This window comes from Gambusia affinis, linkage group LG19, assembly GCF_019740435.1.
Source record: "Gambusia affinis linkage group LG19, SWU_Gaff_1.0, whole genome shotgun sequence".
NCBI classification, from domain to species: domain Eukaryota; kingdom Metazoa; phylum Chordata; class Actinopteri; order Cyprinodontiformes; family Poeciliidae; genus Gambusia; species Gambusia affinis.
In genome coordinates this window covers 17,285,366-17,429,544 of record NC_057886.1, presented here as the reverse complement: position 1 = coordinate 17,429,544, position 144,179 = coordinate 17,285,366, and the positions used below count along the sequence as shown (strand labels likewise).

General features: G+C 37.1%; 5 protein-coding genes across 14 annotated transcripts; 4 read left to right on the top strand and 1 right to left on the bottom strand.

Annotated features, from left to right (window-relative positions):
* The first annotated feature begins 3,768 nt into the window (after positions 1-3,768).
* Positions 3,769-15,010, top strand: stk17al (serine/threonine kinase 17a like). Its single transcript, XM_044099756.1, has 7 exons — positions 3,769-4,170; positions 7,348-7,560; positions 10,828-10,972; positions 11,502-11,628; positions 11,733-11,781; positions 12,403-12,582; positions 13,347-15,010. Exons 1-7 carry the CDS (start codon positions 4,076-4,078, stop codon positions 13,627-13,629), a joined length of 1,092 nt encoding a protein of 363 aa, XP_043955691.1. The 5' UTR covers positions 3,769-4,075; the 3' UTR covers positions 13,630-15,010.
* Positions 15,011-26,993: 11,983 nt separating this feature from the next.
* Positions 26,994-39,128, bottom strand: atp6v0a1a (ATPase H+ transporting V0 subunit a1a). Of its 8 annotated transcripts, none has more exons than XM_044100081.1 (22): positions 38,926-39,127; positions 37,926-38,088; positions 37,477-37,555; positions 37,212-37,309; positions 36,529-36,657; positions 35,642-35,724; positions 35,224-35,350; positions 35,063-35,145; positions 34,886-34,979; positions 33,721-33,933; positions 33,476-33,626; positions 33,177-33,316; positions 32,859-33,016; positions 32,552-32,642; positions 31,519-31,637; positions 31,225-31,441; positions 31,019-31,126; positions 30,367-30,474; positions 29,841-29,885; positions 29,294-29,411; positions 29,014-29,185; positions 26,994-27,702 (listed from the first exon to the last, which is right to left on the bottom strand). In XM_044100081.1, exons 2-22 carry the CDS (start codon positions 38,040-38,042, stop codon positions 27,609-27,611), a joined length of 2,544 nt encoding a protein of 847 aa, XP_043956016.1. In that variant the 5' UTR covers positions 38,043-38,088; positions 38,926-39,127; the 3' UTR covers positions 26,994-27,608. The 8 variants fall into 8 exon arrangements, with proteins under 8 accessions (XP_043956016.1, XP_043956015.1, XP_043956017.1 ...); XM_044100080.1 differs by having other exon boundaries at positions 38,911-39,096; XM_044100082.1 differs by having other exon boundaries at positions 29,841-29,858; positions 38,926-39,096.
* Positions 39,129-40,964: 1,836 nt separating this feature from the next.
* cavin1a (caveolae associated protein 1a) lies at positions 40,965-56,375 on the top strand. The gene is made up of 2 exons (XM_044100045.1): positions 40,965-41,734; positions 55,071-56,375. The coding sequence occupies exons 1-2, from the start codon at positions 41,240-41,242 to the stop codon at positions 55,824-55,826; spliced, it is 1,251 nt and encodes a 416-aa protein (XP_043955980.1). The 5' UTR covers positions 40,965-41,239; the 3' UTR covers positions 55,827-56,375.
* Positions 56,376-61,236: 4,861 nt separating this feature from the next.
* stat3 (signal transducer and activator of transcription 3 (acute-phase response factor)) lies at positions 61,237-74,607 on the top strand. 2 transcript variants are annotated; one of them, XM_044099379.1, is made up of 24 exons: positions 61,238-61,469; positions 63,952-64,096; positions 64,402-64,645; positions 64,725-64,817; positions 65,630-65,711; positions 65,813-65,913; positions 66,034-66,185; positions 66,374-66,532; positions 66,619-66,711; positions 66,858-66,917; positions 67,026-67,055; positions 67,159-67,252; positions 67,341-67,388; positions 67,514-67,597; positions 69,013-69,111; positions 69,199-69,334; positions 69,419-69,471; positions 69,564-69,658; positions 69,817-69,956; positions 70,045-70,266; positions 70,366-70,408; positions 71,940-71,999; positions 73,483-73,589; positions 73,733-74,607. In XM_044099379.1, exons 2-24 carry the CDS (start codon positions 63,969-63,971, stop codon positions 73,771-73,773), a joined length of 2,364 nt encoding a protein of 787 aa, XP_043955314.1. In that variant the 5' UTR covers positions 61,238-61,469; positions 63,952-63,968; the 3' UTR covers positions 73,774-74,607. The 2 variants fall into 2 exon arrangements, with proteins under 2 accessions (XP_043955315.1, XP_043955314.1); XM_044099380.1 differs by lacking the exon at positions 71,940-71,999 and having other exon boundaries at positions 61,237-61,469.
* A 3,027-nt stretch (positions 74,608-77,634) lies between these two features.
* Positions 77,635-137,778, top strand: stat5a (signal transducer and activator of transcription 5a). 2 transcript variants are annotated; one of them, XM_044099377.1, is made up of 19 exons: positions 77,635-77,792; positions 117,782-117,925; positions 118,026-118,182; positions 120,196-120,285; positions 121,056-121,230; positions 122,361-122,491; positions 122,683-122,834; positions 123,188-123,343; positions 126,379-126,558; positions 127,183-127,270; positions 129,635-129,757; positions 129,976-130,068; positions 131,337-131,543; positions 132,785-132,879; positions 133,118-133,260; positions 134,834-134,989; positions 135,093-135,144; positions 135,591-135,701; positions 135,793-137,778. In XM_044099377.1, exons 2-19 carry the CDS (start codon positions 117,795-117,797, stop codon positions 135,914-135,916), a joined length of 2,364 nt encoding a protein of 787 aa, XP_043955312.1. In that variant the 5' UTR covers positions 77,635-77,792; positions 117,782-117,794; the 3' UTR covers positions 135,917-137,778. The 2 variants fall into 2 exon arrangements, with proteins under 2 accessions (XP_043955312.1, XP_043955313.1); XM_044099378.1 differs by lacking the exon at positions 77,635-77,792 and adding an exon at positions 107,015-107,040.
* Positions 137,779-144,179: the final 6,401 nt, after the last annotated feature.

Sequence of the window (144,179 nt, the reverse complement as noted above, 5' to 3'; positions counted from 1 at the left end):
TTTTTAAATTTATTCTTTTGTGTTGAAAAAAGTGATTTAATTAAAGTTAATCCAGAAAATTACATTTCACCTTAAGTAAGACTTTTGACATCTTATTATTACACCTTATGGTCAGTCCTGTCCTTTTCAATTCAAATAGGTTTATCTTGTTGTTTCTTTGTAGCTCTCTACCAGTTTCTGACTTCAATCTGAGAAAAGATTGACTCATTGCTCACTTGTGTTTGTGGGATGTTCAAGTTTTTTTACATAAACAATCCATTTCAGGTCACCATGAAGCATCCCAATGATATCTAGCTCTGGTATGTCACTCAGCCTAGGGCTTTCTTTTCTTCGTACTTGACCTCTCCTTGGTGGACTAACAGGTATGTCCTTAATTGCTGTCATGTTGCACAATTCATATTTTAGAGTGGCTGGTCAAACCTAAATTGGACTAAACTGCTGTGAAATGTTCTTAAACAAGCCATCCAGTGTGGTCGAATGAAAAAAAAAAAAAAAAAAAAAATCTGCAAAGAAGAATGGGCCAAAATTCCTCCACTGCAATGGAAAAGTCTGACTGCAAACTTTTGATGGCAGATGATACCACCACGGTTGACTCAACCAATTTATTCTTTTATTATTATTTTTTATTTACTTTGATATTAAATATTTGACATTGACAGTGTACAAAAAACACATAATGAGCTGAATTGGGTCAAGAAAAGTCTTGGGAGTTATCTTATTAGGATATCTTGATAAAGCTGTGCAGGTCTTGTAGCGGCCTCATCAATGAACAAGATTAAATATTTACAAAACTGTGTCAAGATAGCAAAAGAGAAAAAGGCTTATGTAACAAGAGCTGTTTTTTTCACTGACTGTGAAAAGAACCAAGCAATAAAAAGGATGTCTTTCAACAAGCAGACAAAAATCTGTCAGCGTCCCAGTGACACGTTTACCAGAGGGAGTGATGAAATCCCTTAAAGTTTATATTTAGCCTGCAGGTCACTTTTTCCAACTTTAGCCAGAACCTTTTGTTTACTTGAAAGTCTGTTACCTCCACAATTGTCTTTAGCAGCTCTGTGCATGTTTATTCTGCACGACAAAATCAACTTCATGTATCTGATTGCAAAAAAAATAAATAAAAAATGGACATAGAGACGTCCCTTACATCGTCCCTATGTAAGGGACGATTTACAAATTACAAAAACGAGTCACATATTGTAACCAACTCAGTTTTGAATATGCTACCCTTGTTGATGAGGGACTGATTGATGAAGACTGGACACAACTGGATGTTCTGAAAGAGACCCATCCCAACTGGCTTTGAAAGTGAAAAAAACAATCCAACATCAAAGTTCTGGAATGTCTCCCTTGGCTCTTCTTTTTACAAATTTATAAAGTGTGCTTAAAGCTGAATCTCTGCCATTTCTGATGGACCAGATTATTCCCAGTTTAAATGGGAAAAGTTATCCAGACAATAAATTGTTTTTCTTAATTAAAGTTATATGCTAAATAATCATTCCATTCAAAGAACAGATGCATGAATAAAGTCAAATGTCTAAATTAATCTGACATTCATGACAATGATGAGCGTGTAGATTTCTCACCACACCTGCAAATATTTTACGTTTATCTGGTTGACTGTACAACAACCTGAAACTCTAAATAAACAACTGATATCAACTGATAACATTATTAATAAACTGTTCTTCTTGTGATCAGATTGCACAAAGTAGCTGAGTGTAACTCCCTCACAATAATTCTACTCAAAGCTGGGACATAAATCATTTATCCCTCTATGAGTGACCTATTTAAACACCCTGCGAGCGCTTTAAGGACCAGACTAAAATGTTAATTTATTGCTCAGGTCTTGTAAAAAGTCTGAACTACATTTTTGGACCTCCTTCACAACAACGCCTATTTGTTCCAAAGTTTTTTGCCATACTCAAGTCATGACTGAAGGTTTTCATATTTATGTTAGCTAAACTTCAGGCTGGCAGGCTAATTCGCTGGTATGTGTTTTTATTATTCCTCTGGGGTTACGTAGCGCTCCTTTACCAACATGGTTCCTCTGAACTCCAAGCTGGGTTTTAATGGAAGGCCCTGCATGAGAGAAAGGGTCAAACCTACACAGTAGGCTCAATCAAACATAAGGTAGCAATTTGTGGAGGTGGAACAGACGTTATGAGCTTTCTTTCTCTGGATGGTAAGGTTTGGGTCTGACCTGAGGTTTCGCCACTCTCTCAATAGTTTGCTTTTTAATCAGCTGCTATTTATGGCAACAAAATTAGCTTTAGTTTGATAAGATTTAACAAATCCTGCTCTGTCTGCGAGACAACAGCTATGTAGCGCATGTGACCAACCACTCGCTAAGCGCGCAGCCACAGGCTGTACAACCAGCACAGAGAAGCCTGTTATACATGGATCTTGTCTTTTTAAATCACTGTTCCTTTCTATATTTGGTGAGAACAAGAAATAACTTGTTCAACGATAATAACTGTGATGGTTCTAGGCTTGTACCAGTATATTCAGTCGAATAAAGCAAGAAGCTTACATTTGTTTCAAGCATGTGGTAGGAAAAAAAAACACATATAGAAATAAAAAATAAGGTTGCTAAGGTTTTGCAGCCCAGACATTGGTCAGTGAAGCATCTCTGCTTCATACTTGTCTCTTGAGGACTTGTGGCAATAAACACCAAGTCATCCTCACATCGTCACTCTTTGCAATCCATGAATACCAAGCACGCTTACTTGATTCGGTTGTATGTGAAACTGTTATGTAAGCAACAACAGGAACATCCGAGCATTATGCTCACCTTTCCCAATCATACCAGAGCACATTAAAAAGTTGTTTGGTGGGATGCCAGGAATTCCTCTTTCGTGACATGCAGGTTCAATGAGCAGACAAACAACTCTCCCACAGATAAGAAAAATGCTGTACCAGAAAGTCCTGTACCTTCTTTCAATCCACGATAGAATAGCACGTGGGAAAAAGAGTCTCACCTAAGATGATGTCAAACCAAAAGTAAGCAGGGAGAAAAGAAAACATACCAACGACAACAATAAAGAAATTTATTTTATGTTTGAATGAGATTTTTAGAATGTTTTTATAGATAAAAACTGAGTGCACAGCAAGGAATGATGAGGTGAAGACATTGTATGTGAAAGTAGGCTAAAGCAGCACAAAAACATACTACCATTCAGGAAATTCAGGCAACAGTTCACAAAGGGTCACAAAATAGGAGAACTACTTATTGAAAAAAATGTTGCCTGGTCCATTGAGCCCCTGTTTCAGATGTAATATTAAGATTGTAAGGTGAGAATTTTCTGTATGCAACACCTTGTGATGCAGGAAGTGGCACCGTGTCACAAACCTCAAATCAACTCAAACTGCACTCCAATGACCTACAGAGTCACCAGATTTTGGCTCAATAAAGCAGCGTTAGGATATGGTGGTTGAACAGGAGATTCAGACATTTGTCTGCAGCAATGAGTAGGAATCACTGCTCAGAAGTTTCAGATAACTTATATATGCCACAGTGAATGTAGGCAAACGTGAGTCACTTTTGAAAAGCTGTAAAAAAGGAACACTTTAATCTAGCTAAACTATTGACAAATTTAAACTGATATTATCTTCAGTTTAGTTTTAGTTTATATAGCAATTGTAATAAACCAAACAGTAAAAATAAGAGCCTTATGTCAGTTTACCTGCATCAATAAACACCTTGCCTCCATTCGCCAGCTGACTCCAGGGTCCGCCCAGTTTAACTAGTCATTGGCTTTGCAATGCGACGCGTCAGAAACAGGGGCTGGTTCCTAACGAGACGTTTCTTTCCCCGTGTTATAGTAGCAGCCAGACTTAGTTTACAGACACAGTCAAACACTCATGTCAGCAGCATCTACTCGGTTGGGACACAGTCAACCTGGATAGCCTCCCGGTGTTTTCACACTTATTTCTGTGACTCAAGCCCACTCGTGTTTTTTTAGTATGCGAGTTATTAGTTGAGCTGAACCGAAAATCGTGTTTTTCTTTTCACGTTTGTTGTGGAAAGGAGAGTGTTTATTTCCAAGGAGCGACTTCAGTGCCAAACTCAGCAGCAATGAACAAGAACGGGATTGTGACCGAAATCCACACGAAGATAAGAAAAGAGCCGTTCTCTGTCATTTACGAGCTGGTGGGCAAAGAACTGGGCAGGTGAGTTGTTTTTGTTGCGTATTTTGAACACATCGGCGGTGAAAATCCGTCAGCTGACTCTCTGGCAGCGTATCCTCAGGGGTCAGAGTTTGCAACAACCCATCAATAATCAAAAATCATGTAAACATTTTATATTTACTCTCTGCACGTGCTTGGAAAGCGAGTTAATTGGACATTTATTGTGCCGCATTCTGTCTCGTGAGGTAGCAGCGCTTGGCACCGGGGGCGCGCGCACTGCTAATGCGCTTTAGTGGATCTCGGCTTAACATTTCCGAACAGATTATTGTTATTATCGAATATTTTACATGCCTTATGAAGAAGAATGAACTTAAAGGGTTTAACAAACTGAAATCCTCCTCCAGATTTCTTATGTCAGCGCTGCTGTCAACATTAGAAGGACACTAGCGTAATGTTTCCTACTTATGCATTCACTGCATCACTTTGAGTGTTTCACTCTTCAGCTGTTGTAGTATGCCCACGTTTGTGGCTGAATATTGTGGTTGTAAAAGTTTGAAATCTGAGCTGCGCATCTGATTTATGCTAAATAATTGTTGTCACGGTAAATAGCAGTTTTATGCAATATGATAATCTGCAAAGCACAAATTATTGATTGTAGTGCAGACTTAAAATATGTTCTTGACAGTTTACACTTCCTGTTTCTATCAAGCCTTCATTAAATAACCTTTTTTTGTCTTTCATCCTTATGCCTATCTTTCAAGCTGAATGCAAGATTCATGTTTGTATGCTTCAATTAGATTTTGTTTTATGTAGATCTGAAGAATATATATATATATATATATATATATATATATATATATATATATATATATATTTCAATATCATTGTGCGCAATATAACATTAGGAAAGGACTGCTTACATAGGCGGATATAAAATTTCAGATTCCTCTCATTCAATTTGAAAAAAAAAAACATATCTCTTATCAAGAGCCTAGTCCCATGTGTATTGGCAGAGTTACTGTGCTAATATAGAGATTTAAGAGGGAATCTGGTTAGTCATAATCAATATCACAATTTTCAGCATTAGTATTGCAACTTCATGTTGTGTACCCTCCCTTCAGACTGTTGGTACTCTGATTGCTAGGACTGGGTCAGTTTTGCTTTCAGACTCTGATAACTGTGACACCAGCCACTGCTGGCCTCAGGTTGCCCATGAGGTACAGATTAGAGAAACCTCTAAAACTTCTTCCGCTTCTCATGATTTCAACCCAACAACATCCTGAGATCAGGCCCCATAATCGCATTAGGTGAAGGAATGTATGCAGACGCACAGCAGGAAATCAAGTGTAAAGTCTGTACATTAATTTGTTCACCACATTAGAGACAGGCGGTGTCTGTTTCAATATTTCCACACTTGCCTTCCCTTAACCATGTCCAGTTAAAGAAACCATGAGGCTCAGTGACTTTTCATTCAAGCTTTCTCATCATGCTTTAATTTATGAGATTGAGTCAAATCCAGGAACAGAAACTGCTCTTCTGCATAGGAAACGAGCATCTACAAAATGCAAGAGCTGTCATTTCACATCTGACATGAGTCAGTGACCTGCTGAGGGAGACAAAGCACAAATGCAACAGGAAGCTGATTTCTCAGTGAAAATTACCTTAATCTCTCAAGTGGAAGAAGGGGAATTAGTTTTGTGTCACTGTAAAGCTGATGGTTGATAATAATTGTTTTTAACAGATTCTGTTGGAGGATAAATCTAAAAGTTAATAGTTTTCTCTACATAATGGCAACTTTAAATGTCATGGTTTAAAAATTCCTCATACGTTTGCAGAAAATTTAAATGCATTGAGTGAAGCAAAGCTTCTGCTTGAAAAATCCCCTAAATGTTCTGTGCTTCTGAAACATGAGTGTGAACATAGCCAGCTGGAAGATGGCCTTGTTTGGTGACCTCTGACCTGCTGTCAACCTTTGAAAAGGCCTCCTGTTGCTCTTTTATGTTCCCACTTGTCACTTCTTTTCACTCCATATGTAGTTCCCAGCCCACAGATCTGAACTTGGCTAATTAAGTGTAAAAAGGCTGTGACGGCTTTCGTCTTTTTCACGCCGAACGGTGACACATCACCATTCTGTGTGTCTGGTTAACTGCACAAGAGATGAAGAGTCTGTGCCTCCCAGCAGCCCGGATTAGAGCCAAAACAGAGCTCAGCCAGAAGAGTTGCTTTTTTTGGTCAGGCGCATAGTGGTCTTGGGTTAAAACTGTGTGGGAATTTGTCTGAAACCATGCTGACGGGTGTTTTCATTTATATTCAGTCCTGCTCTTCAACTTTTCACATTCAACTCTGTTTTCCCTGAGACTCAGAGTTCTTCCTTGGACATAGATGTTTACAGTGTAGTGTGCTAGTGTCCACTTTTTTGGATGCTTTTAACACTCCAACAGACCTAGAGCAAATTAACCACTGTCTGACCAGGGTCTGGTGGGTGGCCCTGGTCTGGAGGCTGCTGTTTTTAGCTGACTGGTCAGCTTTTGTATCACTTGTCAAAGGAGAATCAGTGTCTCGCTAAGGGTCTGGGTGGAGACATCAACACTAATCCATTTGTCTCTGCTGCTGTCAGCTGGGAAGAAAGGGAAGTGGACAAGGCCTTATTATCAGCGTGGGAGGGGACGGCTGGTAATTGTGTCAGTTTGACACTTGGTGGCAATTTTGCACACATCGGACATCCTGCCGCAGCCGTGGGTGACCCTTAGTACCTTCTGTGACTTCATGTGCTGAAAAAGTTATCTCAGAATTTATTTTACTATCATTCAGTTGGGCGTTTCCTATTTTTATTATTTGGATTTCCAGCAACTTGATTGTTGCATCTTCGTTGTACTTATACACTTATCAGGTCCTTGCCCACTTTCAGCAGCACTTGCCAAATGTTTTAGGCTTATCTGCCTCTTGTCAGAGCCTTCTGAAGACTAAAGGCAAGGGAGGAGAATAAGAAAGTTCAACTGAACATCTGATTCCACCCTCTTAGCAGAGCACAACAGCATTCAGTGACAGTCTGTGCGTTCAAATGATGCTTCTGAACAGCCTTATCTTTGTGTCAGTCCATAACAGTTCCTTTTGTCAGGCATAAATTCATAACCTGCTTCATCAGAAACAGTCGCTCATTGTCATTTGTCTGTCTCTTTGCTAATCACTCCCTTCATATCTCCCCTTTTTGGTTCCCAGGGGAAAATTTGCTGTGGTAAAGAAATGCACTGAGAAGGCAACGGGAAAGCAGTATGCTGCCAAGTTTCTGCGAAAGAGACGAAAGGGAGCAGACTGCCGCATGGACATCTTCAACGAGATAGCAGTGCTGGAGCTGGCCAAGGCCAACCCATATGTGGTGGGACTGCACGAGGTCTATGAAACCAACTCCGAAATTATCCTCGTTCTGGAATGGTAAGTCAGCACTTTTAAACTGTCTGAAAAATGCAGAAACACTACTTAAGTGTTTCTGTTTGCAAACAAAGTCGGCCCTCCTTGTTCTACTGGTGATGAGAAGGATGCTATAGTAATTTCCTCAATAATTCATCATTTCGGAAAAACTGCAATCTAATGATGCTGCTTTTCATCACTTAAGATCAGAAAATCTCTTAATTGTCGGCCAACAAAAGCATCCTTTGTCTGGTTGCTCACCCAGTTTTTAGTTGATGTGAAAGATTTTCTTTTTTTAGTTGATTTTTACATCAGAGTACATTTTGTCATGCAACATCCTGTGCTTTGCATGGGCATAGCTTCTGGGTTTTCTTGTGAATAGAGACACGTGTCTAATGTGCAGTCTTGAGTTATTGTTGCATACAGTCTGCCTTATATGGAAATTCTCTGTGGTTATTCGCTCTTCCTGCTTTACCATATCAGGTTCTTGCTTGAGCAGATGACAGGAACTGTCACTTAAACGCTAATGTTGCAAAAGTGCATGTAGAGTTCTGTGAGTAAACTACTCATTTAAAATTTGCTGATCAGTGCTTAAGGTAATGTTCTGCCCTCGACTACACATGGGAACTAGCCAGACATTGTCACTAAAACAGAGGAATCCTATTGGTTGTCTGGTTGTTGACTGTTATGACTGAATGATGTAAGATGTAAATGCCCCTTGGCTGCTACGGTGACATTGTGCAATTAGAATTTGGAAAGGCTGCTTAGTGGACAAATTACCTCATTTGACTCATTAGAGAATGCTAACGTACCTTTTTACAGTACTGCTCAGTGACCAAACTGAAGACCTCACTGGTCATTCCCATCCCAGACTTGAAATGCTCCTGCAGAACAAACGCTGCTCTGTGGTAGCATTTTACTACTTGAATCAAGTGTGAAAGGGGAAGTAACACCACAGTTTAACTCTCCATGACTGCAGAGAAAACATAATAGTAGGTCAGTTAGCATGGGTCCTCAGTTGCTCTTACTGCACACGAACATTATCATAATACTCAGCAGCAGGGCTTTTAAATGTCAGACACCATCGCCTCCCTTGCACACGAGGCGTCAAACTTGCTGTAACACTAAAGGTGAAACCCATAAACCAGTTCGAAGCTGCATCTCTGAAGTCTCTAACCTCATTTTCAAGAATTGTAAATCATTTTCCATTTCCTGTGGCTCTAAATGTTAGCGTGAAGCGAGACTTCCAGAAGTTGCACAGCCCCATGCTTGTTTAAGATGTCATGCATGAACGCATGCACACGTCACAGCCACAACCACATCCGTGCCAATGACAAAGAAATGGCAAAGGCTGATTTCTGATAACCTGAAAATGCAAGCTTCGATGTGTCAGTTTCAAAGAAACATGCAGCAAGATGATGACACATTTTACAGACTCACTTTGATGACAAATGAGTTCTCAAAGGTACTTTTAGCCACTAGATCTCCCAGTCATAGTGACATAGCTTTTCATTTCCTTTACTTGTTGTGCACATGCCTAAAACTTTATTATGAGGTTGTTTTTTTTTTTCCAAATCACGCACACTTAAACTAATTATAGTAGCTTAAGGATGTTAAATATACATTGCTTCAGTCTCTTATTTCTTAAAAAGTAAAACCTTTCATATTTCCTTTAAATGGTCTCCTGTTTTTTTTTTCTTTCTTAAATGTCAGTATGACATAACACCGACCTCACTGGACTTCAACTGAACCATTACCAACACAAAGGATTGTCCAGGAAAGTCATCCAACTGTAAGGTTATCCTTGGTGACACTGGTTGGCAGGGTGCTGACGTAAATGAGTGCCCAAGCTCAGTGGTCCGCCAACATTGGCTGTAATGAAATGGCTTCTGCTGCAGATTATGGCAGAGTTTGTTTTGTCTTAACAAAGATAATGACTTATTTTCCTCTGTATCTTTACCTCATTATTGAAATTGACTTCAGGCCAGGTCTATGTCCTTTTACACATTTTCCCACTGAGTTAGTCATTTTACTCCCAAAACAACATCGAATGCGTTTAATACCTTTCTTGGAAAGAAGGAAAACAAAGCGTTCTTGGTTAAAACACGTTGTCTCTATTGAATTTAAACAAAACAGACTATATCGAGATAGCAAATTCCTAGATGGTTCTCTGCTGACAGTTTAATGAAGGCAGCAAAGCACTTTGTCCTTTCTGGTGCTTAGCTGTTTGAACAGACTTTGGAAGTGCTTGCAGGAGAAATGAATGATGACAGATTTAAGCTTAGTTTTGGAAACTGTGAGTCGGGAAGGAAAAAGGTGTGCTTCTTGCCACTGAAGTCAAAAATATTCAGTGAAATTGAAGCATAAAGACTGGAATTGCATCCAGTTGGTGTAGAAATGAAACAAATGTCAGAGTAAACAGTTTAGCTACTTTGAGAACCTTCATTATTTATGGAGGTAGGATGCTTGTTGATACAGTTGGAATCAATAAACAGTTTATGAATGGTCATGATATGTTATTTTGCAATTTTTTAAAAAACGTGGAGGCCTAGAAAGAGACAAGAAAATTATGGTTATGTAACATCGTGCCCAGGGCTTGCTCCCAAAGCTTTCCCTCTGAGGATGAAAAGTATGTGTGCCTTCTAAATCCCCAGCACATGGTTGTAGTTTCTTTTTTTTGGGGAGGGGAGACCTTTCAGCTTGAGGCTCTGATTTGACTGATCTTGGGCATCTAACATAAATCTACTATGACTCCACTACTTAACTGTGTTGCACAAGAACACCAAGAACCGTCAGGAATCTGACCATTTCTGCCTTGAAAACTTTGAGTCCAAAATTATTTATTTAGCAAACAATTCAGCAATTTTGCAGGCTGAGGTTACCCTATCCTCTCTTTATGACGTCATACATGTTTAATATAATTTCCTTTTGTATTCACCAATGTTCTAGGCTTTGATTAGTTTTGCATTGTTGGCCTCTGCTCCTTCCTCCTATTTTACTAAACTCAATAGCTATATATCAGGCTGTAATAGATCTTATCACAGCCTCTTAGCTCATGTAACATTCTTATCTCAATCATTTTTTCTAAGAGTAGGAAGGTACAATCACAGGCAGAAATGTTATTGATTTATGTTCAGTCCTCCTGTATGTGTAGATGTGGACGAACTTTGATCTTTAAAACCAAAGTACAGTAATGAATACATCTTTTGCAGAAATGTATGTTTCTTTATGTTGCTGGTAACTAATGTGATTAATTTATTCTGATGTTTCCATCTTGTGCTGTCGCTGCAGTGCTGCAGGTGGGGAGATCTTTGACCAGTGCGTGGCCGATAACGACGAAGCCTTCACAGAGAAAGATGTGATACGACTAGCCAAGCAGATCCTGAATGGAGTCGCCTTCCTGCATCGAAACAATGTTGTCCATCTGGATCTGAAAGTAAGGACACAATTCCTAGGACACGGGAGGACAAATTATGCCCTTGAGGCGCACAATGAGAAAGAGGGTTTTTCTGTTATGCAACCAGAGCTCATTCGGTGTGTAGTGACTGTGTTCCTTTGAGGAATGAGTTCAGTGGTCTTAACATAGCTATTATGTTTAGTTCAATGCATTCAACCTTTTTTTGGTTCCTTACAAAACCACACATTCATTGAACATTACCACTTACCCACCCCCAGAAGTAGACTCAGTTGTATGCACGCTTTGATTTTTCCAACCTCTTAACAAGCCTAGTGGTGTAGCCAAGAGGAGCCCAGTAGGCTCAGTGAATGATCTAAGATCAGAACAGCAACCTGTAAGCTAATGAACTACACCCTAATCTTGTCACGAGTGTCTAGCCAGAATAACTTGAAATCATTCACACTGACAGCTGATGACGCCGGCTGTGAAAGCTCAGGCCACTTCAAGTGTGTATATATAGTCATTATGTAACAGAACTTTGCCTAATCTTTGTGTGTTTTCTCTCCAGCCCCAGAACATCTTGTTGACCAGTGCCAAACCCCTGGGGGATATTCGTATTGTGGACTTTGGCCTGTCCAGAAGGATGGACAAGATCGCAGAAGTCAGGGAGATTCTGGGTACCCCAGAATATGTGGGTGAGTTCTGGTTTCAGCTTTTACATTCTCAGATTCGCATGAATCTTTTCACATTTGAGGGCTCATAATTCATGACTAATTAGGTTTGTGCTTCTCATTTCTAGCACCAGAAATCCTGAACTATGAACCCATCAGCATTGCTACGGACATGTGGTAAGGCTGCTACTTTGCTATTTATTTTAATATAATAGATTACATAAATCACTGATTCAACATGAATAAAATAATTAGAACATTGTCTGACTTGCAAGTCAAAGAAGTAATACAGTCATTCGATTAGGGTTTGTTTTTAATGCCATAGGCTATTAGCCTTCGAAGGCTGAACGTTTTTAAACCCCTGCCATACAACAACTGGATTTGGATACAAAATGACTGGCTATTAGATGACGGGTTGAAAAATACAATTTAATTATGATTTTTCTTTTCTTAGAAGGCTAAATGTCCAAGCTTAAAGTTGGAAAAATCATTAGAATAATTGTAAAATCCAATATGGCTGCCTTGTACATAAAACTTTGTAAAAAAATGTCACAAAATAGTTTTATTTGCACTTTTAGCAGTTTGCTGTTTTGATGTTTCAAAATAGAGGAAAATAAGTTGGTATTAGCAGTAGTGTTTAGTTTAGACATCATTTTGCAAATTCCTCTGTGTTTGTTATCAACATGGTTAGGATCATGGCTCAAAGGAAGTCAGGCAGATTAGTCATTGTGAATTGTGTGAAACCATCTAAGAAGACACCTTTGCCCCATAACATCCGCCTTCCTCTTTCTTTTCCAGGAGTATTGGGGTCCTGATCTACGTCATGCTGACGGGCGAGTCTCCATTTCTGGGTGATGACAAGCAGGAGACATTCCTCAACATTTCCCAAGTCAATGTAGATTATTCACAGGACACGTTTGAAGGGATCTCCTCCCTGGCAGTTGACTTTATCAAGTCCTTATTGGTGAAAAACCCCAGGTGAGGATTTTATTTGGAAACAATTAATTTTTTCATATGTATGAATGTGTTTTATTCCTTTCCTTTAGACGTACTGTTGGTCTGGCTTCCTTGAATTGAGAGTGGCAGATTTGCTCTAAGGCAAAATAAGAATTGAAAATATTCCTTGGTTGTGCAATTGACTTAAAGATCAAGAAATCAATGATCTCCTTCTATCTGCATCACCTTAAATGGATTTTCACACCAAGGAAGTGAGTCATGTTCACAACCAGCAGTACTACATGCGTGTGGTCATGTGATTCATGTTACTGTGGCACAAATTAATTTCTTCCTTCTGCAAATTGCAACTGCAAACTTGCTTCATTTACAGAAAAATGTTCAAGTCTGTTGGAAAAAAAAGAAAAAGTTTTGATTAACCTCACTTCTACCCTAATTAGACTGCTCCAGCAAAGAGGCCTTCATTTGCAGCTATAATTTGTCTGTCTCACGGCCAAAGCCACAATCTTGAGTCAGTGTCATTTAATTGCAAAAGATTAGCGGTTGCAATAGGGAGGGGAGATGCAAGTTTTTCTTATGATTTTGGATCTTAATAAGACAAAGGGAACAACATTTTTTAGAGCTGAAAGTACTGTTTATGTGGTTTTGGCGAAAACAGTGATAGAAAAGGAACATACCCGACGTCTGAGAGAATTGATTGAATTCGAAAGACCCAGGCCATCAAATGATTATACAAACTGTTTGGGAATTTCCACTCATCCACAGTGTTATTGTGTTTGTGTGCACAGGAAGAGAGCCACGGCAGAAGAATGTCTCAATCACCCCTGGCTGAACCCCCTCTCCCCCTCCCACTCTCACCTCCACGCGATGTCTGCCTCCTCGCTCGACGAGCCCGAGATGAGCCAGTCGGAATCGGAGCCTGAGAGCCCGGCTCCTTCCCCGGAGCTGGCCTTTGAATCCTTCCTCATATGCCCAGTTCAGGGCGAGCTGAAGACTGGCCGCCATGCCTTCTCCTTCAGCGAGCCTCCTTTCCGCACGCGGTCCGAAATAAAGCAGGAGCTGATATGCTGACCCAAGTTTCACTTGCAGTGAGAGACGAGATGGATCCAAACTGAACGGAGCAGAGGCTGAGGAGCCAGTGAGCCTGCAGCTTCAGGGGCCATGCTCTGCGGCTGCTTTACGCCTGGCTGCCTTTACTGCTGTGATGTCTGTAAGCTGAGCTGTATGTGGCTTCGTACCTCTGCCTGTTTTTGTGTGACTGTGCTTTTGAACGGATTTGGAAAAACTGCGCTGCAGGAAAAGCATTTGAGGACAGATGAAGCAGAAAAAATGTGGGAGATGACACACGAGGACATTGTTGCATGACTGCACTGCTGCCTTAAGAGTGACAGAACTGAACTTGGCTGCACACTGTCCCCTGCACTGGTTACTTTTTACCTATCCAGCCAGTTGGACTGGGTTGCAGTTCTTTAGTTCTTTGCGCATCAGAATAATTTATCCCTCTGTTGACTTGTAAATACTTTCTCTGTAATCCTCTGAAGACGGTAAAGAACTGAAAACCTGGTTCTATTTAAAGAAAAAAAAAAGGAAATGCAACAGAGGGCAGCACCTATGCTGAAGCCAGACATTAAATGTTGTTTTTTTATGTTTATTTATGTTTGACTCATCTTGCCTCATCCCCTTAATATTCAAGCCACATAAATGCTTGAGATTAAGGCTGATATAGTAGCATTCTTATTTTTTAAGACAATCTTGAGCACTTTTTTATTTTGTTTGTTGAATTAAAGGCTCATGAAGCATAATCCACTGTTGCACAGTGTACTGTACAAATAAACTGTTTTTCATTCCTATGTTTTTGCCATGTGACCTGAATATAATGTGCCATGTTTTTTTTGTTGTTGTTGTTGTTTTCAGCCACTCTTGTTAAATTCAGTTCAACCTTATATTTTGGACTTTTGCGCAGGTTGCACAAGATGTTTTGTACCCCCATGGAAGGTTCCTTCTAGATTCATGCTTTTTGTCCAAGAAAGAGGAAACCGTAGAAGTCTGAGAGCATCTGACGGATTATTTAATTTGTTATATATATATATTAAAAAAACTTAACAACACAATCTGTATTTGTATAAATATGTGATTCCTGTCTTCAGATTTTTTGGGAGCAGAGAAATCAGAAAGCATTTCTCAAAACTAAGAAAGTACTAAAATGTATATTGTGAGCTGTGAGAATTAATCTGAAAAAGAAAAACAATTTTCTACCAGTTGTCAACATTTAGCATCAAAACAATATTCCTTTTTCTACAGTAACTTAGATTCATTCCTGTTTTCCTTTTTGAATTTCAGAAAGGTTTGCACTTGTCCTTGTGGACATCATGTTAATATAAATATGTTTGTTTATGGCATGCATTGCAAAATGTACTAAGAAAAAAGAAAATACATGTGCTTTTGTATCAAACACTGTTGTCGTATACTTATTAAAATAGAACTACATTTAATCTTCAATTAACTAAAGAATTGAAGCACCTTATTTGTATAGGACAGAGGTCATCAACCTTTACAATTCAGAGCCATTTTTTTCTCTTGCTTCTACTGCATTACATTTATCTTGTAAAAACCCCTTTGATTAAACATAGCTTATAAATTTTTATACATGTAATTCATCCATCCATCCATCTTCCGCTTATCCGGGGTCGGGTCGCGGGGGTAGCAGCTACAGAAGGGAGGCCCAGACTTCCCTCTCCCCAGCCACTTGTTCCAGCTCCACCAGGGGAACCCCAAGGCGTTCCCAGGCCAGCCGAGAGACATAGTCCCTCCAGCGTGTCCTGGGTCTTCCCCGGGGCCTCCTCCCGGTGGGACGTACCAGGGAGGTGTCCAGGAGGCATCCTGACCAGATGTCCGAGCCACCTCAACTTGCTCCTCTCGATGTGAAGGAGCAGCGGCTCTATATTTATTTGTCTTGGAACTGAAATTTTGCATATATATTTTCTTGAATTAGACATTCAACACAACTAGCACGTGATTTTGATGTCAAAAACATTACAACATTAAAAGAACTCTTTGTAGAGAGAATAGAGCGGAATTGCAGAGAGAGGCAATGGTTAGGCTAGGCTAACTCTAAAATGTCTAATGCCTTAGAAAACTTGCTATTAGACTTTTTATTACTTTTACATCAAAATAATGCTCAGTTTGCTCTGTATTAATTAGCCCAACATATTGGGAACCACTCTGGAGAGACTAAAGAGACAAGTGCACATCGACAGCTTCAGGTCACAGACTTGTAGACAGCATAGGACATTTTCTATAGTGCCAAAATAAGTGTGCACAGCACTGATGTCATCATAGAGAAGAAAAAATAGAGGTGTAAATGTCTGTAACCTGATCAAAACAGATCTCTTAAAAAAAAGTCTCACATTTCTTGTTTCTAGGTTCTCTAACTTCCTTCCACAGTCCAAAATCATCACTGTTAAATTAGTTGGTTACCCAAATAAGTCCTTAGTTACTTATGAGTTTGTGCATGCCTGGTTACGGGTTCTGTGTTGCCTTTTCATAATTTAGTGGCCTGACTAGGGTGCACCGTGACTCTCACCCAGTCATCACTGGAGACAGGCAGACAACTGGTAGCTGTAGAGATCTGTAGTCGGGTATAGTCTTAGTGCTAAGTCTGCAAAATTAGATGAAACATGAAAATACAAGCAGAGATCTGCACCTGCAGGAAGACATGCCATTACACATTTCACTAGATCACACTATATAACTGAGGTGGGGGTTTATGTGAGAGCACACAAGCACCAGAGATATGCTATAAAATACCTCAGTTTGCCCTCCTTTGAAAATGAATAAAAATTAAGATAGATAAGTAAGTAAACATTCTTTAAAAACTTCATCAGGTGATTGAAATCAAAGTCTGTATTGAATTTCAGTACATTTTCCAACAAACATAACTGTGTGAGGTTTGGACTAAGATGAGCTAAATCCTTCCTTGCTACTTTGGCATCATTACTTGTGCTATCAGAAACAAAATGATGATAAATTCTTTGAAAAGGAAAAGGAAAAACTCAAATTCTCAGACTTTTTATCTAGCATCTAAATTTTGTGTTTCCATCTGTTGCTTCTATTTAATTGCAAAGGAAAAATGTCTGGAAGAGGCTCCCAACACATAAATTTATGAGGTGTTTAACAATCTTGACATGATTTTACAAGGAAACAGGAGAAAATCTTCCTTCTGGAATGCACTTTTATAGTAAACGTGTTTGTAAGTAAAGCATTTTACACATTTATTGGCACCTCCGGCAAAAGGTGTGTTAAAAACTATCCAAAACATTTTAATTTCAGTAGCACAATCTTACACTGAGCATTTTAGAGAAGCGGCTCATTTAACAAGCTAAATGAGCCGCAGAAGAAGAAATGTTCACATTAAAAATATGATACAACACAACAACTGGTGAATAAATGTTACTGAACCAGCTTCATATTCTTCTTTCTTTTAAAGAATGATCTAAACATTCTAGTTTCCTGCAGTTTTCAGACTCATCAAAACAGTAAAAGCAAGAGAACATGCCCTCTAGCAAGGTAGATGCATGTTGCAGTTTGTAACTCAAGATAAGGCTGCAAGAAAACATTTACGTACTCACCGAAACTCAGTCTATGGTTAAAAAATTGAAAGAACAAGTCAAAACAACTGGAACTGTGATCTTCAAGTCTAATCAGGGAGTTAATCTTGCCACCTCACAGAGTGAAAGGAATGGTAAAAGAAGGAGAGAGATTAATCTAGGACTGTAGAAAACTGCATCTGATTTTTCTGGTGGAGAAAATTTTCTCAAGAAAGTGGAATTACATTAAAGATTTTATACACATCTTCACCGATGGGGAGGATGCTGTAGATCTTCCCCAAACATCAGGCCAAACATTCGATCCAATGTTTGGCCTTTTGACAGCTTTAACTGAGTCAAAAAAAGTCTTCTGGACAAAAAAATGTAATGGTCTTTGGTGTTCTTAAAGAAGCTGATCCTCTTTCTGTACTCAGGGCACCTAAGCAGAAACTAAAACTTCACCTTATGTTCATAAAATATCCCAAGAGATTTGCATCAGCAAGCAGGAATTCAACCTTATTTTGATCTTAAACATGGGAAGCCCCAATAAGTACAAGAACAGAAGTAATATGCTGCATGCTACATGAACTAGTCATTGTTCTAGCATAGACTTTATCTTAAAAGGATAACTGACGTTCTAATCTTTATTGTTTGTCTCAACTTGCCTTCCTGTGTGTTTGGCTCTTACTGCTGAAAGACAAGGGAGATCTCAACCCCAAACACACAGCTCTGGTCGGCTTTGCTCGTAAAGCATCTGTTTTTCGAGTCAACATACCTATTTACAGAATCTGAGTATCACAGAGGGGAAAAAAAATGTTGCTCTCTTGGGCCAGACTTCCATAAATATCCAACAGCTTCTCTGAACAGGAAATGCCAGCATCCTTTAAAGAGGAAGCAGCAGTAATACTTAGGTAGCAAAGCTTCTTTCTCTTTCATGTTTACTTGTGTCAGGTTTAACAATATCAGAGCCTGAATTCTTGCTTTAATGCACTCTTCCTCCTGTTTTCGGCTCTGAGTTGCTTCAGCAGTGCTGCAGCCAATAAGGAGAAAGCCGAACTTCCTGCAGGGTCCTAATCTGGTGGCTCTTTGCTGGATGGGCTGCTTCCCCTGTAGAAAATCCTGCTGTTGCATGGAGCTGAGGAATGCCAGAAATGTTCATAACTGGCCTCCTTTCTTCATCTTTTTTTTTAAAACTGTGTCCTTTATGCCTTCCTTCCCTCTGCATCTCTTCCATGTGAGGTTTGTTTTCTCAGCAGCAGATGGTATTGTTTCCATTCTGCTTCCACACACAAACAGATGCGGTTACAGAAGAGGCTCACTTAGCCACTCTTTCTTAGAAAACTCGGATATAAGATGACCAATAGAAAATTATTTATAACAGATGTAGCCACAGTTTGTCTGATACTTGCATGTGCAGCAAAGTCTGGGTTTGTGATATAAAAAAAAACAAAAACAAAAAAACTTGGCTCATGAAGATTCAACAAATCCCACTATGCATTTTAACCAGATATGCTGCTTTAGTCAGATTCTTTGGACTAAAATTAAAAGTATTTGTGTTGTTTTAAAGTGACACTGATGTGAGAAACTAAAAAGTCCAGGGGTCTGTATTGGGTCAAGATAACATTAATATACAAAGATTATTCCCTTATAAAGTATTAGAAGTAAAGTTTTTTTTTTTTTTGTTTTATTTCATACTAATTGCACCTGTTAGGGTTGGTCTGGGTGAAGCTCTTACATAACAGTTTCAGGTCAGGTATCATCATAACTTTAATCAAACATTTGTTTATGTAAATCTCTTTCCTTCGTCATAGTCAAATAATAAAACACATTTGGGTGGATGATAAGAAGGCTTTAAGAAAAAGAAAGAGCATTGCTGAAATGTTATTTTACATGCACTATCACAAAGAATAAAGTAAATATGACTTAAACATGTTTTTACTAAGTGTTAGGAATGGCTATGCACATCTGTTGTTACCTTTGGTATAGCTCTGCCTCGTCTAATATTCTTTGTAACTTCCTCTATGTACACATGAGGACAAAATACGTTCCGGAATATCAACTTGGTTTTATTAAAGATATGTGACGTTGTCAGCTCTGATCACATTTTAAATGGAAGTCAGTTTTCTCAGAAACCCGTTAATGATCCGATTTTATTTTTTATTACCATAAAAATTGTGAGCCCAGATCTATGTAGGCGTTTTTTTCCCCTAAGTTCTGGTTCAGGTTTTCGCCTTATATCTGCTCTACTTGCTATCTCTCAAGCTTAGTCACATTATCTCTAGATCACTTTCTGTGCACCGGTTTTCTTGGAAACTTCCCTTTAATCTTGCATGATGGGAAATTCCTTTATACCTGTGTTCCTGCACGGTGACATTGTCACTATAAGGAGGATTTTAATAGCGAAGTATTAAGAAAACAAGTGTGTTTTTCTCTAACAATTCCTCCTTATTTTCTTTTCAATTATCTGCCAGATAAACACATCATTAAATCACAAATTTAAATTTAAAAGATAGTGTGATTTCTACTAATTTATTTATTCGCTACTACAATTCAGGGTGCAAAATGGTATTTCTATGAAGAAATTTTCTGTTTTTTTATAAATATTAGTCAGCCAAGATAATATTTAAACTGTTAAATAAGTCTTGGACTACATTTCACTATTGTTAATGTAAAGGCTTCGACTCAGACTTTTGAAGCACTAAAAATAATTGGTATTACTGCAGCAATGTCATCACTAAAGTGATGATGACAAGTCTCCAGCTCAAGAAAAAAGTCAAGACAAATGTTGAACAATAGGGCGTAGCTTAATGTTACGGATCAGCAAGTCAAACATGTGAAGGGTGTGTCGGGAACAAACCCGGCTGAGGAGACGCGTCAAGCCAAACACATCATCATTTCTCATTTTCACATGAGGCATTGGCAGCTTTGTTCTCAGATGCATTCAAATCAGCAATGGCATAAGTACTTTCACAAGTTTTGAACTTCAAAATGTTCTTTTTTGATAAACTCAGTGCAGCTAAAAAAAGCCTATCATTACCATAGTTATTTTTGACTATGAATGGCTGCTAAAAACTGATATGTAGAATAAATGTTTATTGCATATAGAAAGCAGAAAGATTTCATCTTGCAGATATAAAGTCCTTTCCTTAAAGAGGCAAGAAATGTGAAGAATAGAACAGAAATGTTGGAGGATTAAAAATGTGTTCCCTTCATTTTTACAATCTATCTTTGCTGCATAGTTCAATCCCCAGGGTAAATAAGCTGTCTCCATTTATCACAGAAAGAAGAGACCACACAACTTGGCAAACCATTTGGATTTCTGTCTTAATAGATGGCAAGTGAAAGCCGTCATGCTCTGTTGCTTCACACAATCAGTACTAGATATATGGTTTTAAGAAATATCTTCTTCCGAAAGGTCCAGTTGTTCCAGAAAAGTGTATCTTACTTATCAGCTTCAAAAAGCAGCAACAAGGCAGGTTTTTTTTTTTCTTCCCTCCAGGGGGTGTTTTGGGGGCTCTAGTCACCCTTATTTGAAAGTAGGCTGACAGGAAAGGGGGAAGCAGAGAGGGCAAGACGTGCAGCAAATGTCGTCTGGTCCAGGAATCGAACCCATGACAGCCGCGTCGAGGATTCAAGGCCTCCAAATGTGGGTCACGCTACCCGCTACGCCACCGCAGCACGCCCAACAAGGCAGGTTTTGAGTTATTTCTGTTCAGAATATCAGAATTCACTAGATTTCTTACGTAAATACTCTTGAAGTTTAGAGAAGGTCCAATGACTGTGTGCTTTTAGAGTTAAAGGGTATGAGTTGATATGGGAGCCAGCAGAACCTTGGGATCAAAACATAGAAAAACAATCCAAACGTCACCTGACATTGTGTGCTGGACTCAAATTCTTCAAGTATTTCACAGAAACGAAGCCAAATGTGACGAATCAGACCCCGCTTGAAATTCTTCATGTTTAATTTCAGGAAGTTGACCAGGACAAAGAAGAGAGAACATTTCTTTCACGTGTCCCAGAAGTGCTTGCAAAAGAAAAACAGATGGGGAAGGAGAAACTTTCCAGCCGGGGTTGAACACCCGTAACCGCTGGTAATGCCTTTCTTATGGCAGCGAGGGAGGCAGAATCCTTTGGTTAGGCAGAGCTATTTATTCCCTCCTTGGAAACGGATGAAGAACAATAAAAGCCTTCTAAACAAAGAGTAGCTCAACCTGATGCTACTGCCTGTTTTCCCTCCCATCTGCGGTGGCAGTGCTCCCTCAGCATGGGAGCTCTTCTCGCACACAAGACATTCTGAAAACCACACAACTGGCCTGCTCAGCTCCAGGAGAACTTTTCAACTCAAAAGCTGGAAAAGAAACCAAACCATAACAAGAGACGCCGCTAAGTTATTCCACTGAAGGCTCGTTTTCAGCTAAGAGAAAGAAATAATACCATTGCCAGTTCCGCTGCTTGGACCCGCTGGTTCCAGTCCACATGCGTGCCCACTCATATTTGCTTAAACTCTAGCTATAAACACACTTGACCGAGGACCCACGGTGAACCTGAACTGGTAACAAACCTGGGAGGTGGTCCAGATTTCAGGCTGACAGGAATCGAAGTCTAGCGGTTTGGATCTTTGGGGCTCTTTCCCAACCCACAGCACTCTCTATGTTTACTACTATTGTGGATTAGAAAGTTTGAAGTGAAAACACACAAACTCTAGTACCACCTTGTGAGACATTGGGCCTTATTGCCATTACACATGAAGCTTAAATGTCAAACAATAATATATTTTTTTCGCTGAAACTGGATAATCAGTTACTTCCTTCAAACCACAACAAATATCATACAAACTAGATCTTCTCCATAGTCTCTACTACTGAGACTTTATCAGATAAATAATTTAGTATTTACTGCCAAATTTTGTTCATCTTCAGTATTTTATTGCTCATGAGTCAATTTACTGTCCTGAGAGAGCACCACACCTGGTTGCCTGGATGACACAAAATGTTTAACTGCTATTTAAGATAAAATATGTGAACTCTACATACTGCTGAATAAAATTTTCTCCATGCTCAGTGTAAAAGATGTAAAAGACAATGCACACAAAAACATACAGGGGCAACATAATGTGGGCATTTCCCACATTACAAATAACTCAAACTACTGTAGATGGAAAACCAGTGAATAAATTAAGTATATAAAAGAGCAAAGACTTTACAGAAAATAGTAGCATTATCAAAATAGTTAACAATCCATGTGAGGCTGAGACATTTAAACCCATGTGATTAGACAGTCTGCGTATAAAACGTGTACAGAACATACAGTTATGTAAGAGAGTTTGGTATCCTGATGGCCTGGAGGAAGAAGCTCCTGCTAAATCTGATTGTTCTGCCGTGCGCTTTTCCAGAGGGCAGAAGTTCAAATAATCCATCTGCAGGGTGTGTGAAATCTAGAGTCATAACTGTCTCAAATCATTTTTCAGCAACTTGAACAGCTGCTTCATTATGAGCAACCTTTATCCATGGCAAAGGTTGCTCATTCTCCTTGCACGTTCTCTTGTCTACTTGCGCTCATTGTGATTTTATCTGGTTGATGGACACAACGCAACGCACAATTGTGCTCCAACATAAAATGTTTTAAAATTAATATTTAAATTAATATCTGAAATGTGCGGTGTGTATTTCAGTTTTGCACATCTACACTGAAACATTCTCCAGGTCAGGTTTTTATATTACCACAGACTTGCAACTAAATTTAGGATTTTTGTCCTAAATTTGTCCCTGTTAACCTGTTAAAGCAAAGCATGGCTCCTTTCTATCAGGCATAGGAAGTTGAACGTAGATAAAAAAGTTATGTCTGCAAACTGAACTGCATATGTATATTTTTTTTCTTGCCACTTTACATAAAGGACTGATGTGTGAAGTGCACAACCAGCAGTTTCCTTCTCAACAGATTCTCGTACACCCATGTAAAATTTACAATTCATTGACATTTGTGGTTGTAGACTTGGAATATGAGGAAACGTTTAAAAGGTATAAATAATTTTGCAAGGATTAGAAAAATATTTTAAACGAAGGAAAAATGCAAACATGACTTCCGCTGTCAGACATTGTCACATCAGTGGAATAAGCTAACAGGAATATCTCAGTTTCTTTGTTGAAGGCAGGAGCAATAGAGCAGATCAGTCTGCTGTCATCATTTTTATGCAATTACCATTTGCCTGTTTTGGCTTCTTCTCTCTTTTCTTTTCGAGTTAAGCAAGTCTTTTACACAGAAATGAAACTTATTTATTTAAAGAACAATCTTACCTAAACATGTGGTCGTAAAAATACTTTCTGTTAGTTAGTTCTTCTATATAGTCTTACTTTCTCTAGCTCTATTAAAGAAACACTATTTTCATTACATGTTAATGCAGATATTAATCAATTTACACAAAGCAAAACTGGTTAGAAATCACAATTATCCTCATGTTTGTGTTTGTTTAGCTAATATTGTTAATTTTTTTGAGTTAATTCTGTCCTTTAAACAGAATTGGCATGTGTTTATACTGTTTTAACTTCTTAATAAACTTAGTTAAGTATTTTATTGGGATCTAAATTCATTAAAAAGTACAACAAACAAAAGAAGAAAAGGAAGACTCATAAATCAGTACTGTATTCCACATGTATTCTCTAGTCTAGACTAAAAGGTAAGGTTGGAAGAAAAACATATTTTCACAGAAAGAACATCATACCCCTGATGAACAGTGATGGCAGCATCGTGCTTTCTCCAGATAGAACTGAGGTTTTGGTCAAGGTGGATTAAGTTATGAATTCTTCTAAAAATCAATCAGTTTTTTGCACAACGCCTTCAAGTGTCTGTCATAAAGCTTAAAATTGTATTTTTCACCATCAGTGTAAGAGTAAGCATACATTCAAGTCAACAAAAATAATTACTTTATAAGAGGCAGAAAGTGTTTTAGCAGAAGTACTTTACCACAATATGCATTCTTGTCCAACAGCATTGCTGCACCTTTTGTATTTTTTTATGGTAACTATCTGGTTTTCAGTTAAATTGTCTAAGATAATATACTTAGTTTGTGCCTTTACATCATAGTACTGTTGACTTAGTGTGACAAGCTCAAAACCTCATTGGATAATCCAAAGAAGCAGCTTAATTTGAAAAAGACTACTATTTTGTGGGAAATGGGAAACTGAAAAATGAAAATAAATGGTTTTATGTATTCTAGTGTTTATTTTCCAACCAATACGTCTTCCAGATTATCTTACAACTTTTTAAAACTAAGCAAAAAATCTGCCAAGGAATAAAGCCTTGAAAGAATAATGCAGTTCAAATTCAGGTGGCATTAAAATGGCCTCTTATAACGATAAATGCCTTCAGACAATATGTAAAACTTAGATAAATGCATAATATTTAGAAGTGGTGGTTCCTGTAAATTGCATGTTTTGCATCTAAGACACATTTACTTCCATAACAACAGAGGCAGAAGTAATTTATCTACTCTTAGTTCTTTTGCTTTGAAATCTGACCATATAGAAAGAGAAATAACCATAGAAAGACAATCTGTCATTGCACACTGAAGTGCAAGATGTTCAAATCATGCCAGCAAAAACATAGCCGGTTCATGGGACATTCAGTATTTTTGGATTTTTCTGGCTGGAGAGACTCAGCATGTTGGTGTAGCTGCTTCTGGCTTATTGAAAAGCAAAGACTCCTCTATCTTCTGCGCCTAGATCAAGAAAGCACCAAAGCTCGAAGCCACAGAACAGCTGCAAAAGCATCCACTATCCCAAAGAAAAATCTACTATAAACTTAGACAAACTGGACATTCCTGTTCTTTGTCCTGCCAAGTTAAAGTGCACTCAGTCAGATAACGGGCATAATAATAAAGCTCACTGTTAATGGGATTTTTCCTTTGAAAGAGCAGATTTAAGGTGTCAGAAAGCATAAACATGGCAGAATATCTGGGGCTCTTATGCAAGCTTGCCCCCAGCCCTGGTTGTACATGACACACTGGGAATCATCAAATTAAATGAGCTTTTCTAAGAAAAAACTAAAAGATAAATACAGAGGTCTATTATTACCTTGGGCGGTTGTAAAGTAGAAGCCCCCCTCTGGAGACATGTGACTGGAGAACATGAAGTTCCTCATTCCAGAGTGGCTGAAGATTTTAATAGTCAGGCCTCCCAAGACGCCAGGAGGAAGAAGTACTTTTTTTAGACTTTCTGATTGCTCCACTTTCACCTTTTAGTGGGTTGAATTATTTCTCTTTTTAAAGGCTGATACTTCCACTTTGCTTTTATGTTGCAAATGACAATAAAATTATCCGTTGCGGTTAAGGACTTAGATAAACAAGATCCATATTAGCCTATTTATTTCTAACACTGAATCGGTGTGCAGGTGAATTTGTCAGCTGGTGCATTGAGTGAACCGTTCTGCACAACAGTAACACACTGGATTTCAGTTTCACTTTTCAACTCAACTCAATTATAACAAATTGTTTTGATGGTGAATTGAATGGTTCCTGTAAAATGGAGTCAAATTCATAAAACAATATATAAATATACATTTATTTCCTGCTCTGTAGGTACAACTTTAAGTCATTTAAATATGTTAAATAAATAGGAGGACCTTTGGTTTAAACACAAACTATATATGCAAGGTAGATTTTTTTTTTTTATTACAACCAAAACACTGAGACAAAGAGGATACATTTTTTGCAGAGCAGAAAATGTTGAACAGCGCCCCCAAGAGGAACAACAACACAGCAAGACCTAAAGTAAACTACTTCTCATTTATTTATATAAACTTCTAACTATGTAAACTGACTTTACTTTGGTAGTTCAATTAAATAATAAAACTCTCAATGCATAGATAACTATAAATTATTATTTCAGGCATTTATTTCTGCTTATATTTGATTATTATGACATACATCTAATGAAAACCCCAACTATAGTTGTTCTCAAAATTGGAATATTAACACAAGAACAATAAATAAATGTATAACCTTCACAGTCATTAGAAAAAGTGTCCAACAGACAGTCACTGACACCATACACAAGGAAGGTAAACTACAAATGACCATTGCTAAATGAGCTACCTATTCAGAGAGAAGCACATCCATGGAAAGCTGAGTGGAAGGAAAAACGCCTTGCACAAAAAAAAGTAAAACCATAGGTTTGAGATGATAATGCCCTTTCAGAAGTGTGAAGATGATTTGCAAAGTGTGGAATAAAGCTCCAACTGTATCATTTACTTGTATTGAGCCACTTTTTGCCAGATACAAAATCTCAAGTGTCTTAAGAACAAAAATATCTCGACTGTCCAACACAGGCTAAAATTCATCTTTCTAAATTAAAGTTAATTTTGCACTAGATTTAAAATTAAAGGTCAAAGAATGTGAAGGAACAGGACAGAGAAAGAATCCAAAATGCTTAAGATGATCTGAGTAGCAGTGCCATCTACTGGTCAACTGTAATGAAAGCACAGGTCTGTTCAGTACATTCCACTGTTCCCTCTGCTGACAGAGGGAACAGTGGAATGGAAACGCTGATTTAATTTTCTGTTCAGTCGTATTTGGAAGAATTCAGAATGTCCAAGCTGCTGACATGATCAAAGCGCCTGCTTTAATGAGCAGTACTTGATTAACAGTTGCAACTGTAAGGCACATAGAAAACTTATGGAGAAACTCAAAATTTTAAACAGTAACACTTTTAAAACGTCTTATACTTGTGGTATTATTATTATTTAACAGTCTTTCACAATTTCAGAAGGTTTTAAAGCAGGAAGTGGTCTGGCTAACAGACACTCTGTTGCAACAGGATACTGACGTCTTGAAAAAGGAGGACAAAAACAACTTAAACCAGTTCTTCTCAGTTTATTGACATAGTTATGGACAAGGTCAACCATTTCTAACAAACGACCTTAACATGTCTGCTTGCTGCTTTAAATCCCTTCTACGGCTACAGAAATGTGTAATGAAATACTGCAGATTACTACAAAGGAACTGTGTGCAGATTATTCATCTCTTTCATGTATAGCAACAGGAAAAAAACTAAGTGCTATGTTATATGCATTTGCCCTCATTCAAAGTTTTGCAATTCTGTGAGTTTTCTCTGCAATAACAAAAGCTTCAAATACAAACACAGGAGACGACACAAGGACGAACATTTCTATCGCTGTCTAAACTTCAGCAGAGGGGATATCTAGTGTATCATGTTGAGGATTCTTCCAACAAAGAACAGCAGTAAAGATTTTATAAAGAAGAAGACAATATAAATAATATTAAAGGAAATAAGACAGATTAAATAGAGCTACTATAGGATCACCAAGTCATGAGTCGTTGCCAGAGTTGTTCTGGTAATGTGGAGATATAATCACACGCACACACAAAAAAAGCACAATAACAGCAAAAAAACGCTTTTGGACAACACACAGACTGAAGTTATGAGAGAACCAGGCGTAAAGAAAGCCGTTTCATTCTTCAAATCTTCCCTCTAAGATGCTTTCAAAGGTGAAAGGGAGAAATTTGAAGCCTTGACCTACGTAGAATTTGTTCTGGAACTCCACCCTGAGGGAGGAAATAGGAGATACAGTGAAAAACCATTAGGCAAGAAGAGTTTCACATAATAACCTCGTCAGGAATACAGTGGTGATGGATAGCAGGCTGGGGTAAAGTTGAATGGAGCAGTCAAAGCCCGTGACCCCTGTTCCTGATTCCAGCCTGTAGTCACTCTTGTTTATATTATGAATCTGGCTCTGGAGCCAGAGACACCCAATACTCCTCACTTCAAGAAAATGATCAGGAGCTATTTTTAAATGTCCAGTCTGAAACGACAGCTGGATGACCAATTATCTAAGGAGCCAGGAATACCCATCATTCCTAAGTCTGACTGTTGTAAAAAAAAAAAAAAAAAAAAGTAGATGAACCTTTAAAACATTTTAAAAACAAGAATTAGATTTTCTGGGGAGCACAACATCCACTCTTTGACTACATATTTAACAATTAAATAGATTCAGGCTTTTTCTAAGGAACAAAATGTTATTTTTCTGCTTTGACCTCACTGTCTGGTAAGATAACCCAAACAAATTTCCTACAGCTACAAGGGAAATTCACTCTGAAACAGAAATGATGTACCTGTACAAAACAATATCTTCTACTGCAGTAGTTCCATAAATAACTCTTCAGATTTCCTGCCTAATGATATGCACTAAGAATTATTTTCTATCTGCATTCCATTTGTAGTCACAACTTGGAAATTCTGACTTCTGAGTTGGAAAAAAAAATCATCTGGAATGCCACTCTGAGTTTGGACTTCACACTCAGAAAGTCAGAGATCCAATATGGCAACTTCTCACATCAACAATAGTAAGATGTGGTGAAAACAAGTTTATTTTACAACACACACTTGTAAAGGTGAATCTAAAAATTTGTGTTACATGGACCACTTGCATTGATAAACGAACCAATAAAAAGTGAAAAAAGTGGAAGTGAAACGCAAGAGTTACAGAAATAGCTACATGGGCCCTGCCATATTGGAATCCTGTTCATTTGAAAGTTGTTAACTCAGTTTTATCTTCCAGTTCCAACTTCCGACAGAAATGGAACACAGCTTTACTTATGAAATAATTTAGCTAGACATGAATTTGTCTCTGCAGAAGGAACACAGTAGCCACCAGGTGGAGCCATCACTCTGAAATTAATTTACACTCCACAGGAAAATGAAGGAGTCACAAAAATAAATGATTTATTCATTTATTTAATAAGTGATTAATGTCACAATGAAACAGATAATATAAATATTGTAGTATTCATGAATGTCAAAGCATTAGCAGTATTAGATAAATCGTTATACAAAACAACGATGGATAGAAAACTTACCAGTGCAGTCGAAGTGCATGCAGAAAGGCAGACAGCCCTTCCATAATGAGCAGAATGGCAACTGAGAGAACAGCAAAGAAGTAAAAGATGATGGCCAGAAGGATGAAACCGGCAAAGCTTCGAGATGAAAGGCCGATGCGCATCACCATGGACCAAAGCACCTCTGACAGTTCTGTTCATGAAAACATGCAAGACATTAAAAAAGAAATTATGACTGTTTTATGGGTTTAATAACATGTTTCTGAAAATGTGTGTGTGTGACGCTTGTGTTGTTCCTTACGTGCATGAGCGAGACTGAGGGCCCAGAGCCGCAGATAGGAAGCAGTGTTAGAGATGCAGCCAAGGCAGTACTCAATGGTGTGAATGGCCTGATGCACAGCCGTATCTGCAAAGTTAAACTGTGGAAACAGAGACAAACGCATCAGCAATATAGTTAAAGCAGAATGTCTCCAAGTCCTGGGGCCCACAAAAGAAAGAATCTGGCTCACTGTACGTGCATGATCATTAGAGTAACTAATAGGGGAGCTGTTATAAATGAAGCAACCTCCAAATTAGTAGAGGAATTGTCCTCTTTGGACCCTGTGAACCCAAAGTATCAGCTGCTCTACTGATGCGTCATGCACATCACCGAGACCTCAGGGAAGCATTGATCTACTGATGCCCCACATCTGATGAAACACCTACAATGCACCAGCATACACAAACATACCCACAACCAACAAACCTAAGGGCAAAAGCCGACGAGGCGAGTTGCAGTGAGAGAAGAGAACCGAGACATGCATGTTTTACAGTAAGTGAAAAAGGTGCAGCATTAACTCCGATCCTACCTCTTCCTCCTCAGGGGCCTTGAAAGCAGGTAACAAAAGGGAACTCTTGGTTATTGAAAACACATCAAGAGACAAACATCAAGAAAAGAAGTAGAAGAAAACAGTTATACGTTTGGGCATTTCAGCATTCTGCCCACACACAAACAGGCAAAACTAGGTTATCTGTTTAAATTTAAATAGATAACTAGGCTATAAGAGCAGTAGGATGAATGAACAGCATGTCACAGAAAGTTGCACGCACAGATAAAATCACATAAGCATTAAGAAAAATATGGAAAGAAGGAACAACAATCCACCCTTATCCATAATTGATGTTTAGTTTTACCACAGTGGAAGTGGAAACATGAGATTAGGTTTCAGCTATGGCTGAGTGGCTGAATTATTCAAACATGTGAGAGGATCATTTTACTGCCATCTGCTCTCTCAACAAACTGCTGAACTGCTGTTCCTTCTGCATTGTAAACAATCTGTATGAAATCATTTCAAATACAAATATGAATTGTCGTCGGAGCGACATTAAACTTACCTCAGGTTCATCCTCAGACTGCTGTGCGAGCTGGTCGTGCTGGATGATTTCCGCCTCGTCCTCGGTGGGACCGTTGCCCACTCGGACCCCTCCAAAGTTCTGTGTGCCCTAAAGAATAAGGAGGCAAAAAGGGATAAATTAGGGCTGCAAATAATTATTAGTAAAAATTAATCAAACAAAAAAAATCAGCAGATGCTGCAGATTTTTCATTCAAGTCTTGTTTATACAATATTAGAAACACATTAAAAGATGCAAATACACAATTCAATTCATGGTTTTAAATAAGAACACAAACATATTAATGGCTTGATAAAAATAACAGGATTCCTATGCCAGTTGAAACATCCTTTCCTTGATCAATGTAAACAAGGGATGCTTCTGTAGTGAAAAAATACATATAAAAAATATTAGTGTACGGATGATTTGTTATTTAGAACCGATCAATATCTGGATAGTCAAGATTGCATAATAGGATTTTTTTTTTTGAAGAATTTGAACTGGGTGAAGCTAAAACTAAGTATATACATTTGTACAGTTTTTCTCCAAGTGTATTGTTCTTTCAACAAATGGTCTTTTTTGAGTATGTTCATTGCAATTAACAATTACCACAATTAATCGTTTTATCCTTAACTCCAAGACAGTTTGATCTTACCAGATGTTTTTGCCACAAATACTGTCTCCGTAAAACCAGAGTTTTCACAACCAACATGCAGGGAACACATGCTAAGGCAATTATGACCAAGAATATTTGCAGCCCCATCTACAGAGACAACAGAGAAAACCAGAAAGAAAAAAAAAATCAGCTTCCTGTGCTTATCCCTAATCTAAACGTCATAATTTTTACACAGTAGGTCTAACCTGCCCCCTGTAGAGAGGTTTGGTACTGGGGTCATTGTAGTTGAAGAGAAACATGTTAATGAAGGCAATGAGGAGACTGGGAGCATCTCTGGAGGTGCGGGCATCATAAGACACCCACTTATAGAATATCAGAATGACCAAGTAGCCAAACAGACTGGACATGAAGACAATCTCTGGGATGAATCCCAAGTAGATGTTCAGTGGCTTTTTGAAATACCTGCAGAAATGCACATCATTCCATCAGTTTGTTATTTAATCCGATGAAACGGAAACCAAGCAAAGACATCAACTCACAGATGATTGAAGAGACTTAGAGAGACTCCAAAAAGCATGTGGATGACTCCTAGGATAACAGACATCTTCATCTTGAAGGAGTTCAAAAATGTCAACTTGTTGATAGAAATACTCCATATCTGAAAAAAATGCAAAAAAGAAAAAAAAATGTTAAAGAACCAAGTGTAGCACATTAAATTTAGTAATGATTAGAGATCCACCAATCAGGTGACAAAATGAGTTGCAGGTTATTTGACAGACCAATAAAAATAAAAAACAATCACATTACATTTATATTCTTGAGGACCAGAAAATGACATCAAAAATGATAAAAGGTATAAAATTCAATAAGTTTGGCAATGCATGTGGCTTATCAGGCAGTATGTGCAGAAACAGCTATTTAAGCATTTTTACAAGATGGAAAAAAGACTGGAAGCAGCATTGTAAATCTGATTTGCATGACTTTAGGCCTGTGCTGAAACCTATTTCCACTCTAAAACAGTAATGCAAATTATTTTGGAGGAGCAATGTATTGTGATTTGAGAAAATGTCCCACATTGCTTCAGAGAATTGAGCATTTAGGTCATAGGAATCATAAAAATAATTATCATTATTTAATATTAATAGTAATTTGTTATTTTGCTTTATGCTGAAACAGATGATGTCTTAAAACTGACAATTTGTGATGATTTCCAAATCCATTCAATACAGAAAAATATTTATTTTTTGTAGTTGTAACTTTCTATGATATTTCCATTCAACTTCAAAAAAGCACATCAAGAAAATAATAATGATGCATTTATAGCCTAAAAATTGTGGTAATTTTTAGTTTTTCTGCCTTTACTAAATCTGAAAGCATTCATATTTTGTCAGTTTCTGGTCTGCAAATTGAAGATCAGACAGAAGGGAAAACTTTGGCCGTTTAATTGGTGCCTCTCAAGTATGTAAACCTTGCTAATGTAGGAAATGTTCATTTTAAAGGAGCAGCATTACGAAAGATAAAATAAAAACAAACAAATAAAAGGAATATGTTAAATAAATCCTAAAGATTTACTGGATCAATTCCAATGGGGTATGGCCCTTTAAAAACTCCCTCCACTGCAGGATCCAACTGCAAGGCCGTGTTGCCTTCAAGTGTGTCAGTTCTAAAGAAAAGAAAAAAAAAAGAAAAGAAACACAGAATTGTTAACTTTCCTTCAACTGGAGCAAAAAACAGTGACACAACAGTCTAATAAATATTTTCTTTGTTGTTCTAAAGAATTACAATTTTGGCTCCTAGCATCAGCTGGCAAAAAGTAAATGCACAGCAGTGATGTTACTTTTAATGCAATGCTGAGTACATTTCCATCTGTGATACTTACGTCCAGTTGCCTCCTTTAAACATGGATCTCACGCTCCATCCAGAGCCAAACATATTGAGGGACTTTGAGAAGCAGTCGTTGTAAATAATACCAGTGTACATTGAGAATATTCCCATCAGCAGTATGATATAGCGTCCTGCAAACACCATGTTGAATATCTGCAACAAAAAAGTGTCAATGAGGAATCAGTTCAAGGAAAGAAAACATGGATATGAGGATTTAAAACAAGACTCAAGTGATCAGGTTTTGTAAAATACTACAGATTCTCTGTGGCTCAGCAGACTGGGATTGATGAGGTGATGCTGAAACAATCCATACCTCGTTATCATTCTTCTGGGCCATCAGCCTGCTTTCTCTTATCACAAGGTAGAGAGCAGCGCAGGTCATGAGTGTCCCATGGCCCAAGTCACCAAACATGACAGCAAACAGGAAAGGGAAGGTAATAATGGTGTATGGCGCTGAAGACAAGGATGCAGGCATCAAACGAAGAGGACGGGGGTGATGGATGTGGTTGTACATGAAACGAGTGAAACATGTCAATGAGCATGAGCCAACAAGGTGAGCATGGATAACCAAAAATGACGGAGAGGACAGGAAGTGTGAGAAACCGTCAGTACCTGGGTTTATTTCACGGTAGGTGCCAATCCCATAAGCGTCCACAATGTTCTGGAATCCAGAGGTGAACTTGTTTGTCTTGTTATATGTGGGTGGGGTCTGTTTGGTTTGCATTCGATTGAGAATGGAAGGCACAGTGGAGCCACTCTTCTCCTAAGAAAAACAAAACCCAAGACAAATGCTTTCACTCAAGTTTAAAAATATACACCAGAACGCAGAAATCCCCCCAATCCTCAAGTTTACTCACCGTCCCCCTCCGCAGTGCAAACTGGATGGAGTCCATGTCAGACACAGGACACCACACCTCAGCAATCAGACACTTCTGCGTGACGTCAATGTTGCAGAGGTTGAGGGTGTGGTAGATGGCCTTCATCTTCCTCACCTTAATGAACCACACCCTGACGGTCTTGGCCGCAGCCTGCAGGACCCTCTGCCTGTGATCTTCAGTCTGGTTCAGAACCTTTATGACCAGAGGCAGACATCTCCCACATGAGTGAATCGACTTTAACTGTATATTTATACATATGAGCTACAGGACGCTTAAAAGACAAGTATAGGTATACCACAGCTTGCTTTGTTGGCACCCAGAAATGAATATTGATTACTTTATCAGATCAAGATGCATTCTTGGTCCCTCCCTAGGAAAGATTTTCCCTTTTGCCCTGAAAAACTTGTATTTTGCTCCAAACAGGATAAAACATTAACATTGAGTTGTATTTACAATTAACCAGCTGTCTCATCCACTGGATGTTTCCATAGTAGATAGCAAAACTATCCTCATGTGTGCTGCTGTATGAATCACATTCAACATTAAGTCCTGATCAGCAAATAGCAGGACATTTAAGCACTGTGTTCACACCTGTTGTTGAGGCAATGTCTCATTCTGCAGACAGCACTCTAAATAACTTCTGCTCACATGTACTAAAAGAATATCAGTCCATCCACAAGGTTTCCCAACAGGTGTTGAGCTTTGCCCGATATGTTATACGTCATGCTGGAATTCTGTGTAATACCATATTGTGATAATATTATTCTTAAAGTAAATTCTCAGAGTATCTGCTAAGACTTACATCAAAAGATATTGTAATGAATGTAAAAAAAAAAACTAAAAAAAAAGTGATCAATCATTAGTCAGTAAAGATAAATAATTGTCCTGGGCTACTTTACTTCTGAGGAGCAACCTATACAACAAAATGTTCTTCCAGCGAACAAATTTAGAAGTTCCCAAATTCCCAAATTTAGAAGGGGTATAATGTTGCTCTGAATCTAAGGACGAATTAGTGCAAAGAAAGGGCGTTTAGTCATATCAGAGAGCTAGCTAGAATATAAACAAGTTTAAAATCTGAACAGAAATAGAAACAAAAACAGACCACTATAGCAAAAAAGTCTGTTTTTTCTGTAGGTTTATTCACCATTTGCAGATCATCAATGCGAGCATTCACTCCTGCAAGCATCTCTTTCCTCTCTTGGGGGGTTTCTGGACAGGGGTATAATGTTGCTCTGAATCTAAGGACGAATTAAAAAGCAAAAGAAAGCTATTAGTTATGAAAAGGTCATCCCTCACATTGTTAGGATGCTGACTCACTTACCCCTCACAGATTTTCTTAACTCTATTCTTCAGCTGGTCTCCCTGGAAAAATATGATGAAGACGGACTTGTGGACCTGGTCACCCTGAGAAAACATTGCTAGGTTAGAAATCAGAGTAAAACCTCTAAACATCTGATTAAACTGTTTTTGAACAGCACTGACTGAGGTTGGGTCCTCTAGGGGGTCTTCTATATCTGCCTGCCGCAGGAACACATTTCCTCTGCAAACTCTCCACAACATCCTCTCAAATGTGGGAATACGTTCCCTGCCGATGACTCCAGCCACAAATCTGAAGCACACAAATTGAGAAACAATGTTTTGTTTTATTTTTCTCCATTTGGTTTTTATTTACTTCTTTGCTTATGCTTAAAACAGCTATAAAGGAAATTGAAAAGGAATTTGCTATTTAGAGTGATTTTTTTGCTTTAGAGGATCATCCCTCCTGTCTAGAAAAGAGCTTAAAAACGTAATGTGTGGGTGGTGTTTACGAGCCTTAAAGCACAATATGAAAATCCTCCAAATGAGACGGAGAAAACAGCTTAATCCTTTTAAATTACACAAGTGTAGAAAACTGACTCACCCAAGTCTGAGAGGAGCTACTCGGATTGGCTCATTGGGATCCAGGAGAATGGAGGACTCTTCAAGCAAACTGGGATCTTCCATCTGTCAAACAGAAAAACAAACCACAATACACATTAAGTCATCATACTTACTCCCAGATCTGATTTAATGTGCACACATTTATTAAGTCCCACTTTAAAAACAAAAACAAAAAAAACCCTCCTGACCTTATTAAGAGAAACTTAGTCAGAGGAGTTTCTATTCAATAAGCAGCTGACCATCTACTTGTTATGAGCTCTGATTTAGGTGAATGATTCATCTAAAGAAGTTGTAAAAGATCCCCCTGCGCTGTCGGTTTACACAGTTTTGCTTGAGAAGGCAGTGAAGTGGAAATAATGTTGGCCAAAGGTTGCTTAAGCACAGACAGGATCTTGTATTTAATACCACTTCGGCTGACGGAGCAAACAGTGCATTTACTATGATGACTGACTAGCCTAGATGCTGCAGTCATGTGAACAACTAAGAAAGATTATGAGTGAAAAAACCTTTTGTTAAAATCGAGTAGAAATAAGTGCAGCTTTGTGTTTTGATGAGAGCAATATTAACAGCTGTGAAATGTGGTACAGACAAAACAGAAAATAAGTCAATTAGGGAACACAACTTATTAATATATTGATGTAGTTAAAATACTGATGTCATCATGTCTTAATTTTTGAGTATTTGAGGTACCATATAAATAAAATGTGAGCAATTGAAGCTACGTGTAGATTTAATTTGGGGTGTTGCAATCTTCAACAGAAACAACTACCAAATTCACAGTCATCTGTTTCTTAATAAAAACGTAATGTGTAAAACCAAGAAGCAGAAAACAACACTTCAAAGGTCTGTAAAAGAAATAAAACCGACCTCATTGAAAAACTGCTGAGTACGGTGCAAAATGTGCTTGAGTTCAGTCAATTCCAGGAAGTTCTTCTTCAGGGCCTCCTGGTTGGTGTTTATTTCCTTCAGCTCATTCTCAAGCTTCTCAAATGTAGCCTGAGAGGGACAATATAAAAAGAGAGAGTAAGGATCCAGAGCTCCATTTTTAAGAACTCTGAAGTCAATATCCATACTTTGAGGGTAATTTTTCAACACTAAAAAATAAAAAAACTAGTACTAGTAATCAAAAGATAAATTATTCTGTTAACTGACTTTACATACACGTAGTTTCTAAATGTTCAGAATATAGACTTACATCCAAAAGAGATCACAGCAGGAAACTCATAAATATACACTCTGCCATTATGCGCCAAGCCCCCAAAATTACTCTTCCTCCCTCACAGCTAAACACACGAGGAATCAGTTCTGAGCGGCTTCAGATCAAAAACAAAATCAAAGCATGATTTTAGTATTTTTTTACAACTCTTGCAATAAACTTATAAAACTCTTCTTGCACTTATTGTGTTCTCATAGCCATCTTTATTGCTTCATAACTTCAGCTAATGAAATGCATTGGACTCCAACCTTTATTACATGATTAATTGAAATACAAACATAAAAAATACAGACTTGCTGCATGAAGGCTTATAAAAACAGAAGAAAACAATTACCTCCAGATCAATCATGTCCCTTGGAAAAGGAACTTCAGGGTTTTCTCCTGTGTCCATTATTGGAATGTTGGCCTTCTTAATTTCTTTTTCAACAAATCCTGTCGAACAATTGTTAAAGGCAAACAAGTAAACTTAAAAACAATGGAATCTCACACAAAGCAGAAGGTTTTAAAGCATGTCAAACAGTGTTTTTAGTGTTAAAAACTGACAGAATCAATTGCTTCTGAATTTCTAAAAAGTTTATTGTACAAGAAGAAAAGCTCACTCAGTTTGCGATCCATCTCCTCACATCGCCGCACTTCATTAACAAACTTTCTCTGGAAGACGTTTACATCAGGATTGAGCTTCAAAAAAAAAAAGAAGAACAGAGATCAGTGACAAAACATACTTGCTCAACTGATAATTTCTTACAACTGCTGCAGGGTGTTAAAGCCTGATAAGGTCTTAAGTTGTTGCAGAGGACTCTTCTATTATACTCATCCTATATTCACAGACAACAAACTGCCTTGAGACTACTTAGGAAAGGGTTTTGTCATGCCTGGAACGAGGAGTCAGCTGTGAGCACATGACCCAAAGGGCTTCCACCATCTAAACAGCACTACTAATGTAGCCAAATTTTATTCACCTAAACAAAGATGACTAGTACATTCTGCAACACTGAAAACTGCACTTTCAGATAGGAAAATCCAAAGACAACAAATATTGTGTACTTACATCACGGAACTGAACCATCCCAATCTCTCCCAGTTCACTGACACAGCAGTAGGCAGCTTCTGATTGGAGGAAGAGCTGGGCCAGGGTCATCTCTTCACTTCTAAAGAGTTCCCCCATGGTGTTGATGGCTGGGAGTGCCCAGCACTTTTCACTCAATCAAGATCTATGGAAAGAGAGCATTCATTATTGACTGTGAATATTAACTGGAATAATTTAACAGATCATCCATTCATAGCATTTCTGCACTCCATCTCTAATGGCAGAGGTCCATAAACAACCGAGTGTCACTTTTACACTTTGTGCTGCACCCAAATCATATACCCATAACAACACCGCTGTTAGTGGGCATGTGACAAAAACATAAAAAAGGCTCAAACAATCCGGTTGAAGTGAAATGGGTTAGCACTTACTGATTGGCTCTTGCTAAATTTATTGTTCAAATTAACTTAGTAGATATTAACACTTTAGCTTTAGCATGCAGCAGCTTCTTACACAAAACCCAGTTTAAATGAATACCTTGAAGCTAAAATGCATAACGACCACACAGCGCTAATCCGGGGATTACAATGAGTCAGCTGACTTGTTCAAGATTCAATAGCAACTCCATCAACGCTATATAAACCCGTAAATTCTGTTTCTTTTTTATATAGTTACCTGGATAATGCCTCGTTTTTTATTCACTCAATAAGTACAGAAAAATATTAGGAGGTTGTCCCATTACCGTGGGTTAATTTGTCAACCCTCCGAATAGCCGTGCTAAACCGTTTTCTTTTGCTAAACGAAAAGAAAACATCACTTTCACTCAAGCTAATGTTAACTTTGTCGTGTACTTCACTTAAGTAGCTACAACACTTTAAATATAAATTAAAACTAGCTAACTCTGATAAAAGCTATCGACTATTTAGCACACCTGTTGAGCAATATTTAGCAACTTTTGCCACCGTAGCACGTCGACACTACATTATAGTAAGTTCAAAATGCTTACAGTCGGTATTCTTACAATTAAAGTGTGGACTGTAGCCTTTCTCCTCTTTTCGCCCCCGTTCACTTTCCTCTCGTTTGTTTGTAGAGTAGTGGTCCAAGGAAAGGAGTCAACGCAGATCACCAAGGCGGAAGGATCATCCTGGTAACGAGTATCGATTGATGCGTTCACACGTCACGTGACCACTAACTGTGGGCTCTATTGGTTCAAAAGAAGTGCCTCGAGACGTCTCTTAGTTTAGCTATAAGCTTTTATTTTGAAAAACATGAAAAAATTACGGCGTAGCACACGGTTTTGAGTAGTTTATCGCAAAGACATCTGTTGAGTCGAAACAAACATGGAGCAATTTCTGACTATTTTAGAACAGTATTGTGTTTGACCAGTAACAATACAAATGAGGTGCAACAAAAATACCGGAAAGAAAAAATAAAATACTCAAGGGCTTCAAAATCTCTCTATACTACTCTCTAGTGAACAGATCATGTAACTACATTCATGCTTTAATATTTTATACCTTAAATTTGAATATTTACGTATTTTGAATGTTTCAGCTAAAAATTGGGAGGTCTTGACTATAATACCGATTTCCCTATTATATGACTGTGACCTCCAAAAATTTCGTAAAACTTCAAACACAGCATCTTTAAACATCTTTCTCATACTCACAAGTTGAAAAGCTTAAATACTGTACTGGATTTATTGCTAATACTTAATACCATATAATGACACTGGCCTGACGGCGAATTTAATTTACAAGTTATTGTCAGTTTCATAAGTTAGTTTACTTTATTTTGAAAGTATTTTCCGGAATTCACAATGTTCTTCTTGGTCACTAATTTACGTTTGATCAAAATAGAATGAGTAAAGTAAGGATAGTATAAGTATATTTTGACCCCTAGGTGGTATATAACCTATACTTTTAAAGAGAAAAGTTGTAATCATTTTTATTAAATGCACCAACCAACTGACATGCCTGTTTGTAAAGTATGACTATTGTTGTTTAAAGCAACACTTGCAACATTGATGTTACTGTATCAAGCTCATCAATTATTTTGTCTGAGACATATTTTCAGATAGTTTTTAACTGGTATGATTTATGATCACAAAACAATATGTTAATACAGTTTCTCTCAGTTGGTGCATTTCTCAGAGCAGAATTGAAATTCTCAAAACTACATGTTCAATCTTCAAATCATTGTGTCACTTGTGCTCATCAAGAAAGCAATTCCTTATTCTTTTGAACAAGTTGCAAATCTTTTTGTACATCAAGTGATTATGTACAATTCTCTTCTTTTTCCTAAACCCTTAATTGCTTATTTCATGTTGATCAAAATGTATTATACAGGTGTCTGATGAATTGCTGCACCCTCCACAACATTCAAAACACTTAACAATGAAACCTGACTGTCTTATCCATACACAATGAAACAAGGATTTGTCATTGTGAGGCACTGGCAAGTTTATTGATACAAATATTTATTTTTGTGAGATGAACTAAGGATTTTGAAAAAGACACTGAGTTTTAAAGGTAATCAACAGTCTTTTGCTTTTTGTACGAATTGTTTTGAGAAATGCAATTATTGTTTGGCAAATGTCAAAAATGATTTGATAAATGCATCAAGGCAACTGAGAAAAAACTGTGAATGCACTAAATGTTACAGTAAGCTCACAACAAGCCATTTTATATGAGATATTTATTTGCAGATGTGTTTTATCCAGCTCTCGATCTCAAAAAATATGCTAAAATCATGCTGTTAATAACACCAAACACACTATTTAAATTAAAGTGTACACAAACACTGAAGTAAACTGAATCCAGTTTAAAATGATAGACAGACAGACAGATAGACAGACAGATGAACAGCTGTTGCTTTTGGAGCTTCATCAAGTTTGTTTTCATGTTCTAGATGTTTTCTGTGATGTTTCCATTAGAGAGCCTCACCTTGCTGTTTTATTTGGGAGTGTTATGCCACTAAGAGGAGGGGGTCTACAGACATTCTGCTTAGGCAACGAATGGGGTGGAGCTGCAGCAGTAGGCTGGTACTGGGTGGAGGCTGGGTGCATGAAGGGAACTGTTTGGCTGGGTGGTTTTGCAGAGAGCAGAGGCATTTGAGTCAGGGCACACATGCTTCAGCTGTGAGAGGCCCCACTCCCCTTGGCTGGCTGGCATCCCAGAGCAAAGGCAGAGAGAGGTAGAGAGGATTGTCTGAAAGGAATCTAAAGAGTCAAAAAAGTAGGTTAGGAAGTTGTTTAAAAGAAAGAAAAACAGACTAGGGCTTATCTGAATAATTTGTTTATTTTGGTAAAGAGGTAGTATATTTAGTTGAAAGGTATGGCAGACACAGGAGTCAAAAAGGAACATGTACCCCATGCTGATATACCCTATGATGATGAAGAGGTTGCTCTTGTTGGTGCTGCTACAGAGCCAGCAGTAGATGACGATGACCCAGCTGAAGAAGTGGACCTGGTGCTGGATGCTGGAGGCAAGAGTGAAGCTCAGATGAACGGGGTCATGGTTCTGTCTCTGCTAGACAAGATCATAGGTGTGGTAGACAAGATCCAGCAGACCCAGAATGGACTCGAGGCTCGGCAGGAGGCCATGGAGAAGTCTGTGTCAACCATCCAAGGGGAGCTGGCGAAGCTGTCCAAGAACCACGTCGACACTGCCAACACAGTCAATAAAATGCTGGACAAGGTGCGTAAGGTCAGCGTCAACGTCAAGACGGTGCGCAGTAACCTGGAAAAGCAGGCGGGCCAGATCAAGAAGCTGGAGAGCAACGAGCACGAGCTGCTCAAGAGACGGAACTTCAAAGTCCTCATCTACCAGGTGAAATGTGGAAGAGATGTCTTTTTATAATTTTATAGCACACCTTTAGTCAGATTCAAATGAATATCTTGAAATCGCTATTGACATACGTAAAGCTTCACAGTAATGTGTTAATCTACTACTTGGTACATTGCACATCCTGAAGGGGGGTTTGAAAAAGATGTGTGAAATTCACCTGAAAGACTGTTGCAGGAATCTACTAACCTCATCTCTGCAGAGAGAAAAGTCAAATTGTGGCATGAGTTGAGCCTTGTTAGTGGAAATGAAAAGAGGACTGTAGCCCTTTCAGGATGAAGGATGTGATGCCAAGGCTATGTAGATTCTATGACATATATCTCAGAATCACTCATTCCTAAAACTTCAGCAAGGCTGTGATGTTTACAAAGTAGTCAGCAAAAGCTCTCCTGTCCTTAAAAGCTTCTGTGCAGCTTCTGTTCAGACTAGAACCTGTGACTTTCATGGAAAACTTGGGGCAGGTAGCAAGTTCTTCCATTCCACAGGCATATATGATCACCCAATAAAATCTATATAAAGACTCCTGGTTGTAAATGAAAATATAAGCCCTATAAATACTGGCATGTGAAGCTATTTGAGACAGAACCAACGCCCCACTACTGAGGATAGAGTGGTGTTTGGAGTAAGGAAAGGTGAAAGTATGCTTAATTTTTTTTAATCTTGATGATGTCTTAAGACAAAGCTAAAGTTTATGGTGCATAATGCTGTACTTGACTTAATGACTGCTATGTAAGCAAAGGCAGGCTCAGTTTTAAAGGTACAAAACAGAAGAAGTAGCTTCAAACTAGAAATAACCTGAAGATGTGGACCTGAAAAAATTAAAGAAATCAAAGAAGCAAGAAAATAAGAAGTGTCAGCTGCACTAGTCAAAGGACTATAGCTACCTCAGTGAGCAGTTCCTTTTTAGCTCGACATGCCGTCATGTCTGACAAATGTTGAAGCTACTCTGTAAAAAAAATCCCTTGGATATACAGCAGTAATTTCCTATATAAACTCAGATGCTTCACTTGCTGGAAAAACGATGAGTTAATCTCAAATACCTCTGTAGAGAGGGATCTTATGGTGACGAGTCTCACATGTGTGGAGCTTACTTGGGGATCTACATTGGCAGGCACAAACTCTTTGCACCGCAAGAGCAGGTTACACTGTTGGCATCCAGCAGAAATCCAATCATAGGCACTTCACCCCAATAAATTACTCAGTAAAGCAGGTGCCTCCTGCTGTTTTGGAGACTGTAAGCCTTTCAGTTATATTGCAGTGGTTGCCCCTGGCTTCCGGCCTACTTTTTTTTAATCAAAAGGATGACTGTATTGTGTCCAGTTTATCTGACCAAGTGATAGATAGGTCACATATTGGCAGCAATGCAAATCAGCACTGGCTCTCAGCCAGTTTTCACCACTTTCCACTCACTCTGTTTGCGTGTTGATGTGTTAGAGCGAGACAGGTTTAGAATTAGAAATACGGTAAGCCTGATGTAAGGAATGAAGTTCAGAGTGCAGAGGTTAAGGCAAGACTCCATGAAATTGCTTTGCCACTATCCGTGTGTGTGTGTTTGGTTTCACCTACAATGTCAAAGTCGTTCTTGCTCAGATTTCAGTAAGATGAGTGAAATATGTCACTGTGTGCTGCGAGACATCTTGCTTTTCTTTGTCCAGGTGAGTGCAAGTGCTGTATTTTTGTGTTGTGTCACACTGCTGGATGTCCTCTCCGAGAATAGCAGCACAGTTAGGAGTTTCTGGGTTGGGAAACCTGGGATGGCAGCTTTATATTTAAACCTGATGGGATGCCCAGCATTGCCAGGCAACAGCAGGGCATAGCAATAAAGACATGATTACCACATGCAAATTGCATATCACTATACATAAGAGGCTTTTAAATATTCCTCGCATTGTGGGTGTCCTCACTGCACTGCAGTGCAAGGTTTTCCCCTCAGTATGAATCACATTTACACCGTCATCAGGGTACTGCTGGTAGGCAGCCAACAGTGAGTCAATGGAGTCTTTACTCCATATTCTTCTTGCATATTTTCCCTATGATTATTTTATTAATGACATGGCCGTGAACTGTGTTAAAGTGTATGACACTTAAAATGATTTATTTTCTCCCCTCATTTCCATGTATCTAATTTATCAGACCAAGTTTCTCAAACATTATTGTAATAATGTGGGCAAAGTTTAGAATGTGAATTTATGTGCAAGTATTTTGGTTGTTGTTATGCAATGACTGTGAATATGGAATTTAAACATGAACTCACTGCAGCTGATCAAAATTAGAGAATCAGTCAGAAGGAAGAATTGGAAGGGATCCTTAGCTGTTGGAATGAGCTTATCTATCAAATCAGCTAAAGTGACACAAATGTCTAAAACCTTTGATCTGTCACACAGCTTAAATTGTCTGTGGATGAAATCTGCCCAGGCAACAGCCAAAGCTGCTCCTGCTTTTTGACTGTGGTTATTAATGTTGTCCCAGCATTCTTGCCACAAATATTACATCTGACATTCAACCACCCAGGCTTAGTCACTGTCAACATTTAAACCCAGAACAGAAAACAGGCTTTTAATAATTTAGACTGGACATAACATAGATATTCTTCACAGTGTTATTTATGAAGTCATGTTTTCTCTTCATTTATAATTGCACTTATCATGGTAATTATCTGCATGTAGATTCTTGTTTAATGTGAAATTGTTGGTGAATGCTAGATTTCTGGAGCAAAAATAACACTGCTTTGAAAGGTGTTGCACAGGATTAGATCTGGCTGTTTCAAAATTTTCAGAGTTTTTTAAAAAAAATTTCAATGTCCTGAATGTTGCAGCTCAGGAATATCAAATATATATAGGATATTCAGCTGCTATTATAATTTTATAAGCCATACTCAAATGTTAAAGCAAGGACTTAATTAATGTTGTTCTAAGCTATCCTTGTCTTTACTGATAAAGATGTAGTCATTTTTGCATGCCAAATGCTTGGAATGGCTGATATGCCAACAGAGACCCACTCAATCACTTGTCTTGTACTTATTTGAGCACCATATAGAGCTTGTATGGAGTGCTGAACCTTTGACTTGCCCAAATGGCAAAGTAATCATTAAATATGAAAAAGTTGGTCTAATATCAAAGTGCATTGTTGGAAAAGGATAGAATAACAGGAGAAAACCCATATTTATAAAAGGAGAACTTCAAGCAGAAAAAGCTCAGTCTAAGAATTGAGTCTGAGACCTTCTTGCTGCTAATTGACAGTGCTAACCACATTTTTTTAGATATGAACCACAGCAAACCGACAATAGTTTGTGACCCTGAAGGGTGTGTCCCATCTGACTAGGAGGTCAGCAGCACAGGAATACCACAGGAAACTGTAGTCTCACCATTTGCTTTAACACTATAAACCCTAGACTTCCAGTACAAATTTGAGACCTGTCAGCTCCAGACATATTTGAATGACTTTAAAGTTTGCAGACTATGATGATGAACCAAAGAATTACTCTGTGGAAGCGTGTGGGCGTAATCATTTCATCCTGAATGTGAACACAAGATTTCTGTCATGGGTGAAGACGTTAAGGTGGTGGCATAAATAAGTTGGTATTTGTCTGGAATAAAGAGCAGAACAACCTTTGCTTCTTGTGGGAGTTTTTCAGACTCACTGCATAACAAATTGTTACAGAAGATTTTTGTTGTAAAGTCTTGTTTTTGAAGAAACTTTGAGTTTTTACTTTTTTACATTTAGTTTTTCTTTAGTATTGTTAAGGTGTTTGTAATTGAGTTGAACTGAATTGGGCTTAATTGAGTTTCATTATTTCTAAAATGAGAAAGATATGTATTGGCAGTATTTAGCCTCTGACCCGGCATGAATGTCAGACACAAATATATGGTCTTATGCACAGAAAAAAAAGTGATGATTTTCAAAATTTATGCAATTTAAATTTTGATGACTCACTGAGTTTTGTATGAACTTGTATGAATCAATTTCATGAAATTCTACAAATGTCTTCATCTAGTTTATGCAATATAACCCACCCGTCTGTGACATGGTGAGACGGTATTCCTACGTCTGGAATCAGGGTGTGTTTGGATGCTCCTCAAAAACGCCATTAGCTATGTGGTCATTCTATCAGGGGGTTAGAGGACTTCTCAATTACAGACTACTCTAACACCTCTATGCAGAGCTCCAATCACAGCTCCCTGTACACCACTGCTCACTTCTCTGTCATAGATTTTCAACTTGCCCGTCTCTGTAACAGCATAGTTTCTCTTACTCCAGACGTATAATTCCAACCATGGGAAGCCCTTTGGCCTCTTTTCTGAATTGTTGTTTCTCTGCTTAGACTGGGTGTCAGCGCTTCTACAATGAAGTGTTTTCAATTACCTATCAGATCGTAGCAAGTAAAACCAAGTAACTTGAATGAAAGGAAGTCAACATGCAGCACAAAGATAGAGCTCTGATTCATTCTGCTGGCATCTCTGCACCCCCACTTCAGACGCCACCCCCCCTTATCGCTCCCACAATCGAGATGGCCTATTTTAATCCCAATCAGACATCTTATCCAGAACTGATAGCATAGCTCTTCCAGTATTACCCACAGCCCTTTGCACACACTCCCTGTCTCCATTTTCTGTCTATAGAGAGATTGCACTAAGACTAAATAATAATTGTTTCCCATGTTCATTCATTTTTAAGTTGAACCCAAAGTTGTACGATAAATCCCCAAAATGTAAACACCTCAATTTACCAAGTTTTGGTGATGTAGAGCAGATGATTATTTCAGAACTTCACCCGTTTTTTTTCTTTTTTGTTTGTTTTACATTTGCTTTGTACAGTTAAACTGAAAGACAATCAAATCTATTTAAAGGTAAAATGTAAAACAAGAAAAAAGTGTATACAATGACAGACATATACTTAGTTTTATACAATTTTTGATCAACATTTGATCTTGATATCTGATATGCTATGTTGGCCATAACATATCAGTTATTGGCCATAACTGATATGTTATTGGCCATAATATGGCCAATAACATATTGGCCATGATATGTTATGGCACTGATATTGCCATAACATATCAGTTGTGGTCAATAGAAAAGAAATTACATCACAATTGAACAGATTTGGAGAACTTTAGATAAAGATGGCATGAAGTTTTAAAAAAAAACTGTCTTTTTTCAGTAGAATTATAAACCTATGATACATTCAAAAAACTTATTTTAGGAAAATTGTGTAAAGAGCCATTCTCTTCAATATTGTATAACTGAATATGGGAGCAATAGTTTCTATCGTTAATACTTTATCTGAGATGGACTACTTCCTTGAGTCCTCTGGTTGTTTATGGTAATTCTAAATAATGCCGGCCCATCTGTGTACAAATTAATTGAAAAATAAATTTGTGTTTGCACTTAAATTATGTCTTAATGCTTTATTTAATTTTAAGTAAGAAATAAATGTGTTTCTCAAAATGTAGCGCTCTCCTAATACTATGAAGGTAATATCTCTTATATTTGTGTTCCAGTGTTATCTCTTATTTTAGCAGCAGAGAGCGACGTCATGGCGCCAGAGTGTTGTTTCTTTTGGCTCATTTAAATGCAGGTTACTGTTTGGAGGTTCCCTTTTTTCTTTTACCACATGTATATTTTGTTGATAACAAGAAGGAAATGAGTTTACCCTGAAGCAAAAACAACCATTTCCCCTCCTTTTGTTTGGAATTCTTTCATATTTTGAAAATGCAGACCATTGTTTTTTCTCTAAAAGTTGTTCCATTAATGTCCCTGTGAAGCAAGCCTCATTTGGCACTGCATTGTTTTTATTTTCTCTTTGCTTTTCCAAAGCAAAAATAACAAATCTGAGTAAGCAGTGATGTGGAACATTTCAAACATTTACCTGTCAGTCAGGCTTATGGACCGTGCAGCACAACAAAACAAGTGTAATTTGATAAACTAGCTCAAAGTGCTGCCTGTAAGGGCTTTTGTGCCGTTGTTTGCCTGTGTTAAAGTTGGTATTAAAAATGGATTTACTTGTAATGTTATTTCATCTTATTCAATTCATTTAGTTATAGAACATACAGAGAGAAATAAACCTAACTTTTAAGCATATTCCACAAATGTGGCTGAAGTCTTGGTTTTGCGAAAGCAGTTCCTGAAGTTTTATGTTATCTTACTTTATCCACCCTGAAATGCATTTAATGGGTTTCTAGAGCTTTCTCCTGATTGGAAGTTGCAACCAATTGACCAAAACTATTACCATATAAACCATATCTGTAACATAGCATTTGTGTATTGTACTGTGATAAATTGTGCAATGAAAATAGTAAAAAACAAACAGAAAAAAAAGATGCTTAATGACATGGCTCCATCCCAAATGTGGTCTTCAATTTGACTGATGTAGAATATTCATTTCATCAGCAAAATCTACCCAGCCAAAATAATTAACATTGTCTTAAACAATGCCAGAAAGAGATCTTGAGTTACTCCTGGTAAATTTAAATTTCTTCTCATTTCTCCACACAAACCCATCCTACATCCCATGGCAGCAAACAAGATGTACCAACTGGAAGACGGATCAGATAAACATCTAGTTTGAACAGTTGTAGCTGTCATCCAGCTACTTGGCCAGTGAACAAATATGTGTCCTCATACCACTTTTCAACTATGGGCAATGCTGCCGATACTCTCCAAGCTTATTCGGCACCTTGTCCCCATATGAATGAAAACATAATCAGGGTAAAACACTAGCTAAATGTTTTGACTTTGTACCAATTCTGAATATTTCTTTCTCAACCAAAGTTATTCCCAATTATGTTTATTATTTAATCCATCTTTTGAGTTGAATAACATCTAAACTGACAACATATATATTGATTTTAGCATTGATTATGTTAGCTAACAAAGGAAGATGAAAAACACAATAGAAAAAATTGTGTAATCTTGGTGAATAAATAAATTGATATACAATGATAGCAAAAAAAGACAAAAAAAACTCGAAAGTGGACATGTTCATTGAAAAAAACAATAAATACATTTAGTGTGTTAAAAATAAAGTCTTGTTTTAAATTTTGCTCTTATTCCAGTCCTGAAATTTTTCAGATTTTCAAACTAATTTTAATTTCACAGATGACCTGGGTATAGTAAATATACCACAGAGATTTAATGGATGTACCACCAAAATCAGCCTGACTTTTTGTAAAAACAAACAAACAAATAAAACAAAATAAATAAATAAATAAATAAATAAATAAATAAATAAATAAATAAATAAATAAATAATAATAATAATAATAATAATAATAATAATAATAATAATAATAATAATAATAATAATAATAATAATAATAATAATAATTTAAAAAACATAATGTGTGGCTAAATTGTCTCTGGCAGATTTTAAGTCTGGACCTTAAATAGTTGTTGAAATGTTCTTGGAGCGATTTTGAAATACCTTTGTAACATATTTCTAGACATATAGATGTCAGTAATTTTGTTCCTGTTATTCTGAAATTTTCTTAGAAGTAGATTTTTTTTCATCTTCATAAGTGCAAGTGAAACTGAACCAGAAAAAACTTCAGCAAAAGCTAAACTTTAGATGACCGAGCAACGTTTATATAGCTGTTTAATTGCTTTAAGTTAACAATTTGGCAATGAAAGCAATATGTTTTTGGTGAGAATCTACAGTCAAACTCATCCTTGTGGTTTATTCCAATACTTCACTGGCATGTCAATCTTTTGCTCTGTGCATGAATACACCAGGGGATTTGTAGCAGGTTTTGCAAGCTCTCAAATATTTTTGGAAGATTAATCTATTACTGATAAAAATAATAGCCATATAAGGTTCAGTGCGAGCAACATTTTGCAAACTGGGTTAGGATTAGCTTTTAAACTATTTAGCAACAGTGACATGTTTATCTTTTATAGTCAAGAAAAACTAATAAAATAAGTTACTATGCAACAAACCTACAATATGATGTTAGAGATATGTTTTCCCTGCACACAAACACTTAACTGTATGCCAGTGAGCACACGTACTCAAGCATTTACACAGGCTAAGATTGAACTGTTGCTTTCAAAAATTGCGAAACAGGACTCCATTGTAAACGAAATGCCCTCAACTTCATTTCATTTTAACAGATTTTTTTGCTGACAGTGGGAATCTATGAGTCATAGTATATATTTCAGCTTTTCCACTGAAAATGCCTCAGTTCCCTCACACACATTAACAATGGCTTGATTCAGAGCTTGAGAGCAAGATTTTCAATGGGCAAAAATAACATTCTGAAGTAGGTGTTTTGGCTTAAGAGCACAGGAAACATTTATACTCCCTCTTCACTAAGTTATGCATAAGAAGAGAAAATGATACAACCACATGAATAATATTCTACACCCTTTTTATGTAAATGTAAATTATTTAAATATAGATATTTACAGAATATGCATATTTATCACAACTCTTTTTTTAATCTTAGGTGAGGTAGTCTATAGGAAATACAATCATATAAACTAAGTTGAAGTAAGACTGAAAAAACATATAATTAAAAAGTCTACTTAATGTACCACTTTGTCAGTACAGATTGTACTCTTGAAGAGAATCAATTCATTATATAATACCTTCACATACGGTTTCCAGTGTTCTTGGCAGCTCACATTAACAAAGGAATGGAAAACTTAATTTTACACCATTAAGTGTGAATAACCATGCTGAGATTTCAGTGGTTTCAGAGTCAAGAGGTGTGGAAAGCCTGAGCTATTGAAATCAAAGAGCTCCATTTGAACCTGGCTTTCTGGTAAATAAAACCTCTCACTTTGAATGAATCTGTATATAAGCTGTGGTTTAGTCCAGCGCCATTGGCACAGAGGTTTCTAATTATATCTCAAAAACTTCATGCCCTAGAATTTGCATTTTGCCGTAAGTCATCTGACTCACCTTCGAAATACCTAAAGCAGTAATAGGCGGGTAGCCAGTCCCCTATGAATTGTCAAAGGTTTATTTTGGACAGTGTAGGAAGCTTTAGAATTAATGACCAGAGTACATTAGCGGTTTTATTATAGCCTGCAAGCAGTCTCTGGACATCAAAGCACCCTGATGTAGGTTCATGCAGAGATGTAACATGCAGAGATGTAACACGCAAACGTCCAACCCAGGTCAATCTCTCCCTTGGCCTTCACCCACTCTAGAGCGACATGTCGGTCAGAGACATCACTCACTGTGAATGCTAGCAGCACAGCTGCAAGGAGTGGACAGGGTAAGACAGCTGCTCCTGTGACTCATTGAAGAGGCCTTTCATCTCACTGCCTCTAAAGGAATAGTGTGTGTGTCTGTTTATCTTTCAGCCTGTTAAATGGTTGCATGGATGTAGGTGGATTAAGAGCATCTGTTAACAGTGTGCGGACTTATCTAAACAGTGAGTCTGACATTTTCCGACGCTTGTACTTTCAGTTTTAATTTAGCTTGATATTATTCTGATTTATTTATAATGCAAACTGGAAAGAATTAAAAGGTTGGCATTGGCAGGGAGTGAAAGCTTAATCTAACCATAATTACCACTAATATAACAGTTTTAAGATATTTCACTATAATTTTCTTGTATATTTTTTATTTAGGATATTTTTAGTTAACTTGTTTAAATATTTCTTAGATTAGTGTAGGTATTCACAACAACATCTGGATATATAATCTTGGTAATGGAGACAGAAAGAAGCCAGCAGTTTATGGTACATAAATTGTGCTTTTGTGAGCTTTTGTTCATGGTGACAAAATGGACACGCCTTTAGCTGACACTGAATCTTACCCATGTGGTACAGAAAATAAAACAGCCTTTGGTTGACATGAGAAGGTACAATAATGTTTTGGTTGTAAGAACTTTCCTTAAACATTTACAAAATTAACATTTCCCTCTGAAGGAGAGCTCTCATCTCAGAGTGGTGGCCATTCTGCTTCAAATAGCATTTTTTATGTCTGCAAACCTATTTTCTATTCCCGAATCATTTAATTTTGTTTTAAAGCCTACCTGTTTCACTCTTCACAAAAAGCCAAGTATATGGAAGCATTCAAAAACAGGATGCTCAAGATCAACTTTTCCATGAGGACCACTTAGTTACTCTTGTTGGAAAGAGCCATCAACAAGGAAGGTTTATGTTATTTAACAAAAGATTCTTAGTCCCTGCTCTCTTGGCACCTGTCAGTGAATACATTCACACAGCGGGCAAACTTTTCCGCTGCTGTGAAGTAGTAAATCTGTGGAGAGTGGAAGGTAACACAGGGATGCTAATGGATTTAACATATTTAAACAGAGGCTCTCAGTTATGTTTTGTTATCAGGGCTGGAAACCCAAACAGGGTTCACTGATGTCATCACGATTTCCTTAGAGTTCAATGGACTGTAAACAGGAACGTTACCAACATTCCTATGAGCCTCAAACATTTTGCATATTTATTTTATATCTCTGCAATGAAATATGTTTTTGTCACTTTTGAGAGATGCCTGTCTCATTTCAGCAACATCATTTCTTAATGTTGTTCACAAATACATCCATAATATATCCATATTATTTATGATTTCTGTTCCAGCGTTAAGTTCTTTGCATCCCAAATTTACTGGTCTAAGAGAGGGCAAACTCGCACTACTATGTCATTATCAATTAAATGCTCTCAAAGCAACAAAATTATTGTTTATTGAAATGATTAGTGGGACAATTTAATATCCAGCAAATTTGCTAACTTGACCGGAGTGTATATATATATATATATATATATATATATATATATATATATATATATACATATAGCTATACATATTTAGCTATACATATATAGCTATCCATATATATGTATAAATATGTGCTATTTATGCAGCTCAGCTCAATCTTCAGTAGCCAGCATGGCCTGTAATGATGAGGTGGTTACTATGGTTGCAGCATTCTGTGTTTATTTGTTGCTGTACTGCAGGGGATGGTGTTGTTCAGCTGGGGCGAGGGGTGGGCTGTCTGTAGGGCCGAGTTATGCAGTGGCTGGTGGCCAGAGGAGGGTAGTTGGAATCCAGAAAGCAGAAAAGGCCAGCTCAAAATAAACACACACACAGTGGGTCGGCCAGTGCCACCATATATACACCACCAGATATGGAGGCAATGTATGTTTTGTGATTGTGTGGCAGTATTTTAACAGTGTAGAAAATTCTGACAGGTGCTTCTTTTTTATAAGTCCGACATAAGGCATATTATCTTTCTCTATCAATAGAAACATCATTTATTTATTTATTTATTTTTTTATTTATTTTTTCCCCACCAGGGGGTCTTTTTGTGGGCTCTAGTGTCCCTTATACAACAGTAGGCTGACAGGAAAGGGGGAAGGAGAGGGGGGAAGACATGCGGCAAATGTCATCGGGTCCGGGAATCGAACCCGCAACGGCCGCATCGAGGATTGAAGGCCTCCAAACGTGGGGCGCGCTACCCTCTACGCCACTGGAGCACGCCCCTACAACATCATTTATGAGTTGCTGATCATCCATATCTTATATTTGCCAGGTGTTCTCTTCTGTGTGCTGGTGTTTAACTGCCACAATTTATTCCTGCTATCAAAATATTGGACTGAAATATATTTCGATTGTGTAGGGGACCTTCACAAATCAGCATCTCCTTTGTCAGAAGACATTTAGTCTGTTTACATTTATGAGAACGATTAATGAAAGACATCAGCACTGTCTTGAACTGTATTTTTTAAGAGAATTGATAAGGAAGTAATATTAAGTGGTAGGGCAGAGAACATAAACAAACATAAACTAATTTGCTACCAGTTAGTACTTTACTTCTGTTTCAGCTGTATGGGTAACAAGCAAAAATAGTTGTCTGTCTTTGGCAACATGTTACAGGATACATTGTGCAAAATATGACCATACGCCAAGCTTTTTCTATTTACCGTAAGTTAATAAGTTTTTAAAAATAAAAATCAAATAACACTGTAAGATTCTTATTTCTAAACTTATTTACAGTAACATAAAAATCAAACAAAAAACAACAATACACATGAATTGAAAAATCAATATCATTTAGGCAAGCAAGGTGGAGGAAATAAAAATAAAGGAACAGAATAAAAGTCTACTCTAAGGAGCAATTAAAAAAATATATCCCTGAGATGCTTTTTAATGTTTAAACAGAAGTGACTTCAAATTTTAAAAAAGTAAAACAAGTTAAACACTTTTGGATAACATCAGTACGTTTTTTTTATTGGATATTTGTGAGATGGCAATTTAAGTTCTCAGCACACCCTTTCAAAAGTAACAATTCTGATTTTTGAACCACAGAACTAATAGAGAAAAAATTCACCCTGACCTTTCCTTGGAGATCTGGCAACAATGTAAGACCTGTTTGTTAACATGATAGGAGCGAAATCACATTCTTTAGTCCTGAAAGTCATGGTCAGTGGCTTCAAAAAGCACCTGTCACCTATTCAGCACTTGTTTCTTTCCTTGTGTCCTCAAGGATACCAGCATAACAGTCTATGAATAAAAATATAAGCTTTCTTTTCCTCGCTTGCTGTCTTGGTTAAAAGAAAAACAAGGTGGGAGTTTCTGAATCTGTTCATCTCTCTTTCCAAAATGCTTATTTTCTACACTCAACACAAAGCTTTTCTTCCCTGTTCTGTTTTCCTTCATTTGCCTATGAAGACTTATTCAACCAAGTGTGAATCTGCTGTGCTTTTGTGCTGCGGGTTTTAAGTGAAACTGCATACATTATAGTAGCCTTTGAATAATGAAACATAGATAGTTTGCATGTAAATGCAAATGGTTCCAGATTTTGTATATTTTTTTGGGGGGGGCTATAAAATATATTTAGGATTTCTGTCATTCACCTCTCCTAAAATGTGTCTTTCAAAAGACTTGGTTTAGGGTTCGAAGCAAAAATGATACCAAATGACAGGAAGTAATGTGGTTTTATGCAAGACGTTCTTGGCGACCTCAAATAGGTTGATTGCAGTAGCAGAAAATATGCTTTGGAGTTAAATCTTACTTAACTCAAAAGTTAAGTAATGTTTAATATATATGTCACACAGTAGAAATTATGCTTATTGGGTTGAAATCTTTGCAAATTTTATTAGAGATGTTCATTTTACACCACTAGGTGGCGTTCTGCACCAGCTGCAGCTTTGAAATGCATATTAAGATAATGCGTCACTCTGCATACTATCATGCTCACACTTTCCATCCCAGTTTTGGTACCCCGGAAATCAAATAACATTGTTGTATTGTTTCCAAAAAAGTATTTGTCATGTTGCAATCTGGATTAATTCACACTCAGTTTCAGCAATTTAATAGTTCCTTTTTCTCTTCTCCCTTCCTTTTTTACTATCAGGACCAAGTGAAGACCCCAAAGGAATCCAAGCCCAGGACAACAGAGATAGCTGAAAGCAAAGCAGTGGAAGGCCTAGAGCAAATACCTGAGGATGGACAAGAAGGAGTTAAAGAAAATCTCAATTCTGATGAAGAAATTGAAGTTGAAGAAATTATCGAAGAGTCTCGTTCAAAGCGTCTCCAACGCACCACCAAACAGCAAGTAGACAACATAAAGAAGGCCTTCTCCAAAGAAAAAATGGAGAAAACTAAACTAAAGACCAAGGAAAACTTGGAAAAGACCAAGCAAAGGACCCGTGAGAACCTGGAGAAGACTAGGCAGAAAACCCGTGACAATCTTGAGAAGACGAAGCACAACCTCGAGAAAAAAATTAACAAATTTGGAACCCGCATGACCCCCAACCTGGAGCGGAGGGCAAAGATGAAAAGCTCCAAAGATAAGTTCAAGAAATCCCTCACTCCTGATCACACAGAGTTTGCTCGCTCCAAGACAACCGTGTACCGCGTCCCCCCCTTTACTTTCCATGTGAAGAAGATCCGGGAAGGGGAGGAGGAGGTAGTGCAAAACACAGAGATGGTTGAGGTGACAGAAGGAGAGGCACAGCCAGAGGGAGAGAACGGGCTGCATGTGGAGGTGGAAGAAGGAGAGCCGGTGAATGTAGATGGCCCAGAGATGCAGGGTCTGGTAGAAATAGCTGAGGACTCTCAGATGGTCAGGGTGGAACCAGAGCAGCTAAAGAAGGTTGGAAGTGAATAAAGGCATACAGAGGACAAGTAAAGAATGAGAAGGAAACAATGTCGATGAATGAGTCTAATCGAAAGGACACTGTAATGTTGTTGGAGACTTTACTGAGGTGATTGCAGAACGACACCTCATTTGCTCTTTTGTCAATTTATTGTACCCAGAGGCAACAATGATTTCCATGTCTGCTCATATCTGTTATACAAATAATAGATATGTATATATATATAAATATATATATAATAATGCTAGCTTTTGAAATAGATTGCTATGCTAGACATACGTGTATCAAGTGTTTCAAGTGTTTGATTTTCTTCTTCTTTCTGTTTTTGGTTTGACTAACTGCCTGTCTGAAGCAAAGGCACAGTAAAAAATAAAGTTTTAATACCTCGTAATAAAAGAAATATGTTAAGCCTTTCACCTGTTTGGCATGCAAGCTGTTCTGAATGACCAGAGGTAGTTTTTGATATGGGTGATGTGACTTTGTACCCAGGTGCCAAAAAGCCTGGGGGTAACCCGAGGCCAAAAAATAAAAAATAAATAATTTGACATTTGCACCCTGAACATGTTTTCTATTGTATATTTGTATACTTTGTCAGTAGGATTGGTAGTTTCTCTGAGGTGTAGAAACAAGAAATATTGGGGGGTTTGCTAATGCTGCTAAAATTGGAAACTGACCATTCTAATTTGGCACAAAATAAAAGTGCTATTGATGTGTTTTTAATGGACTCTGGATTGCATTTTACCATCTCCAATTAAAAATGATTATTTATATTATATTATATTTTTCAGTCTATTTGTGAACAGACAAAAGTCTGTCTTGGCAGTAAAACCATTCTATGTAAAGATCAGCACAACACTGTCTAACTGGTTAATTCTGAACTGAATCATTCTGACTATTACAGATCTTTAAAGTTTTTGTTTTGTAAAACATTTAGTCTATCAGTAAAAAAAAAAATAGGGATTAAATTAAGGTTTCTTATTTTTTCAAAACATAGTGTCCATATACGGCTGGTGTCAAATCTTGATTCACTTTGCAGGAAGTAAATCAAAGAGAACCCATCAAAGTCGCTCTTTTCTTCGGTTCTGTTTGTAACATCTATGGACAGAGTTTCTGGGCACAGCCAACGTGTTGATGCATTAAGATCCAAAACGAATCCTAAGATCAACATTTCCATACTGTTGGCTTCGTCAAACCCTGATCTACAGTTTTCACTAGATTGGTTCTTAGCCAAGGGCGAAGTGGGAATGCATGAGTATCAATAAGTCTTTAACTTATTGATACTCATGCATTCTTCAGAATGCATGCAGAAACAGAGTATAACAGGAGAATAAGTGTTTAAATGCTGAGAGAGTGAATACTGGAGTTACAAGCTGAAACTGATTATCTAACAGGCTGCAGGTGTAAGGGGAAAGAGGAGAAGGGATGCTGAGGAGAGAGATAGAGAAAGAGAGAGAGTGGCACAAGGGAACAAGGAGGAATAAAACACAAACAGGGCAACTGGGAAATCAAATCTTACCGAGACAAAAACATAAGCATACAAAATAAATAATATTAAATATAATCTAACTATAATAACTATGAACAGATTGAACTAAGGTGTAAGAGAAACAAGACTGATATGATAATGATAAATAGTAACTAAGAGAAACACAGACAACAAATAATCAAAATTTTATGACCCAAGATCTTGATAATTCTAGACTTGGAAGCAAATATTACTGATTTACTACTATCAAAGATAACTTGAGTAACTAAAAAACGTTTCAAACAGTCATTTCATTTATTAAAGCAAGAACGCTATATAAATCAAACTGGCCCAGTATCAAAATGAAATTGCCACCCTAGTGAAATTGCAAATTAAATATTGACTCACTAAACACATTTTTGGAAAACTGAGTTGAATTTCATTTGCCGAACTCAAGACTGATTACTGCATGATCTGTATAATCGAAATACACATAAACTTAACCTGTGTGGCTCCATAAAGTGGGCTAAAAGAGCACAGTTGTTCCTAGTGCCTCAGATGCTGGCCATGAGAGAGGTTCAAGGTCAAAATCACTGCTTACAAGGACACAAAGAATCATCACAAATTTGCCGAAAATAAAATCTCGTTCAACAATTTTTAAAAAAATATATTATTATTATTATTATTATTATTATTATTATTATTATTATTATTATTATTATTATTATTATTATTATTATTATTATTATTATTATTATATTAACAGTCTGTTATTATTAGATCAAAATCACTCAAAAAAAAAAAAATCTTAAGTATGTGAATGATTTTTGCCTCCACTCAGTGCAAGCCCGCAACAAAGAAGTGAGAAGCAATATCTTTAGCTTTCCCACACTAAGTAACTATGGAAAGGTAATTTTTGAACCACCCTCCCACCTGTTCAGTCAGATCCAACACCCATACAGTACAGACCAAAAGTCCTTCTAATTGAATTCAAGTAGAAGGTGTGTCCAGACTTTTGGTCTGCACTGTACATATTTATTTTTTGCTTTAACAGTACATGATCTACAGTGTCAAAAGAGTTAAAACGTAAACGTAAAGGGCCACAAAGTTTTTGTTATTGTTTAATATCACAAATGCAATAACTTATTGATATTGAGTCTTGCTGTAGTTGTACTGTGTTCTTTTCTAAAACTAGACTGGAAATTTAACATAATATTATGACTGATGATATACTTCTTTTTATAAAATAATGTAATGAGTATGTGAGCAAGAAAGAATGTGTTCTTTTAGGAGAAGTAAATTAACTGTGGCAGAGTGCAGAAGCAGACTATTTACTAACACTTTTATAATAAATATCATGGATTGTTCATCAAAGCAGAGAAATATTTTATACGACTCTAGTTTCTCAAACAGTGTTATTGAAACAGAACTATGAAAAATGTTAAACATGACTGTCAATAGATTTGCAATACCGTAAATTAGAAGAAGTTTGGAACAATGGGACGTTTAAAAATATATATTAATTTAATGTATCACCATACTGCAAGCAAAACTGTTACTGTATTCAGCCATTGAGCAATGTGCGGTATTTAATTTTATGTCGTACTTTGTTGATAGACTGTTCAGAACTCGGTAGCATGTGTATCCATCCATCCATTTTCTGTTCACCCTTGTCCCTAATGGGGTCGGGAGGGTTGCTGGTTGTTGCTCTCCAGCTACGTTCCGGGCGAGGGGCGGGGTTCACCCTGGACAGGTCGCCAGTCTGTCGCAGGGCAACACAGAGACATACAGGACACACAACCATTCACACACACACTCACAGGTGTGAGCATGAGCATTACTCATGTAGCATGAGTAATCATGATTATTTTCTGAGATTCTCTGAAACAATAAAAAAGAATTCTAACTTGCACTGTATTACAAGCTCCACTGTGTGTCCTTGCTTCCTCTATGTAAGTAAAACACTTAAAGTGAAGTTTCCAATGTTTTGTAAAACCTATGTGGTCAAATATTTATGGTTTCATCCATTTGTGTGATGTTTATCGTGCTTTTGAGATGCATTTAGATATGAACTCACAAAGGTTCTCTGAGCCCACATTTGCACACAGAAAGAAAAACAGGTGTCTCCCTGGTCATAACTCATCTCAGTACATTTGAAGGTCCTCTTTCTGAAATTGCAGACTGAAAGAAAATAGTCTGAAGAAACAATGAGAGTTAGATTAATGACAAACTGTGGATGTTAAAATTACCATCCTAAATTAAGCTGAATAAAATCAGCACATCACTGAGACTTGTATAAGACATTTGACTGCAGTTAATATGAGAACATTGCAACAATATCCAGCTAAAAATAATTTTCAGACACCAACTGTAATAATGTGTAGATCCACTGAATAATAAAAAGAATGTCTGCTCAGATGGAAAAAGCTATCTGCTCATAAATCTTAAAATATAGCTGTCATCTTTTGACAGGAAAAAAGGGCAAAGTAGGATGAAAGGGTGCCGCTGTAATTGCAATATGTTCATGACTTGATGCCAATGGACAATGACAGTGTTCAACAACTGCCATATTAGATCATGAAAGAAAATCACACAAGGCACCAGACAGGAACACGAGGAGTGTTTCTATTTTCCCTCCCTGCAGACTTGTCTGACCTTGGTCTGTTTTAGATGCACATGCCCATGTGGCAAGAAGCATTATTGAAATCAATGGATGGGGAAATGCAATTAAGGAGAGTGCTCTCTAACCACTGAACAAGGAAGAAAACAGAGAAAACACACACAATGGGTGCATGTTTGTGATATGGGTGAGCAAACTAAGCACTCAAAAGTGATGTTGTTGTAAGTTAGAAAAATAATCATATCATAGTTGAGTGAAATTTGATTTTTTGTTATTATTTTTTAAAGAGTTTTATACTTGATATTTGACTAAATAATCTTAAGTTTCTTAAGTGAGGGGCTGCACAGGGGTGCAGTTGGTAGCACTGTTGCCTTGCAGCACGAAGGTCCTGGGTTCGATTCCCGGCCCAGGGTCTTTCTGCATGGAGTTTGCATGTTCTCCCTGTGCATGTGTGGGTTCTCTCCGGATACTCCGGCTTCCTCTCACAGTCCAAAAATATGACTGTCAGGTTAATTGGTTTCTCTAAATTCTCCCTTGGTGTGAGTGTGTGTGAATGGTTGTGTGTCCTGTCTGCTTCTGTGTTGCCCTGAGACAGACTGGCGACCTGTCCAGGGTGTACCCTGCTCCCGACAAAGGTGAACAGAAAATGCATGGATGGAATTTTCTGACTTGACAATGGGATTGTGAAGATAGTATGCTTTTGCCACAACTGATAAGGTGTACTGGCATAATTAGTCACTAATGCAGCAAAATGTGGACATTTATAGAGACAACATAGGGTGTGCGTTTTTGATTCAAGATTGCTAGTTTCTGTTATGTTAAAATGCATTAAAAAACACCAATCTAAAAAACACCTTAATAATTACCAGTCTGTTCTTTTTTTTCTTAACACCATTTAAGCTGTCAAATTGTCCAATTGTGTATCAGTTTATTTGATATTCAATCAGCGAACTGTTAAGACGTATTATCAATTCTGTTAATTAACTTTTACTCTCTGAGGTCAAGAGAGAAAAGCACTTTTGTTATTAACCTCGATGACGACAGCATTGCCAGTAACTCAGATGACTTCCAGACTGGCTGTTCCGTTTAGTGACTCAGCCTCCCTCCGGAACAGCTGAATTTTCCGCCCTAAATATGGTCTTCAAGCCGGGAGGATGACTTTGACGGAAGAGCTCAGTTGCGACAGCAGTAAACATAGCAACCTCAACCTAACCGCTCGTAAGTTCCGCCTCTTTTCCCGAAAAAACGGAATTCTTATTGGTTGTAGCAACAGTTGCTCACCACTATTGGTCGTTGTAGCTGTCAGTAATGACGAAACTGTAATATGTTTGGCTGGAGTGATTGCAACCTGCTCGATGGGTTGGGCGCTTAGGAGTTGCGTCGGTGAAGAGTTTCTCGTGTTGGGGCAGATATGCGATGGTTGCAATCTTTGTAAGCTCCAACTCTCGCTTATGCCAGTTCGGTTTGTTTTTTACATAGATATTCCACTGACTGCCATTGTCAGTTTACTTAGTTGAAAGTTAACAGTTTTCGTCGGGAAAACTTTCCATAGAAGTGACAACGACTGAGGTAAGAGACCGTAATCCGACTTCTGCATTTTGTTTTTTTTTCCCTAACAAAGTTATTCGTTTTGGGAAGCAAAATCTTCTTTTTAGTGCTTATATCCCAGGTAATTAATAATCGGTTCTTTATTTAGTTCTGTTACAACCCTGCTAAACTACTGCAGAGCAACTAGGTCATCAGATATTCGGTGTAGAGAAACCTCTGTATCCGCAGTGTTGCATAAGTTATTAATGTGTTGCTCCAATCATTCCTGAGTGACAACTTGGCCTTTTAAACCCACCACTCTTAATATCAAAACACCCAGCTTTACACGTGTTATTTTCTTTTAGATCTTTTCACACGTCTTTTGGATTGCCTACTTATCAACATCCATACTTAAATGGTTAGGCCTGAAAATTAGGTCCTCGCCAAGATTGATATTTGGACCCAGTTAAACTCAGCTCACTATGCTGTTTGCCTTGATTTGCCACGCCCATTTACATCCCATCTATAGGCCACAATATCAAATATCATTTAGTCATTTTTAATCTCTATACCTTCACACAGACTAAAGTCAAAGGGAGATGTTTTTTCCCCTCAAATATATAAGGAATGGGTGTCTAAAAAAATAACATCCCTTTCATCCTCCAGGTGTTTATGTTAAAAAGGAAAACTTGGCATGGTTACTGTTGTCTTTTGTTCAAGGAAGTACTTCCTGGAATATCACTGATAAGGTTTAAGGAATCTCATTATGCTTTTACCGGTAAGAGGCAGGATGTTTAACTGGTATAGGGCAGCCAGACAAAAACAGGTGACTTTAGTTTTGCTGATTCATTTTAATTAATGAAAATCTAATTTTAGTATTGTCTATAATTGGTAATATGTTTGACCCTCTTCAGACTCATGGGGTTTTCATTCATACATTCTTTTGCCATAGAATTTTGTGTACTTTCACGTTTTGACCCAGACTGTTCATATCTTAAAACGCCTGGTAATAATGTAACAGTGACAGTTTTCTTCCTCTGTCTTTCTCACTGTTGACTGTACGCCGAGTTATTTATCTTATTAGTTGACCCTTCACATATGTCTGTAGATTCCTAAGAGGGTTTAAAGAAACAATAACGATAATGAAAACACAGTGTGTGGATCTTCTAATGCAAAGAGGTTCTGGAGTAATAAATAAAAATCATACTCTGTGGGGATTCCGTTTGTAATTTCTGAAGGTTTAAGAACTTTCACTGTTTTTGTAATAAAATAAATATTCTTTGAAGTGATGCTGTCAGGGGTTTCACTTGCCCAGAATGTCACATCATGTATTGCGAAGCATCTTTTTATATTTGTGGGTGAAAGAGGAACAGAGGTCATGATTGGGAGCCAAGCAGTTTGCTTGGTGGAGAGAGCGAGAAAAATCCCTGGCATGTCTGAGAACATCTGTTCTGGGAGGTTCTTTGATTCCAGGAAAACTAATGAGAAATCTTCAAGTTATGCTTTCATTGGTTATTCAGACACAAGGTGACAACTAGATTAAAGCCTAAAGACCTGTAGAATCTAGTTAACTTTTATTTCTCTAAAGATGCAGATAACGATGGCTCTAACCCAATTCCTTATAGAGATAATGTCATGGTACAATCACACCCAAATGATATTGATATCACTGTGAACTACTCATTATTTAGAATTATTACACTAACATTACGACAGTATCATCAGTGACTAAGGATCACAGCTTCAGTCATCTTGAGGCATACCGTGCTAAATCAAGTCACAAGACAAATTTGTCTAGTGCTACTGAAAAACATTTTTATTTGTGAATCTTAATGTAACATTAAGCACCAATCAAATTTCTTTTGTGTGCTATAAGAGACACCTTTTTGTTGTCTCTTTTGAATCCCTGGTCTTCCCCCAGGGAAAAGTGTGGCCTGTTTCTGGTGAAACAAGAAGCCCCGCTGAACCTGCTGAGTAGACCACATGTGTTTCACTCGTCTTTGTCTGCAGGTGCTTGACAATTAATGACACAACTTGGCTTAAGTTTCATTTTCTCCAATAGAAAGAAATTAAACCAGTTATTTAATATGACCCTTTATCAGAGAAAAGAAAACTGATTTTATAGTTTCAAGTTCATACAATGTGCAGTTTTCAGATGGCTGAGAAAAGGAAGTGCGGTTTTACGTCGTTTCCAGAAAGCAGCGTTGGGGCAAATCCTTGGTCTGAGATCTTAAACTCTTCTGTGCTTGGAGAGTGAACAGCTGATTAAGACAGCTTATATTTCTTCTTAGAAGCTCTGCTTTTCAGAGCACAGGAAGTGACTGTGCTGAAAAGGAGGCCCCACGTCGGCCTGTCTACATTTTCAGAGCAAACGCGGTATTTAGCCATTTCCTGTCGATAAATTGGAGAGGTGTTCTGTTGAAGCCGTGTGGCAGGTTTTGTTTCGAATTGCGTTCTTGTTTCTCGTCAGGGAAGTGGTTGTCCGGTTTTATCATTGTTGCTCCTTTTTGTGTGTGTGAATTAGAAGCAGCGTGTGTCAGGATGGCCCAATGGAACCAGTTACAGCAGCTGGAGACCAGGTATCTGGAGCAACTCTACCACCTATACAGCGACAGTTTCCCAATGGAGCTACGGCAATTCCTGGCCCCATGGATTGAGAGTCAGGACTGGTGAGAAATGACTCAAATGTTTGGGTTTTCTTTTTTTTTTGGTTTTACTGAACAAACACATTACAGTAAAGTGCTTTTATAATGCTGTCACCTTTTACTAGATGTGAATTATTATTTCATCATAGCCTTTTTTGTCATTTTTCTGAAAAATAATCCAAACAAAATATATGAAATCTTTGTGTTTTAAAGTTAAATATGTCTATAAAAACTGTTATTGTTTCATTGGAAGTGGTTGAGATGTGATCCTTTTTAAGAAGCATCGCCATGTCCTTATTTTTCATTTTTACATATTTTTTCCCGACAAGGGCTTACGCTGCCAACAAGGAATCCCATGCCACGCTGGTGTTCCACAACCTGCTAGGAGAAATAGACCAGCAGTACAGCCGCTTCCTGCAGGAGAATAACGTACTCTACCAGCATAACCTGCGCAGGATTAAGCAGCATCTGCAAAGTAAATATCTGGAGAAGCCGATGGAAATTGCCCGGATTGTTGCCCGCTGTTTGTGGGAGGAACAAAGACTGTTGCAGACTGCCACCTCAACTACGCAGGTATACAGTTCTTTACCCAACTTTGGATTTGATGGTTTTATATTGAAAGGAAGTTAGAACAAATTCTAATGTCTGGCAGGATGGCCAAGCAGCCCATCCCACTGGAACAGTAGTGACGGAGAAGCAGCAAATCCTGGAGCACAATCTTCAAGACATCAGAAAGCGTGTGCAGGTGAGGGAGCTTTCACACTAGACAAAGCAAACATGCTTTCAAAGGGAAGAAGTGATGACGCTTGTTTATATGATTTATGGGCATATATGTGAACAGAACACTTTTACATCATTTCTCGGTAGTACGCTCCCTTTGTTATGACAAGCAAATGTAACACTTTATTTTCCAAGGAAGATTGTTGAACAAAATGTCTACAAATAATTTATTTCATTAAAGGTTGACATTTCACATGTGCTAAATGACATTTTTTCTAACCACAGAAAGAGTTCTGCTATCTGTAACATCATACTTGCTCAGACAATGAAGACACATTTTCCGTCTGTGTGTATCAGGTTTGCAGCTGAACCCGTCAACAGTCATTCTTTCTACTTTGAGTGAATATTGTGGTAGTTGAAATTTAGCTTTTATTGGAAGAAAATTTAACTTCAGACATCTCATTCTCATATTTCTCATTCTATAGTTGATTGAGAAATAGTAAAAAGTGTTATTTTATTATTAAATGTTAAAATGGTTTGCTACCATTCTCACTTGCTGCTCACACAAGGCATGTTCTTGTAGAACCAAGCGAGCAACTCTGTGTCACGGTCCAACCTGTTTGGTTCACTTTTACATTGCACTTTTGAAAATGAACCAAACTAATGAAGTGTGAAGTTTTTCAACATTCACCGCCCATTGGAACAGACTATCTTGTAAATTCCTCCTAACTGTGTGAAAACACCCTTATTTATTTCTTTTTTAAATAGTTATCAATAAAGCTATCTTTACCTTTTTATGATCCGTCTATTAGAAAACTATCTTCTGTTTTTCTACAGGACATGGAACAGAAGATGAAGATGCTTGAAAACCTGCAAGATGATTTTGACTTTAACTACAAGACCTTGAAAAGCCAAGGAGGTATGTTTTTGAATATCACTTTCAGCTTTAATAGAGCTGTTGATTAGTACGCATATATCTAGCTGTTTACCTGATGGCCCATGTGTTCGCCGTGTCTTCAGAGTTGTCCCAGGATCTCAATGGAAATAGCCAGGCAGCTGCCACAAGGCAAAAGATGGCTCAGCTTGAGCAAATGCTTAGCGCCCTTGACCAGCTCAGGAGGGTAAGCAGAATTTAAATCAGGAACGCTTGCGGGGGTTGTCTAATTCAGCAATTACTAATCTGGATTACAGATTGTTGTATCTGTTTAAATCCTTGTTTATGTGCACTCTGGATTTTATAGCAAATCGTGACAGAGATGGGAGGCCTTTTGACAGCCATGGATTATGTGCAGAAGAATCTGACTGATGAGGAACTGGCAGACTGGAAGAGAAGACAGCAAATTGCCTGCATTGGAGGCCCACCCAACATTTGCCTTGACCGCCTTGAGACATGGTACCCAATTTTAATAAGACATGCAGTGTTATTCCTAGAAAAGTCCTCAGACATGAGTAAAATAAATCAGTCAAACTGACTATGTTTAGATAGCAGCCTCAACCTCTTTATCTTAAAAATGTTAAGGATAATGCATCCATCCGTATTTGCCCCACAAAACGTTTGACGTCAACGAATTTCCTACTCAGGATCACATCCTTGGCTGAGTCCCAGCTCCAGATCCGTCAGCAGATTAAGAAACTCGAGGAACTTCAACAGAAAGTGTCCTACAAAGGAGACCCCATCATTCAGCATCGGCCAGCGTTGGAGGAGAAGATTGTGGATCTGTTCAGAAACCTCATGAAGAGGTAGTTATTTTTCTTTTCTTTGTTATTGTGTGTTTGTTGGATAAATGGTGTTGCCTGGTTTTTATGAAACTTTCTTTGCTTTTTAGTGCCTTTGTGGTTGAAAGACAGCCTTGTATGCCCATGCATCCAGACAGACCCCTCGTCATCAAAACAGGAGTGCAGTTCACAACAAAAGTCAGGTAAGATTCTGTTCTTCATCAAAAACAAAACCCCATTTCTGTTCCATTATGTGTGTCGCCATTTTATAGATTGCTTATAAAGAAAATCATTCACCACTCAATATAATGATACTCTTCTCATCTCTTTTTTGCTTTGATTTTTCAAGGTTGCTTGTAAAGTTTCCTGAACTCAATTACCAGCTCAAGATTAAAGTTTGCATTGACAAGTGAGTTCTTTTGGTTATTCATTAAAAATTTATTCTCCCTTTATTGCATGCCACTATTTTATTGAAGGACCGTTGCAAAAATAAAGGTTGTACTATTTTATTTTTCAGAGAATCTGGGGATGTCGCTGCAATTAGAGGGTAAGTTTTAAAGAACACCACTTTAACCCTGAGCAGTTGAGATCTAAGTGTTCACTCTGCTACAGAGGATGTTTAGTTACCCGTTTTGGTTTGTTCCTATCAGATCTCGAAAGTTTAACATCCTCGGTACCAACACAAAAGTCATGAATATGGAGGAATCCAACAATGGCAGCCTTTCAGCAGAGTTCAAACACTTGGTAAGTTGAGAAAGCCAACTTCTCTTAAATGTAATGAATACATTGGAAAATTATCTGCTGTGGAGAGCTAACATGCTGTGCTTTGCAGACCCTACGAGAACAGAGGTGTGGCAATGGTGGCCGGACCAACAGCGATGTAAGACTCATTTATCAAAATTACTCTCTGTTTTTTTTCTGTATTTAGTTGAAATAATTCAAATTTTGTTGCCATTTTTATTTTTTTACATATTGAAAGATTTAAATAATCTTTTTTTTTTATAGGCATCCCTCATTGTAACAGAGGAACTCCATCTTATCACTTTTGAGACAGAAGTCTATCACCAGGGTCTAAAAATAGATCTGGAGGTGAGTAAATCAACTTTTTTCAAAATCTTGAGCTAACAATAAGATTGAATGCCTGATCTGAAGTTCATTGCAAGAAAATTGAGTAATCTGCAAAATCGTACCAGAACTTTTGTTCATACTTTTGTGATGGCTATTCATCCAACTTGTTATAGAGATTATTTTGTGAATTGAGTTTAGGTGAAACATTCAGTTTTTGGTTCCAGAAAATCACATAGAAAATCTAGAATGGTGGAAATTAAAGACAAGTGTAGTAGTGCCCTTAAGATTCGGATGGTACTATTTCATGTTGTTTCGTTTAATGCACATATTCTTTCCTACTAATAGGAAAGAAAATCAGATTCTGTAGGCCTGTAGTGTTCCAAGTGAAAAGGCTGTAATGTCTTGGGATTTGTGGGAATGTCAACATTTCCTCTACAATTCAGAAGATCTTGAGCATGGCTAAAGCAGTGATGGGCAAAATTTAGGTTTTCTTTGACATAGTTTACTGCTTGACTCACAAATGTCTTTAGGAATGTTTGAAGTATTATAGAAGTAGGATAAAGGAAGACCTTCACAGTTAAAAAACAAAACAAAAAACAAGGCTTAAAAAATGGCTACATGATTACTGAGATTTCTAACTCAAAAAATGGTAATGGGGAATCCTGCTAAAATCCAGATATGCTGTCTACATAAAAACATCTTCACTTTTGAAAGTACTTGGTCCTTTTTAGATTATACATTACTCCTGTTATTATGCTTGTTGTGCCTCAAGATAAAATGACCTGGACTGGTACCAATTATAATCTGTAACTATTACCAACTACAAGGGATAAAACTGCATTCAGTACAAAGACAACATCAGCTTTGTGGTCCACAGACGCATTGCAGAGCAGAGATACTAGATCTTGTAGTGTGTCTCTCATCTTAAAATAGGTTGATCAGCAGAAACTAATACAGATAATAACATATTGAGGATGCTGCATAGTGAATGCATTAGGACTGCAGGAAGATTGCGACAGAGATTACGCATATCTAATTACTCAGGTGAGTCTTGCAGGATTTAATTCAGTCCACTTTTGTTCGACAATCCCAGTTGAATTCTTTACCGGCACACACCCTGTGATCTCAGGGGATCGACTTGCTTGATGTGAAAGGTCAAAGTGATCCATAACAGAGGGTTTGTTGTTCTGCATGTTTATTGTGTAGTGATAATCTGAGAAGAGCCATTGTTAAAAAACCTGTTTTCAGTCTGCCTGTGGATGAGAGATGCACATGCAGGAAGTCTCTGTGTGGGGAAATATGTTATTGTGAAGGAAGGGACTTATTTCTGTCTATTATTCTGTAAATATTATAACAAGAAGGCAATTTGAATGACTTTTTTTTTTGTTTGTTTGTTTCCAAAATAAAACTGATCATAAAGCTGCCTGTATTTGCAGACTCATTCTCTGCCAGTGGTTGTCATTTCAAACATCTGCCAGATGCCCAACGCCTGGGCTTCCATCCTGTGGTACAACATGCTCACTAATCACCCAAAGGTGAGACAGCACCCTCTTGTGGAAAGGGTCTGGTCTCTGCGGACAGCAGACATTTGTAAAGCTGTTGCCTCCTTTGTTCTTCCACAGAATGTGAACTTCTTCACCAAGCCTCCAGTGGGAACCTGGGACCAGGTGGCTGAGGTGTTGAGCTGGCAGTTCTCTTCGACCACTAAGAGAGGCCTGACCATAGAGCAGCTGACCACGCTGGCTGAGAAATTACTTGGTAAAACGATAAGCCTAAAAAGGCTCTAGGAATCTTCAGTGTGCCTTAATACTTACACTATTTGTTTTTATTTTTTATGTACAGGGCCTTGTGTAAACTATTCTGGATGCCAAATAACATGGGCCAAGTTCTGCAAGGTACATCACTTGACCACTATAAAAAGATCAGTCTGCCTTCTTCACATTGTTTCACTTTGTATGAATATTTTTTTTTCCTTCCTCTTGTACAGGAAAACATGGCTGGCAAGGGCTTCTCCTTCTGGGTGTGGCTGGACAATATCATTGACCTGGTGAAGAAGTACATCCTCGCTCTGTGGAACGAAGGGTGAGAAGTCACCCTTTGTTTAGACTCAAATCTCCTGGCTGTGTCTGGAACTGCTTGTTCACTTCCTGTTCTGGTGTAGAACCTGTTTAGACATGACATAATGTTTTGAAGTAGAATGAAGTAGTTATTAGTTTGACATGTTGTTTCTCTGCTTACAGATACATCATGGGTTTTATCAGCAAGGAGCGGGAGAGAGCCATTCTGAGTCCGAAGCCTCCTGGCACATTTCTTCTGCGCTTCAGCGAGAGCAGCAAAGAGGGCGGCATTACATTTACATGGGTAGAGAAAGACATTGGAGGTGAGTCATTTTAAAGCCTCCTGTTCTTTTAATGTCTTTACGATGATCAGATTTTGTTGTCATGCTGTGTATTGTTTGTTCTTTGTAGGAAAGACCCAGATCCAGTCCGTAGAGCCATACACCAAGCAGCAGCTCAGCAGCATGTCGTTTGCAGACATCATCATGAGTTACAAAATCATGGATGCCACCAATATCCTGGTGTCGCCGCTTGTTTATCTCTATCCTGATATCCCCAAAGAGGAGGCTTTTGGGAAATACTGCAGGCCAGAGGCAGCTCATGAGCCCGAGCCGGCAGGAGACTCGACAAGCAGTAAGTCAACCCCATGTTCATTACGTGCTTTTAATGCTGTCCGTGTGGTTTGAAGCTTATGTGCTCGATATTGTCTCTAATGTATTCTTTCTCTTTCAGCTATCCAGCCTTATTTGAAGACAAAGTTCATCTGTGTGACCCCGTAAGTATTCATCCCTATCTTTAAGCTGTAATATTCAGTGCCTCCCACCGAGAAGTGTCGATAATCAATGTGGAGGTTTTCTTCTATGTCAAAAGTATTGATACCTGTTGAATCTTTTCACATTTTGTCACAGCCACAAACCTCAGACCCACACAAGTAGCACATAATTGTCAGATGGGGAAAAAAATCAGTATTTCAGTCTGCCTGAGGCAATACTTTGTTTGTTGACTTCCCACTGCAGGTGTTTTGTTGTACGACTCTACCAGCTTTGCTAAACTAGGAATGAAATTGTTCTTAATTTATCTCTGCAAAATAGCTCATCATCAGTCAGACTGACTAAGAAATATAGATATGGACTTTGAGTAGGCCATTTTTGCAAATTTGCTATGTTCTGAATCGTTGTGTTGTACCTCTGGTTGAGTTTTTACAGTCACATTGTATCCAGCTGGAAGCTGAACCTCTGCCCTGGTCTTTTAGAGGCTCAAACAGATTTTGTTCCGTAATTGGCCTATAGTTAGCTCTCTCCGTTTTCCCATCAACTCTGACCAGGTTCCCTATTGAAGGTGTTAGAGATGGTGTTTTTATTGTTATGTACACAGAGTCTTCCACATGTTTACTGATCTCCTTTTCCCAGCCAGCCAGTTCAGGTGGGTGGCCATGTCTTGTTAGGGTTGCTGTTATGCAACTGTCCTCCCGAGTTTGAATTTTTTGAATTTCTAATGAATTTTCTGTAAAGTGTTCAAGGTTTGGGACTTTTCTTTTTCAACATCTCAACTTTCTTTCTGGCTGGTCTTCATGATGATGTTCGATCTCTAATGCTCTTCACTGTAACACACAGGTGGATTTTATATATTAAATATATTACGGTAGTTCACTTTAGGCTTATTGGTTGCAATGGATTTTTGTCGAGGACTCCTTCATTTAAAGAGTCCAGATACAAATTCATACCCTGCGTTTTGTATTTTTAGATTAAAAAATGTTTAAAACCATGTACCGTTTCAGTTATGTGCTACTTTGTGTTTGTCACACAAAATCTCAATAACGGATATTGAAGTTTGTATTGGAAACGTGACACATTGTGTTAAAGTTCTAGGAGCATAAATACATTAGCAAGGTGTTGTAAATATTTACAGATTCAGGTTAGAAACCTTCAAAGAATGCCTGCCTGTAATGCAGCATCTGTGACTTTTTTTTCAGATTTCTTATAAAGTCACTTGACTGTTTGAGCAGGAAGGTGCGACACTTAAAACTTACAGCTGTAATGACAAAGTATTATTCTAATATTCTAAATAAAAGCAAAATCACACATTCTTAAATCAAACAAATTTAATGGAGCTGCACAATTTGAATAGTAGTTGTTTAGAACTGATCACTACTGGAAATTATACACTTTAGAAGAAAAATAAGTGAGAATGGCAAATAACGAGGACAAAAGCTGATGGCGATGAAGGCCTTAAGCCATGTTGTAGGTTTGATAGCTTGCCCGTGGGTTTTGAGGTTTTCTCAGTCAGATCCTGACCTGTCTCCGTAGGTGCCCCTCCGTGTTCATGGACTTGCAAGACAGTGAGCTGCTTGGGAACGGATTCCCAGGGTAGGCCTCATGGGGGGGGAGGTCGCATGTAGAGATGTGTATACATGACCTTTTTATTTGTTTGACAGATGTGCTTCAGATATCAGTCCGTTGATCACATCTGCATAACTTCCGTTTTTATGTCCATCTCACAGACGCTAGTCCTCGTTTTGCACTAACGCAATTGATTATAGAACAGCATGTCCTTACCATTCATCAGTGCTTTTGTTCATTGTCAGCTGCTTTATCATTGCCCTCCATTTAAAGCCAGTCACTGGTGAGTGTTATTATTGGACAGAAGGATGAACCAATTCCAGATAGTTGTATTGCATTTAAAGGTTATTCCATCATCATTTCTTTTTAATCAAGTGAGAAGGGGAGGCAAAAGAAGGAGCTAAGGAAATAAACTGCCTTTAGCTTAGTTTGAAAAAAAAGATTGATTGAAATTACTGAATACACACTGCTGACTTTTACTAAAGAGATGTTTAAATGAATTCATCCATTCAGTGTTTTTCTTTTGTTCTTTTTTTTTTGTATGTTTTTTTTTATTTTTGCATTTTGCTTTGTAATTCCTAGTACAACAAGCAGGTGGAGTCCAGATTAGGTTCAACATACTGGCAGGGTACAAAATGTTTTTTTTCTTTAATTGAAATGCAAATATATATATATATATATATATATATATATATATATATATATATATATATATATATATATAAAACATGTGTAGCCTGCTCAACAATAAGCTAAAGACGCAATACTTTATTGAATGAAAGTTGTCCGATTTGTGTAGGAAAGGAATCTGCAACGTCTCGCATCAAAAGGAAATTATGCAAGTCTCTACATTTTTGTGAATTATTTTCTACTCTTTTGCTCTAGAAAAAAAAAAAAGCTTCTCATCTCAACAATTGCTAGTGTACAGTTCCCTTTTTTGTCAAAGGAAATTTAGCTATGTTTTTGAATGGGTGTCCCTAGTTTTTACTTTTTAACTTTAAAAAAAAAAATAACATGGCTAATAAACAAGTACTTTATATTGAGCCTAATATTTTCCATTTTAAGCAGATTTTCAACTGTAGGTGAAAATCTTGCCCTAAATAAATCAAAAAAACAAAAGGTCCATCTCCAGCCTGTTCTTCCACCTGAAATTTGTATCGTTCCAAATTATTCTCAGGATACTTCGAACCCAGCTGCTTACAGAAATGCATGTCTGCCTATTTATCTGCAGCTGTACACAGGAATTTTGTACACAGAGCTGCTTATTGACCCAAAAATCAGATTATTTACTATATTAATAACGGGCCGGTGATGTATGATGATTAATTTACTCATTAAAACTGTTCAGTTGTTGTAGGCTACTTGTGGTTAAAGTGGGATGATGACAATGTAAGCATAATTAATCTAAAAATGGCATAGGTTTGTTTGATGAGAACAAGTTTTGCTTTGCACTGTTATGCAGTCTCTTTTCTTTCTATTTGTCTGTGTGCATGTGTGTGTGTTTTTACAGCACAAACTCTGGAAATACCAGTGACCTGTTCCTCATGTCGCCTCACACCCTGGACTCCCTGGACTCTCTGATGCCCGGCGAAGCTGAAGCAAACCAAGGGCATTTGGGTGAGTTGCAATCTCTTCACAAATCTGTTTTGTTCTGACTGGGTTCTCCTCTGGTTTTACTATTGCAACTTAAGGCCAGCTTTATTGAATAAATACCGTTACAGCAGCATTAATTGCTTGTTTTTTTCCCCTTTTTTTTCTAGATTCAATTACTCTGAACATGGATGTAGCATCTCCTATGTGAAAGAAAATATCACCATCTTTGTGTTTTGGGTTTTTTTTTCTCTTGTTGGGATTTGACCTTGTGTGAGGCTCAACGAATGATTTATCTCTCTCTCTGTAAACACAGTCTGCCTGTATAGATTTTCTTGTTTCCTATGTAAAATTACTTGCCATCAACTTAAAAGATTTGTTTTTATTATTTTAAAAAATGGCTTAAAAAAATACTGCCTATACATTTGGTTCATTCTTTGTGAACCTAATGTTTTTAGGCAACAATTTTCCTTCCTTGTTTTTGTTAAACTGTCTAAAAACATGCAAACATGGGGAAATGTAGTTTTTTGAGAATACTGTCTGTTTATTGACATTTTAACGGTTTATGGTTTTGTTGATTGATAGATGTACGACATAAGTTTTGATATAAGCTATATGATGCTTTTAAGTTGTGCTGAAAAATGCTTTTTTTGACTTTTTTTAAAATGACCTTAGAGTGAGTTATGGCAAATTGGCTTCTCCTTGGCTACTCCAGTTTTTTGTTCTATTTTTTATTTTATTTTTTCCCCTACAAAATGAAATATTTCTGATATTTCTTAGGGGGATCTCAGATTTTTATGATGGTGAAGAGGAAAGAAAGACAAAAACAATTCTGCCAATTAGAGGTTATTTCTGTGAGCTTTTTTTCTCTGATATTGTTGTGTAAAATGTGTATTTTAAGTAGGGCACAGCTTTTCCACTAAAATGCTGTAAGATGTGATCGTGTTAATTGGACTGGCATTTTAAAATCAACATTTTATTTTTGTTGTACTGATCAATCATGAAATGTATCATTTATTACCAATTAAATGTTTCACACAATGCACATTGTAAGCTGCGTGATCATTTTTTTCCCTCATATGTTAAATTAGTTATCAAAAAAGAAACATTTACTCAGTTTTTTTGGATTATTTGTTTGCTTTCGTGTTGCAAACACAAAAATAGGGCCCTTTATTTTTCTGCTGTTTCGATGATCATGCTTAGTGCTGGGATCTTACACATTATGTAAAAGTGTACAATATACTTTTACTGTCTTTCAGGCTTTATTTAAATAATAAAACTCACAAATATGTATGTTGAGGATTTTTCCTACAGGATATTGTTAGTTTTCAAGCCTAATCAGTAAACATTTTAGTAACCAGTATCAGTTTTTGTCTTCCAAGCTTTTTGTGTAGATTTTGATATTTACAAATATGAATTCCAATAGCTATAGAGGTTTTTAGTATTAAAATGTTAAAAATAGGACAGAAAATGTGCAGAATGTCCAGCTGTTTCTACTTGCAGTGAATCAGCAGTTCTTTTGCTGAAGCACAGCAAAAGAACTGCTGATTCACTGCACTGTGAATCAGCAAAAGAACGCTACACCCAGAGTAAAACATACTGTTGGCAGCATCATCCTCTGGTCTTGCTGTTCTTTCGATGAAATTAATTGTCTTGTCAATCTTAAATAAATTCTGAACTATTTCCAAGCTGAAGGAGAGGAGCACTTTTGTCCTTGTGTGTTTTCAAATCAGTCAAGATGACACACTTGTGCCCTTCCCCCACGTTACTGTCCTGCTGTTTGTTAGTATGGTTGTTCTTGAAAGACATTATATATAGAGATGGTCCCTGCAGCAAAACGTTTTAAAACAAGTATAGATTTACTGCCAAACTGTAAAAGTGTTTATTTGATCTTATTTAGTTCTGCATGGGCAAAAGTTCTCTAAGCATATTGATATCTACAGCTGCATAAATAATTATACTTGATGTATATAAATATCTTAGAGTGACCTTCAATTTGGAATAAGCTGCATATTCTTTGTACTGAAACTGCTTTACTCTTTGAAACTCTTCCTTCAGGCTATGGCCTCTGAAGATCAAACACACAGTAACCCATATCAATGGTGCTTTAGGAATTCAATCACCTTTGAAATGAGCTGTCACTGTACTTCCTGCTTTCCCCTTGAGAGTTTCTCTCGTGCTTTGATGATAAATATCATCCTTTCGGTGGACTTCCCTCACTGGAAACTCCCAGTTGTGTGTGTAAATGCGCCACCTCTTTATCTGCATCTTTAGCACAGAAGTTATGCGATCAGCAGCTTCGGGCCTTCTAGTATACCCATGAGAGCCATTATGAAAACAGGAGCACTGAGGTGAAACTGGTAAACACACAGGAAGCAGTCAGCCTCTGTATCACGGATTCTCTGCCACCTTGCTTTGGCTAATGTGCGTCTTGTTTTGGATATAAGAAGTTAAAACGGACTGCGGTGAGGGGGTGTTGAGATGCACAGCTATTACCGTCAGCAGCTGCTGACTCAGCTGCCTTAGAAAGCAACTGTCACCTTTCGGTTTTGGTCCGCAGCCAATCAAAGTGGAGAATGAAGCTGCAGCTGTGCTGGGGGTTTGTGTGTCTGACAGAGGGAGCATGACTGCTACTGAACAAGATCCCTTTTAACTCAGAAGATGATGTAATTTTGATGACATATGTTACAGTAGATACAGTCAACAGAAACAAACTTTGGGCTTTTTTTCAGGCCATGTTTGGAAAATCTTAAAGAAACTATCTCTGTACCATATGTTGTTGTCATATGCAAGCTAAATCCAAAGTACTTAATGTCGATAATATGCCAAAATCAACCACCTAAATTTCATCTCTAATGTTGACAGAAATGCATATGGTATATTAAGATTCCATTTAGATAGTTCTAGATTTTTATTATCTCTATTTAAAAGGTCTTTTAATTTTTAAGCTTCTTCAACTTTTGGTATTTTGGTGTATTTCTGACAATGGTACTTTTTAATTTAGGCTTTCTTTTGACTCCTTTGTTGAGGGTTTTGCTCAGTAAATTAATTTTTAGCTGCATAAAAGGTGGCAGCTTCAAATAAAGCTGAAAATTTAGCTGTTGTTTGGGTTACCTGTAGTCATAAAAACAATTTGTTGCTATTTCTTTTGGTAGATCTCTAAACGTGACTAATGATCACGCAGTTTATTACAAATGAAAAAAAAAAACTTAAGGAGCTTCATAAAAGAATGAAATCATGCTACTAAATCAAAACGGACTTGTTTATCCCTTAACAAATATTAGTCGTGGCTTTCTGGCTTCTGTTTTCTGAGTATTATAGTCCAATTACGTTTGTTAAAAAACTTATTTTTGTATCTTCTGTTTTTAGATTTTCTCTTCTGCTATGCCTGTCTCTAATTTGCCAAAAAACAATATTGATAAAAAAACAAACAAACACAGCTCCAGTTAATTACTCTTCCAACAGGACATTAATTGGTCCCTTTGGGTATTTACTAAAATAAAAAACTAATTAAAAACAACATAATTACATATTAATACGTAGGAAGGGAGGAAACACAATTATAAAAGTGGCAGTTGCGTTCATTTAACGATTTAGTGATAAGCTAAAGGATAACACCAGGGGGCGCCGCCGTACGCTATTTTGTAGGGATGAAAGTTTTGAAAGTAGGCTACTGAATATATTTGTCATTTGTGTCTTAGTTTAGTACATTACCAAAGTTATAATTATAATAATTCTTTTTTTTAACCATTATTAATATTATTAATAATTTATTTGGTGGTGCACCGTTTAATAACATAAGTTTTACAATTTCACATTTATTGAGTTTAAGATTTTGTAATGTGTTGTATAAGACTTAGCTTAAAAACTACGCTCAAATAAAGCGCCTCAGCACGTCTTAGATGTATTTCATCGCATTTTTAAAAATGATCCATCTTATAATAAGTGACCATTTTATTATGTGCTGAGCCGAGGTTAATAACTAACATCAGGCCGCCACTTCTCGAGAGTTAGTCATCAGCGATCCGTAGAAACCGTCAGACGTAGAGGAACCGCCGGAAGTGGGCGGTGTGTCTGACACAGAGAGAGAGAAACAGAGAGCCGTGAACTGTACGGCGAACTGTTGGGAACTGACTAACGGAGAAATTCCTGCCGGAGGCTGATCACTTCGCTGTAGACTCTTCCCCTCATTTTATGAAAAAGGAAAACAACTTTCGTCGCTCCACAGAGGTGAGTGCTCCTGTTTTTCGAGTCCTATTTAAACGCGTTTTCTATGTTTTATTTGAGGAGGAGATAGACGTCCTCGCTTCGTGCCCCTCTTTTTTGACGCTCTTCGTTGCGAAATGATATTCTGACAGCGCTTTGTAAACAAACTGCGGGTGCGACAGCGCTTCTCCATCTGGAGACGCTGCGAAACAGCCTCCGTGCGTGTGGTACGGACTGTGTTTGGGTTTGTTTACGGAGTACTTTTGCTTCTCTGTGCTTGCTGAATCAACAGGCAGGTTCTCCTGAGAGCCGAATCCCACTAATATTCTCACAGGCTGACGGTGTGGCTGCGCAGTTTACTATCACTCTGCCATAGCTGAGACGTTTTCTATCACATTCATGACTCTGTAATCTTTTAAAGAAATAATACGAAGCTTTTGAGACTATCTTGACTTGCTGGTGTAGTTGTATTATGTGTTTGTACTTTATTTATTTAATATTTATCCAAAAGTTTTTATTAATGGACAAGCCTTTTCCCCCAGCCTCACAGCTCCAACAGCTCAGCCTCCATTATAGGGGAGGTCAAGTCTGAAGATGAAATATGAACATAAAGCTCCTCCGTGTGTAACGGGCAAAAAAAAGTGGCGTCAAGGGCACGCTTCAAAAGTAACTTTATTTGTACCATCCTGTTGTATTAATAGGTTGCTTTTTAAAGTAATATTTCAGCTTAATTTATCCAAACTGAAAATAAAGTTTCAAATAAAGTTTCAATCTTGTATCACTTTATGTATGAACACCAATTAGCTAATATTAACTAATAAGCTATTGCATGCCAATGTTGGGAAAGCTAGTGTTTCTAAACAGCTTAATTTTCCTAAAGTTTAATATTCTTTCAATTACATGCCTCTGAAACAGTTCTCTCCAGATTAATTGAGTTTTTCCCTTCCTTGACATGTTGCTGTGTCACTGCCAAGCTAATTGAAAGAGGGTTTCTCAACATTATTCTGTTTGAAGAAGATTATTTCAGTTATTTAGAAATATTTAATGTCGCAAAAACATAGTTGGTCATGCCATGCAATCAAATAAACCTCTGAACTCTGGAATGTGTTTTAAAGGTATGCTTCAGTTACATGTGAGCTGTGAGCAATTTGTCTGTTGAGCAGCAAAATACAGGCTAGCACCTAAATGATAGCCAGACTCAGTAACGTGTGAATCTTTAAAGTGCAGAGCTGGAAAAAACCCTAATTTTCCTATTCATTGTGTAATGAGCACAATTATTTATGTTCTTAGTTATATTGACCACTCAAAGCGCAAATGAGTTCTATTTACTTGTCAGCACTGTCAAATATTCATACACAGACACATAAATATGTGTGTCTTGCTGAAGGACTCTTTGATGGGCAATGGTAGGGGGGGAAGCTGGAATTAAACCCACAGTCTTTCAGCTGCAAGACAACTGATCTCATAACATCACTTCTGAGCCACCGTAACAATAACAATAACCATCACTAGTATTCATTTTTTTATAAATACTGTTATTTTTTCTAAAATGTCATGTTTTGATCCAAGTTTATCATACAGTATTCAAACCAAGTCTTGCTATATTAATATAACTCCAATTATTGAAATTCAAACTGTGTAAGACAGATGCAACAAAAAGTCTTGGTGCCGTTGTCACTGTGTAAATCATTTCAGCTCTAAGTGCCAGTAATATGATATTGTGACACAAACCCCTCCTTGTCTGTTTGCACTGTTTAATTGAAAATGTGGTGTGTGTAAAAATATAAAAGTATTTCTTGTAAAAGTCAAAACAGAACAGGTTGTCAAAGCTGTTTAGTGCAACTTGTGAATGCAGACCTTGGCACTGGTGCCAGCTCACAGACATCATTTTAAATGTCACACTGGCTTTGAAGTTCACTGTCATTTACAAAAACGAAAAAAACAAAAAGCAAAAACACTTGTGCTCTGTGAGAAAGCATGTGCGCTTGTTTTATTTGAGAGAACTTATCCCAGATTTGTAAATATGTTTTGTGGCTCTGTGAATATGTTTTCTGGCATTGCTACAGACAGGATGGCATTGCTTTGCACATTCAGGTAGTAAAAAGTCATTAAACATATTGCTTTCATTCTTTCAATCCACTTTTCATTTATTGCCTTTTAAAATTGGGTTTTCCTCTGATTATACTAGTCAACACAGGGAGAATATGTTTAGGTTCATTTGATTTTGCTAAAAAAAAAAAAAAAAAAAAAAAAAGATAATCAAGCACAATTCATTATGCACAATTGGGCTGCTATCTATTTGATTTCATTGTGATCTGAACAGGTTGCAAATCACAGCAGGCATTCAGAATTATTTTTTTAAAATTGCGCTTCTGTCTTTATCGTTGTTTTAATTTACTCTTGCACTTAATGGACAATTTCACTAACTGCATTCTCTAGGAAAGGATGTTCTCTGCCTTCAGTAGCATTTAACCCTGTTGGCAAGCGCTGTTTTCCCCTTTTGCTGCAGTACATAGTGCAATGGGATGTAGGGTTTTCATTGGTCTCCGCTCAAAAAAAAGAAAGGTTGATATGGGAACATAGCTTGCCTGACTGACCTGAGTTGACTGGCACATTTTGTCCCTGACAGCAAGATCCAGATGAAGAAGGAACAGCAGTAAAAAAGGACAAGCTGGTTGTTACATGTGTTCACAGCATGGGGTGTCTTTTAGTTTCTAAGTACTTCTCACTTTTTCAAATTCTCTCTGCCAGACAAATGTTGGAACAAGTCCTATTGGAAAAGGTTGAAAATTATTGTCACATTATGTAGCAATGTTCACTGTAACATGCTTGTTTATTTATTGAATATTTTGTGATGCCTCAGCTTGGGTCACACATTTTAATATTTTCCTACTGCACTTTACTAAATATGTGTATTTTAGTGCTGTGTGAATCACGTCACAAATACACTTCTTTTTCCTTGAGATTATGAGTAACTTGAAGTTAGCAGATTAGAGCAGAGGTCTTGATCTGACTGAACTATGAGTCATGTGTCAGAATCATTAATGACTGGAGCTGCTGCTTCCTGGCCCTCCAAGCTGCTGTTTAAGAGGATAGACAGACTCACTCCCTAAAGGCCTCCTGTGGGAAGTTCAAGGGATATTAAAAACTCACTGGTAACAGAGAATATAAGATCAACAAGAATAAGATCTTTGTGGACTGAAACAGAAAGGGAAACATACTTAAGGGGAAGTGATCAGGAAGCATGTGGTGCAATGCACACTAACCTCCTCCCCCTTTCAGTTGGGTTAATACTAATCCACTGGTCATGTGACCAAGAGCTTTCAGTCTGGTCTAGGCCAGGAGGGCTCTGATCCATCTGTCAAATAAGGTTGCTGATTGTTGGCATTCACAGTGTAAACTGCTGTCCAGTGACCCCTGCCCGACTCTGCATGAAACTCTGCTTTGATTTCCATTAGTCAAATAATTCTCCATAGTATCGTCACCTTGTCTATATGTTTAGCACCACCCCATCCCTCCACCTGTCTTAGCGTCTCCTCTTTAATTCGATGTGTCTACTTTTGCCTAATTTTCACCAAATTCCCTGCGGTGAACTGAGCACAGGTGGGGGTTGATGAGTGGGAAAGTTATTGTCCCTAAGATGCTGTTGTTGAAATGACTATTGCTACAATTTCTTCTACCTTGCTTTGATTTACTCCTGAGTAAGGGGATGCTAAATAAAAGTCTGCTCTCATTAGACTCAGAGTAAATAGCATCTGAACTTGTAATGTTTCATGTTTACACACATCTCGTCTGTAATTTTATAGAATCTTCATGTAGTCATTTTCTTCCCAACTACACTAAAGAGTGGTGGTTCTTCGTATTTTTATTTCTAATGGTCTGCTTTGTGGTTTCATAAAAAAAAATATCTTCACATGCACAGCTGAAGAATCAAACTTATTAGAAATTGTCAGAAAATTCATAAGGAGCTATGACACAGGAGTTGTTTCACTCTGGAAGGCCTAAGATATTTTTATTTAAATCTTTAACCTTATAAAAATAATATGTTAGGTCATTTTAAATTTCATTCCCAACATAGTAATTGTTCTAAACGTATTATGAGGGCAACACTGAACAACTTATTGAATATTTTATTAAACCCTAAGGCTGTGAGTCATCTCTCTCCATTAATTGTATGAATGAGTGACTTCATCGGTGCCCTGAAAGAAATAATGTGGACAGTTTAATAAAAGCAAGAAAAAGGAGTGAGACTTGAAAAGCACCAAAAATATTCAGCTGTCAATGTTGTTGACAAGTGGTGCAATTATGGTCGCTGTGCTTGTAAAGACTCTCTTACAGTGAAATGGACAGAGGTACGTCGTGATACTTGAAATATTCACATTTCGATATCAAAAGGTGGTGAGTGTGTGCAGTTGCATTGTCTTTTGCTCTCAAGATACAATGACACTGCAGGTCATGACTTGGTACAGGTGACCCACTAGCCTAGTTTTGAGTCAGTGTATTTATCATGCAAAGATGCACCAGAAAGTAAATTGATATTTTTATTAATTGGTTTCATGTAGCACCACCAGCTTTTGAACTTCTATAAAACTTTAAATACTTTTAATAAATATGCATTGATTAGAGATTTGTTGGCGATTCAAGTCTCTGGTGCTGACATCAATTCTAGCTGATTCTCATTTATCTTAAAATTACATTTTACTATGTTGAAAACAGTTTTTTTTATTAATGCTGGAAGATGCAAAGTGTCATCGCTTATTCTATATTAACTGATGATAGAGACAGTGTGTGTCAGAGAGCAGTCAATATAAAGCTGTATTTTATTACTTAAAAATAAAAAAATATAACATCTAGTTGATATCTGAAACTGTCTTTGGCATGTTTGAATAGCGATTAGCTCACTTTGCACCAATACTGAAAACCGTAAACTTTGACTGACGCTTCTTCTTGCAATCACATCTTCCGCACTGTGTTCAAGGCATCCTGTCAACATTTACACCAGCTGCTCTATCGTTGCATCTCCAGTTTCATGTGGCAAATAATTTTTTTGTAAATAAAAAACAAGGGGTGTGCTGAGATTTTAGAAGAAGTTTCTCCAAGCAGAACATTGCAGTTTCATTTCTTTCTGAGAGTTTATGCTACTTTGTGTGATATGAAGCACATTATAGGCTTATAACACCTTAATATTTAGCTAAATTTTTACTCTACCTTTTCCAACTGTCTCATTGTTACAATAATCTCCCAATCCATTCCTGGTAAGTAATTATCATATATCAGGCATGGGAAGCTGATGAAAACCTGTGGTAGTATCAATTTCTAATGTGAATATGAAATGAATGAAAACTAAAATTGCCCTTGATGAAGTATACAGTAAACACCAGCGTCTGTGTTTTGCCAGCATGTACAGCATAGGCTTATGCAGGGTATGATATTTCCAGTTTAAAGAAAAATATAAGCGTTAGTTAATTGCAATGAATTGCCTTCTGTGACTTTATTCTTTGTTGAAAAAAAATTACTGCAGGTGAGAATGCTGTGTTGCTACACCTTAGTTAGTTAGCAACTTCTACACATTTTTATCAGTGCAACCACAAACTTCAGTTCATTTTATTTGTATTTTATGTGATGGGCAAGGACAAAGTGGCAGTGCAAGGAAAATAAGACATTTGACTTTGTTGTACTCCATACAGGGAGCCATGAATATGGCAGCATGATGCTATGGGGATGTTTTTTTTTTTTGTTTTATCTTTTTGTAAGCTAGCACAGGAATGCTTTGGGAGTTGATGGGATGTTGGAACTGTCAGACCTAAATATACAGCCAGAACTACATTGGACTGGTTTAGATTTAAGCATATTCATGTATAAAATGGCCCAGTCAAAGTGCAAACCTCAGTCCATTTCAGTCTACACCTAGACTAGAAATGTATTAAAGTTTGTGACTGCAATATTACACAATATGAAAAGGATTGAGGGGGATAGTTACTTTTACAAGACCCTCTATGTCTAATTCTGCAAATTAACTGTAGTGTGATGAAAATCAACTGGCCTTGTCTATTTTTAAAGAGGTATATGTGGTGAAACTTTAAAGCCAATTTGTAATCCAGTCTTGCCATCCCCACCTTCATCCATTTTCACACCCAGCACTTGTCGCTTCAGTGAGGTTTCTACCCTGATAGTGTAATGTAACCTGAGGCAATGTTACCTCATCTGCCAGCTCAGGTAGATATGGAGCAGGCAGCAAAGAAAATGCCAAAAGATGCTAATGCTTGGTTATCTCTCCTATTGCTGCTTGACTGTTTCTCATCCCAAGGGGTCATTGTGCCGAATGTTATTATGCAGGTTCTGAAATGCACACTTATTGTCTGCACTGTCTAAAGAGCATCAAGAGAATTGATGGTGGCAATATTACAGCTCAAGGGAAAATACAAATGAAGCAGTCAGCAGCACGGGGGGTAATAAGCAAACAGCCAGTTCCCAGATAATTTTTTTACCCTGTTGTTGTAATCATTATTTTATATTTTAGTTGCAAATAGTAAAAAGCAGGAAAACACATTTTTTTGCCTTTGTTGTTTGTACAAGACAGATGAATCTAAAATAGTTTACAGTGAGATAAGCATAGAGTTTCTGGTGTTTTAATTGATCAGGATGAGCGTCTTTTCTTCCTGCTGCCTCTGCTGCATGGAAGCCTATTACAGGCTTACACCAAATGAGATAGAACCAATGAACAGATCTCCTGCAAAACAAATACGCATGTGTTTTGTGTTAAATTGGAGGATGAACTAAGCTGAAAATTAAACCAAATGCTCCTCAAAGAATATAAAAATAAAGTTTTAGCCCTTTTCGTAGTGTTCTTTGGTTGATTTTTGCTTGTACTACATGATGGTTTGGAGGGTCAAAATAAGTTAAAATCTGAGTAGATTTTTTTTTTAAATCCTTTGATAAAAGGCAATTAAGATTACATTTAAGAACAAAAAGTATATTTCCACTTATGGTGCTTTGATTTATTTGTCTTTGTTGTACGACAGATTAAACCTGACGGATTAAGACTGAATGATATAAATACTGGCTTTGTCAAACTAATCCTCTCTTGCTCGCTCTCTCTCTCTCTCCCCCTGTTATTATTTTATGAATGCATGTGAATGCAGCAACATTCTCAGCAAATTTGTTTTATACACCGAAGAATTAGGGAAGTACATGTTCTTTCTAGCTTTTTTTGTTTGTAGAGACACTTGCACAACATAATTCAAAGTCAGTGTTTGGATTTGTGGTGCTATTACCCAGTATTGATCTTGTGAGCTCATCTGTGCCTATTGCAGCTGGTGCCTAACGATGTTCTCAGATGAACTGTGCACAATGGCAACCACAGACACACTCTTTTTGTAACTAAACAAATATAACAATACTTGTCTTTTCATAAAGAGCAACTTGATTGCAGTTTTAGAAGTCGACTTAATCATTGTTTCTTTGGAATCCTGTCTCCATTTTCAGGTATTTTACCCGTAAAAATATAGATTCACTTCCCCTTTTTTCTTGTTGTATTTATCCAGTTGTGCATACAGTTTGTGTGTTCGTGTAAAAGTCTGTAAATGTTTACTCAGCTTCTAGTTTCAGGCTGTACAATAAAAAAATTCCCTTCATCCAAAATGGCGAAGTTTAAAAATGTAGATTAACATTAATTAGATTAGCACAAGCTCTTTCTTCAAGCCTCTAGCAACACAAAAACAAAATATTAAGGATTCTATTCTGTTTTACATCTTTGAATCAGACCTCATCTAGTGTTGACTGTTTTTTAGCCTACAATCCCTTTAATTCCGTTTCCTTTAAAACATTTTGAGTAAAAGTATGTTTTTGGGGCTCCAGCCCCTCTAATTTTTTGACCATGAATTGGCAAACAGGTGTAGACAATGGATGGATGGATAAAATTCTACATCTGATTTAAACATTTTTATGATTATGTGTTTATATAGTCTATCCAAGTAATTCACTTAAAAAATGCACAATGATTATGTGAATACTTACGAGTGCAACATGGGAATATGAGTTGGTGAAGAGGCATGTTGACCGGCAGAGAGAGTCAAACCCGTGATATGACTGATAAATGGACCATATCAGTCAATATCAATATTTTTTTTTTGTTTTTTTTGTTTTGTTTAAATATCTGAAATACTGCCAAACTGGTGATGTGATCTTTCCTGTTTTATCTAAAGTTTCCTCTCGAGCTCTTGTATTCATTTTCCTTTTTCACTTCACTGCATTTATTTTTAATCGTCCTGTTATGTTGTGGGTCAAATTGACCCGCTTTAAAGTTTAAACATTTTTTAAAAAATAGTTGGAAGTATTTTACTTTGCATGAAACTTTTTGTACCGTACTTGTCTGAATAGGTGTGCTCTCTATATAAATTGAAAATGTATTAATTTCACACATTTGCACCATCCCCTGGGTCTACTTTTTACATAGATACTGTTCAGGTCAATTTGACCTGGCAGTCAAGTTGAAGGGTAAAAAATATCAGAAAATGTCCTATTTTATATGTTTCCTTGCAGCTATGAGCCATATTTCACCACACACACCACACCACACCATACATGCACATGTGCACACACACAAGCCCCCTTTCTCACTATTCTCTTTACTTCATTGGGAAACTGCGAGAAAGCAGGTGTTCAAACAACTTTTGATGGGAACCTTTTCTGTTCCCGTGGGCAAACTCCACCCACACTGAGTGGACACTCAGTGGAAGTGGGGGAAACATAAATACTCTCTGTATAACTCATTTATCTTGATTTTAATCAGCGGGCCAATTTGATCCTGAACAGTATATGTGTCTCAAGTTCAATTATAAAGATTATCCATAGAAAAAACCCCATCAAAATGTAATCTAAAAATAATTTACAAAATATCAATTTCAAAGAAATTATAGCTTTTTTGTGTGCATGGTTTTTTCAGTGGACATAAAAAATGTAAATAAAATTTTTATGTCCAAATGAGTAAAGTAGTAAATTGTCGTCACTGATCCTTTATTTGTGAGAAGTAATAAAACATTATTGCACAAATTGATTGAAATGGTTAGTATTGGAGTTAAAAATCAGATACAAAAATGTTTTGGAGGAATTTTTTGGTTTCTGACACTATGGCATGATTAAACACTCCCCGGGTCAAATTGACCCATGAACATTGCTGTGGTAGAAGAAATTGCTGTGCCTCAGAAACGAACATAACAGGAGGGTTATGCAGTTATGAGGCATGGTGGCGAAATGTGAAACTGCTGCTAAGCAAGTTACTCAATGGGGTGTTTCTAGGTTACCAATGTGTGAGTGAGTTAATTGATGCTACCAACCTTTATTAGCTGACCCTGAGAGATGGAGAGGCTAAAGGCTTTCCACTGCCTACATTCCCCAGAATGCCACACAGTTCTTGTTTAGAGTTCTGTGAAATTATTGAAATTATTCTATTTGACATATTTTCTGTTGATATTGAGGACATGTTCATCACAATATGTCCATCAAAATATAATTATTGATTGATTGCCCAACTCTACTCACAAAATAATGAAGTGTTTTAATCCAAATTTAAGTGACCGTGGAGCAAATTTAAGTGACTGTGGAGAAAAATAGAAATTAGGTTGAGAAGGTAACACTGCCTGTAATACCTTTACACTTGGCTGCACCAGATTATCCCCATTCTGCTACTGTAATCGCTCAGTATGGCAGAGATGTCTTAGCTTCTGTTGGTAAAGTTGAACATTGTTCTGGTAAAAAAAAATCTTGCTTTGTCTTTCAAAAGTAATCTAGTGTAAAAGGACAAAATTGTTGTGATACATTTTTCTTCTCTTGACAAGTCCCTCATTTGGAGAACAGCCAACAAACGCTGCATATTACCATTTACAACTAAAGCATGCAGATACTGTGGGTATATATCAAGCTATTTTGATTTCTGAATATACAGTTTCTACTTACGGGCAGCTCAAGCCTTTCACTGTCACATTATGATGTGAGCCTGTCACTATTAAAATGGCCACCAACATAGCATTTGACATCTTTCACTCACCACTTTTATCTGACAGGTTTCATGAAAGTTGTCTGCAAGAATAGCCTGTCCACATTTGTGCTACTCTATTATATGTTACTTCCATAAGGTGTAGTTGAAGTGCTCAGATTCATTCCTGGCAGCAGGCATGTGGAGTTAGCAATAGCTTATGATCAGGAAATTGCATAAAATGTGACTTCTCAAAGCTGGTCAAAGAGCAGGTATTTATTTAGATCCAAGCTGGTATATAATTCTGTGTCATTCCTCTAAGAGGTTGTTCCCAGGTGTTGATGCAGAGATATATAAGGAAGTTGTTTTACACATTGAGTCAGTAAAAAAAATATATACTACATTATATTGTTCTTAAAAATTGTATCAAAAGGAGCCTGCCAAGATGACTCAGGATTCTGATTCAGACGTCTCTTTCAAGGACCACCTTGAGATCCTCCAGATAAGCCACCAAAAACATTGACCTTCCTCCATCAAACCCCTTTCATGTAATCAGATGCCGCAAGTGTTTTGTTAACTCTGGTGTACTTGGAATTTTGGTGTCATTATAGAAAAACACTTTAAGCTGAAGTATGCTGTTTGACTTAGACAAAGCTATCACACCTAAACTCGACATATTTCTTGCCTCCAGTATCTTAGTATGTGTCTCCAGAATTTCTGAAACATGACCCTTGCCAGAACACTCAATGAATCTGGTGCTCTTGGAAAGCAGCTGACTTAGCTTCAAGCTTAATCCACATACACAATTTTGTGAAACCACAAGCACTATGTGTGGGTTTGCAAGCATTATCCTCTTACATTTGTCAGTGGAGCTAATTAGAAAAAGCTTCCTGTGATTGAGTAAATTCCTAACATAAGATTTAGATCTTTCAGCAATATAATAATGCTATTATCCAAGTTCTAAAGAACACTAATTGTTGAAGGACTCATAACGAGGGCCTTCAGTGTGGCTGAATTAGAGATGAAATACCATTCCAAGTACACATTATTCAGAAAGTTCTTGGATTTATAAGTTTATGGAGTGATAGCTGTGCTGAGATGTATTGTTGTCAAAAAGGTGGTCATGGGACTATTTGCAGTCAGTTGATACCAATAAACCTTTTATTGTTTTTTAGGGTGAAATTTCCACTTAAGCAAGACCTTCAGAATTGATTCATTTATTTTTTTTGAAAATAAAATATTTTCATAAGATCAAATATTTTTCTCTTTTCAACTTATTTATTTGTTTTCCAGAGACAATCAGTTATTTATCCAAAAGGAGGAAGGGAAACTTGTTTTGTTGCTAAAACAACACGCAAAAAATACTTGACCCAGAAAATTGCTCAACTCAATAAAATTTAAGATATTTTTCACTTTAATACAGCAAGCATCCAAAATATTTTTTTTGTTTAAGATGTAGAATAATTTACAGCTCGCTCTTTTCAGATAAATCCGACTTTGTGTTGCTAAATGTGGGTTTAGTTCAGTGTTGTGAAGGCAAACACAAAATAATTACTGTATTTTTTAATAAAATAATAACAGGTCTTTTAACTTGATGATGTTGGCTCATGTAGTAAATAGTAAATGTCAAAACAAAATACAAAAAAAAAAAAACTTTGAAGGTTAGATTCTCAATAGCAGAGATTTATGCTTTAAAAGTTAAATCGGGAGCAAAGCTCTAGAAGAGACAAACAACCAATCTGTTTTTTTTTTGTTTTTTTTTTCCTGATTGGAAGTGACGGAGATAATAAAACTTTATAGAAGGAGTATTAATTTATGACAATATTTTTTTTAAATGGTTTGTCAAAAAGTATTTAAAGCAATTTCAGCAAGTGTAACATGTTTATTATAAGTACTACAATTAAATGCTTATAACTGCATGTTTCCACTTGTATTTTGACCATTTCTCTTTGGTGATGAATTCTATCCTTTGAGACCCTAATCTTTTCGTCCTTCCACAGATTATTTCTCACGTCCAAGTCAGGACTTCAGCTAGGCGCTGACTAAAATGTTAATGTTTCTTCCAGACAGAAGAGACATGTTGGTTACATTAAAAGAGAAGTTTAACCTAAATATGCCTGGGGTATGAATAATTCTGGGCTTACCTGTACTAAATACTAACTTCACAAGTATTCCCAAGTATTGGTTTAAAAACAATGAAATTATCTAATATTAGTCACATATATTAGACAACATATTTTTTTTTATCAATACCTCTTTTGAAAAGACTTTTATATTGATTATATTTACTTTGTGGGCAGCTTTATGTAGAGAGAACAAATAGATAAATACAGGGTATGTCACAGTACAGTGGCGCTCTGGGCCCTGTTTGTTCTCAAAAACATCCATATCTGTCACAAAATGGTGCCCGTGCTGTGGGGGCAAAGACCTCGGCAGGCTAAAGGTGCAGTTGACCTTTACTGACAGCACTGAGCTTGCCATGAAAGCATTTGGGGGGTGAGAGTATGCTGAGGGGAGCAGCCACGCAGTGGGGGGATGGGTCCATGAGCTCTGCTGACGGGCTTAGATAGTGTGCTTGAGAAACTGCAAGTCTCTGACCCCCGACACATCACAAGAGACAGAGATCAAAGGTCAGAGTTCACACAAGCTGCATGCATTGGTACAGATGGTGGACACGGCTCTTAAACAAGCAAACGGTGGGGTTATATCAAAACAGGCAACAAAACCAGTGGAGCATTAAAGGTACACATGTTAATACAGCTAGATCAGACTTTCATTCAGGTGCTACGTTTCACCGATGTCGTTAGACTAGTTTGAAGATGTTGAAACAATACATACCCCTTATTTGTCTTATTAATAACCCTACCCCTTTCATACACAAACAGTCTGCTCATGAGTGCACACAAACCTCAAAGGCTCACACAGAGAATGTAGAAAGCCTTAAAAAAGGGCTATGTAATGACAAATTATTGTGCAAATAAAAAGAAAATTTAATTAACCCATTAAAACTTTTTTTTTGTTTGTTTTGTCCAAGTGTTTTACAATGGTTCCTATAAAAATTCACAGTGTTGGGCGCTGGTTTAGTTGCACATTTTTTATTTGATGAAAAGTGTTGATTTGGCTGCCAGAATGTGATCATTCCTCTCATTGTGGGACTCATGCAGTGCGTAGTCGTCTCCTCCCATCTCCCTGCAGAACACGAAGGCAAAGTCCAAAGCAGGCAGGGGTATGCAGCAAGATCCTCTTACACATGAAGGGCAGTGACTTTTTGGATACTCAAAGCCAGTCAGACCGAGCTGTCTGGTAGTTCTATAGAAGTTGTGTTCAGTAAAGAAAAAATAGAAATAAAATAGTTTTTTTTTTTGTCAGAATTTTGTAGCCAATTTATGATATTTTTTGTAAACCACTTATTTGGCAATACCAGTTTTGGACAAATTCTGATTTCATTTTAATATCTGCTTTAGTGTCAGGAGACATGAGAAAGCATTTACTTTGCTAGGCCATTTCTGTGAGCTGTTCAAATGTAAATTGGAAATGAGATAACATCACGGTGTATGTGTGAATGAGCAGTTGCTGTGAAATGAGGTTTTACTATTTTCAAACAATGACACAAAGGTTACAACCATTGTAACACACAAACCATGTAGTTTGTGTGTGTGGCAGCCAGTACTCAAACAGATATCTTTGCCTTTCTGGGTTTTTCAGAGTTTCCAAAACTCTGTTGGAAAGCCCACAGATGAAACAGAGTATATGTATACAGAGTACTGTATTATGTTCACCTTCCTGTTAGCTAATGAATTCCTGCTCTCTTCTACATAAGCTGCAGATTAGCTGCAGATTCATCACACAAACACAGTTTCTTTTGTAATAGTCTTATACATTTCTGTGGGTATCGACAATACTTTTAAAACCTTGTTGATTCTGAAAATAGCTGAGTACTTTTCCCTCACTATGAAAGAAAAAAAACCCTCACCAAGAAAAGAATGCTGTTATTACCTGTTGTTACCATAACCCTATAGATGGTGTGTTCATTGACTTGAAAAAGATCCAGTTTTTAAAAATTGTCAAGCTGAAAATGGACTGATTGCACACTCCGGCTGGTTTCCTGTTGTATCTCTAGAAAGCAAAATCCAATCATTGCCATTTCTTTTACCACTTGCCCTGGATCAAAGACGTAGCTTCAAAAAAATCTGGTCCAGTGTTTGCTTGTACAACATTGCAGTTTTAACACTCAGTTGTGGATTGCTTTTCTACTGCAAACTGATGATGTAGATTGTGTAAACAAATTAATGTTTGATGACTTACCTGTTAAAATATTGAAACACTAAGACAAAATACAGTACAAAAATACCTCTATTTGCCCATACCTAATCACACAGTTTGTGACGAATGTCTTTCTTCTCAAACTGAAATTCATTTAGCTATTGAAAGTAAGTGGTTTAACTTTTCTTTTGTACCTAATTTACATAGCTAGAGAGTACAAAGTTTTGTGTAAACAAAGTTTGATGGATATCTAGCAGGCTCTGTTTCATGCTTTTGTTAAAGTGACCAAAATAAGACTCCACTCCTAAAGATAGACAATAGACATAATCAATCGTGAACTGTTTAAACACATTCCTTTTAGTTATATGTGTTTATCTTAAAGTGACAGCAAACTATAGAGACCATATGACCTATAGAAACAGGTTTACCATTGAGGTAAAATGTAAAATCCATGCCAAGGTTTTTTGGTGTTCCTACTAAAACTTTAAGTGTAACAATAAAATGGTAAAATACATAAAAGTAGGGAGTTAACACTTCTTCATGCTGCTTTGGAAAAATGCAAGTAATAAAACAATACTATATACAAAGTGAATTAACAGAAAGGGTCGACCAGAATGAATTTATGTCAGCAGAACTGGAGAAAATCATTGACCACTGCAGGATTCCTACTTAGATAAAAAAAAAAAATGTGCATCTTGTCAGACATGTTTTTGTGCCCCAAATCTTGCTTCTTGTGATTAGAGCATTGCTACTTAAACTCCCAAAGCCGTAACCTCATGGCTTATATAGTGGAGCTTCTTTGTTTGGCTTTCTTCAGGAATATGTAAACAGAACCGTTGTGGGTTTACAATCTCCTTGTATCTCATCAAGACCAAATATCCCCTCCTACAAATCATGTAGGAGTTTATGGGAAAATTTTTAACAAAGAAAGATAAGACTTTCCATGCATCTTTTTTTTCTGTTGAAACTAGTGAAGATATGCTGAATGCTGTACATGTGCCGGCCACAAATTTGTTTCTGTATTCCATTTGGGGGCACCTGGAAAAGTGACAGGTGGTAGAGAGGCCCTATGAAGATCTTTTTATTTGTTTGTCTTTTCTGGATACATAGGTTAACATGTATTTCCTCCTCCTTGCCCAGAAAAGATAACAAAATACAACATAAAGACATGAAGACATTTGAAAGTGGGTTGTATATGACTTACAACAACACTACATTACTTTTTAATGAAAAAAACAACAACTAGGGTTTTAAAGGCAGGTTTTAAAAGTTTGTATTAGGACATTAGTATTCCCATCAGAGGAGCAGAGCACTGTAGGATAATTGTAGGAAGTTGACTGCATATTGTTTATGACACTGCACCAGTACCAGATGTCCTGTAGGTACTGACTTGAACATCACACAAAGTGGAGACACCAGAGGTTGCTGTACTTGGCACTTGACGCTGTTCTTCACTGCACCACATGTTTGCTGCATTCATGATTTATAAATGGTGGGTTTGAAACTGGCGGCGATAACAGTTGCCAATCAGTATAATTGTTTTCAATGCAGTGGTAGCTACTGAACATTACTTATGTTCAAAATAGATATTTTACAGCAGTGGTCCCCAACCTTTTTATTACTGGTTGGTAATAAAATTCTGCTCCCACCCTCTTTTATCAAATACCTTTTCTTTTTGTTACGTCTTTTATCGCTTAAAATGAGTCTACAAACTATCAATACTGTTCTACATCGTCATCCGTGTTTTATTATTCTAAATTCATGTATGGTATGTTGGGGGTTTTACTGAATTTTCTTGTGGAATCGGGATGGTTGTGAGTGGAATCGATTTGTGTGTGGTGTGTTGCTCCTGCCGTGTGGCTGGACACAAGAACCGATCAAACCTGTTGTACTTTTATCGGCTCGTGTCCTGTGTGCTCACAAAGGTTTGGAAAATCGGTCGACAATCCTTAAATCGTGCCGTGTGAACCAGACCTAAAACTCACAAGTTTTAGTCCTTTCATCTCGTCTAGACCACTGCCTTAACGCTCTCTGACTCTGGTCACTATGGCAATGTCTACTTATCCCTCCAAAACAAGATACAGATGTGCCACAAAAACAAGCATTTTACTTTTGTGAAAATTTTAACTCATTATAACGACTAATGGGAGCCCTCATTTCTCTGGAATGAGACGGTCCCATCTGGGAGTGATGAGAGACAATGACACCCAAAGTGTTGCTCATGCACAGGGTGCCTGGTCTCTACCTGGCGAAGCAGTTTGAAGCTTCATTGCCTCATTAACGAGCCGGTCACCATATCATGCAGAGCGGGCTTGGAATGTGGGAATCACCTACCGGGATAAATACATTTTCCTGTCTCTTCTCTGGGCCTTTTCCCCTTCACAAAGAAACTTTCCAAAGACATTTGATCTGTTTCTTACTCATTTTGCTGGTTGTGAGCTCAATGTTGGCGCGCAAGACGTAACCGAGAGAATCCGGTTAAAGGATTTTCAAAATAAAAGATCCTCAGACTCAAATAATACATAAAATGGAAATATTTAACCTCTAGAACCCGACGGACCCACCAGTGGGTTCTAGAGGTTCTAGAGGTTCTAGAGGTTCTAGAGGTTCTAGAGGTTCTAGAGGTTCTAGAGGTTCTAGAGGTTAATGCACTCCAAATCATAGCAGGGCCTCAAAGGGTTAATTATTTCTTGCGTGACCTGGTAACAATTGGTCCGCGGCCCGGGGGTTGGGTACCACTGTTTTACAGTACTCTGTGAAACACAGTGCTACTGACAGAAACCCCTTTCTAGGCTTTTTAGCTTGTACACCAATAAAAAAGAGTGGTTTCAACTAGCAACATTTGATGTGAAACTGTATCTTAATCCTAAGCAGTGTGATATTAGGACAAGAACTTAAAGTACCCTCAGCTGACACATGAACAAGTGAACTTATTTATCTGAATTTATTGCTCAGTCTTTGTCTTCAATGCGTGGTGCATGTGGGTTAAGCCTCTTGCCTCTAGTTTATTATTTTGGAAAGCTCTTTTTTCATTTTCAGCATTAAGCATTATGCTCTCTAGATTTTACCATCCCCGAGTTTGTTGCTAAAATGGAAGGGTTATGGGCCGGTTAATTCCAACATATGTTGTCAATAGCTTGTATTTTCTTTGATAGAAGTGAGTGAAGGACAGATATTCAGGCAAGATGTTTTTGAAGTCAACTAATGAACACATTTCAGACATGTTTGTGACACCTTGGTCGTGTCTGATTTATTTATTTATTTTTCTTGGCTTCCCATTTCCATTTAAAAGTTATTCAAATTGGAAAAAAAAACTTAAGACAGTTGCTTTCATTGGTACAAAAAAAAAGAAATTGCAATTAAACATTTCAAATTGATTAACCAAATCAGATGCACAGTGGCGCAGTTGGTAGCACTTTTGCCTCGCAACAAGAAGGTCTTGGGTTTGGTTCCCGGCCCGAGGTCTTTCTGCATGGAATTTGCATGTTCTCCCTTTGCATGCGTGGGTTCTCTCCGGATACTGCGACTTCCTCCCATTTCAAAAACATGACTGTCTAACATGTCTCTCTAAAATCTCCCTAGGTGTGTGCGTGTGTGTGTGTCTGTGTATGTGCATGGTTGTTTGCCCTGTCTGTCTCTGTGTTGCCCTGCGACAGAATGGTGACCTGTCCAGGGTGACCCTGCCTCTCGCCCAGAATGTTAGCTGGAGATAGGCACCAGCACCTCCCAACCTCATTAGGGACAAGGATGTAAGGAAATGTATGGAAATTATTAACACCCTTAAGCTAGGTCTTTGGTAAAGTTTTATACATGCATCAGCTCTGGAGTCTTGTGCAGTGAGAATTCATAAGTCTTTTGAATAATCTGTCAGAAATCTTATGAGGAGCAACTTGCCATAGCTAGCTTGGGATGAAATTATTGTAGTTCTTTTCACTTCTGTATTATAGTTCTGATGATGCACCAGCTGATATTGGTTTCCGCATAGCAACTCTTTTTAAATATCAACATATTTCTGCTGGTTTCTTTGCTTTCTAGAAATTTTGCACATCCCTTTCTTCACATGTTTCACACTTTTTATCTGTGTCATTCCACTTCAACACACATAACTTCATTTATCACATAGTGTTATGGAGAGGTGTGTTATTCATAAATAAATAAATACTGCTGTTAAGAAATAATTAGTAAACACTCCATCAAACAAAAAATGTCCCCAGAAATAAAAACAAAATAAATAGAGGAAGATTGAGATTTAAAGAGGAGTTTATGTGGTACTCTTATCTTTTAAAGTTTACCCTCTCAATATCTCCCTCCCTCTCTCTCTATCTTTCTTGCTTTCTTTCTTAATGCTGTATTTTGTTTATTTTTTCTAAAGCAGCTTTACATATTTCAGGGACTTAAATTTTTTAACATTATTTTTATTTCCTGCTCAAGAATATGGTAGCTTGCTTGCTTGAATGACTGAATGTAGTCTGAAGCACTCTGAGGTCCTCTGGTCTTGATAAAGCGCTGTACAATCACATGCCAGTTACCGTCAAATATACCTGAGATGTACATGTTTAATATATATTTTTATTAATATTTATCAGGTTGCTATATATATATTCTCATTAGTTGCATAAGTAGTGCATTCCAGATCTAAAGATTAGGCTTTTCAACCCTTATAATAGTTGTAGACAAAGAAAGAAAAATAGTTGAATTCATCAGAGGAATTGAAATGCCTGCTGTAATGTTTCTGCAAAAGTTGGCATAACTAACAATGCTGACCTTCCTGTCTTCATTTTGCTGGGGGGAATGATTTAAGGGTAAACATGCAGAAATGGACGGTTGGCTGAAGTTCTCGCGCTATTTGCCTGTGTGGAAGGTCATAGCCTGGGCTTTTAACTGCTTGTTTTTACCAGACGACTGTTCGTTGATGGCTCATTAGATCACACTGCAGGACAGTGACAACTGGTTGGCTGGTCCCCTCTGCTGTCTGTCGTTCTCAGCTCAGTTGTTTTCTGGCTGCAGGGTTCTGCTTCAAAAGTGGCTCTCCTTCAACAAGCTGGTTTTTCTGCTGCCCCCCTTATGTGAGTTGTGGGGCTTGGTCCACATTTATCTCTCCCTCTAGGTCAGAGATTATGTAATGCCATCCACTGGCTCTGTGTTTGAGATCAGCATGCAAGCTTAATATTCATGTAAGAAATATGAATATGTTTTAAAGCACAAATACAGAAATGTGACAGGAGGCATAATCCTCATCATCAGAAGACAATTGAAGCTTTATCCGAGTCACTGTGGTGAATAAATTCAGAATTACTTTTTAGCTGTTCAGGTCATTTTAGGTAGATTATTATGTTAATGCATAATTCACATAGCATGAATCCATGATGTGTTTCATGTACAGTGAATCTAAAAAGTGTACCAAACAGCTTTTGGCTGACACTTTTCTAATATTTCCAGAAATGGACGTCTTTACTGTGCCATTTTATATATAGTATATATATATAAAATCAGATTGCTGTGAAATCTTTAGATCACTTCAACGTATTGTAACATTTTAACGGACCTGCAAAAAAATTAAAGTACTTTAACCAACATTTGTTCAAAGGTACCAGAGTTTACAACTTCTTTATCAATATTTGTTCAATATTTCTGTAATTAGCTCAACATTTCTTTAGTTGAACTGTGCAATAAATATGTCGCATTGAAGGTGGAAAAGATTTATAAATGACTTATCCTAACTTAATTGACATCTTTTAGAAACCTGTGGACTAAATTATCATGAAATGCACAAAGTACACGAGCAAATTTGCTTATGCTGTAATCTGATACAATTAATGAAATGCTAACATTTATGTTTGACCCTGTACAATGACGTTTTTTATATTAAGTTATCTGTCGGCTACTGTACTGTTAATTTTAGATAGTTAAAAATAAGTGACTATAAAAGTTATGCAGAATGCTTAAAGCTATTTTTAAATTTTTATCTCTAGAAAACATAACCTGAAACTATTAGCATAACCATAAGAGTTTTATTTACTTATTGTTATTTTCATTTGTTTTAGAAATGTTGATTTGTAGCTGAGAAACTGGATCTTGCAGCTGAGCCCTGATAGTTTGCTTCACCTGCTCTCCATCTGTTGTTTTATAGTAAACAAATGCACACAAACAAACTCAGTAATTGGCTGTTATTTCAGGAATTCTACCCACTACAAGACATTTAGCTGAAAATAACAAGCTATTTTCAGATGGTAAACTTTTTATTGACTATTTCTATTTTGAGATTTTATAATCTTACTGAAATAAAGTCTTTCCAAAGTATTTTTTCTCATTTTTTATATCTGATCTGTCTTTTCAGATATACTGTACAATGAGTACGAGTTAAGAGACTGAAACAGTCCTGATGTTTCAAAAATACTTGTTAGGTGATGGGTTCAAGGACTTAAAGATGAATAAAAACCCATCAGCTCATAACTTAAATGGTATTCATTTTGTGTGAAATAGAAAATGACTGTTGCATTCATAATTTCATTTATTCATTTTCTCATATGATAGACCTTATTTAGAAATATTTAGAGGCACATTTAGAGTTTACATAACTCAGTGAGTCTAAACTAATTATAACAATTAAGTGAGAAAATTATGCAGTGTTTATTTCTGAAAGATGTTTACCTAACATAGTATTTTGCTCTCATATCCCTCCATTCATTACTAGTGCTTATGTGACCTCATGAAATCAGAAACGCTTTTCCAGCAGTACACTTCAGAAGACACTTGAAAGCTAAACATATAGTTTACTCTCAGGCATGATTCATATTTATTTTAATTTTGTAACTTTTAATCACTTTGGGCCTAACATTCCTCATCGTCAGTGCAAGGGTTTTATCATCAAAGTGCAGATGCTTCAAGGACACAAACTGTTCATACTAATGAAATAAAAAAAAATCATATACTTGTTGTACTGCATGTCTTTGGTTTCTATTGAGGATCACATGTACATTTGGAACAATAGAAAACAGACTTATTTCTTTCTGGTGTACTAGGTAAACTAAGTGTTGATAAAATTAGAGGAGAAATATGCTCTGAAAATCTTGGAGATGTGCATTGAAAGACCCATTGTGTGGTTACCAACCCACATGGGGAGTGGTGGAAGATTTGTTTTAATTAGATTAGTTGTGGCTTTAAATATGTCTGTATGTCTTGGTAAGTTGGGCTTTCTCTATTTGGGTTAATTCCAGGCTTTTCATGAATTATATAATTTTGATTTAATTGGTTAAGACAGATGCATCCAAATTCCTCAATATAATAAAGTTTTTAAATTTGGTTTGCTGCTTCTCCAGCGCTACAGGGCAAATCAGTATGGGGACTCTTTATATTAGACACACATGTGGGTCATAAGCACATGACTGCAAGATTTGCTATACATGGTGGTATCTGTCCCACTTGGCCGCACAACAAATTTCTTCAAACGATTATATATATATATATATATATATATATATATATATATATATATATATATATATATATATATATATATATATATATATATATATATATATATATATAATCAGGTAACGTCTATTGCATTGTTCTTTAATGTATTTTTTTCTGATTCCCAAGTGAAATGATCTCCTAGGTTGATACATAATAGTTCGCACTCATTAACACATTTAATTTATATCGTCAATACAAAGAAAATCACTGCTTTGGCAACTTAAAGTCCTTAGCTAGCAAGGAAAAACATCTTAAGGCTCACATGACATACTTTGAATAAGAAGCTACAAGATTTTCTTTTAAGGTGACATTTTCTGTATTTTTGTCAAGAAGTGGCTGTCACTATGCTGTCCTTTTTCTTTTGGCTCTTTTTCAAATGTTCCATTTAGAAAAGTTTTCAACTGCGTGACAAGCAAGTCAGATGAAATTTATGCACATGTTTTATTTATAAATAGGTTAATCTTAGCCGAGGTTTTTTCTTCTGAATGTAGAGCTGCAAGTTGAGTAGTGTTTTGAGCAACGTCTGCAATCTTAGACTTTTTTTTTTCCCCTGGCCATTTGATTTTTTTTTTGCCATGTTCAGACAATATGTACACAATAACGTGCACAGGGCTTTGATCAGTTGAGTGAAGGGGGCATATTACATCTGTCAGACATGATTTTTTGCTTTTATTTGCTGTTGCTCATAATCATAGCCAGTCGAAAATGTCCTCAGGCGTCCAGTTAGCACTGCAGGAAACAAGCTACCTAGGGCCATACTTTTCTCCTTAAAGAATTACATCTTGTCCGACACAGTGTGGTGCATCTTTGTGCAATGGAGAAGGAGAAACATAGTCTCTCTTCAGAATATGACTTTTTCTGTTGGATAGTAATATGTCGTATTTTGTTGTCTGTCCATTAGTCAACCAATGATTTTGTGTTTATGCAGTCTATTTATTTCACAATAGAACAGCAGCTCTACAACTCTCTCATATTGAATTCAACTTTAGAAGTCCTTTCTAAAGAAGTCCTTTCTGTGTCTTTTTCCAACTTTGAAAAAGAAAGACAAAAAAGCTCAGTGCGAGGTTTTAACATCTTTATAAAGAAAGAAATGCAGAGCAGAAATTAATATTATGTATATTATGTGACTTAACAAGATTGCTATTTTTTTTTCTAATTTTGTCCTGTTGTATTCCTATTTATGTTTTAATAGTGTTTTCTTGAGTGATTTTTGTTTAAAACAAAAACAGTTGAGAACCGCTGATCAAGTGAGGTAATTGGTCATGAAATAAAAAACAAAACATTTACAGTTATTCCAAAATAACTGTAAACATTTTGTTTTTCACCAATATATGGCTGCAGGAATATATTGGAGACTGAAATAAGAATAAAGGAGTTTATTCATCCATCTGACTTTCCATTTTCTCAATAACTACAAATGTATTTTACTGTTGATGTCCATCCATCCATCCATTATCTGAACACCCTTCTTCCCTAATGGGGTCGGGAGGGTTGCTGGTGCCTATCTCCAGCTGCGTCCCGGGCGAGAGGCGGGTTCACCCTGGACAGTTCGCCAGTCTGTCGCAGGGCAACACAAAGACATACAAGACAAACAACACACTCACACACACACACTCACACCTAGGGAGAATTTAGAGAAACCAATTAACCTGACAGTCATGTTTTTGGACTGTGGGAGGAAGCCGGAGAACCCGGAGAGAACCCACGCATGCACAGGGAGAACATGCAAACTCCATGCAGAAAGATCCCCGGCCTTCTTGCTGCAAGGCAACAGCTTACTGTTGATGTTCTGACATTAAATTATGGGAGTTTATCATCTTGGAAATTTTTCTGATCAATTTTCTAGCAGTTCTTTATTTAGACTACTCACAAGGCACTATTATTGTTTATTTTTGGCACATAAGTGTCCCTATATATTGACATATTACTTTGCAGGATTTTATTCTTTAATCACAATTTAACTCTATAGCCTTATGCTTATTATACTGTGAGATTGTTATATTACCTTTAGTGCACAATATATTTAATGAGATTATTTTTAATTATAAGAATAAACACATAATATGTAAAGACAAGGTGGACAGTTTATTTTTACTTGGCTTGTGTAGGTCGAAGAATTTGAGTAACCGTGTTTTTACCTCAGTGCGAGGTCATTTTGTTTTTTTCACTGTACAAAAATAACCTCATTTTGCTAATGTGACGGTGTGATGGTGACAGTATTCAGCTCTGTTTCTTGTTTAGCCTGATGCATGGAGAAATCCCAGCAAAAGCTGACACAGAGGCTGAAAGAAAGAGCCTGCAGGATAGAGATGCTTTGCTCGTAATGTGATTTAGCCATCAAATCTGTTCCTTGTTTTTAGTGTTCACTTAGTCTTGTGAGACATATTTAATTAAAGTTTTTCCGCTTTTAAATGCGATACAAAAACAACATGGGCCATGTGTCATCACAATAGACATAAATTTACATGAGCGTCATTTGCTGACATGTACACACGCACACATTATTGAGCTAATGAGTGATCCTCCGCATGTTGACAGCGTGATGGGATGTGGGGTTAGAGCATAGCAACATAACCTCCAGGCAGGTTGGACAGCACAAAGATCCTCTTGTAGTCATCTGTCCCTTCCTTAGACCTTGTGGCATAAATGGTTGTCATGTGTTTCTGTGTGACACCAAGTCTACCATGTCCTTTTGTCCCATTACATGGATTTCACTGTGTTTCCAGTGAAATCTCAGTCATAGCTATTTGATCATCAGTAGAACATTGTTAATGGTTTTGTAATAGCCTTAGTTTTAACGTCATTATGTTGTTTTATCACATGATTTTTGTACTCTTTAGGTCAATTGCAGAAACATTTGCAGTATTATGAGGTATACATGGTGTCTTAAATCCCCATCAGCATATTATGTATCTGCACTTTGTTTCCACGGAAGAACAAGATATAATGCCACAAAAAATAACACTCCTGCATTGTCTTTTGCCGCATTTGACACCATATCATTTATGGCATTTAAGTCATGATAAAATAGTCTGTCATTGATTTCAGTGAACCCACCAAAAACTAACTAGCACCATAGTTTTCACAGTATATATTTAATTGTAAATATATACAACCTCAGCAGAATGGTGCAGCTTGATCACTCACTTTGTAATTACTGTGAACTCCAATGTATCGATTCCAGTATACATGCTCTGTTCAAGCCTGGAGCATATCAACAGCAACACACTTACTTCCAATACTTAATGGTTCACAAAATTCACAATCCCCATTTTTCTAAACATAGCATGCAAGGCAAGATAGGAAACTATGATAGCAGCTTTTACTTAAAAATAGTTGGAAACTCATTAAACTTGTCAAGATTGAAATTTCTACTCAAAAAATTGATATGGAGATAAAGGGAGGCTTTAAGGCTGATTTTCTTTAGTGTTATATTTCTTTGTAACATGACATTTCAAAGATGACATCGTCAATATAAACTTAGCAAGAGAAACATTTGTACTATTCTTTTTTTGTTTATTTATTTTTGCATTATAAAGTGTCAATTGTTAGAAAAGGCAACTGGCATAATGAAAATATGTTGCCATCAGAAGGAACTGCTTGGACGTAAATTTTGATGGGCCATATTTCAAGTAGCATTTATTCACACTCTGCATGTCCATATAATATTTGGTAAGCTGGAAGGAGTTACGACACCTACTTATTATTTATGACAAAAGCAGCTCTAGATTTTTGTGACCAGGACACTTTTAAAAATGACCTAAATGGCTTGGCATTAACTGATGTGTACAATTAATTGATGGATTAACCACCACATGATAGTCCTGTGACCTGTCTTTGCAGTGAGATCTTGTCTGACGTTGATTGTAGACATTAATTAATCCATTAAACAAATTACCTTCATGAATTGAACAGGCAGTAATAAGAAGTCCCAAACTGGCTTAGCAATGCCAAGCAAACCTTGACAAATAAGTTTTAAAGATCCAGATCTGGGTAGCAAATAACACCCTAACTTGCACAAGAGAAAGGTAGTCGTCATCATTCTCACGATGAAGTTTCCTGGATGCAGCTCTCTAGCCAAAATGAATAATTGAGGAGGTAGAGACGTTGTCAGACAGGTATCCTATAGCCAACCGGTAACTATGAGATATTGTAATTGCTTCATAAAAATGTGAAACCAGAACAGAGTGAAAACATACAAAATGTTCTTATGAACTTATTGTATGTTTTCACATACAAAAAATAGACACATACACGCAATATGCAAATATATCACGCTATATTTGCCTATAGCGTGACTGAAATTGCAATTTTGAGCTCAGCATTGCCTAATTATTATCCCTATTGTAAGTCATGGTGTTTAATGGTCTGCAACAGGAAGCCTTTTCAGGAAATCATGGATGGTGAAAACTACAGAGCATAGGATAAGGGAGAGGTGACGCTGAAAGCACTTGAGTTAGATTTACAGCGCAGTCTTGCACAAATGACAAACTTTGTATGTCAGAAACATGTAAGAAGACAAAGAAAGTTGCCTGCGTCTTAATACTTCAGTGCCATTACTTTATGAATGTCATGTCTAATAAGACTTAATTTTATGTCTACAAGTGGACACTTAAACTGTACATGTGAATACGTAAAAAGCATATCTCTTTGAAAGTCCTTGGTGAGCTTTTTCTTGTAGTTGTGTCATTAATCAATCAAAATGTTATACTGTAAGCTACTTGTAGATTTATGTGACGTCCTTTTTTGTACGCATGGCAAGATTGCTTTCAATGGGTGGGTGGCACTTCAGTTTCCTAACAGGAAGTGCTTGTGCTGATGAATGGCAGTTTTCCTCAGAGGAAAGAGTGGGTGACACGAGTTTGTGTTTATTTAAAAATCAAAGTCAGGTAAATGAAGGCACAGAGATATCCTGTGACTCTGAAACCTGTTGGCTGGGCTTTAAAATACACGTGTTACACATTGCTAATCCCGTGCTCTCATTGTGGAAAGCTTAAAAGGGACAGCATAGACATAGATGACAATTCAAGGACAGTTGGTCATGTTTCCTGAATGGGTAGTTGTGATTGCTTGCACTTTAGCACATCAGAATATAACTGGAGTAAGGGAGGGACCTGCTGTGTTATGAGTATTTGTTGCAGAGCAAGCCACTGAATTGCCCTAAACTATGTTCAATGGTTCTCAAAAGTGCACACATGACTTATTAAAAGTTCAAGTCTCTGAGATGTATAAAAATGAAACCATGGTAAAACATTTAAAGTCTTTTCAATCTTTATCATATGACACATGCCCTCAAAAATCCAAATGGAAAAACAATTTTTTTATTGGGGTAAATATTAAAAAAGCTGCAGTATCCTGGTGGTATAAGGGTCTACCCCCTTTTAACTATTACTTTGTTAGAGCTCTTTTTGGATCAAAATATTTGCTTGCTCTCCTTTGCAAAGATTCAGGAAATTATGACATATATTGTCTGCATCAGATTATACCACAGTTTCCTCTAACATTAGTTCTGGAGTTTGGGCAGGCTATTATAAAATGTTACTTTCATCCACTGATGGCATCCTGTGGTTGTTTTTGATGTATGCTTGGATTCACTGTGGTTCATAAAAATGAAAACCCTCTTATCTTCAGCCTGATATCTGAAGGTTTCTGGTCAAAATTGTTCATATTTTCATCTGTCCTTACAAAACCCCTTGTAGGGCTGCACAATATACCATAGATATATTATCGTTGCTCAGTTGTCAGTTTGCCCAATATGCAAAAGACTCTTTGGATTGCAATAATTGTTGGCTAATATAGTTTAAGAGTTCTGAAGTTTTATTTTTCACACTAATGCAATATTTTGTCAGCCGGATAGTCTCATTGCAGCAAAAACTCACAGCAGACATAAATGACATTGCCAATAATGCTAAAGATCAAATATAGTGGGATACACACATTTAAAAGAAAGAAAAGAACATTGGAATATGTCCTCACTGCACTGCTTACCAACAATGTTGCAATTGCAAGACTTTCTAATATCATGGAGGCCTTTTTTCATCTGAAGAAAACCAACCTCAGATCAAAATACTACCACTGTTTCGCTGTGATCCAAAGTGTTGGGGTTTTTTTAATCAACATATATTTTGAAGTTGTGTCTCAAAAATGCCTGCAGCTTCTTTAAGTGTTACTGACAACCTCCCGAGTGCTTCATTGACTTGTTTGAGTCTCATGTTTTCATCAGTTTAGAATAAAAGTACAGTTCCTGCAACATCACTGTTCTACTGTTTTTGCTTCTCTTACTTATTTTTTTGTCCCCCTCCACACTAACACATTTTTACTTTATGTCAAGATAATCATATTTAGTATAGTTCATGCTGGGAGTAAAGACTGAATCATGAAATTGGGTCAAAGAGTGCATTAAACAATGCATTTAGAAAGAAAAGTGCATACTTATACAGCCAGACTATTGCAGCTCTTTAAAAAATATTTTCTTCATCAAACAGAACATTTTGTTTTCACTTTATTTTTGTAGGACGTAAACCCCATCAAAGCTGGAGAACATATTTAATGATTTATTATCCAATTTTTTACATCTCAGAAACCAGGATGTTACAGAGATTTTGAGATGCGATTTAGCTGACTGCTTCAAGTGTAGCCAGTTCTTTAACTTAGAACAGACAGCTGACACATTAAAGCCCTGATTCTTTTTGGTATTTGACCTCTTTTCTACATTTATATCTCTGTATCAGCCTTCAATGACTCACACTTGAAGGCTATCTTATCTACAAAGGTCACCTGACTTTAGAAAACCCTCTGCAATCAGAAGAAGTCTGAATTTAGTAAGCAGCCATTTGTTTTATGTCTTTGAGTCGGTACAACAAGCCTCTGCAGCTGCTTGAGAATGGATTTTAGATTAATTTGTTTTTCACTCTTGCATAATCCAAGTTGGGATTCAGCTCTCTTACTTTGTCATCCAGTGAGTACTTTGCTCATAAATATGCCATGGTTTTGCATATTGGCTCCAAGAAAATTCTAATAAGTTGTTCCTTGCATCATTGCCAGTATTGTGAGGATGGAATGAGGAATATTGGCTTTAACTCAAAGTCCATAAATCTAACACTTTGCACAAAAGAAAGAGGGGGAAAAAAAACAACATTAAGTCGAGTTGAATTTCTTTTGATTTTATTTTTGTTTGTCATTTCATGGAGTGAGTGAAATGAGCTCTGTGTGTAATGAGAATAATGAATAGGAATAGCAGCACCAAATGTTGTTGGTGTGTGAGATGAGGTGAAAAATGATAGCAGAATGAAGTGAAAAAAGTTACTGGCAGAACTGTGTGCAGGTAATTCCTACTGGACAACGAGAAATATGTTTCAGTGTGAGAATGTGTTTGAAGTAGCTGTCAAGGTTATTTTCATTCTTTTACAAAAGGAAGGCTGTAAAAGATAAAAGAGATTGTTGGAGCTCTTTTATGGGCCAGCCAAAGTAAAAGGTGAGGTAATCTTATTTACATGTCTGTTTTTAACTTTTCTAGATTTGCCTCGGACTTGATGGGCGCCTACAGGGGGCCTGAAAAAGGTGCAGTGATGAAATAAGTGTTTTAAATAAGAACTTCTCATGTTTTGATTGAAGGTCTTTTTTTTCACTTTCAGAAATATATTTCCTGCAAGTAGTGCCTTATTGAGGCATTGGTAAATTGCACAAGCACAGTACTTTTACAACATGTACACAACACCATAGCATGTAATTGTTGTTTCAGAGTAATATCAGATTAAAAAAACAGTGTAATCAAAAGCAATAAGGACCTCCTTGACATATATACTGAAGCTTAAACTTGTCACTAATGAAGTTAAAGTAGGACTTTTGTCTTCATTTCTGACATATCCATTTCCCATCTCCTACTCCTCTAAGACAGAGGAACGATGAAGTGAATCATTTGCTCTGATAGTAACTTTGTCGTTTGTCAGTAGATCGGGAGGCATTTTTCATTCATTAAGCACCATTGCTCTTAAAAATTGAGCTAATTGTCCTTTTGGTTTGGTTACGGGAAGAAAAACACATTAGCAATCATCAATTTCAGACTCACTAATTGCTTTAACTGCCTCAGTAAACCTTTTTCTGCTGCTTTTTGATGCAGCTCTAGAAATAAGTGATTGTGAGTGCTGTGGCCTGAGAATAATATGCTTTTAACTGTCTTTATTGATCAGTTTACTCAAATGAATCTATTATTATTCAAGGCAAAGTATTGAAATAAACTTTTATCTTAATGCAATTGATAATTGTTTCCCTTTCCCCTCTAATGTATCTATGGTTATGATATAGGCCACCACTAATGTTCTCCATTGGTATACAACAAGCTAACATTTTGGAAATTCACACTAAGGCATGACTTCTGCCAGACGTCTGCAATTAATAAATAACATGAACAGAACCTGCCTGACAACCTGAAGGTGAACAATCATCAACACTGTAGAATATAACTCCATCTGAAGACAGTTTTTGACATCTACTGAATCAGCCTCAGAGAGGTTTCACTCCAATGAACCACAATGAGAGCCATTATCCACAAACTTACAAAAACTTGCAACAGTGGTGAACGTTTCCCAGGAGTGCTCAATCTGTCAAAATTAATCCAAGACCACATTAACGACTCTTCCAGGATGTTATAAAAGTAAGAATAACATCTAAAAAGAAGATCTCTGAGGACCTAACTTGGCTTAGTTAAAGTCAGTGTTCATGGTTGAATACTGAATAAGACACTGGGCATAAATTCCATCTTTAGGGTGAAGCTTCAAGGCCACCATCAACGACCAAGGAGAACACAAAGGCCCATCTAGCATGGGCCAAAGGAAGCAAAAGTACCTAATAGTGTATTTTTCTGGGCCTGCTTTATTATAAGATCTGCATGGCTTGCCATTACTAATACATCAATTCAATTAGACTTTTAAGCCATTACCTTGCAAGATTTTGAAAAAAGACAATGATATGAAATAGAGCAGTGACTCTACTTCAGATTTTCTGAGTTAACTAAATGAAGGTTGTAATGTGGCCTCGCATTAAGATTTTGTGTGGCCTTAAACTGTTCATGCTAAAAAAAAGAGGAAATCCTGCAATGTGGGTGAAAGAAAATATTTCTGCAAAAACATCTTGTTAGTCATGATCACAAATGTTTGATGGCAGTTGTTGCTGCCAAGGATGGCCAATCTGTTATTGAGAAAACAGTAATTGAAAAAGAAAAATGTTTCCCTTGTTAAATTGCTATGTCTAAAAATTTCCCTATTATAGGAATAATTTAAATGTGACACAAAAGCAAAAACAGAGGGGGTTGAATACTTTTTGATGACCTTGCATAACCAAACTTTAAATAGTTCAACTTACATGAAATACTACTTAGTTTTTTATTGTCCTAAGATTCATTTTGGCCCTTACAAATTTTTGAGGCAAGTGAGTTAAAAGAAACAATATTGTTTTATCTGAAGTGCCGCTTTCACAGTAACAGAGTTAACTGAAATGGGGTCACAGATGTGGTTAAAAGAACAAATCCAAAGGACCAGACAGAAAAATAAAGATGCTCGTATATTTGTCTGGGGTTTTCTATCAGCATATGGTTTCCTGATGTTCTGTCTCTTTGGAGTCCAGGCAGGAATGAGAGCTGGCTGACTCATGACAACCCCAAATTTCAGAGCCTGATTCTCTTTTTTTTGTCTTTCATAAGAGACTTGACTTTCTGCCTGGTTGTAGTTTCGATAACGCAGCTCCCTCAAATCATTGTGGCTTCTTGTGTGTGACACAAGTTCAGTTGTTGCAGCAACAAAAATCAGACAAGTTAGTGTAGCTAGAAAACCTAAACCTGATAATAATGCCTTAAGGTCTGTCAAAACATATTTCTAAAGAGAAAACAGTTGACATTTTGATTGAAATTCTGTGTTCTAGACATCCATGTGCATGGATAAACATTTTGCTTTGTGATGAAAAATATGTCCTACAGGATGCCTGCCCATGCCTCTAGCAGTGTGACTGCCTTACACAGATGAACTGTTGCTATTAATTCGGTGTACTCTTTTCATTTTTTCTTCACACCTTCCATAATTATCAGTCACAACCATTAATAGTGAGTTCTCCATAAAAGAAAACAACTTTTTCGTGACCTATCCTCTCAGCCACTGGCCAGTCAAGACCTATTAAGCTTCTGTAAATTTCTTCTTGTTGAAAGAAGTGATTTATTTCCACTGTCACCACATGCCTGCTCTGGAGAGGAATTACTCAATAGGAATTAGTGCTATAAAAAAAAAATGTTTGTATTTTTTTCAAAAGAGTAAGGGTTAGGGTTACAGCTTTTATATTAAGACAAGCAAGGTTATCTCCAGAAAGTTTTCAATAGCCGTAGTTCATCTTGAAGTTGCACGTTGAAAATGAAAGTCAACACAGGAGTTTTATGACGTTGATGTCACATGTAGGAGGGTGAAGGCCATAGGTAAGTGTGTGTGATTTAACACAGGCCTGTAAAAGACACAAAAAATGACATAATTTGAGTGACTCAGTAAATAAATAAGTCTGGCAGCTCATTAAAACTCAGAGATGTAAAGATGTAGACATCCTTTGTTGGGGTGCACCACCCCATAACCCCATCAAACCCTCCATGGGTGGAGACGAGATGCAATTCAAGACACTATTAAGTTCACACATTTATCTACTTTGTATGAAACTACTCCAAAAAAAGAATATAAATTTACAAAAAAAAAATAAAACAAACTACACCTTTTAGAAAAATTATGAAATAGTTTCTTGTGAGTCCAGAAATATTTGAAGTAATTGTAATCATTCTTGAATTCCACATATAAGCACATTAAAGTTCTCTAGTAATTGCTCAGAATTCCTTTGTTTCATTCTTTTAAAATAAGACAGTTCTCAGTCCCCATCTCTAACATCGTTGTGGCTTTTGCTGTTTTCCCACAAATGTCTTTTTAATTGCTGCATCTTTTGAATTCCTGTATAATAACACTTCGATGAATTTGCCTGATGAAGCATTAGTTTTTTTTTGTTTTGTTTTTTTTTTTAAACCAATATATGCTTTTCAGAATTATTTTAGCTTATTGTCAAAACATGGAGAACTGAAATAAAGAGAAATCCATTCACTGGACTTTTCCTTCCACCCTTTTCTTAACCTCCCTTTGCTGAAGCTCTCCTCCCTGTGAGAAATACACAGCTTCCTCAGAAGCACCCAATGTTGACTCACTTCCTCCATTTGGTCTCTCTATCTGTTCTGTCTTTCTTTCTCTAGTTGTCTGTCTCTTTCAATCTCTCACTTTCTGTCTGTCTCAGGTTAGTGGTGCTCCACTTTAGAGTTTCCTGCTGTTACATAGTAGTGCAAACCTGAAGGTAAGGTTTTGTTTTTTTTTTCCACTAGATCCATGCCATATTGCAGAAGTTATCTTGTATTCGTCGTTAAAAGGAAAAAAAAATAGGGACATTGGATGTCTCGTGTTCATTTCAAGGTATTTGGAAATCGTGGAAATAGTGAAGCTTTTGCTGGGAAAGATGTTACTTTCCTGTTAGAGGTGAGAATGGAAGTGTTTATGGTGAGCAACCCCAGTAGCCTACACCTTTAACAGCTGTTAAGGTGTCAGGCAGACCTGTAACGCAGCACAACAAAACTTTTTAGCTTCAACTCCCTGCAGTTCTTTGTGGGCACATGTGTGTGATGCAAGGATGGTGCAGAAACAAAGCTACACACAGTGGGTGTCACAGAAAGAGCTGGTAGAAAGGCTTTCTGCTCTTCCTGTTGGGTTCTTCCTCCAATCAGCTGATAGCTCATGTGCTGATGCTTGCTGCTGATTCCCTTGCAGATAAAATGTCTAGGTTGCACATTTGAATTTCACTTCTTTTGTCTTTTTGGGATAGAGTCATTGTTTTATCACTTGATTTTCATTCATTTGAACAATTGAGAGAGAGGGAAAAGACGTTAGGGTTAGCAGGAACAACTCTGAAAGAGTATTTGCTCCCTTACAGATTTGTTTTCACAGTTACAGGTTTCAGATTGGCAAGCACATTTTATGATCAAAGATAACCTGAGTAAACGTAAAATACAGTTGACAGTTATTTCACTTATTAAAGAAATAAAAAAGTGAATTATATTGCTCATTGCGTCACTATAGAGGAACTGTGTAAGGTTTCAAAAAATCTCAATTGGTTTTCAAACGTCTCAGTCAAGTTATATGTCCTTGGAGTCATTTTGACACATCAGACATTTCTGGGAAGGATCGCCACTGTCCTGAAGTCTTAGAAACAGCCAAGTGAAACTTTTTGGACTTATATTTGACTTTTTATCTCAACTGTTCTTGAATTTCTTTAGATCAGGGGCATAGTGTGTTGCTTTTTAAAGCTTATAGCCATCCCTCATGTTGTTCGACTTTTCTACTTTGTTAGTGCCGTTAAAAAAAGAAGCATGAACCAACCAACTATTATGCATTTCATAAAAAAAAAAACATATTAAGAGGTGAGCTTCACATAGAAATCCTGAATACTTCAGCAGTGTAAACATCTCTAGTCTCAAGAAATGCCCGTCATCTTTAGTAAAAGTCTTTCATCAATATATTCAAGGTGATACAAATGCAAAGATTTGAGCAATTCTAGAGAGAGCACCTAAAGATGTGCAGTGACCTCTAAACCTGTTGGTACCCATTGCAAGGATGTGGAAAAAGACTTGAAATAAATGTGCTTGTTGTAATGCGTTTATCTTAGATTGAAGAATTTAGCTAAAAACAACAGTAAGTGAGGCATACTTCTCTAAAAACAAGTTAAAATAATGTATTCGTCTTTAAGAAATGTTGATTTTAAACAATCATCCACCCCCTTTTGATAGTTTCTATAAAATAAATGCAACTAAAGTTGCACATATCTAAAGCAATTATGAAAAAAAAAAAATATTGGAGACCAGGACACACCAGGCTTGAGGACGAGCCAAGTTTAAATTGAGGAAGTTGAAACTCCAAAGCTCACTATTACAGAACTGCAGCAAAGCATGCCTTCTTAGGGTCACCAGATCTCCATAACAACCATCTATTTGAAGGCTTTTGTGCACATCTTTAAATTGCCCTTAGTAGAAATTGATTAGCACATATAATAGGCCCAGCTGCCATTTGAGGGGTAAATTGCGACACGGCACACATCTTTCAAAAGATCACATGAGATGAAGAACAGAGTTTTGAGTTTTATGTTAAATTGATTTATTTTCCAGCTGACTAATAAATCATTTGACATATGACAGAAAGTCATGTGTTGAAGTTATGAGATGTTCTTTACAGAACAAAGTTGTTTTGTTCTCGGCAGTAAAGCAGCTTTTTCCAGGCATTATTAGCAACCATGTGCAACATTTTACGTAACTGAATCTCTTAATTCTTGACTTATTTGAGTCCTTTAAAAGAATTGTGTTTAAAGAAGAAGAAAATTACAAAAACTACCAAGGAGTGTATAAATGGAAGTTAAGATTTCGGAAATAAGCTTCTGAGAAACAAAAGTGAAAGAGACGTGCGAGAGACAGAATCATATCACTGGGGAGAGTGAACTTCCCTTTTTGTTTGGTAGTTGCACTATAGTAATCATCTGCTATAATGAAGCTATTTGTATGTCTTTGTGTGAATTAGGCATGCACTGATACACAAAATATGTGCACATTGTCAAGCAGAACCACTGACACCACAAACACCTGCAAATAAACACATGCACACACAAACATGACAAATGTACACCACAAACTTCCCGCATACTCATTTCTATTTGCCTTTTACTGACAGTGACTGAACCACTTTTGAGAAAGCTGAGTGGGTGTGTTGACTGGAAACAAGTGGCATTGACCCAACACAACAGCTTTTAACCTAAGGATAACTGAAGAACATGTTTAAACCTTGTTCAGAGTGAAAGTAGGCATCTCACAGAGATATCAGGAGCTTGCTGCTATGGTTTAAGATGGAAAAACAAAACAAATTTGAGGAAGTTTTTGCTCCTCAGGAAGTTTTGTCATTCGCGTTGCAATTTTAGTCAAATCTCCATGAATACAGTTTTTGAGATTCATCTTCATTTTTAAGTCTGTGGTCTTTTAACATTTTTATGTGCAAACTAAAGAATTATTATCTCTAGTTTGGACATAGTTGCCAATCTGGCATGGTCTCAGTCCCATTTCATGCAACCAGTCAAAGGCTTCACTAGTTGCATCAGGTGTTCTTCCGATGGAACACCTTAAATGTGAGGTAATATGTTGCTTGTTAAAAATATAGCTGAATCAAATGAATTGTCAAAGTGTCACAGTGGAGTAAACAAAAAGAAAGCAAAGACCCTGAACTGGATTGACATACAATTGGAATCATACTTCAGGTTAAAGGTTAAAGTTAAAGGCACGGTGACAAAACCTCTTGGAAGTGGCAGATAAATACAGTAATCAATTGATGTCACCAGATTTCTGGGAGGCAAGTGGTCAAGAATCCTCAGTTGACTGGAAATGACTTGATAGCAGCTTTATTTTGCATAGTAAGGCTCATATTTAGACCAATAAAATGGAGAATGCCTCCAGAATGCCTCCAGGCACTTACTTTTGATTTCTGAAGAAGTCTTTGACTAAAGAGAAGACGTTGTAGTAGACTTTCTCATGTCTATCATTGTTACTGATGTAAAAAAAAAACCACCCAAAAACAGTCATAATCTACTTTTACCCATCAATTTTTAAAATGATAATGACATCACACATCAAGCAGATGAATATATATGTTTTTCTCCACAGTAACAAAAACCACTAACTGTGATCCTAGTAACTACATATAAACAATAATGATCACACTTAAATTTTAAATGATTCATCTGTTGCAGCTTAAAATTTAAGTCCCAAACTTTCCTCCTCCTGGTCTGCATGGACCTGAATTGCGCACACGCTAGTGTGTAATCAAATGTCACAGAATCTTGATGTCGATTTAGAGCAATGGCTCCTAACCTGGGTTCTATCAAATCCTTGGGGTTTGGTGAGTTGGTCTCAGGGGTTCGGCGGAGCCTCTGCAGCGGAGGTAAAGACACACTTGTGTAAAGTCGTGATGACACGCCCCGCTTGGCCATCACTTGCTGCAGAGGATCACATTACATTGCTTGGCCAATCAGTGCTGCGGGGAATTTAGTGCACACAGTAATCAAAAGCTGTTGTAGTTGTACATCATGTGGTTTCTTTCTTAATATTTTAATCCTTACTAAATATGTCAAGCAAAAAAAGAAGAAAAGGAACAGACTTGATGTGAATGACAGGTGTCAGGTGTGTCAATTGAAGAGTAGCACTTGCCAAGGTGAAGCCACGCCTATCTGAACTGGTCTCCCAAAAAACAACAGCAGAAGTCACACTGATTTGCAGGTATGTGATTTGGGCAATGCTTTATTCTGGCCCCAAAAAAGTATTTTGTTGATTCAAAACGACAAAAAACATTTGTTTTTATTTTATTTTAAATTGAAGTTATTAAAAAATGTCAAATTCTTCTTTTTTGGAGCCAGAATAAAGTAATACCATAATTTATTGTGAGTTCATGCACTGTTGGGTTTGTTGTTTGAGCAAGGTGATGTTCATGCACTGCTCATTTTGTGCACCAGTAAAAAAAAAAATATAGCTTTGTCTTGAATTTGGAAAAAAATCATATTTTATTTATCACTAAAGAAGGGTTCAGTGAATGCGCATATGAAACTGGTGGGTTCGGTGCCTCAAAAAAGGTTAAGAACCACTGATCTAGAGGATGAATCTGCAGTCTGCTGTCTCACTGGAGACTGGAATTACAAGCACCACTTCAGCTGAAATTTTGAAATCAGAGAACATTTCTCCAATTGAAGTGATCAGACTCTCTGAATAGGGGCTTTCTGGTCCTGCAAGCATTTGCTTCAGCTGGAGGAATTTCTTCAGCAGTGGTTCAGCTGCACCAGACACACTTCAAATAGTCCAGGCCAGAGCTAATTTATTTCTTTGACTGATTTAGTTACCTCTTTGATGTACTATTGAAAATGTCTGCTGCTATGCACCATGTGGTCAGGTGTGTGAATTGTAATCTTCTCTTCATCAACTCCTTTGTCGTTTAGGGTCATGGTTCAGGTATTATTTGAGATCTTTAGATGCTAATGATAATGCTCTAAAAAGGATCCACGTGTTGCCAAGGTTATTCATCATGATAACTATTCAAAAGTAAAAATTAAAAGCGTTAGGGAAGAAGAGGGAATAGTTACCAAAACATGAAACACCTCAGCCAAAAATAATAATAAACAAAAGTCTACAAATAAAACAAATCAGAACTAAAGTAACAGAGACTGTTTGATATGTTGCCACCATGAGTGGCACAATTTGTGTGAAGCGTCTTACCAAACTTCATATTGTGTGATGAATATACTGAAACAGTGTTCACTGAATTATGACAACCTGTCAATATTTCCAAATTTCTTAGCCAAACTAAGGTTTCAAAGACATTTTAAAATTTTGAGATTGAATACTAGTGAATTTTTACTCCACCTCCTGAACTTTCTTTTCTTAATTTTCGGTCTATTAGCATCTCTTTCTTTGTAAATAATTTGTAACACACTCCCGAGTTGTGAATCTTTTGGCAGAATTTATCAATATGGATAAGAACAAACTCATATCTTTTCTTTTTTTTGTCTATTTTTGCTGTATTTTGACATTTTCACCAGATTAAAGAGTGAGGAAATGCTTAATTTGTTTAGAACAACAAAGTTTAATGTTCTGAAACAGTTACGCTAAAGATAAAGTTTAACTGAGCATGGGAGCAGCCATGCTTGAAATAAGAGGAATAAGCCCATGCACTACAACCCTGTACTTTTCTGAATGTATCCCGTGGATTTGAATGGCGAAACTCAAGAAGCACAATTATTATTATTATTTTCCCCTCAGAACCGGGGAACAGGAACAGCATGCATCAACACCAAGCAATGTGTTGATGATGTTTACTGCTGCTTGCCCTTTTTATGCTGTATCTTGAAGTCATAGGTACAAATAATTATTAGCTATTCAAAAACTGGGTTACAGTTAAATCAGTGACTTTGTCCATAGATTACACTCCACAGGTGGTGTCTCTTGTGCATCCCTCCAGAATTATATTGGTTGGTAGACAATATCTCATCTGGACAACAACAGCTCACAACAGAACGGAAATTGTAGCTGCAGTTTCAGAATGTGGAGTGCAGTGGACTTGTTACTCCAGCTCTAGCTTTCAGTAGACCTTGGTTAATAACAGCCAATATGAATTAACTTTTAGCACATCATTCTAAAAATGCTTTATGAAGAGAAATTTATGATTATAAGTTGCAGAACCAGCCAAACTATGAAAAAGGCATGATGTACAATTACAATAATGTTGTACATTAAAGACCAGCAATCTGTTTAAAGACTAAGACAAATGTAAGCAAATTTAAATGAAATACTGTCAGACATTGTTAGAATGAACTTTCAAATATTATTTAATTTTTATAGACTGAATAATAATATTTTCAGTCATGTTTTGAAGGGGCCAACAGTTTCTGCACATCTCAGGTTTTCAGGGAGCTGGTTCCAAACCAGTGGAGTATGGAAACTCATTGTAGCCTCTGCTTTTAGTTTGGTTTTAGGAACACTGAATCAGTAGGTCCTTGAAAGCCTTGGCAAATCTAAATGTATTTAGGCCAAAAGACCATTGAGTGTCATTTACATCATCAAAAAGATTTAAAGTTTTTTGTTTCCCCGCCAGGGGGTCTTTTGTGGGCTCTAGTGTCCCTTATTTGAAAGTAGGCTGACAGGAAAGGGGGGAAGACATGCGGCAAACATCGGCCAGGTCTGGGAATTGAACCCACGACCGCCACATTGAGGTCTAAAGGCCTCCAAATGTGGGTTGCACTATCCCCTACGCCACCACAGCATGCCCAAGATTTAAAGTTTTATATTTTAATCTTGACATCTAACTGTATAGACTTGCAGTGTATGATTTTAAAGCCTTACTCAGATCTGTCTAAATTATGTGTTGTGGTCAAAAGCATGACTGCAAAGCATTGCAAATTTCTGTTAATTTTTTTTGTTTGTTTGTTTCAGAAAACAAATTGGTTGTATTAATGTACAGACATACCACTCTTTATTGCAAAAGTATCAAAGAAAGTAGAAATCCAACATTGGTTACTTATTATGCCGACTTCTTCAGGAGTCATTCACAGTTATCTTTGCAACTAATCGTCAAACACAATTAGAAAGTGTTTAGACAATCTGCTTTGTTTGACCTCAGCTTTGAGCTTTGTCATTGACTGTGCTAATTAGCTGATTCCTTTGCAGCTTCAGGGTGTTGATGATGGCAGTGTGGATCCAGGCCCAGCAGCTTCAGGGAGATGCTCTTCACCAGATGCAGTCACTGTACGGCCAGCACTTCCCCATTGAAGTGCGTCATTATCTATCCCAGTGGATAGAGAGCCAGCTCTGGTGAGTTTTCTTTCCGGTCAAGGCTTCAGGAGTCCTTCTGCCACTGGTACATGTGCATGAATTTCACATTTCTTTTATGTGCATCTATGTGTGTTGTTAGGGATGCTATAGACCTGGAGAACCCACAGGAGGAGTTCAAAGCTAAACGCCTCTTGGACAGTCTGATACAAGAGCTGCAAAACAAGGCTGAGCACCAGGTTGGAGAAGATGGCTTCCTTCTTAAAATCAAACTGGGTCACTACGCTAACCAACTCAAGGTAATTTTAGGTTTTATTTTTGTTTATCTATTGAGTAACTCCTATTTTTTATGCTTTAAAAGAACCCAGAGGTTTTATATATTTTGGTGTCAAATATCCTGTGGGTTTTCTGGAGATCTTATGAAAGATTGTCATTTGTTTTTGTTTTTTTGTTTTTTTATATTGCACACTACTTGACAATTTTGCTTGTGCTTGTTAAGTCAATTACCCCTGACATGTAAACCATTTAGGCTTAAACAAGACTCTTAAACTCAATTAATGATCCAGTATTTGTGTCTACACATTCACATGCGACTTACCAAAGGAGAGGTTTTAAGTTGGGTTTTATTGTGACTCACATAAAATAGTGTTTTGGCATCAACACGATTCTGCAAGAAGTGTGAACTGAAAACATGACATCGAATAATGATCAGCTGAAGGATAATGTGCCTTAAAGATCTTCTGTGAGGTCTTTGCTAAATTTTCTCCCCTATTTTTTTTTTAAATGTGACTTTCAGCTCTGATCATCTTCTTTTGACATTTCTAGACTTCTTCTTTGTCTGCTTGTGCTCCTTCTCAAAGAAATGCTGTTCCTAAACACTGTTTTCAAATATTTGAGGAAAGTTCCTTAAAGCAAGTTTAAAAAAATCACAAAAAAAGAAAAAAGACTGGATAGACCTTTTGTGCAGATGTGTACATAATAATAAATGCTGATATTAGCCATGGAAGCTGAGTGAGGTTTCATAACAAGAAATAAACTGTACTAATATAGTTATACTTTCTACAGAGACAGTTAAGAAAAGCCTTAGAAACTGAAGACCGCTGATTCTCCTTGTTCTCCTCCTCGTTTGTCACTCTTCCAGCATAACTTTCATCCTCATCATCATTATCATCATCATCTTGACTTTCATCAATACAAGTCAGCCTATACAGGTCTTAAAATTCAAAAATAGGAAAGATGGGCAAAGTTTTAGGTTGCCAGTTGTTTATTTTATGTAGCTGGATGGTTAGATGTCTTTTTCTAAACGCTTTTTAACTGTAATCATAACTTAGATGTTTTCATTCACATGAAACTTGTAGTATGAAGTGAACCAGTTGAAGCAGCAGCAGTCGCTACTAATGAACAAATAATAATAATAATAATAATAATAATAATAATAATAATAATAATAATAATAATAATAATAATAATAATAATAATAATAATAATAAATAAATAAATATAAATAATGTATTTTTTATTATTGTTGTTATTATTAATAATAATTATTAAATAATAATTATAATATAATAATAATAATAATAATAATAGCTGTTATTATTATTATTATTATTATTATTATTATTATTATTATTATTATTGTTATTTTATTATTATTATAGTTTTAAAATTGTTTTAGTTAATGAAAATATATGTGATCTCCTGTGAGTAAAAAAAATTAAGTGAACAAGGTGCCAGGTTATGTTTTTGGCAAAATATTACAGTTGCTTACATTGAAACAGGATAGATGTTTAGAAGGCACAAGTGTTCAGCTCCGTTTCTTTTCTTGTAGTGTTTCTTAGAAAGAGTACACAACACGATGAGTGTTTTGAGAACAGGTTGTATCCGCATGGAGGAAAACAAGAGAACAGCCCAGGTCAGCTATGGTAACCAACCAACACTGCTATTTATGATCAAACTCCCTGCTCACAGAAATATTTCTTTGACTAGCTTCTACCCAAGCCTGAAATCTAGCATGGAAATACAGATGGAATAACTTATTGACCATGACGCTGTGCTCATATTTAATACAGCAGATTAAATATGAGCTTTTAGATGTTTATTTTAAGTTAAAAAAAATGCAATTTCTCAAAATATTCGTCACCATGAAGCTATCACAGTATTTTCTTATCTTTATGGAAAGTTGTGATTTCCGTCACTGAGGTGTGCTAATTGATTTTAGTATGTCTCCAGCATTCACTCCAGATCTTAACAAGCTTCTCTGACGATACTAAATTGGTCTTAACATGGTTCATGCTCTCCTTTTCTTTCAGAGCACGTATGACCGCTGTCCTCTGGAGCTGGTTCGGTGTATCAAACACATCCTCTACACAGAGCAGAGGCTCATCAGAGAGGCTACAAATGTAAGATTGATGCAGATGGCATTTGCAGTATGTCGCCTGCACACACACACACACACGCCCACGCACACCAACACACCTCCATCCAATGATAATGCCACATCCCAGATCGAGTCTAACATTACTAAGTGAAGCCTAAATTACATGATGGTCCAGAAATTGGGTAATTGCAAAACTGCTCTCTTTTTCCGTTGTTTGTCCACCAAATGTCTGCCCGTTTATTACATTGTTGTAAAAGTGATTCATTAGCACATTAGGGTCTTTTCAGTTTTATAGCTGACTCCATTTTAATGCCATATGAACTGCTGCTTTTTCAGTTTACACAATGGCCCTGAGTTCTAAAACCCTGGAACCAGCAGTGCGTGAAACATCTGACTCCCACTAAGTCCTGTTCTGAATTGATTTTCAGTCACAGCATGTTTATTTCTATTTGCGAAATTGACTTTGATCGAATTAATTTCATGCTGTTTAGCCTGAACCTTCATGGCACCATGGAGCACTCATAGTCTATCAGTGAGCCCACATCCATTTTTTTTTCCATGTCAGTTTTCTGTGTCTCCACAGTATTTGCTTTTAGTTGCCGGGGAGTTTGTCGTCAAATACACTAACAGCAACATAGAGCAGCCAGCATCCCACCCAGAGGCCTCTAAAATAACAGCTCACCAGTGGCTACCCATTTGTATTAACAATCCTAATAAACGATCTAGTCTTCCACGTGGACAGATATTTGTCTTTCTCATTCCTCCATCTCTACGTTTCCACATTTTATTTAGTCAAGCTCTCCTGTGGGTGGGATGATGGACAGCATGTCTCAGAAGTACCAGCAGATCAACCAAGTCTTTGAGGAGCTTCGCCTGCTCACACAAGACACTGAGAATGACCTGCGCAAGCTCCAGCACAACCAGGAGTACTTTATCATCCAGTACCAAGAAAGCCTTCGCATCCAGGGTGAGACTTGAGGGCATGCACGTCAATATTGTTATTGCTCTAAATTAATTATTTGACTTACTAACATTTGCAATGAGCAGCTGCAGGGTGGGTAATTAGTAAAGAAATCTATAAAGGTCAAACATGCTTAGGTGGTGTGGTGTGTGGCTTTTATAAACATTTAGTTAATTGAAGTGCGTCCTGTTTTGGTCAGTTTGGATTACCAAAATTGGTTGTGTTTGCTAAATGCCAGAATGCATTTGTTCAAAATAAGCAGCAGTGTGCATACACAGAGATTCCTATGCATTTAAACAAGATGGCGAAACCCAGATGATGATGCCACGTTTTATTAAGCAACTGTCACACTAGTGGCCTTCATTTCAAAATAAGCAGACAGGAAATGGGAAAAGAGAGCAGGGAGGTAGACATGTAGCAAAGGTCCTGAGCTCTGAAATGGAAACCATCGACTGCTTCAGCAAAGACTAATAGCCTCCATATGTGGGGCATCTCAGCTGCTGCTGCACCAAGTCCAGTTAAAGCAAGTCCTGTACCAACATGGCTTGAAAGGCCCCTCAGGTAGCAAAGAAGCCATTACCCCAGAAGCAGTATACAACTTCAGTTTGCAAAAGCTCTTTAACTGTCTGTCACATTTCAAGTGAAGTTTGTTATAAAAATTTTTATTGAAAGAAAAGTGATGATGTTTGCTGCCTGAGAATAGTGTCTCAGCTATGAAGGACTGTTGGGCACTTCGATAATCAGATAAAATAATTAGCAAATAATTGAATTAAATAGAATGCATGTATGTCAGTAAAATATATATATATATATTATTAATTTAACCTTCTTGGAAATAAATCTACTTTCCATAATCCTAAATTGATAAAGATTGGAAATATTTAAGCTTTTTAATGCCAGGCAGTAAGGGGCGGTAAAAAAAGTTTTCATAACATATTTCATAACAGCTTTTTTTTTTTTTTCTACAAGAGTCAGCACACAATGGAAGTTTTTAAAGTCTGTACTACCCTAAACAGATTTCTTTTGAGTTAACTATTAGGGGCCAGAGGGTAAAACATATTCAGTATTTGCACAAGTTAAAGACTTTCTACCTCCTGTGTTTTGATCAGTCTTTAACTTGTCCACACCCTCTACAGCTCAGCTGTCCAGCCTTGCCACTCTGCCCCCTTCTGACCGGCAGCTACGGGAGCCTGCCCTTCTCAGCAAGAGAGCTACTGTGGAGGCATGGCTGACAAGAGAAGCCAACACACTACAGAAATACCGCCTGGTGAGAAACCTCAGTAAAAACACTTCATGTTGTTTGTTTTGGGTACACATTTGTAAAGCATGATTTTTATTTTATTTTATTTTATTTTTTTGCATCAAATGCTACTAAATTTTAGTGCTTACAGTCCATCACTTTGAGCACTAAAATTGTATTGTGATAGTTTGCACTTGTTTTGACCGTATTCTGTGCAGGACCTGGCAGAGAAGCACCAGAAAACACTGCAGCTGTTGCGAAAGCAGCAGACAATCATTCTGGATGACGAGTTGATCCAGTGGAAGAGACGGCAACAGCTGGCAGGCAATGGGGGCCCGCCAGAGGGGGGCTTGGACATCCTTCAGTCCTGGTGGGGGGTTTTTCCATCTCCTACTGAGAACACAGCTACTAGAACGCCTCACACAGCATGAAATTATGGGTTTATTAGGCTCCAGCAGGGTTCTTGTGGGTTTATCTGAAGCTTTTAATAAGAGAAATACATACATATATACAGACTGCTATTTCCTACTCATTGCCATTGGAATCTTTGATATTCTTATTGTTTATTTACTCTTTATTTTATGCTGAAAAAGGCTTTCTATATATTTTAAGCTTGTTTCATTAAGCAGAATTTAAGCACATCTTTTGGTTGTGATTTATAAAATATTAATAGACATATTTCTAATGTGTGGATTTTTTTTTGTGTGCATGTTTTTATGTCAGGTGTGAGAAGCTCGCTGAGACTATTTGGCAAAACAGGCAGCAGATTCGGAGGGCAGAGCACCTTAGGCAACAGCTGCCCATTCCAGGACCTATCGAAGAGCTACTCAATGAACTCAACAGCACTATCACGGATATCATCTCAGCTCTGGTCACCAGGTGTGTGCGCTTTTAAACTTCCTCCAAGTTCCCTCTTCCTCAAATGTGTATTTCCCCCCATACACATTTCTTCTGTGATTGCTTTTCTGTCATTTTTAGCATCCTGACAACAAACAAAGATAAGATAAGTAAATACAACAGACGGATTTTAATTATTTCAATTACTAAGTGGCTCCATCTGATGACGTTTTTGCTCCCTGAAACTATTAGCCAGTTGTCTCACCCTAGGCGGCCATCAAGTGTTTGCCTTTATTTTGTTGTGTTGGAATTTTGGCCCACTCTTCTTTGCAGATTTTTTTTTTCATTTACCCACATTTGAAGTATTTTTTTTTAGCTATTCTGTGATGGAATTGCATAAACTCTGTGATCTTGATGTTAAGGTCACACACTGAAATGGTGTGACATTTTTTTCTCAGCAGAATTAAATTGCGCTAAGTTGTCCAGGCTGCATATCAGTCACAGATCTCTACCACCAAAATATTTGTATGTAATTGGACTCACACCTTCAGTATGTTTCTCTCATGTCTTGTCAGTCCACAATTAGTTTGTGGAATCATCGAAAAGTCTTGGGAATCATTTAGGAAATTATTTTTTGCAAATATGAGAGAAGTCTTTGTGGTTTAATTTTGATCACCAGAGGTTTTTGCCATAGAATTTTCTCATGGAAGCCAAAGTTTCCCCCATTTTGTTTTCTTAATGTCAGATCCTAAACACTGACCTTAACTGATTAGACTGCTTTCGATGTTGTTCGGGGTCTTTTATGACCGCCTGGATAAGTCGTCAGTGAACTCTTGAAACCAGTCTTTGGACAACCACTCCAAGGAATATATGCCACTGTCTCATGCTTTTTCCATTTTGTGGAAAATTACTATCACTGTTGTCTGCTAGAGCAGGAAATAATCTTTTCCCTCTTTGCACACTTTGTTTTTTGTCTGTTGTTGAATTTATTTAGCTAGGATATTTGCCTTTTTGATGTCTCTTTATTTACTTCATGTAATCAAGCAGGTTCCGTTTAATTGATTTCCTGTGGTCACCAAAAGTTAAATCCAGCTTTGAAATGTTTTAGCGAAGGAGATTATTATATCTTCACTCACTGCCAGGTCGGTTTGGACTGGAAATCATCATTTAAAATCTTCTTTTTCTTCTTGCACATGTCTGCTTCTTTGTCTGACATAAAAAATGGTTTAATGAACTGACATATTTAAGTGACAAAAATAGCAGAAAACAGAAGTAATCTGTCATAAGGAAAGCAGCTTTTCACAGCACTGTAAATGATTTTTCTCATCATTATACATCCTACTTGAACAGTGTTGTTACAGTCTGAAAGAGTCATCACTGGTCCATTAGAGTAGCTTGAGATAGAGGATGGAAGATGAACCCACCTAAAGAGGTCTACTGAGACATAGAGCAGACATTGTGAAAGAAAGGGCACATGCAACTTGTTTCAGTCCATTATTGTAGTCCCCAAAGGCCCATCTGTCAGGATGCTTTTCGCCTTTCACCATGTCTGAGCAGGAGTACGCTAAAGTTTTTGACAGCACCCTTTCACGCTGCCTCATAAGATAGTCCCCACAGGTACTGATAACACACAGAGAAGTCGTGTCATTGTCACAGCAATTTATGACAGGCTACAGACAAGCCTCTGACCAGACAGTAATGCATTGTTTCTTGGCCAACATCCTTTTTAGAGTCTCCTAAAGTCTTCTGAGGTTTCACACTGTCAAAAAGAGAGAACTGTGTTCCCAATGCCACTCACCTCAGCTGCACATCAGAAGCCTTTGAGTCTCATAACAGCATAATAATTTTACTCACACTCCCTCTGGGCCTACAGGGTTATGCTGTTGGTTGTATGGTATTCTGTCTGCCTTTTTGCTTTACGTGTTTGTGTGTTACTACATAAATGAATAATGTTGACAGAAATATTTCAAGAGAATATTTCAAGCGAAGCAGTATTTTAAGCATGACCTTCCTTTAATTTGCATCGTTGTGCGCAAGGTCATTTAAAGACCTGCTTAAAGGTAGCTACAATGATGTTTTCTTATTAAAATATTTAAAGATTAAAAGATTTGTCTTCATGACTGAATCAAAGGAGGAGCATGTTTAAAAACCTATTTAAACAAAATTTGTAAGGAATGAAGATATGCAGGTGGCCATGTATAAACTTTATTATTAAAATTGCATTGATAATTGAAATTGGGTTCAAAATGAATAATTACAGTCGCTGTGGAAGACATTTTCTAAAGAGGCAGTGTTACGTAAAATTGACTTATTTGAGCTTTACATCATATTATTCCATTATTCCGTCATCAAAAACATACCTGGAATTTTGCTTTGATTCATTCATGGATGTTTGAAGAATCCTGTAATCTACTGTGACATCCATTCAAGGTGCTTAAATACTTGGGGGAACTGAGTGCAGCCTTTTCCTTGACAGTTTCCAATTAGAGTTTTTGCCTCACAGACAACTTTCCACTCAGCTCCTTCAAACTAGTCAGCAGCAATTAGCAAACATTTGGTGGAGCTGTGCATCACCTGAGTTCATTATATGAGCTACTCTCAGTGCAACGCTGGTAAAAACGTTGTTAAAAGCTTAATGGGGAAGCATTGGTGGGATGAAGTGCTGAAGAGCAGGAGCTTCTTATAAAGACAGAGGCCCGATTTCAGGGTGTTATGTTGCAAAGTCCTTCATCATTTTCTTTTCATGTTTGATATAGAGAGCATTTTTATCTCAATTGAAGGTAACATAGTTACTTCATTGTGCTATAAAATAGCACTATATGCTTGAAAAATTCTATAATACTGATGCCCTTAAAGACAAAGGAAAAATAACAAGATTAAACATTCAGAGTGTTTGAACATCCAACTAAGTAGTCAAAACTATGCAGAATTCATTGTGTTGGAAGCAGAAATATGTACTAAACTCTATAAAATTTCACCTTATCATGGTGTTAACTGTATTACAGGTGGCCACATAAATAAACACCAGTTAGTTCTGCTTTTACCTCCTTGTGTGACCTTCTATTCTGTGTTTACAGCACCTTCATCATTGAGAAACAGCCACCCCAGGTTCTGAAGACCCAAACCAAGTTTGCTGCCACAGTACGCCTCCTAGTGGGAGGGAAATTGAACGTTCACATGAACCCTCCACAGGTCAAAGCAACCATAATTAGTGAGCAGCAAGCCAAGGCATTGCTGAAAAATGAAAACACAAGGAAGTAAGTTTACAGTGCTCTTTTTCTCTGTCAATTCATATTTAAAAACATAAAAGAACATCTTTGTGTGTTATTTATTTGGTAATTATAAATCAGAGATAACACAAATCACATGTGGGGTTTCTCGAGGCCATGCAAGATGTTTCCCACAGAGATCAATAAATGAGAGCTTGTTGAGAATTTCTGTTGAAGCCTCTTTCCACAGCTTAGCACTGAGACATGCCTGGAACCTGAACAGTCGCTCAGAGGAAACTGTGGTGTAGATAGAGAATCCATTTTTAGCTTCTTTCAAAGTCTCACTCCACATTCATCCTGACTTAAAGAAATCCTCCACATCTCCTGGTCAGCTTGGCAGCTAGTGGCAAAAATGGGGAATCTATTAAACAGTCGAATCATCCTCTGGTCTGTATCATCTGCTGTAAACAACATGCTCAAAGACGTTTGTTCACTGGTCCAAAGTAGATAAGATGGTCTTGGTGATAGCCACATATTCCAATTATACAAGGAAAAACATCATTCTAGGAAGCCAGAGGGGTGGAAGATTAGAAGCTATGCAATTCTTACCACACGAGTCCATCACATTAGACAGAAGATTCAATGTACTCACTAATTGTCTTTTTGTTCCAGTGAGAGCAGTGGAGAAATTCTTAACAATAACTGTGTGATGGAGTACCACCAGACTACAGGCACTCTGAGCGCTCACTTCAGAAACATGGTGAGTGGGGGGGGGGGGGGGGTCTTTACTGTCTACAGTGCATCCAGGTAGCATTCGTAATGCTGTGGTTCTTACCACAAATTCTGTTGATTGGACTTGATTTGGAAAAACACACACCTTTCTATATAAGGTCCCACAGCTGATGGTGCATGGCAGAACACAAACACAAAGCATGAGATCGAAGGAATTGTTTGGAAACCTCTGAGATTCTATTGTTGTGAGCCACAAATCTGGTTTTGTGCTGCTTTGAAGGTCACCAGAAAGTGAAAACATGTTATTCTAGTTATGCATCTCAAAGAGTTTAATTCTACCCTGCCATCAAATTCTAAAAATGTATGTTTTTTGTTTTTTTTTGATATGTTGAATCATAGAATTAAAGTAGAGAAACTGACATATAAATGAAAGATATGCAAAACAGATCCATTTATTTACACAGTTCCTAACCTTCTCAGGTCAGTGTCAGGACACACAGCTGCCCCGCCCTTAACCCACACACCCTACGGTGCCGTGCCCTAACAAGTGAAAACAGTTTTCGTGGAACCAGGTGGATGTACAAAATACTAGGTTGTTCGGTCTATATTGAGAAATGCTAAAAATAATCTTGTGTTTACATTTTTTTTATTTACTTTAAATATTCAAAAATACAACTCAACCATATTTGGTAGCTAAAATTTGGAGTAGTCATTTTCTATATGACTTTGTCAGTCTCTCACTTGTCCTCTAAGTAAGATTGAAAGATGTCTTAAATGTTTTCCACTTATGAACAACTTTTTAACAGTAAATCTGGATCAACATTTTAATTGATTTCAAAATATCTTGAATGTCCAATTATGGGACTGTCCATGTGGCTCATGTGGCTCTACATGTTTAACTTTAAATTGGAATAGAAATCCCGCGGTTTGAACAAAATCCCATTCCAAAGTCTCAAATTCCAAAGATGGGACTCCAGTGTGGACAGCAGGACGAGACTCTGTGCTTTTCTTTTCTTTCTTTTTTTTTTTTTTTTGTGAAATTGCTTCTAAAAAGTGCTGGAAAGTTCAAGGAAGCAGTCTGTGTTTGTGTTTGTAAAAAATAGCTTTTAAAATATGGGATCCAAAAAGATTTCCACGAATACAGGGCTTGCTTTCATACTATTCAAATACCAGGATGTCATTTGATGAGCTGAAAGCTGAATTTAACTTGGTCTGAAATATTGTACATTCGCCCTCAAAACTTTGTTGGATTAAAATAGAATAATGTTATCATCCAACCTCGCTCTTCACCTTTAGAAAAATTCAGATAAATAATAATTATTACACAAAGGGTATTATACCAAAGTGCTCCAGTTTTCTATTAGCACAATCATCTGGACATTCTCAGAAGAGGCAGAATGCCTGGAAAAGAAAACCTTTAAACTGAAATTTCTGACAAATCAAATGTAATGCAAAATATAAAGGGTTGATGTGTGCTTGTTAAACATGCAGAGCTTCATTGATATGACAACAATATCACACCGGACCTATGCATGAAAAATAAAGTGTTCCTTTACTTTCTTTTACATGGAAAGTATTCATGAGAATTCGTGGACCTCCTCAGATTCATGGATGAATTGTGAATCTGTGGATAAAGTGGATCTTAATAAATCTTCCCATTGAAACTATAACTTTATTTGTAATGGTAAAACTCATGTTTGCGAATAAAAGAGGAAATATTATTAACAGCAGAAGAAGGTGCATAATGTGGACATTACAGTTTTTATCCTTGAGAAAATCTTACTGGCTTTGGTTTGTCAAAATGGTTTTCTTTCAATACAGTTGGATTTTTTTTATTATATATGATATACTTTCCCATATGTAGGGTACCTAATTTATTCAGGCTAGCACTGCTTTGTAATTAGTATTTAATTGGTTTTGTTGTATTCTGCCACTTAAAAAAGTACAAATCAGAATCACTTTATTGTGAATCAATTCAGAATCAATTTCCTCACAGGCTAGGAAATTGATTTGATATTATGGTAAAAAAATTAAAAAATAACATGAGTATGAAAAATATACAATATATAAACAGGTGCAGAGTAGCAGATGGATGAGGTGTGTTATGCCAGAGTCTTGTTCAACAGTCTAATGGCTGAGGGAAAGAAACTGATCTTGTGAAAGAAGTTCTGGTCCAGATGGGTTGCAGTCTCCTGCCTGAAATATATATTGTGGTGGGAAAAAACAAAATGTTCCCAGATTGATAGGGTGCAACCAATGCTTCTTGTAGATCTTGGCTGTGGTTAATCCCTATTGCTCTTTATTGATTATTTATACTTAAAGGTATTTTTGCATATCCCTACTGTTTATACTGTGCATAAACATATTTATCTTATCATATCTTTTTTTGTAGTCTTTGAAAAGGATCAAACGATCGGACAGACGTGGAGCAGAGTCGGTCACAGAGGAGAAGTTCACCATCTTGTTTGAGTCTCAGTTTAGTGTTGGAAGTAATGAACTTGTCTTTCAAGTTAAGGTAAGGTTATAGATAGATAAAAGTCAACAATAGAGTTACATTAACATCTATAGGAATTCAGTTGTTTTTGGTCATTGTGGAAATCTGTTTATCCTCAAAAAATCTAAGCTTCTGATAGAATATACGGTTTGCATACTTTTCTATGTATTTTTGCTGTTTGTGCACAATCTTATTTGCACTCATGTGCCAACTGAATGTTATTTCTTTTCTCTGAACAGACATTATCACTTCCTGTTGTGGTGATAGTTCATGGTAGTCAAGACAATAATGCTACAGCAACTGTATTGTGGGACAATGCGTTTGCAGAGGCAGTAAGTAAAATATTTGTGTGGTATTGTGTGTCTGCTTTCCAAATTTTCTGTAGATGCGGTCGCATTTTTGGAATTCATGTGCATTTTTAACTCTTCCAAAACATCTAGATAAAAGAACACTTAACTCTATTTTTTTGGCTTTCATTTGTGTCTTGTTATAATCTTTTCTCCTTGAAGGAAACAATAGTTCGAAGTTAGAAAATTAACATTCAAATGAATAATTAAATCTATTAAATGAAATATAAACTGTAGACAAATCTCACAGCTCTGAAAATAGTAGTAAGACATTTTTTAAACACTAAGTAGTTTAGCCATAAAATAAAAAAGTTGAGGCATGTTTTCTGCATTTAGGACCAGTAGAGTTTAAACATTCTTGTTTTCAAGAATATTTTGTGGAGATATAAAAATGTAAGAATACAGTTTTTCTGTTTACAATACACATGTGCAGTCCTTTACACTTTAATAGAAAGTAAGTTGTAAAAGCAGTTTCTTTTTAAACATTTACCACCTAAGTAAATATGAAGGTTATAAAGTAGCACATTAATGTAACAGAGCTTGGTGTGTAACTTTTTAATAAAGGCAGTAAAAGTTGGGTAAGAATTTTTTTTCTTTTCTTTTGGTCATAAAATCTTTCACACATAAAGTTGTGTACACATCCTGTTAATAAACATTCAACTTTAGTCTTGCTTGCATTGCTACTGGCAGTTAGCTTGTTTATCATAATAGCATTTAGCAATTCCTTTCAGTTTCAGATATAGCTTATTTGCTAAGTTTGTGCATAAATTCAAGGAATTTGACTTTGATTTCACTTTATATTTGTGTCTGAAATATGGTGAGACTACTTTTGGGTTTGAAGTCTTTTCAAAATCTCTGTTTTGGCTTTATAGATAAACACATACTTGATCTTTACTGTTTTATGCTTAGTTTATTCTTGGTTTCATTGAAATTTTCCTCATTAAGCTTCTTTTTTGAGCTTAATAAGTTGCTGTTTAAGCAAACTTCAATGTACTTGAACTATTTTTTTGCACAGTTTGTGCTGATTACTTCTATATTTACCTTGTAAATGGCTTGGTAGCACAAAAGCAACCAATATGCAAACATTTGAACCTGGAACCCAATTGCATAGTATGTGTAGTCGTGAAATTAGGTATCAAGTCACTGATTAATGCACTATTCATAATGTCATAAGCACAAAGCTGCTTATATGAGTGCATGTTCATTTTTGTCAGCGATGTCACCGAAAGTTTTTTACATTTTATTCCCATCAGGGTCGAGTGCCTTTTCTTGTGCCAGATAAGGTACTTTGGCCTCAGCTGTGTGAAGCCATCAACATGAAGTACAAGGCAGAGGTGCAGAGCAACAGAGGACTATCTGAGGAGAACCTGGTCTTCCTGGCTCAGAAAGCTTTCAGCAGCTCCAGCAACAATCCTGAAGACTACCGGAGCATGACGATGACCTGGTCACAGTTTAACAGGGTTAGCAGCAGCCGGCTTACCTCGTGATGCTCTGAGCAAACATGCAGCTTTCAAAAATAGTGTTAAGTTTATTTGTTATTGTCAGAGTTTTATCACTTTATTTAGATTTTTTTTAAAGCCCTCAACTCATAGTACATAATGTGTTTCAACCACAAGTTTTTTGGTAGCTTTTGTTGTCAGTAGGAGATTTATACACAGAAATATTTCCTGTTTCATTTGTGGCATCCTCACTGCTCTTTTCTGTGGTCAGCTTGAGTGAGAATTCTTCATTGGCAGTCAAGTCTTCATGTTAATTGTTCTGTTTGTTCACATAGAACAATACCAGAAGCTCCATTTACTGGCTTAAAACAGCCATTATGGGCTGAAAATGCATCTCCATTCCATACACTATCTTTCTCATTGGCTGATCAAACCATTATGCGTCAGCCCTTTAGAAAAAAGTGCATCAAGGTCATACACGAACACACCGCTATATCCATTCACGTAATGCACATACGTACACAGTGGAAATTATGTATTAGCGGTGGGACTCGATTAAAATTTTAACTTAAGTTAATTAATTGCAATTAACATTTTAATTGAAAACTATATATCTAAAAAACCATCATTTTTAATTTAAAAGAACCTTTGGCTGCTAAATCATTAAATAAATAGAAAGGTGAACTCAACAACATATTTTTTGTTTTTTGTTTTTGAGCAATTATTTACATAATTCAACCATAAAACTGGTGCAAAGTGCTATTGTGCCCATTCAGCTTTCAACTATTTCAGGAACTTCTTTGAGAAAATACTTCTTTAGAAATGTGGATGCTAACATTGGCATTGGGGACGCCTCTCCTTGAGATAACTTTTTTTAGCATTGACAGGCTGACTCCTTTTTGCACAATACACATACAACAGCAGTCTTTTCCAGGGTCCCATAAGATTGGTGTGTGAAGCCCCAATGAGCCAAGAGAAGCAATTTTCTTGTCCATTGCTGCTGTTTACGGACATGCCGTGTGTCAGATTAATTAAATAAGCAAATACAAAGATTTTATATATGTAATGTGTTAAAATTTTGAATGCTTTAAAATCTATGTAATACGTATTAATCAAAAATTACTTGTTAAAGTCCTGTCCCTATATAATCTTCATTTAAGTGAACCGAACTGATTTAGAGAAATGCGAAAAAGAGAATCAGTCAAACTAAATCCTGCATGGTTTTCAGGAGATTTTGCCTCCAACATATTTTCTGTCCACAGGAAAGCCTTCCAGGAAGGAACTTCACATTTTGGCAGTGGTTCGATGGTGTGATGGAACTTACTAAGAAGCATCTCAAGCCTCACTGGAATGATGGGTAAGGAAGCTGTAGGTTCAGTTTTAGAGTTTAGCTGTAAATTGTGTCTGATCAGACACATTAAATAAAACACTACAAGAACTTCATTCATTTCATTTTCAATGTTTTATTTCACTTTCTAAAGCGCTAAATGTTTTGATACATTCTCTTTTTATGTTTCCCATGGCAACTAGAAAAACAAAAATGAGTTCAATCAGGAATTCTTTCTTTGTATTTATATACAACATTGTCTTTGTAGAGCAATTCTGGGCTTTGTGAACAAGCAGCAGGCTCAAGATATGCTGATGTCCAAACCCAATGGTACCTTTCTTCTACGCTTCAGTGACTCTGAGATTGGAGGTATAACAATTGCGTGGGTGGCAGAAAATCCCAACAAAGCAGGTAGGATGTGCTGGATATCAATTTAGAAACTTGTTTTAGCTTTAGAAGATGCAAATGAGCCAGCCAATGTGTGTATCCCTTTCAGAAATGTTATTCTTTGCACAGCTTTGAAGCTAGTGAAGTGTCAACCGCAAGAAAAAACAAGAAAACAACTTGGTATCTCAAGTTATTTGTATTGACCTCTTCAGTAAGACATACATCTTGTGTAACATTTGTCATTTCTAATAACTTTGGTGTAGTTTATTGTGATTTTCTGTAAATAATTTCTAAAGGACCCTTTGCAACCACATTGCTCTATTCCTGTTAAACATAAATTTTATTTAAGAGATATTCTTTTGTTTTACAGTTTGTTTTGTTGTAGGTGGAATGTCTGGAGTATTTATGTTCAGTCATTGTCTTACACTGTTCAGCATGCTGTGTGTGTTTGCAGCTCTGAATTATGTCAGAGCAATCACTGCTCTGTAATGCCACCCTGGATCCAAGAGGGTCATCGAAAAGTTTTAAAGTTCTCTACAGCAATCCTCCTGCAAGACTGAATAATTTGCAAATAAGCAACTCTGGTTCTTAAAATGAAATAGAGGTGTGATCTTGCCATTCAGGAAATGGCTTCTTCATTTGGGAAGAAAAAGTGCCTTTAATCCAGCTGTGTAGGGGATTTGTGTCTTGACTTACCCCACTTTGCAAAAATCTAGACATCTGGTGTCTGGTCCAGGGCTGTGGCCAAATCATGGGTTTGGCTGCAGCAGCAAAGACATCTCTGAGGCCCCAGCTTTCCAGAATATTCAATATCAATTATAAAGTTCTGGGGCTGTTTGAAGAAATGGACACCACCCTTTAAAAGACTTGTGACCTTAAGATAAAGGTGAAGTCTTTTGATACCCCCCCCCCCACCCCCACGAGCTTAAATTGAATGTTAGTAACTTTCCAGGAAGGACCCAGAGTTTTACTGGCTTCTCTTTTGGTTTTGTCTGAAAGCTTATTTTGTGCAGCAGGCAGCACAAAGATCATTCATTGGAGTCGTCAAGATATTAATTGGAAAGTCTCTCTTGACTTCAAAAAGATGAGATGGCGACTTTGTCCCCTTAATCTTTTTTTAATGTCGAGTACTGACATTACTCAACATATGCTGGAACATATTTTTCCTAAAATGAAATAACTGAATTTGAACCAGGTGAAGCAAAAACTATGTCACTAGAGCACATTTACAAAGAAGTCAATCAGTAATTAGACCTGGATGTGACTGGTGAAATTAAGCGAAGAAAAATTTAGTTATTCGTTCTCTCACAATTTAACACTAGCACCATATAGGATGCAGTTGGTTGAGATTGTTTTTTGATCTTGATAAGTGCAGTTTGTATTTGTATTCTTGTATTCTTTGGTTAGCCTTCTATAATAAAATTTGTTTGATGATGAGTTCTTTCTTTTTAACCTGTCTGTAAATAAACAACTGCTACTTTACCCAGTGATAACATTTAGTTTCTGTTCTGATACCGTCTCATCATCTGAAATTTTCTCCTTGAAAGAAATAGGAGAGTGTGATTGCTGTTATTGATAGTTGACTCTGTGTGTTTAGGTGAGCGGATGGTTTGGAATCTGATGCCCTACACAACTAAAGACTTCTCCATTCGCTCTCTGGCCGACCGAATTAGTGATCTCAATCACCTACTGTTCCTCTATCCTGACAGACCCAAGGATGAGGTGTTTGCCAAATATTACACACCACCCCTCTGTAAGAAACTCTGTTCAAATAAACTCCAAAATTACTGAAGCAAGAAGATGTATGATGTAACAAATTGAATTTGTTTGTACAATTTTCTCAAATTTTTTTATAGCTAAAGCGGTGGATGGTTACGTGAAACCACAAATCAGACAAGTAGTGCCTGAGTAAGTATTTCCTGCCTGTACTTTTCCTCTTATTCCTCCATTTCTGTTTTGTCTCCCTATTCTTCCTTCTCTGCCGTGCACTTGCCTGTTATTATTCTAAAGCAGCATTTAGAGTTAATCATCCAGGGCCGGACCTTGAATTCAGGTTAGCCATTAGTTAGCTGTTACAGTTGGAGGAGGCCAATTAAAGATGGCGGGGGTTCCTGCATGAGCTTGTCTTCCACTCATCATATGAGTTAGGCTTGTTAGTTATGAAGCCGCACCGCCTGCCTATCTCTATGGTAGGTTTCGCAGCGCTTCAGAAAATGGACCCAAGGATATAGAAAAGCACAGGAAGCACGCTGAGAATTGTTGCTTAGGAAACTGCCGAATCAATTCTCATCAATCTTTTGTTCCAGATTTACAGTTTAATTTATTTTTTATTGGGGACGGGGGTTTTTTCGCAGCTTTGCTACAGCTAATCCAGACCCAGTCAGTGGAAATCCAACATATATGGATCAGGGTGCCTCTCCAGCACCTGTTAATCACTCTCACACTTATGCGATGTACCCTCCTATGTAAGTTAACAAGACCCTCAAAAATATCATCTCCTTTATGTGGATTTTGTTGCCTTGTTCAGGCGTGAATGGTCTCTGCTTCCCTTGACAGAGCTGACCCTGTGTTGGACGGAGACGGCGACTTTGATCTCGATGACACCATGGACGTGGCGAGGCATGTGGAGGAGCTTCTGCGAAGGCCTGTGGAGAGTCAGTGGGGTGGCCAGCAGTCTTGACCCTTGACCTCGTGACATGCAATGCAACCAAGCAAGCCCTCCCCTAACTCCTGCCCCACCTGTTGTTAACATGGTTTAATTCCATTCATCTCTTTTTTTTTTTTTTTTTCAGTACCGCTATAATGTAAAATTGTTAATAATGGCTGTCTGTTTCCTTTTCCTTTCAGTGTAAGAACATGCATGTCTGTGATTTCCTATAGTTTATTTGTGTCTCATACGTGTTTGCAAAACAGACTAGATTAAACCAACCTACAATGTTACAGTGTTGTGAAAAACAAAGGAAGAAATATTGTCCATGGAAATTGTGCATGTATTTTCAATTGATCTTATATTCATTTTGAAAAATATGCTACTGTATGATGTTATTTCAGAAGTTGAATGTTTTGGGGTTTTTTGTATTATCTGCTTTGTAAAATTGTTATTGTTCTGCTAGTGACACTGAAATTGCCCTTTGACAAAAGAGAAACTTTAAAGAGGAGTTTTGCCTTCGCTCCTAGAAAAAAATAATTCATTGCTTGTCAGTTATTCAGATGTCTATACACTAACATATGGCAGAGTTGCTCTCTCTGCGCTCTGATCCTGACTGCACACACATCAGAACATGGTACTCGCTCGCAAGCTTAAGATTTATTTGTGTCCGATTTGTTCACCAGCTGCAAAGGAAAGGAGCTCATGCACCTCCCTTGCTCTCACAGGGCTATATGTCTTCTCTTTATACACAGAAATGCAAATCTAAGCATTTACCTAGCGCTGCAAGTTTGTCCTCTCAGGTCCCTCTGTTCCCCTCATCGATGCTACCTCGCATTGGTCTCCTGACAGTTGTTCGTATTGGTTCCCTTACTGTTTCTGCACACCCTGTCTCCAGTAGGTACATTCAGTGAATTTTGTGTTCTAGTAGTTTCCTTTAATGTTTGTGAAAAAGATCCCTTGCTGCAAAGGGGCAAACTTTTGGCTGTTTTATGCTTGAAACCACTCTCGTGAAGATGTCCGGAGTCTTGAAGTGTCTTGCGTCTGATTGGTTATGCCTAAATATCCTGCGTTTTCTGTATCCTTATTCATTTATTTTGTGTAACTGCATCATGACACTGTGGCATGTGCATGTCTCTTTGTGAAAACTTGAACAAGCAAGCAGCAAGTGTTGCAAAGCAAAAAATCAAGGTTTTAAAGGTTTGCCAGACTGAAGGACTGCTGCCAGATTCAGAACCTGCAGGACGTCACTTTGCTTCTATGTTTGACTTGCGTCCTCAGAATCAGACTAATTATTGTTGTGCATCCCCCTGTTTGTTTTACATAGATCAGAATTAAGACAGTGTTGCAACCTCAGGAAAAAATTATTGCAGAACCAGTGTTTAAGCCAAAAAGAAAACATTGTATACAAAAGATAATACATTTATTTTATATATTATATTGTTTCTGTGGCACTCCACAGTTGAATGTAAACACTTTTGATCAGACTAAAGATTCACATACAGTTTGTGGAAATTTACGTAGAAACAGAAGTACTCACTAACAAAGAATAGAGAGCAGTCAAAAATAAATGTGTATTTTTTATTAGCTTTTTGATCACTATATTTAATGTTTTCCCTGATTTAATTTCTTTTTATTTTACTTGTCCTTTTTTGACAAAGAAGAAGAAGAAATCTCAAGCCACAGGTGACTTTTTGACAGAACCCCATTGCCATCCTTCTCATCCTTTTTAAGATTTGTTTGACTGTAGACCGTTCGTGTTTCAGTGAGATAGATGGCGCTGTGTTGTTTGATGTATATGTACTATGTTTGTTGTTTGAGTTTATCACTTGGAGACTGTTCAAAGAGCCACAGCTGTTGAGTTGAGAAGAATAAAATAAAGTTTTATAAATAAATTTGTTTAGAAACCCTTTTTATTCTTTAAAAATAGATAATTGAATAGGGTATGTTTCAGGTGCAAAATTGGGACAGTTTGTTACCCCCAACAATCCAATTCTGAGTTTAGAGTCACAAATTGTTCTGTTTCTCTTTTTCCATCCATCCATCCATCCATCCATCCATCCATTGTCTATACACCCTTTGTCCCTAATGGGGTCAGGAGGGTTGCTGGTGCCTATCCCCAGCTGCGTTCCGGGCGAGAGGCGGGGTACACCCTGGACAGGTCGCCAGTGTTTCTCTTTTTTTATTATTTTATATACTTTTTTATCATTATTTTTAGTTGTGCATGAAGTAAAACCAAACTGATACACTGAGTGGAAGGCCACACAATTAAGTATTTCTTTCCTGTAATACAACTCTGTTGACTGTAAAATCCAATTAGATTTTTTTTTTTTACCGGTAATTTGACAAATCATTCGCAAACCAGAAAAACATCATGTGTATAACGGCTTATTAGGTCCTTAAAAGCCATAATCAAATAATTAAAAGGGACATATTGAGTCCACTTGTGTTTGTTGTGCACTGCAACTTTTATTAAGATTTATAAATCATCTTATAATAAAAATATGGAGGTTGGTATTAACCCATGAATTAGCGAGTATAATTCATGTTGTCATTATTTTCCTTGCTTAATGTAATTGCCTTCTTTTGCCTTTAAACTCACCAGGACACTAAATTGGATTCATGAGACAGACAGGAAAAAATTCAGTGTTAGGGTTTCTACACTGGCTACCAGCTACTTTCACCTTAAATTCTGGGCTAACATTTTCTGCTTTGAATGGTCAAGCTTAACATGATGCTCTGCCCCCATGCGGAAGTAGAGCAAACCTCCAACAAATAAACATTTACAATGGCAGAGGTAGAAAAACTCAATGCTTTACCTGAAATATTTTTGCCTTAGCCAACACTGAGGCAAAGACGACAGGCAGAAATCTTCTCCAACGAGTTGCACATCGGGTCTGTAAGGTTATTTGCAAGAAACAATGGAGAAATCAATGTTAAAGGCCAAGTCTTTCACAGCCGAGGGGCACAAAGTCTCATTGGATGTGAGGAGAAAATTTTGTCGGGAGAATTTTGCACATGCAAAAGCGAGTAAGTAATAACTTAAGAGCTTTTACAAATTTGTCTTCAGGAAAAAGCTCAAAAGTAAACCTTAGCATAAAAAGGCACTTTAATATAAATGCAGCAGTTACTACCGTATGTTTTTATGCTGCCATAGAGCATTGATTTTACAGACATAAAATCAAGCATACTTCACTTATTGATCTTTGATCAAACTACCAATAAGTGTTATGACAAAAATGGGATGCTTACTACCAGTTACCTTTGTATGGATGGACATGTGGTAGTTGCCGTCAATCACAGTTTTATTCAATTGGATGTGAAGTCGGCTGCAGGCCCTGATGAATTTCTTGCATTACTGGAAAGCAATTTCCAGACTCCATTTGAATTTTGGAAATTGCTTTCTGCCCTTTATACACTCTGGTAACAGCTGCCAGGGTTACATGTTTTCCACTAACAACTTTGGACCATGATTTCCTATGATTTTCCTCAAAATCTTTATGACTGCAGTGCTTCAGCAAGACAACATTGTCGGAGGTTCAGCTCCTCTGTGATAAGTTCCATATATAAAAACAAACTATGACATCCAGGCCTTGACACTTCTGCCTCCATGTGACAGTTTTAATGTGGTTCTCCTCCAAATAACTCAAATTTAGACGATGTTTGTTTTAATTCTAAAAAACATGCCACTAGATACCACTCAATAATTTGAGTTTGTCTTAGAAATCAAAAGTTAAACACCAGCAAAAGGTCTTGTGATGACACTGTAGAGTTTTTTGAAAATTTTTAGCATGTTTTAATTTGATTTGAGACATTATGTAAATTTATTAGTATTTTTAAAATGATTAAATATCCATATGTTAAAATATTTTCACCTGTTTATCGGAAGCATCTAACGCTGAATACCGTAAGTTTGTTTCTGCCATCTGGTGGAAAAAATAAGCACTACATTTGTTTTTATGCGTTTGAACTGAAGTCTAAATACCAATTAAGTTCCTCGTGTCATGCCTGTGAAAGATAAGAGAATCTAATTTACAATCAAATTCAATAAAATGTAACCGGTTCGTCCGTAAACAATTTTCTTTATCAGTTTTGAAAGGTCGGGGATTTCACTGCTTGCATCAACACCATGGAACCTAATTATTTCTATTGGATATATTGCATTGCATTCCAGTCTTATCTTCAGACTTTATAATTTATGTACAGCCAACCATGTCAGAGGCTGAAATCGTGTGTTTGTTAGTGATAGTATTGAAAGAGCAAATGGCTCCTATACATCTTTAAAGTCAAGTTACAGCAGAAGTTCCTTGTTTGTGTTATAAACTGATGCACATAGAAGGTTTTCCTGCAGCAGAGAGTGCCGCAGCATAAAATCTACCAATGTGCGCAGGAAACTTACATCAGAGTTTCAACTTCAAGCTGAAACCAAGAAATAGTTCTAGTATTTAAAAAGTGTTTAAAATGTGTGCATTTTTTCCCGTTTTAAAGAGATTTTAAAAAAAACTCCTATTACATAAAAGAAATAAAACTGCTCAACTATTTAAATCATTACATGATAATTACAAAATAATTTGTAAGCAACCACATTTATGAATTTATTTAGCATTAATGTTAAGTTACTGATGAAAATATCACTGACTCGTGTTCATATAATTGGTATCATCATTACCAGATGATCATATAATCATCTGATGTTAAATCCTGTAATTCCCCTCATTTTGTGATTGGCTCACCCCGACTGGCTTTAGAGAAAAGCTCAATTGTTTTTCTAGTTCCTGTTAACCTCTAGATGTCAGTAAAGTCCATTAAATAAGCATCAACAGTTCGACTCAGTATATACTGAATACATTTAAATTTCTGTATTTAATAGCATCTGGATTGCTTGGATCATATTCCTATAAATGAACTGTATTGTGTTTTTTTGTTTGTTTGTTTGTTTTGCCTCACTATCACTCACTGATGTTCCTAGATAACCATTGTTACTGTTTGCTGCCACTGGCTTCTGGAAAAACGGATACATGTAGCTGTCATGTTCTCCACAGTCTGATCTCAGTAAATAACAGCACTTCATGTAAATTATTGTGAGTTTAAATGAACCACTCCTAGCGTAAAGCCTGAAGACAGCCAAGCATTGCCAACATATTGACACAAACAATTTAACCTTTAGATGTTTAAAATCTTTGCTACCAAGGGGACACTGTAATATGACCTCTAACTGCACTCAAAGTTTATGGTAATGATTTATCTATAATCATCTTAGGTCATTGATTTAAAACACTGGTGCACCTTCTCACTTCTATTACTGGAATGTCAGTGTGCAAATTTATTTGGGTGATGGAGAAAGCCATAGATTTTATTCTAACAACTGCATTTACATACGAAACAATCATTTAAATATCCGTTATAAATGATTTTAGTCATGGTTTCAGTTCCTTTTAATCTGAAGAATAACAGGGCCAGGAAGCATGCTGACAAAGCTTAAAAAGACACACCCTATTCTCCGCAGTGATGAGAAGCACCAACTTCCGTTTTAGATATCATCTTTCAAATGTAAAATAGGCGTCTGCCTATGTGTCTTGGTCTTGTGGTTTTATTGCTGCAATCAGTATCAACACAAACATGAAAGCTCCTACTACATTCAGCGCTGAGCTCATTTGAACAACTGGAAAACACATGACTTTTTGTAAGCAGCAATAAAAATACAATTCTGAATCATAAGCAGTTGAGGAACATCTATCTTTTCCCCTGATCCTTCTGCATCCACTTGCTGAGGGTTTCGCAAACTTTAAATCCGTATTTTGATTGGTGAGATATGAGGAAGGACATATCTGGCCTCAGACATGTCCTCCCAACAGACACATTGGGAAACTTTATTGATCAGAACCCAACAGAATTTGCAGCGGGATGGAGGTTGCCTAACTGTATGCAGCCATGTTTGACATCCTGCCACAGGAAACAGCAGCAAACCTCAATGGAAAAAACAGGTATTTTCAAAAAACATATTTCAGACTGGCTTATGCAGGATATAGTTTTACTACCTTGTTTAAAATCACACAAAAACTTCCTCCCATGCTTTCCAGTCCAGCTAACACTAAAGGATAATCCAGTGTAACGTATCCAGTATCTGTGGTTGGATCAATCACAAACACATTTTAAAAGGATTACTGATTGCACTCTGTGGACTCATGTGAACTATGAGTTTGAGGCCTATCTCATCAGTGGCCTTTCTACATTAAAGTGAGGCAGCTGGGTTGAGTGAGGAGGCTTTTAAAAGCAGAAGTTTTGCTAAATTATTTCTGATTATGCATAATACATGACCCTGGGAGAGCATGAAGGAAAGTAGAGGCAAGCAGAGAGTGAATGAGGGGAAAGAAAGGAGCATAAAAACGCTCCAATCTCCATGTCCATGAAAATAAAGCCTCGGTAGTACATCCTCATGAGTCCTTTTCTTAAACTCTTTGCAATAACATTCATTCTCTAATTTTGTTCACTTTCCCCAATCCTCTTTCATCACCCTTTCCATACTTGAGAAGGAGCTGGACTGCACGGGTTCTCTCATGTCTTTAGGATAACAACACCCAAGGGCTGAATGTACAGACGTCTCAGTGAATTTCACAAGGTGTGAAATGAATCAAAAACATCCTTCAATATATTTTTGTCCTCTTAATTTTGGCTATAATTGCTTATAGCTTAGGAAAAGCCAAAATGTCTACATTAATTGAAAGTGGCACAAAGACTGTCAGTATGTGACTCTGTTGAGATGTTAAGGAAGATCTTTTATGTCATTGGCTTTCGTGTCTCATTTGCTTGTTGACAAAGAAGTGCTGAGTTTGCTGTCTGATCAGCATTTTGATGCCACAGTCAGTAAACTTTTGGTACTGGTGGCACGTTGAACAGGTGTCAGATTTAGCTGGAAAAGGAAATCAACGTCTCCTTGAAATTTATTTGAAAATGGAAGCATGAAGAGTCTCCTAACAAATGGTAAGGTATGATTTTGAGTTACCGCCAGAAGACATGGCACATAAATAAGCAACTAAACACTCTGGAGTCTTTGCTCCAAAAGGAAGACCTTGGACCACTGAGCAAAAGTACCGTTATTTTTCTCCTCAGTCCAGGTTGGATAGATCTGATGTTATCGTTGACTCAACTTTACAATAACAGGTCAAGTTAGCACTCTGTGAACAGTCAGCTTCTTTAGCAATGACCCTCTGTGATTAGCTCTCTTTAGCCCACCCTGTGAGATCATATAGAGAAATGACAGTTATGGAGCTCATGTTCTGCTGCTCTGGACTCTGCCCAAGCATGCTGATTGTGATTTGATTTGCACTCTCAGGTTATAAATGGAGTCTCATTATCTCAGTTTACTGCTCAAGTCACATCTGAAGATGCAACATTAAATGCCTTATTTGCTGTTGTTGGGATCTTTGCTAGACTGACTACTGAAACTGAGGCAGATGCTTAGAAAATGCCTCCAGAAATGCGTCATACAATGATGTGTGACATCAGTCTTTCTAATCTCTAAATGTAAACAAAAAGGACTGACAAGGTAATGTTTACTTCTGCTATAGGTTTTGCTAATTGCATTGCAATCAATGCTTAGGAAGAATGGAAGTGAGGAGATGGAACAGCATCTATGCATCTTTGATGAAGACTGAGCAATAATAGATGAGTAGAAAAGAGTAGATGTTAGTTTCCTTAGTTTAATATATGAACAAAACAAATGAACATGTGGATACTTTATATAGAAAGTCATATGTATTTCACTTGTGTCTACATAACTTTTAAACATACGTAACTGAGATGTTAAATAGGCTGTTTTTGCCTGTACATACATAGAAAACTCTGCTGCTTCTATTTAGTAATGATTCATAAAAAGTCACAAAATAAATGGTTTATTGCAGGATCACTTTCTCAAGGTGAGGAATTCAGAAAAAAATGAATTTGGGTAACTTTATTCAGTAGAGAAAAGAATAGAAAAGGAAGCCCTAGTCAGAGTCTAGACTTACATCTGATTTAGATTTAGAGGCTGTGGCGTGAAATTCAACTAGCTGGATATGCTTGAAAAATGTCCAGTGTAGCTGAATTGAAGCAATTCTGCAAAGAGGAGTGATTCAACACTCCTCCACAGTGATGTAAAAAGGAATTGCCAATCATCAAAAATTATTGACTGCACTTGTTCCCAGCAAAGAGTACAACTGGTGGTCAGGTTTAGAGGGCAATTACTTTCTCACATGGTTGCACTTTTTTTATTGTCTTAATAAAAGATAATTTGAAAGCTGCTTTTTGATCCACATTT

Coding starts and splice junctions, on each gene's coding strand:
- cavin1a (XM_044100045.1), top strand. CDS start 41,240: ATGGCAGACACAGGAGTCAAAAAGGAACATGTACCCCATGCTGATATA. Junction 41,735..55,070: donor TCAAAGTCCTCATCTACCAG/GTGAAATGTGGA, acceptor TTTTACTATCAG/GACCAAGTGAAGACCCCAAA.
- atp6v0a1a (XM_044100077.1), bottom strand. CDS start 38,042: ATGGGGGAACTCTTTAGAAGTGAAGAGATGACCCTGGCCCAGCTCTTC. Junction 33,934..34,885: donor GCATTGATGATCTGCAAATG/GTGAATAAACCT, acceptor CTGGTCATAAAG/GTTCTGAACCAGACTGAAGA. Junction 31,127..31,224: donor AACCTCTCTACAGGGGGCAG/GTTAGACCTACT, acceptor TTGTCTCTGTAG/ATGGGGCTGCAAATATTCTT.
- stk17al (XM_044099756.1), top strand. CDS start 4,076: ATGAACAAGAACGGGATTGTGACCGAAATCCACACGAAGATAAGAAAA. Junction 10,973..11,501: donor TTGTCCATCTGGATCTGAAA/GTAAGGACACAA, acceptor TTTTCTCTCCAG/CCCCAGAACATCTTGTTGAC. Junction 12,583..13,346: donor TTATTGGTGAAAAACCCCAG/GTGAGGATTTTA, acceptor TTGTGTGCACAG/GAAGAGAGCCACGGCAGAAG.
- stat3 (XM_044099379.1), top strand. CDS start 63,969: ATGGCCCAATGGAACCAGTTACAGCAGCTGGAGACCAGGTATCTGGAG. Junction 65,712..65,812: donor GACCTTGAAAAGCCAAGGAG/GTATGTTTTTGA, acceptor CCGTGTCTTCAG/AGTTGTCCCAGGATCTCAAT. Junction 73,590..73,732: donor AGCAAACCAAGGGCATTTGG/GTGAGTTGCAAT, acceptor TTTTTTTTCTAG/ATTCAATTACTCTGAACATG.
- stat5a (XM_044099377.1), top strand. CDS start 117,795: ATGATGGCAGTGTGGATCCAGGCCCAGCAGCTTCAGGGAGATGCTCTT. Junction 121,231..122,360: donor AGAAAGCCTTCGCATCCAGG/GTGAGACTTGAG, acceptor CACCCTCTACAG/CTCAGCTGTCCAGCCTTGCC. Junction 122,835..123,187: donor TTGGACATCCTTCAGTCCTG/GTGGGGGGTTTT, acceptor TTTTTATGTCAG/GTGTGAGAAGCTCGCTGAGA.